Raw genomic sequence first — 128,072 nt, 5'->3', positions numbered from 1 at the left:
GGAACCATCCTGGGCGCTGGGGATACACTCAGTAACCAAATCATTCATCGATTCTCAGAGGGTACAAATTATGGGGAGGGGGAGAGAAACATAAAGAAAATAACCACACAATTGGGTGTGTAATTGCAAAGTGAAATGCTACTATGAATAAATGAGAAGGTTCTAGGACATAGACTGGAAGGTCAGTCTCAGAAGAAGTGACCTTGACTTTAATTATAACGGTGAATGTAATTCAAGCAAAGGGAAGCACATGTGCAAAGGTCCTGTGGCTGAAACTCAAAGAAGACCAATATAGTGGGAGCTCAGGGAACAAGGAGGAGAATGGAGTGAAATGAGTCAAAAATGGTAGCCAAGGACCAGATCCTTGCAGGCTGTGTTTAGGGTTCAAGTCTTTACCCTAAGATTTGCCAGTGAAGGGTTTCAATTATGATGTGTTAAATAAATGGATGGATTCTAAATTGTGCCTCATGCTGTGAGCACCCACTATATTTTCTTTGTAAATCTTCCTGTATAGATGACCAACACCAAGTGGCAGGTAGCTGTCAAGTCATTGCTAGAAGGGATCTGGAAGAGGGCAAAACAACAGAGTTAACTACCCATCCCCCCACCATGCCCCTTTCTCCTTCAACGTTTTAATAGAAAGTTGGATAAAAATAACAACCACTGGGTAGTTCAGGGGAGTTGTTTGTGACTTTTTGTATGCAAAACTTGTGGTTGTTTTTTTTGTTCCTAATTGAGAAATCACTTTTTTTGTGTGTGCCGCATTTTCTTTATTTCAAGCCACAGGTCTACTTGGAGGGTCATGCAGCAAGTGGCTTATAAATAAAATCAGAGTCTATGAATAGTGTCAGCACATTAAGAGACAGAATCACTGAATTCTCTTGTTAGGTAAAGAGCTCGCATCTTTGGAATCCATGACTTGGAATTATTTATGGCACACCTGATAGGTACCTTGCTCCGATTAACATTACCACACTACTCACTATAAAAAAGCCCAAGGGTAAACTACTGAAGATGCTAGGGTCACCATTTTACGAAGACTGAGTGCTAATCCAACCCATGGACTTCAGCTTTCTTCCATGTAGAATAACGAATTTCACTTTCCTTGGCGTTGATCTGAGGTTCAAACCGCTCCATGGTGACAACTGACAAATCCTCAGGCTCGAGACTCCAAACGCCAACCCCTTCTGCAGCCCCGGCTGCCATGGCAGCTCCCAGGGCAGTTGTTTCAGGCATCGAGGGCTTCACTACTGGGATATACAGAATGTCTGCTTGTAGCTGCATAAGAATTTTGTTGTTGGTCATTCCTCTGTCTACCAGCAAATGGCTGAGTGGAATTCCACAGCCCCGGTTCATGGCATCCAAAATCTCTTGGGTTTGGAAACAAAGAGCTTCTAATGAAGCAAAAGCAATATGGCATTTATTGGTGAATTGGGTGAGCCCGCAGATGATCCCTCTTGCACTGGGCTCCCAATAAGGTGCATATAGCCCTGAAAAGGCTGGGACAAAATAGCAGCCACAAGAGGAACCTACTTCTTTAGCAAGTTTTTCAATTTCCTCTGAGGTCTTTATAATTCCAAGATTGTCTCTGAGCCAGCGGACAACAGCACCGGCTATAGCTACCGAACCTTCTAATGCGTAATGTACTGGTTTGTCTCTGCCGAGTGTGTAAGCCACTGTGGTCAGAAGGCCATGTTCAGAAAATATACACTTATGGCCTGTATTACATAGTAAGAAACAGCCTGTTCCGTACGTGTTTTTGGCTTGTCCATCCTGGAAGCATAGTTGTCCCACCAATGCAGCAGATTGGTCCCCCAAACACCCAGATATTGGCACACCTTCCAAGGCCCCAGCTTTCATTAGGCCATATATCTCAGAAGAACTCCGGACATTTGGAAGAATTTTCATTGGAACTTCAAAAAATTCACAGAGCTCTTTATCCCATTCCAAAGAATGAATGTTGAAAAGCATCGTCCTGCTTGCATTTGTTACATCTGTACAATGGACGCTTCCACTGGCTCCTCCTGTCAAGCTCCAAATAGGCCATGAATCAATGGCCCCAAAAAGAGCTCTATCTTCTTCAACTGCCTTTTGAACTTTTCTCACATTGGCAAGGAGCCAACGAAGTTTCACTGCACTGAAGTAAGTGCTAAGTGGAAGGCCTGTCTTGGTCTTGACAAAGTTATTATTTACTGGAATGCTTTTACGAAGATTCTCAACGGTAGATTCGGTTCTTAGATCAAGCCACACCACAGCATTGTAGAGAGGTTCTCCAGTTAACTTGTCCCAGACCACAGTGGTCTCCCTCTGGTTACTGATACCAATAGTTTTTATGTTGGAAATATTGAGCTGTCCAAGCTTCTCACACGTTTTCTCTATACACTCATAGACGGACTGCAGGATTTCCTTAGGGTCTTGTTCCACCCATCCTTCTTTTGGAAACTCTTGTTTTATTTCCACTTGATGATGACTAAGTAGTTCGGCTGTTTTTGGATTGAAAACCAAAAAGCGCGTCGAGCTTGTTCCCTGGTCCACTGCTCCCACCAACTGCCCCCAAACTGCTTTCTTCGTGGCTGCCATGAAACTCGCTTAGGTCGGCGGGCGGGCGATAGCGTCCCGTTTCCCGGGTGACGGCGGCGGGCGGGGGAGGGGCGGAAGGCGAGCCGGGAGGGCCAGCCGGCGGGCGGCCGTAGAACGCAGTATTGGCAAGGAGCTTCTCGCCCCGCCCCTCCCTCTTCTCTTCTAGATTCTTCTAGATTTCTTCCCTGCACCTTACCCCACTGGTAGTGGGGATGCGTTGAGTACACACCGTGTCAGACATTGTGCAGAGCCCTTCACCAGCCTGAGCTGGTGCGAAATAACTGTTAGCTCCTTTGGCAGTTAATGAAGGCCAGGCTCAAAGTCACACAGCTGGCAGAGTGAAGATTCAAATACGGTTTTGTTGTCTAAAACCTGGAAAGGAGTCATCCCTTCATCTGTTGACCCACACGTGGAAAAAATATGTAGGGAATGCCTGCTTTGTACCGGACATTGCCCTGTGTGCTGATAACACAAAGGTGAATTAAGACAGGGTCTCTGAGCCTTTGAGAATTCACACGCATTCATTCATTGATTATTTATGAAAGGCTGGTATGTGCTAAGCACTAGGTGAGGAGTGGAGATGGGCTGAATAAGTTGGGATGAATAAGAAAGGTCTCTGTCCTCATGGGGTTCGCGGTCCAGTGAGAGAAACAGAAAATAAACCAAATGTGTGCTAGTGCCCTGAAAGAAACATGCAAGTTCCAGTGATAGAGAATGAGCACCTAATTAGAAGAGATTGGAGGTAACAAGAGTGGAAGTAGGGAGACCCTAAGGAGGCTGTTGTAGGGTGAGAGTAGAGGATGGTGGCTTGGTCTACTGTGTTAGCAAAGGAGACTAGAGATGGATTTGACATAAGCCTGGGAGATGTGAATGGCAGGATGGATTGATTAATTGGGTTCACAGTCTATTAGGAGATAAGAAGAGCAGCACACCCGGAACTCCTGCTCCGAGTCACCTGGAGCTAACTCGTCTGATTCATACTCTTGTCATCGTCCTCGCGCCCTCAGCAGGTAGAAAAGAACTGTCATACCCCATCACAGCTCCTTTAAGCAAAGCAGGGACCCATGAGGGTCCATCACCATTTTAATGAGCAACTAAATCAATCATTCACTCATTTGTTTAACAGTCAACACATGTTTATTTGTGTACCAGGTTATTGGAGTTAAATGATTATTGGAGTTAAATGGTGAGAAACTTTTAATTCAACAAGCTATTCAAAACGTTTTAATTCAACAAGCTATTCAAAACAACTTTTCTGTAGAAGTTTTGTTGATCTCTAGAAATAAAACTAATAGGAAAACATGAACCTTACACGTTTTCTTTCCAAACTACACATTTTGTGGAATAGGGAGCTTACAGCAGAGAAGATGAGGGATTTGTCCAAGGTACCCCAGCCAGTTACTGGCAAGGAGTAGACCTAGATCTCTTTACAACTGTACTAAAACAGATGAGCAGGCCTTCCCTGGTGGCGCAGTGGTTGAGAGTTCGCCTGCCGATGCAGGGGACACAGGTTCATGCCCCGGTCCAGGGAGATCCCACATGCCGCGGAGCGGCTGGGCCCGTGAGCCATGGCTGCTGAGCCTGTGCGTCCGGAGCCTGTGCTCCGCAACGGGAGAGGCCACAGCAGTGAGAGGCCCGCGTACCGCAAAAAAAATAATAATAAAAATAAAAAAACAAACAAACAACAGATGAGCAGAAGCAATGTCATGTAGGATCAGGGTTTCAAACTTTGACTTTAGCAGGGGGATTTTTTTTTTAATCTTCAAATAACTCCAATTCATAAAATAAATCAAAGTGAATCTGCTCTTGTTGGAAATGAAGGGGGATCCTGACTCCCACCTTCTCAGTATCTTCCTCCTTCCCAAGGTGTATCTTTAGCAAAATGAAACTGATATCAAACAGTTACAGAACCTCTGAGGGATTGGCAAAACCCAGGTTGAAAACCACATTTTTTTTTTTTTTTTGGTGGTGGTGGGTAGGCTAATATTTGGAGAAATACAAAGTTTAAACAGGGTTGCAGTTAAAAAACTATATGTGATATATACACTTTACTCAGTGCTTACCATCTACCAGGTACTGGGCTACATGCTTTCTGTGCTGTGTTTGATTTAAGCCTCACAGCAACTCTCCAGGGTAGGTACTATTATTCCTTTTACCAGTAAAGATAGTGAGGCTAGAGGTCAAACTAATTGTTCACCTAGTAGGTAGTAAAACTAAGTTTCTGTTTTTTGAAAATAGGCTTGTCTGTTTCTAGAGCCTGAGCAAGTAACTGCTATATTAAGCTCTTCCTCAAATGATACCACGAGGGAGGAAGGGGATGTTGAAACAGAGGAACCGGTCACTGAACCTCTGGTAGAAGAATGCAGAACACCAACTTTGTCATGGTTTGGGTTGGGGTTAGTTATTCATTCAGTCTACAAATATTGATATTTACCAGTCATATACTATGTGCTTGGCTTTGGGTACATATGAGTGAATAAAACATGCATAACTTTTCAATAATTCAACAAAAATTTATAAAGCACCTCTGCCGTGGTTAAGTCCTGAAGTGGCCATGGTGAAAGGAAATCAACACTGTCCGGCTTGAAGATCTGAGATTCCGGCAATCGAGTGTGGTTCCTCTTTCCACTTCTCAACTCTAATTAAGGAATGAGAAGGTGATCGTTTAGATTGCCTTATAGATTACAAAAGCCTATCCTTGGAAATGAATAACTAAAAATCACTTCCTTTTTTTATTTTGTTTCCTGTGCATTTTACCATAGCTAACTTCTACTAACAAGAAGATGACATTTGTCTATTTTACTGTAGTTTAAGTTAAAATGTGCCTATCATTCAGTTTAAAAGGAAACAGCATTCTCTCTAGATTGAGAGTCCTTAAAGGGGACAGTTTAGGACAAAGGTCACTGTTCTGGTTTTCATAAGATGCCTTAGTCATAAAGATAAATATTTCTCTCTCATTCACACACACACCACATAAACTGTGAACCCAACCATGACAGTTACCATAATTCATTGAGAGTGACTGGCTCGGGTTAAAGTCAAATAGAGGACCATCACTATGTTAATTTCGATGGAATGTCCTTCACGAAATTCTATTCTCAAGGCTCTTCTGAACAAAGTTCAAGAAATTTGCCCAGGCCCCTCTGTTTTCTGATTTTCTTCTCAATGAACTATGTTATCAATCTGACAGGGCTGGAGTATGTTTGTTCTGGGCAAAGTTTCAGGAGTCTTTCCCAAGAGAGTGAGACTTTGTAGCCACCATGATAATGGTCTGAAGTTTACCTTTCCTCTGTGTTTTCTTGTTGCTATAGGCACATACAAGTTCTCAGGCTCTATATACTGTGCTTTCTTTTCACATTCTCCTTTGAAAGCTCCATTGATATAGGTTCAATTTTTATCTTTCCATTAGTTAATGTTAATATTTGTTACTTGCTCTACAAAACAGGTGCTTCCATAGCTGCTCTTTTAAACTTTTATAATACTATGAACAATCACTCTGAGAAATTATTACGGTAATCACTAATATTTATGAAATGTCCTTTCTTTTCCCATGAACTTCTCCCCCCTTTTGTTTGCACCCGGCCTGAGAACCTAACTGGGGCCCCAGCAACCCAAACAAGGGAAAAACTAGGGGAAAGTGACTGGGAATGCCTACTGCAACCAACTTGGGTCCAGGACAGGCTCTTGAATGAAGCAGTCAGCAACTCAAACAGCAGTGTCCTTGGAGGCGTGGCAAAGCAGGCTCCATCATTTACTTCCAGTTTCCAAGAAGGTCCAATCTAATGGACGGGCTTTCACTCATGTGTGTATCTTTCTGGTTGTTTATGGCTACTTGGTATAGGACCTGTTGATTCTTCGGATCTATTATTATTACTTTTTTCCCCAACACATGCCATTTCCCCAGCCTGGCTGCTATCATTTCTCCTCTGGATTATTGCAACCTCCTAAGTGATTTCTGTGCCTTGAGTTTTGCCCCTTGAACTACCACACCTAATCCCTTCTCCACAATGCACCCAAAGTGACCTTTCCAAAATACCAAGTCAATCATGTCATTTCTCTGCTTAAACTATTTTTTAAGATAAAGTCCAAACTCTAATGTAGTCCTAAAAATTTCAGGGTAATCTACAAAGGGATTAGAATGCCCCAGGAGACTTACAGGAAACGCATAAAAGATTTCAGCCAGAACAGAACTCGTTTTGGATACATAGCAATTACAACAAACGCAGTTATTGTAAATTGTATCATATATCACCTCAGTTTACAGCAGCAACTCCACTTTTACTAAGCTCAATACCAGAGAGAATTAATAGTCTCAGATCACTTGGATTGTTACCTGGAATATAAATGTCTAATATTCAAAAGTATTTAACATGTTTCAAATTGTTTCAACATACTTTATCCCCAAACCATCTGGAGAGGTCCTACCCTCACTTTATGGATAAGGAACTGGACAATGTTTGTTTTTGGAGAAGAAATTACAGACATAAAAGCTTACCACTTTATTATTTTTTCCCTAATCAGAATTTTTGCCTATGGTTATTTTTTATTTTTTATTTTTTTGCAGTATGCGGGCCTCTCACTGTTGTGGCCTCTCCTGTTGCGGAGCACAGGCTCCAGACGCAACGGCTCAGCGGCCATGGCTCACGGGCCCAGCCACTCGGCGACATGTGGGATCTTCCCGGACTGGGGCACGAAACCGTGTCCCCTGCATTGGCAGGTGGACTCTCAACCACTGCGCCACCAGGGAAGCCCTCTAGGTGTTTTTTTTTTTAAATTTCCTCTTTGATTTCTTCAGTGATCTCTTGGTTAAGTATTGTATTGTTTAGCCTCCATGTGTTTGAATTTTTTACACATTTTCCTGTAATTGATGTCTAGTCTCACAGCGTTGTGGTTGGAAAAGATACTTGATATGATTTCAATTTTCTTAAATTTACTAAGGGTTGATTTGTGACCCAAGATATGATCTATCCTGGAGGATGTTCCATGAGCACTTGAGAAGAAAGTATATTCTGTTGTTTTGGGATGGAATGTCCTATAAATATAAATTAAGCCCATCTTGCTTAATGTATCATTTAAAACTTGTGTTTCCTTATTTATTTTCATTTTGGATGATCTGTCCATTGGTGAAAGTGGGGTGTTAAAGTCCCGTACTATGATTGTGTTACTGTCAATTTCCCCTTTTATGGCTGTTAGTATATGCCTTATGTATTTAGGTGCTCCCATGTTGGGTGCATAAGTATTTACCATTGTTATATCTTCTTCTTGGATTGATCCCTTGATCATTATGTAGTGTCCTCTTTGTCTCTTATAGTCTTTATTTTAAAGTCTATTTTATCTGATATGAGAATTGCTACTCCACCTTTCTTTTGATTTCCATTTGCATGCAATGTCTTTTTCCATCCTCTCACTTTCAGTCTGTATGTGTCCCTAGGTCTGAAGTGGGTCTCTTGTAGACAGCACGGTCTTGTTTTTGTATCCATTCAGTCAGTCTATGTCTTTTGGTGGGAGCATTTAATCCATTTACATTTAAGGTAATTATTGATATGTATGTTCCTCTTACCATTTTCTTAATTGTTTTGGGTTTGTTATTGTAGGTCTTTTCCTTCTCTTGTGTTCCCTGCCTAGAGAAGTTCCTTTAGCATTTGTTGTAAAGCTGGTTTGGTGGTGCTGAATTCTCTTAGCTTTTGCTTGTCTGTAAAGGTTTTAATTTCTCCATCGAATCTGAATGAGATCCTTGCTGGGTAGAGTAATCTTGGTTGTAGGTTTTTCCCTTTCATCACTTTAAATATGTCCTGACACTCCCTTCTGGCTTGCAGAATTTCTGCTGAATGATCAGCTGTTAACCTTATGGGGATTCCCTTGTATGTTATTTGTTGCTTTTCCCTTGCTGCTTTTAATATTTTTTCTTTGTGTTTAATTTTTGATAGTTTGGTTAATATGTGTCTTGGCGTGTTTCTCCTTGGATTTATCCTGTATGGGACTCTCTGTGCTTCCTGGACTTGATTGACTCTTTCCTTTCCCATATTAGGGAAGTTTTCAACTATAATCTCTTCAAATATTTTCTCAGTCCTTTTTTTTCTCTTCTTCTTCTGGGACCCCTATAATTCGAATGTTGGTGTGTTTAATGTTGTCCCAGAGGTCTCTGTGACTGTCCTCAGTTCTTTTCATTCTTTTTTCTTTATTCTGCTCTGTGGTAGTTATTTCCACTATTTTATCTTCCAGGTCACTTATCCATTCTTCTGCCTCAGTTATTCTGCTATTGATTCCTTCTAGAGAATTTTTAATTTCATTTATTGTGTTGTTCATCATTGTTTGTTTGCTCTTTAGTTCTTCTAGGTCCTTGTTAAACAGTTCATGTATTTTCTGCATTCAATTTCCAAGATTTCGGATCATCTTTACTATCATTACTCTGAATTCTTTTTCAGGTAGACTGCCTATTTCCTCTTCATTTGTTTAGTCCGGTGGGTTTTTACCTTGCTCGTTCATCTGATGTGTGTTTCTGTGTCTTCTCATTTTGCTTATCTTACTGTGTTTGGGGTCTCCTTTTTGCAGGCTGCAGGTTCGTAGTTCCCGTTGTTTCTGGTGTCTGCCCTCCGTGCCTAAGGTTGGTTCCGTGGGTTGTGTAGGCTTCCTGGTGGAGGGAACTAGTGCCTGTGTTCTGGTGGATGAGGCTGGATCTTGTGTTTCTGGTGGGTAGGACCGCGTCCGGTGGTGTGTTTTGGGGTGTCTATAACCTTATTATGATTTTAAGCAGGCTCTCTGCTAATGGGTGGGGTTGTGTTCCTGTCTTGCTGGTTGTTTGGCATGGGGGGTCCAGCCCTGTAGCTTGCTGGTCATTGAGTGGAGCTGGGTCTTAGTGTTGAGATCGCAATCTCTGCGAGAGCTTTTGCTGTTTGATATTACGTGGAGCTGGGAGGTCTCTGGTGGACCAATGTCCTGAACTGGGTTCTCCCACCTCAGAGGCACAGGCCTGACACCCGACTGGAGCACCAAGACCCTGTCAGCCACACGGCTCAGAAGAAAAGGGAGAAAAAAAAATAATAAAATAAAATAGTATGAAATAAAGTTATTAAAATAAAAAATAAGTAATAAAAATTTTAAAAATTGAAAAGTAATTTAAAAAGAAGAAAGAAGAGAGCAAACAAACCAAGAAACAAACAAATCCGCCTATGATAACAAGTGCTAAAAACTATACAAAAAAACCCCACCAAAAAACAAACAAACAAAAAACCAACAAAACAAAAAACGGACAGACAGGACCCTAGGACAAATGGTAAAAGCAAAGCTATACAGACAAAATCACACAAAGAAGCATACACATACACACTCACAAAAAGAGAAAAAGAAAAAAAATAATATACCTTTGCTCCCAAAGTCCACCTCCTCAATTCTGGGATGCTTTGTTGTCTATTCAGGTATTCCAGAGATGCTGGTTACATGAAGTTGATTGTGGAGATTTAATCCGCTGCTCCTGAGGCCACTGGGAGAAATTTCCCTTTCTCTTCTTTGTTCACACAGCTCCGGGGGCTCAGCTTTGGATTTGGCCCCGCCTCCGCGTGTAGGTTGCCTGAGGGCGTCTATTCTTTGCTCAGACAGGACAGGGTAAAGGAGCAGCTGCTTCGGGGCTCTGGCTCACTCAGGCTGGGGGGAGGGAGGGGCATGGATGCAGGGCGAGCCTGTGGCGGCAGAGGCCTGCGGGACGTTGCACCAGCCCGAGGCGCGCCATGCGTTCTCCCGGGGAAGTTGTTCCTGGATCACGGGACCCTGGCAGTGGCGGGCTGCACAGGCTCCCCGAAAGAGGGGTGTGGAGAGTGACCTGTGCTTGCACACAGGCTTCTTGGTGGCGGCAGCAGCAGCCTTAGTGTCTCATGCCCGTCTCTGGGGTCCACGTTGACAGCCGCGACTCGAGCCTGTCTCTGGAGCTCGTTTAGGCGGTGCTCTGAATCCCCTCTCCTTGCACACCGCGAAACAATCGTTTCTTGCCTCTTCGGCAGCTCTAGACCTTTCCCGGACTCCCTCCAGGCTAGCCGTGACGCACTAACCCCCTGCAGGCTGTGTTCACGACACCAACCCCAGTCCTCTTCCTGTGCTCACCGAAGCCCGAGCCTCAGCTCCAGCCCCGCCCGCCCCGGCGGGGGAGCAGACAAGCCTCTCGGGCTGGTGAGTGCCCGTTGACACCGATCCTCTGTGCGGGAATCTTCTGTAGGAGTTGTTCCACATGTAGATGTATTTCTGATGTATCTGTGGGGAGGAAGGTGATCTACACGTCTTACTCCTTCGCCATTTTGAAGGTCTACCCACTTGTTTTAGTTTTTAGATCCCACATATAAGTGATATACAGTCTTTGTCTGACAGCATAATACCTTCCAAGTTCATCTGTGTTGTTGAAAATGGCAAAATTTCATTGTTTTAATGGATGAGTAGTATTCCATTGTGTGTGTGTGTGTGTGTGTGTGTGTGTGTGTGTGTGTATCTCACATCTTCTTTATCCATTCATCTGTTGATGGACCAGGCTGCCACTCTCTGCTGCTCTAGTGTGAGATGTCATCAAACACAACATTGTATTTTCAGGATCTATGTAGGAAGAATTTCAGATCTGACAACATCTCTTTCTCAACTGTTGCCTAACCCACAAGCATTACAGGAAAGTGGCCCAATCATTTCAGAAACTTTCTCTGTGTTACGTTACATGTTTTACAGACAAAAGCAAACATGATCCCACAGATCTACACAACCTATGTGGTGATGAAAGAGTGAGGTTGTCTACCAATGTTTGATGAGGCAAGGAGAAGAACCAAACACGATTGGTTCTTCCTCACAATAGAAATAATCCTGCTAATTACAATTCTGTAAAATACAAAAGGTACAATGACAAAAATTATCTCACCACCCAAATATAACCACTTAACACTTTGGTGTATACCATCCTAGCCGTTTTACTTTTTTTCACACTCACATACATACATGCATTTAAAAAATCATTTTAAGTATATTGTTTAGTAACTCATTTTCATGTAATATGTTGTAGACGTTTTCATGTTAAAAATTTTAGTATCATTTTTAATGTTTGCATGGTAGTCTATTGTATGGAGGTATCAGAATTTATCTAATCACGTCCCACATTGTTGTACATTTAGGCTGTTTCCAAATTTTCTGTATTACAAACAGAAGAATACTTCCTTGATTACTTCCTTAAATAATCCCAAGAGTGGAATTTCAGGATCAAAGAGTATACATATCTAAAAGTTTGATTCTTATTGTCAAGCTACTGTTTATATTCCTGACAGGTGTGCCTAAGAGTGGCAGCTTTCTAAATCTTTGCCAGCATGAGGGCGGATCATTTATTTCTTTAATCTTTGCCAGTCTCCTTGGAGAAAATATCCCTGCTTTCACTGTTGTTTTAATTTGCATTTCTCCTCCCCTCCTCACTTTTTGTTTTTTGTTTCTATTGGTTGAATTGTTTGTTACTATTCTTTGCCCATTTTTTTCTACTGAAGTATCTATTTTAAAAAAGAAAAGATGATACAATAGATATAATATATAATAATATATTATTAATTATATAAATATATGATATTCCTATCATTAAAAGAAAACTTCAAATATTTATCTAGGGTCTGCTCTGTGCCAATCACTGTTTAAGGCTCTTGGTGTATATTAGTACACAAAAGTCTCTGCTCTATGAAATTTATGTTTTATCAGGGAGAGACATTTATATCTAATAACCATAATGAATAGTATAGTCAGGGATAGGTCTTTCTGGGAAGACTTGTTGGAGCTGAGCAAGCTGGCCCTGCAGGAGTCTGGGGGCAAAAACACTGTAACAGAGGAAACTGCTGCATCTAAGGTGGACCACTGCCTGACATGTTCAAAAACTTGCATGGAGGCTGCGGATCTTGGATAGAAAAATTCCTAAATTAACCCATAAATTACATTTGATTCCTAGTAAAACATCAAAAGAATGTTTTTCAGAACATGACAGAATTCAAAGCTCATGTAGAAAAAGTAACATGAGAGAATAGTCAGGAAATTTTTGAAAAAAAGCATTGAACACTTTCAAATATTAAAATGTATTATAAAGCTATAATAATTAAAATAGTTTAGTACTATCAATGGAATAGATAGTTCAGCAATATACCCAAATATATATGGGAATTTAATATGTGCTAAAGAAGGTATTTCAAATCTCTGGGGAAAAAGAAGTTTATTTTATAAATTTTGTTGGGCTCACTAGAGAGCTGTTTGAAAACAAAATAAAGCTGGTTAATTCACTGTCTCTCAAAACCAAAACAAATTTCAGAATGATCTGAGATTTAAATGGAGAGGGAAAAAAAAAGAATCCATTCAAGTCCTGTAAGAAGTATATGTGATTAAAAAAAAAAAAACTTGGCGTGGTGAAAGACCTATTAAAACATAACATAAAACCCAGAATCTATGAAGGAAAAGAATCATAAATTAGACTCTAATTTAAATAAAACTCTTAAAAATGCCCCTTCTGAAAAAAAAAAACTTAAAACAAAATCTAATGTGAAGTATTCCGATTGTGTTTCTACTCAGCTATAGGCCACCAAGCGTTTGTCTCCTTCACCCCGCAAAAAGAGGGCCACATTCATCTCTTGTTTCTCAACTTCATCTTAACTTCCTTAAAGGTATACTAGATAAAGCAGAACACTGCCAATATTTTTGAAACCCTTTGGGTATCTCAACTCCCTAGGCTTCGTCCCTTCCATCCCACTCAGAACTGACTAGTCTCAGATTTTGTGTTTCTCATTCCTTTTCCTTTAGTTTCACCATCTATTTATGTATGCCTAAATAATATACTCTTTAGGTTATCCTGTTTTTCATTTTTATGTAAATCACACCATACTGTATATATGCTTTTGTGGTTTATTTATTTTTTTGTCCAAGTTTATACATGTAGCTGTAGTTCATGCATTCTCATAGCTGTATGGTGCTTCACTGTATGAATTTATAATTGTTTTCCTGTTTTAATATTGATAGACATTGGGAGGTTTCCACTTTTTTTGTTATAATGAACAATGTAACAGAACATTCTTATTTGGTCTTCCAGTGCACAGGGGTAAGAGTTTCTCTGGGAATATTCCTGGGTTCCTAATTGCTGGGTAGTACGGTACACACACGCTCTGCCTTTCTAGGTAGGTAAGGCTATAATTTTCCAAATTGGTTGTATCAATTTATACTCCCACATTCTTGCCAACATCTGGTTTTGTCAGACTTGCACATTTTTACCAATCTGGTGCGTATAAAAATGTATTTCATTATAATTTTAATTGGCATCTTCCTAATTTCTAATGTATGGAGAGCTTTTTTCATGTTTATTGGCCAGCCCGTCTTTCAGTTCTAGGAAATTCTGCCATCTCATTCCTGCTCTCAGGCTGGCTCTAAAATTAGACAAGAGAAGCACATATCTACATTTTGTGATATACTGTTTCAACATTTTCCAAATATCTTCCTTATCTGTCAGCCAATGCCATTTGTGATGAGTACCTGTGGCCTAGTTTTCCCTTTTCCATTAGATTATCCTAACAGTTTAGCTAGTCATAGAGAAGGCACAGGGTACCTGTGCGTGTGCAAGGATAAAAAGCAGGATGGGTGAGTTGTGGCATTTGGGAGATGGGAACAGAATGCCTCTGGGTAGTCTGAGAATAGCAAGAAACTGACTAGGAAGATAACAATAATGACAATGCCCAATTTCCAGGACTTAAGACACAAGAACTATGATTGTCATTTATGAGTATTATTTCTAATCCTTACAATAATTCTCTAAGATGTACATTATTATCATCTCTACTTTACAGGTAAGGAAACTGAGGTTAAAGGCCACAGAACATCTTGGGGTGCCCAAAGGAGAGAAGGTCAGCATGCAATAATTCAGGAAGTCCTTTATTCATTGATTCATTTTTCACTGAGTACCAGTTTGAGAGCAGAGAATTTTATTTGGCATTGGAGGTATTTGCCATTGATGTGGCCTCTGCCAATCTATTATATTGCTCACTGGGGATGGATTGCCTGCAGCCATAGAGGGAAGTTAATGTAGTAAAAAACTGCTTGAATGGCAGTCAGAGAGACCTAAATCCCTCCCAGTTTATGTCCCCTCACCTGAATGGCCTTGGGGCCCTTACTGTACAGTATAGAGAGGATAAGGGCAATGCTCCCTCGTGGAACTGTGTCAGCTCTGCCTTCTGAGTTGGGTGACTCAGAGTGGGCCTCAGTTTTACCATTTGTAAAATGAGAATAATGGTAGCACCTACCCTGGTGTATTAGTTCCCCATGGCTGCTGTAACATTTCTACAAACTTGGTGGCTTAAAACAAAGAAATTTATTCTCTCACAGCTCCGGGGGTCAGAAGTCCAAAATCAGTTTCACTGAGCTCAAGTCAATGTGTCCAGAGACATGACAGGGCTGCTCCAGAAGGCTAGGAGAGAATCCTTCCTTGCCTCTGCAGTTTCTGGTGGTTGCTGGCATTCCCTGGTTTGTGGCTGCATCACTCCAATCTCTGCTCCAGTGGTTACACTGCCTCCCCTCTTCTGTTTTTCTCAAATCTCCCTCTAACTTCCTCTTATAAAGATACATGTGATTGCATTTAGGGCCCTCCATTTTTTAATTGGTGGTTTTATTTTTTTTGAATTTTATTTATTTTATTTTTTTGAATTTTATTTATTTTATACAGCAGGTTCTTATTAGTTATCCATTTTATACATATTAGTGGCCCATTTTGATAATCCAGAAGAGTCGTTTCATCTGGAAATCTTTAACTTAATCTGAAAAGACTGTTTCCATTTAAGGTAACATTTACAGGTTCTGGGGATTAGGGCTTGATATATTTGTGGGTTGTTATTGTGCCTATTACACTGAGGGTTGTTAGAAGGAGATCTGCTAAGGCTGGCAGAGGATTGAGCCCAGCATCTGCCAGTACAGAAAGACGAGTAAATGTCAGTCTCTTTGCTCTTTTAAAAAAGTCGTTTCTAAGCAAGCCTCCCTAATAGGGCTGCTGTAAGGTTCAAAAAAGCACAGTTTTAACACGTAGCAGGGTGTAGGAGATCAAGGAATGAGATAAAAGCAGATCTACTAACAGTTTCTCTCGCTCCCACTACTTGGTTTTGCACATCCTTCTATCGGGGCCGCCTCAGACCCCGCCTACTCACGCTCTCACCCCCTCCCAGGAGGATTGATTCTCCACCACGAGGTCCCGCCCCCTTACGCACTCGCCCCCTCACTGCGCCCCCGTAGCTTGGCGTCCTCCGTCCGTAGTGTGTTGGAGGCGTGAGGGCTTTCGCGGGCTGTTCATTTTATTGCCCATCAAATCCTAGCCCATTTTATCCAATTCTGTCTCCTTTTTCAGCCTATAGTTTATTCACCCAACGAAGCTAGATTTACTGAGGTTAGTGGTGGCAATTTACCTGCTTTCAGTTGAGAAAAGAGAGGCGGAGCTTTTGGAAGAAGACTGGCGATATTCAAGACAGCCCGACGAAAGGGGCCGGGTCCTACACACCGCGGTCGCCAAGCCCCGGCCAGCTCGCCGCGCCCAGGCCAGCACGCCGCGCAGGCGCAGTGGACCGGACTCGCCATGCCGACTGTCAGCCTGAAGCGTGATTTGCTCTTCCGAGCTCTGGGCCGGACCTACAGTGAGTGCCTGTCCCACAGCCTGGGCTCTGCGCCTCTCCTCAGAGGCTGGGACCCCCTGCAAAAGGGCATCGTGGCAACGTTCATGCTGCCGCGCGGTTTTGGCCTTGGGCGTTCGAGTTCTAGATAGAGACGGCATAAAGTCCCCGGCGGCCCTGCTGGGCCGATGTAGCCTCTGGGAACCGGTGTCTCCGCGGGTGCCATTGCATCACCCGCACGTGATGGGCTCACTGTGTCATTCATTCAGCGATATCGAGCGCCTGCTGCGTGTCTGATGCCAGGGGATAGAGTAGGAATGAAGCTCCGGGTTGCCTCCCGAGTGTAGTTCATTAAGTGCAATCAGAAGAGCGCTGTGGGAACTCCATTTGTGAGCAACAGGGTGTGTGTGTGGGGGGGTGAGGGCGGCCTTCTTTCCTAGTTTTACTTTTATTCATGTTTACTGAGCGCCTGTTATGTGCCAGGCACTGTTCTAAGTACTTCGGGAATACAGCGGTGCACAGGGCACATAAGGTCCACGTTCACATTCTGATGAAGCAGGCAGATAATAAAACCAGCATGTTAATAAGATGATTTCGGATAATGTTAAGTGCTAGCAGGGAAACAAAAAAGATATTGTGCTAAGAACAGCATTAGATAGGGTGGTAACGTGGGCTGAGCCCAGAGTGACAAGGAGTCTTTACTTGGTGGGTTTAGTCTTCAGGCTACGCTTCATCTCTTCAGTTTTAAAAACACTATCATTAAAAAAAAGGGAGAAGCATTAAGTACGATTATCAGTTGCCCTATACATGTAGCAGTTGAAGTGATATCTGCCATGTCCCATATCATCAGCTTGTGTGATAGCAGTGATAATTGGTTTGTGAGAGCTGTTTTTGGTTTTAGGGCTCAATATAACAAAGGCCTAGTCGGTTTAACAGATACTGCTTCCTACAGTAAGATATTGCTGTGAAAATAAAATTAGCTTTTTAAAACGTTTCTTAAGGTGCATTTTTAGGTACTATGTGCAGTTGACCCTTGAACAATCCAGGTTTGAACTGGGTGGGTCCATTTATAGAAGGAATTATTTTCAACAGTAAATACTAACGTACTACATAATCCATGGTTGTTGAATCCGCCCATGTGGAACCCAGGAGGGCCAACTGTAAGTTACAGAGATTTTGGACTTGGTGGAGGGCTGGGAACCCCTCATCCCTGCCTTGTTCAAGGGTCAGTTGTATTCTTAAAGTGTTATTCTCTCTAGGGTTCTGCCCTAAGTCCCTGAAAATAGAGGTAATGCTCTTGTCCTCTAAACAGGGCTCTAATTCCCTATACTTTTTATTTCATACTATTTTATATTTTTTATCCATCCTTCTAAACCATATTCTCACTAATTGTGTATGATATACCTGAATTACACAAGATGGTGTGTAGCAAAAATTTGTTCAGTACATCTATGATCAGTTCCCACCTGTGTATCCATATCTGGGAAAGTAAGAAATAAGTCAGGTTTTAAAAAATGATGATTTATAACCTGTTTACTGTCATCTGATGTTTTAATATATTCTCTAGATGCCTCCTCCCCTTTTCCATATTGAGAGAGATCAGGTAAGCTTGATTATCCATAAATATCTGTGGACTGCTGACTCATTAAAATTTCAGTCAGGAAGATTGATGTTGAGGTGTACTTCAGATGGGTCAGAAATAATACTTATCATTAGTTTATATTTCACATGTTCTTTCTTGAAATCTTTTAAATGTAAATTAGGTTGAGGTCAAAGTTGGAAACATGTTTGGCAAAGCATCTCCTTTGCAAGCAGTGTGGATCACCTTGTTTCTTGCCCCCTCCCCCCTTTTCTGTCTTCCTCTTTTTTTTTCTTGTTTTCAGGTAGTGTCTCATTCACTCTTTTCTATCCCCATTCCCTCTTTTTTTTTTCAGTCCCTGTAGGGCTTTCTTTTTGTCTGTCCTAAATTCCATTGTTTCATCAGTAATTGCCTTTCACCACTTATTTGCTTATCAAGGATAAGCAAAGGATATTTTTCAGGCTGCTTTTATTCTGTTCATTTTGCTCCTCTGGGGCAGTTTTGTCTCCTTAGTCTACCTTTTTTAATTGCCGTTCTGCTCAGGTGTTTTCCTCTTGCCACTCGTTTTTTTGTTAACTGGTTTGTTTTCACTGTACTTCAATTCTGGCCCTGTTCTGCCTTGGTGTAATTGCTGGCAATGCGGCCAGAGCCATCTGTGTATATCATGAACCTTGAAGATGTAGTTACTCAGGTGTGTCATTTTGTTAGAGGGAATCATTAATCATGATTTCATTGTTGATTCGTCAGTCTAAGTGCATGAAATACAGCTGAAAGGAATAAAACAAATTGTATGATAATTAGGACTCAGTTGAGGATTCAGTGTATTTTAATGATTCTGCACAGTTTGGTAAGTAACCATTTAGTTATCTATTACTGCATAATTAATTACCCCCAAATTTAGCAGCTTAAAACAACAGTCATTTGTTATATGTTTCTGAGGCTCAAGGATTGGGAAGTGGCTTAGCTGGGTGGTTCTGACTCACCTGGTTGTAGTAAAAGTGTCAGGACTCTAGTCATCTCAAGGCCTAACTGGGGCTGGAGAGTCCAATTCCAAGTTCACTCAAGTGCTTGTTGGCAGACTTAAGTTCCTTGCTGATTTTTGGTCAGAGATTTCAGTGCCTCCCACCTGGACCTCTCCATAGGACTGTTTGCAACATGGTGGCTTGTTTGTCCCAGAGTGGGAGGTCCAAGAGAGCAGGTAGTTGAGAGAGTGCTCAAGATAGAAGCCACAGTTTTTTACTAACATCTTGTAAGGGATACACCACCCCTTGTCATATTCTCTAGGTCACATGGACCAATTCTGGCACCGTGTGGGTGGAGACTACAAAGGGTGTGAATACCAGGAGGCAGGTGTTCTTGGAGGCCATCTTGGGGGCTGACTACTGCAGTCTGCCCTCTGGCCCCCAGTGATTCATGTTCCTCCCACATGCCACATACACGCCCTCCCAAGGCCCCCGGAAGTGTCATCCCATTACAGAAGCAGCTCAGAATCCAGAGTCTCATCAGCTAAATCCGGTCCAGTTGTGGATGAGGCTCTTCGGGTGCAGTTCCTTAAGTACAGCTGCTTGAGTAGAATTACTCTTGGCCTGAGAGACTAAAGAGACAGTTTATCTGCCCCACCTGCACCTAACGTACAGTGGTAGGACAGGCATAGGACATTCTTCTTCAAATGGGGAAAATGGGAGACACAAAGGAGTTATTAGCCCATGGCAGTTCTGAAACTGAGCTGGCAAATGTTGCATGTTCTTGATCAGATCTCAAGGCCTGGTATCAGTGTCCATGGTTCTGCCCTACTTTCTAGGCTCTTGGTTCCACACTTGGGGTGATCCTCGTTATTTTATTTTTTGGTGAAAGAAAGCACGTGCTTTACAGCTGATTAGTTTTCTTGGTCTACTTCCCACTAATAGAATTTTGGGGGCTCAAAGACTTCATTTTGTCCCGTCTCTGTCCCTTTCAGCTCCAGCTTGCCATGTTTCTGCTTTTTTTGTTGTTGTTGTTAAACTTTGTGGGTCTTTGGTCAGTTTTGCTGGTTTCCACTTCAATAGTCAAAAGACACACCACCCACAGATGTCTGAAATAAGCTGTTTTGTACCTTGGGCTTTTGCTGATACAGTGCTCTTATTTAAGCTCAGTTGTGTGACTGAATAAATTTGTGAGACACACCTTTATTTTCTTTATGTGTAGTGCCTTTTGTCTGAATGAATAGTGCCTTTGATTTTTACTGCGTCTTAAGATTTTACAATCATGTCCTTGATTCATCTTTCGACCACGTTTCCCTGGAAATACTCTGGATTTGCTCTTTGATCAGAAGTCATTTTTTTAAACATCTTTATTGGAGTATAATTGCTTTACAATGGTGTGTTAGTTTCTGCTGTATAATAAAGTGAATCAGCTATACATATACATACATCCCCATATCCCCTCCCTCTTGTGTCTCCCTCCCAGCCTCCCTATCCCACCCCTCTAGGTGATCACAAAGAGCTGAGCTGATCTCCCTGTGCTATGCGGCTGCTTCCCACTAGCTGTCTATTTTACATTTGGTAGTGTATATATGTCCATGCCACTCATTCAGTTCATCCCAGCTTACCCTTCCCCCTCCCCGTGTCCTCAAGTCCGTTCTCTGCCTCTGTGTCTTTATTCCTGTCTTGCCCCTAGGTTCTTCAGAACCATTTCTTAGCTTTTTTTTTTTTTTTTTTTTTAACATCTGGGGAGGCTGAGGATTTTTAAAACCATTAGGTCCTGGCTCCTTTTTGTTTAATAGTCTTTCCTTTAGTTCATCTCTTCTCTCACAGTCTAAACCAGGCGACACCTTCAGCACTGGTTGGAAAGGTTAGTTAAGTCACCCGGTCGAGCAGGTACCTTTTCTCCAGTCCCCGTATGTGTAGGCAACAGTGTCGCTAAACTTTGACTCTACATAAAAAAGGAGACCCCTTCTGTCAGTTTCCAATAACACTTCCTCACTTTCCTTCATATCCTCACCTGCATCCTTATCAGAGATTGAGGCTTCTGTTAACAGCTTTGTCAAGGCACTTTAGGTTTCCATTGACACTCTCAGGGCCCACCTCCTGATTCAAAGCCTTCCCCATGTTTTCCCGTGTTTTGTTATGGCAGCGCTCTCTGTCCAGGGACTGAAGTCTGTGTTAGTTATCTGTTGCTACATAACAAATTACTCCAGTACTTAGGAGTGTAAAACAACAAGCCTTTATCATTTCACACAGTTTCTGAGAGAGGAGTTGAGGGAGGAGTGGCATAGCTGGGTGATCTGGCTCTGGGTCTTCCGCCAGGTTGCGGTCAACCTGTCATGTCAGCTGGGCCTGCAGTCATCTCAAGGCTTGGTTGGGCTGGAGTTTGCTTCCCAGCGCACTCATGTGGTTGTTGGAGACGTGAACGGTGTGAGTACCAGGAGGCAGGGGTCATGGGGGCCTCTGTTATTTCCTGCCCTAATGATACCCATTCACCCACACCAGGGACCTGGGAGCCATTGCACACGCCTCCTGCTCACTCACTGTTCCCACCTCCCAGTCAGTCCTTGAGCCTTACAGATTCTGCCCCTGACGTTTCGCACATTCTTCCTTCTCCCTCAGTCTCACTGCTGGCTGCTTTAACCAAGTCCTCACTGTCTCGCTTGTCTGTGGCAGTAGATTCTCTGCTCCAGTTTGTCCACCACCATTCTTTAAAATGCAGGTCTAATCATGCTATTATCCAGCTGGAAATCCTTTATTGTAACTCCCCGTTGCCTCAGGCAGGACAGAGGGCAAATCCCTTGGCATCTTGAGCTGACTTCTTTCTTCTTTTTTCATCATATCTCTTCCTGACATGGACCTCACGCTTCATTCATATGGAACGTCCCAAATTTGCCATGCAGTTGTCTCATTCCCCACAGTCCCTGCCTAAGGAATTCATCCTTTCTGTGAAGCCTTCACTGACTCTCAGTGGAGTTGATTGCTTCCTTTGTGCCAACTCGGTACCTTGCACTTACCATAACTGTATTTACACATCTGGTTTACTAGAGTAGGGCGTAGTTAAGGCAAGAATTGTATTTTATTTATCTCTGTAGCCCTGGCACCTAGTACAGTGCCGACACATAGTAGGTGCTCAATAAACGTTTGTTAAATTGAAGTTCAATGTCAGGAACAGGAATCTTAAGATCAGCTTCTTACTAGAATATACTAGTAATGATGGTTTGTGTTCAGTTTTTGGTAACAAGGAAACCCTGACAATGCTGTATCAGGTGGCAAAGCACAGTAGGGTATAACTTAAAAGTAAGGAAGAGAACTATTAATTATTGCAGACCTACTATGTTTCAGGGCACTATGCCAGGCCCATTATCTGCATGAACTCACTTAAGTCTTTCCAACAGTTGCATGCTACAAATAAGTGGCTGTAAAATGCTACTTTATGGATGAGGCATAGGAATCAGAAAGTTTACATGAAGTGCCAAGCTCTCAACTGTTAAGTGGAACAGTCAGAATTCGAACTTGGATTGATCTGGCTCCAAAGCCAACTGTCAGGCCACCTCAGAGAATTTTAAATGATAGGATTTATATGACATTATTCCTTTATGTTGGATCTGTGGTTTGGAGCCTACTTTACATTGGACCCCTGCTTAGCAAGTTTTTTTCTTCCAAGTAAGTGTAAACTCCCTAGTGCAGGTAACCTAATTCTGTAGCTGATAGTACATGAATCAGCCCTTTTTAAAATAGTTTTGGTTTTCTTAAAAAGTGTTTTTTGGTCAAGCTTTTTTTGTTTTTAAATGGAGATATCTGATGCCTGATATTTAGTATGCTTGGTATAAGATGATTAAAAAGTGCAGTTTATATGCTATTTTCATTTGTACTGAACAGATTAAAATTAGCAATCTCTTTTTTTTTTTCTAGCTGACGAAGAATTTGATGAACTGTGTTTTGAATTTGGTCTGGAACTTGATGAAATTGTATGTATTGGATATTTATTTCTCTAATATTCTGTGTATAAGTTCATTATATTTTATCTTTGTTACCTTACGGTTAGATCAAGATGGAACATTTGTGGGCCGTGGTGCTTTCTGTGTTAAGGGGCTAAGCTCTGGTTCTAAGAGTGTTACTTTGTGTAAAATCTCCAAAGAGGTTCATGCCTTATTCTGATGCAGTACCCTCAAGTCATCAGGCTAGTGCTGTGGAGGTGGATAGACCCTCTCAGGTAACCCCAGAATGAAAGCAGTCTCCCGGGCAGTGAGGTGCCATTTGCAGATAACCAGATGGAAGGGGTCCTTGAGCAGTGGGAACTTTGCTTCAGCCGGAATTGCTGTCTCCTTGGCCTCTGGCTCCCCCTCCTTCACTTGCTCTGCGTCCCACCCCACCTTCCCCTGTGCCTATTTAACCAGCGTTAATTCATTCTTCATTTATTGCTCTGTACATTCATCTTGTAAAATGATCTGCTACTTTTTGAAGAATTGCTTGTAAAAATGATTTTGAAACATTTTCCTGGTCTTTTGATTATATAATGATTAAAATGTTGAAAAAATAGCTTTATTTACCAAATATATTATTAATAATGATAATGTACTAGAGACACTGTACTTGTAACTAAAAAGATAATTTAATATGTCTCTGGTAATTAGTATTATTTTTTACCCCAAGCCTTCTTGATCTGTTCTGTGTTTTATAACACAATAAGGTTAAAAAAACCCTCAGACTGACAAAAACCTATATTGTTCTGCCTTGTTTTTCCTGTTGCTTCTTAACTAATGTTGCAGAAAGTTTTTTTATATTAATGAGCATCCATATGCTTAAGAAGTCAGCTGAGATCTCTGTAGTTTGTATTAAATTGTTATTTTTATTAGAACTCAAAATTATGCTTGAGGCTCTGTGATATCTCAGAGCATTGGACTGGATATCAGAAAAATGGAGTAATAGTTCGAACTCCCACATTTACTAGCTGTGGAACCATGGACAATTACATTGCCTCTCTGGGCCTCCTTTTCATCTGTGAAATAAGAGGTTTGCATTGTATGATCCCTATAGATCCCTCTGGCTCTGAAATTTCTGTGGTCATCGATTGGCATAACATTTTTGTTAGCATTGACAAACCCGGTCTTCACATATGATCTTTTTTTTTTTTTTTTTTTTGCTGTACGCGGGCCTCTCACTGCTGTGGCCTCTCCCGTTGCGGAGCACAGGCTCTGGACGCACAGGCTCAGCGGCCATGGCTCACGGGCCCAGGCGCTCCGCGGCATGTGGGATCTTCCCGGACTGGGGCACGAACCCGTGTCCCCTGCATCGGCAGGCGGACTCTCAACCACTGCGCCGCCAGGGAAGCCCCACATATGATCTTTGTATGAACTGAGATCCTGAAAGTGGAAGAAGGCTTAGGCAGCTGTGTCTTTTTTGCAAAGGAATTAGGCCATTTTTTTGTTTGGATGCCTTCTTTTCTCAAGTTAACCACATTTTCTTCCCTTCTTTATATGGGTCCCCCCCCCCCGAAATCCAGCACCCGCATGAGGTGACTTATCTTTCTTCACTAAAATGTTAGCAATTTTATTGACCCCTTTAATTGAACTCTGCTTAAATTCTGATTTCTCCTCCTACCTCTTCCCCCATCCCCCCATTTCTTTTCTCCTCTCCTGCTCCCTCCTCTTCGTCCTCTTCTTTTTTTATTATTAATTTTACCCTAATTTAAAAACTTTGCCTCCTGAGTTTGAGATGGCCAGTGGAGGTGTTGTTCCTTGGAGCCCATAGTCAGTGAGCACTGTGATCCCTGTGCAGTCCAGCATCACATGGACTCTGTGATTCCTCAGGTGTGGCTCGGGCACGTAGTGCTGATTGACAGGAAGTGAATTCTTCTGCATGCTGTGCAAGTGTAGACTATAATTCTTTGGGCAATAATTTGCATTCATATTTTGGCAGTGGGAGAGGGAGAGCATCATGTAAAACAAAAATCATCACATATTTTGATAGGAATTTGTCAGTTATTTTAGCAGGTTATTGGTGGGAAAAATAGGAGTTCCAGTTAAGTGGGGATTCCAGATAATTAGTGGGTAACATTAACTGTTGGAATATGGCTTTTAAGCATTTTGATTGAAAATTTCTTCAGTATACGTACAGTTCCCTGCTGTAGTAAACATGGAGAACAGAATTTAACTTCTTGGCAATGGTTGTTTTTAAGAAAATCTCTGTAGTGTGGTTATTGAGATAGTCTAAGCTTTTTGCTACTGCATTAAAAATCATTCTAGTGGTATTTTTCTCTCTTTTTCCTCTTGTTTGCTTTCATTCTTGCTGCTCTGTACCTTTTACTGTCATTAGATTGCTTCCCATCATACCTATAAGCCCTTCTAATTTACACCACAGCTTCTGATGATCTCTTCAAATGTTTCTTTTTTTTTTATTAGTCATTTATTTATTTGGCTGCGCTGATGGTCTTAGTTGTGGCATGTGGAATCTTTAGTTGTGACATGAGGGATCTAGTTCCCTGCACAGGGATCAAACCCGGGCCCCCTGCATTGGGAGCATGGAGTCTTAGCCACTGGGCCACCAGGGAGGTCCCCTCTTCAAATGTTTTTGCTTGTTTTTATAGTATTACTCTCATTCTCCTGTTGCTTGTAGGCTTGGGTGCCCATAGGATTTAGCTTTTTAGAGTCATTATCTTATAAAAAGTTGCATATCTTTTAATTTTTTTTTCTTTATTTGGTTTGGCCACGAGCTGTGGCTTGTGGGATCTTAGTTTCCCCACCAGGGATCGAACCCAGGCCCTCGGCAGTGAAAACGCAGAGTCCTAACCACTGGACCTCCAGGGAATTCCCACCATAGCTTTTATTTGGTGAATTCTCTTTACTTTGTCTCATTGACACTTTTGTTGTTGTTGCCCTATGTTCTTTTTGGTGTTTTCATTTTCTTTTAGATCAGGGATGGGCAAACTTTTTCTGCCAGATAGCAAGCTTTTGAAGGCTGTATAGTCTCTGTCACAATTCAGCTGTTGCAGTTTGTAAATAACAATAGGTAAAATGTAAATGAATAGGCTTGGCTATGTTTCAGTAACACTTTATTTACAAAAATAGGTGGCAGGCATGATTTGGCCCACTCCTTGCTTTAGATGGATTTCTGCTGCTCTGGAAAGAACATGAATAATGCAGTTACTACTTTATAGGGCTACTTTTTCAAAAGAATTTGGATTTATTTAGTTTTATTTTAATTTTTGCATTTGTTTTAGACATCTGAGAAGGAAATTATAAGTAAGGAACAAGGTAATGAAAAGGCACAGGGGGCCTCTGATGTTGTTCTCTACAAAATTGATGTCCCTGCCAATAGATATGATCTCCTGTGTCTGGAAGGATTGGTTCGAGGACTTCAGGTCTTCAAAGAAAGGTAAGGGAATATGTTCATTAAATACCTGGCTAAGTTGGGTTTCTTTTTTCTTTGCCTGTCATTATCAGCAGCCCTGTTTAAGTTTCTAGAAAAAAACTTGTTGGACAGGTACACAGCTTTAGGTCTGCGAGGGATGATTGGAGCCTTTAGATTGTAGCCGTTTGAAAATTTGCCTGAATATTGAGTCATAGCCTTTCATTTTGGGAGCGTATTTTAAAGCTGGAGTGGTTAATGATTTTATGGCATCATAAAAAGCTTTTTAATGGGTTCATGTGAGTTCTTTAGTAATCCAACTGGAGTAAATAGTTTGTTGGGTTTGTTAAAGGCTGGGAGAAAAGTAGAGGTGGCACAACTATATGCTCTTTTCTTAAGAATTCTGAGGAAGCCTGGGAATGGAGCCTCCTAACTGGAAAACTGAAGATCTTATGATGGCTGTGGGCAAGTTAATTGACTTTCCTAGTTTCAATCTCCTAATATATAATGAAGAATATTTTTATTTTATTCCAACTCTTCATGTAATACATATAGAAAATGGTGAACGTATGAAATGAAAAAGAGGTGAAACAGTGAAGCTATCAAAAATAATTAGTTTTGGTTTTGATTACTCATTCATTATCTAGTCAGTCGCGAAACAGTAAGAGCCTCAGGCTGATGGGCTAGACTCTGGAACTGTGAGGCCTTCGGATGAGTGATGGGTGTTGGTGAAAGGATGATAATTAGGCATTTGGTTAATGTGGTTAAAATTTGGGGGTTGACCCAGTTGTTCTCTGCATGACAATCAGATGTTTATATTTTAGGGTCAGGGATAAGCCCTTACAGTGTGTTTTCCAAACCTGTCTGATTTGTATTTCTGTTTTTAATAGGCACCTCGTATGATTTTTATGATGAGACTGAATTAGGAAAGTGACTTAAAACCTTTGCTACTCAAAGTGTGGTCCATGGGCCAGCATCATCTGTAACACCTGGGAACTTGTTAGAACTGCAGAATTTCACCCTCTACCCAAGACCTATTGAATCAGAATATGTGGTTTAACAAATCCCCCAGCTGACTGTAGGCATGTTGAGGTTTGAAAAGCACTGACTTAGAATAGTAGTTCCCACCCTCTTCTGATGATAACAGTTACCTGGACTGTGCCTTCAGAATGTACTGTCTACCAGGCCTTTCCCTTGAATATCCTGATTCATTAGGTCCAGATGGGACCAGGCCATCTGTATTTGTCATAAGCCCTATTTTTCTTAGAAGCTCAAACTCTCATGGTTGGAATAAAACTTCAAGGTGATTTAATCCAGCCCCTCAGCTGATGTTTAAATGCCCCCTATACAGTTGCTTACTTAAAGGTTTTCTAGCCTCTGCCGAGACTCCAATGATAGGACACACATTACCACGAGGCATCCTAGCCCATTTTTATTTTATTTTTTTTTTTACCAGCTTTATGTTATTTATTTATTTTTGGCTGCGCTGGGTCTTCGTTGCTGCGCGTGGGCTTTCTCTAGTTGTGGTGAGCGGGGGCTGCTCTTCGTTGTGGTGCGTGGGCTTCTCATCGTGGTGGTTTCTCTTGTTACAGAGCATGGGCTCTAGGCACGTGGGCTCAGTAGTTGTGGCTCACGGGCTCTAGAGCGCAGGCTCAGTAGTTGTGGCGCACGGGCTTAGGTGCTCCGCGGCACTTGGGATCCTCCTGGACCAGGGCATGAACCCATGTCCCCTGCACTGGCAGGCAGATTCTGAACCACTGCGCCACCAGGGAAGCCCCTAGCCCATTTTTAGACATCTAGAAATGTTAGAAAGTTCATTAGGTTTGGGTTTTTTTTTTTAATACTCAGCCTAAATTTGATTTGCTGTAACTTTAACCCATTGTCTAGTTGTGTTCATTTTGTATACTTTCTATACACAGCATAAATTAGTTTACCGAATGTTTTGGTTAATAATGAGCAAATTTGTTTTAATATTTTAGGGTAAAGGCTCCAATGTATAAACGGGTAATGCCTAATGGAGAAATCCAGAAATTGATCATCACAGAAGAGGTAATAAGGATCCATTCTTATTTTTCTTTTAAAAACATCTCTTTTGTGTATATCTCTATAAGGTGGGACAAAGGTGACCCTTCTGCCAAATGTAGTTTTCTTTGATCACTTGCTAAAATGGATGTATATTTAGCCTCTGGCTCTTAAAAATTGTCATTTCGTTTTTTTACCAAGAAGTGAAAGGGAACACAGCATTTGTTTTCCCTGAATAATTTTGGAAAATAACATCCAAATGTTTGGTTAAAATACATTTGCGATATAATTGTTTTAATTGTGGTGTATTAATAAAATTTAGAAAAAATCTTTTGGGGAAAGGCTATTTTGGTAGAAAGATTAACTACGAGCAAACTACTTAAGGGTTAATTTTTTTCTCAGTAATTCGGTAAATTTTCAGAGCTCTTGCTGAAATGTAAATTGCATGAGGACAGTGACTTTGTCTCTTGTCACCACTGTATCTTACTGTTGATGGAATGAATGAATATACACTTGCTTGAATGAAAATTTGCGACAGCTAACTTTCTATTACAAGATGATATTACAAAGAAAAGCCTTAATATTTACCATCTCTAATGATGTAACGAATTTCAGACAGCTAAAATACGCCCGTACGCTGTTGCAGCAGTTCTCCGAAACATAAAGTTTACCAAAGACCAATATGACAGCTTCATTGAACTTCAGGAGAAGTTACATCAGAACATTGGCAGGTTTGTGGTTGCATCTTTTCTTCCTTGCCTCCCGCTCTCCTTCCTGTCCCTCCTCCTTCCCTCCCCTTCCCTTTCCTCTTCCTCTTTCCCCCCCCTCTTTTCTTTCTTCCTCCACTGTAGACTTTTTTCACAGCATTTCTAAATTAATCATATGTGGGAGTAACAAGAGTTTAAAGTTAACTAAATTTAAATTTAAATAAGTTTAAATTTCACCAAACAGCTCTTTGTTACTGCTTATAGACAGTGTATCCATGGAGAAATAAGAGATATATTTTGAGTACTATATAGAGAAGAAATACCTAGTCCTAGACGTTTTCTTGGTTTTTGTTTCTTGGTTCAAGTCATTAACAGTGGATTATACTACTAAATATTAAACCATGGTAATTTGAAGTATGACTTGTTTTAAAAATAGACAAAAATTTTTGGCTTGATCTCATTTTTTTTTTTTTTTTTTGATCTCATTTTTTGAGTGAATATAATTATAAATTGACAGGTGAAACTTGAGACCTTTACATAACTGAATTTTCTTATTCTGTCTTTGGCATTGCTACACATCATTTCCCACACAGCCCCCTTTAGTGTGGTGATCTTCAAACCTAATAATTGCTGAACCCCTAAAGGTCGAGGAAGGTAACAATGGGAGTCCTTGAACTAATTTCAGTATTTCAAAAATCCTAATAGAAAATATATATTTACTGATGATAAGAAATGTCAGCCTTTAGCTAACATACCAAGTTTTTTTTGTGTTGGTACTAAAATATATAAACGTAAGTTATCTCATGCTAGTCAAATATATGATTAACAGTTACTTATATCTTGAGTAAAAATGGAAAATTTTTTTTTTATATTTTAATAATTGCAGTAGTTGCAACTTGGTAAACTATGGAAACTAAAAGAGGCTTTTGTGTAAGGGGTGGTCTAGAGACAGGGTTGGGGGGACTTTGGGCGTTTTCTTCTGGTGTGAAAAATATTTAAAAAATTAAAATACTTGTGGTTAAGCTCACGAGGTTTCTTTTTCTTGAAACATTTTTGCATACATCATAGAAGAAACTTTTTCTCAGAAATAACATTTATTCCAAGTTCCTTTATAAAAATAATCTATCTGTCATCTTGCAGATATGTTATTCTTGAGCAAAACAATAAGAATTTAAATAGAGTTTCAGAATATAGGACAAGATGGAGGATCTCTGACAAGCACTGATATAGCTAGGAAGTGCTTGAGCCCAGTTATCTATTCTGGTCATTTGAAGAATCTAATTTTTATCTATATTGGAAGGCATTTCCTTAATTCGACTGTAAGCTCTGTTTTATGCAGTATTCCTGGAAATCATGAGCTTTTTCTAAGGGGAGAATAAATCACATCCTAATACTCTGGTGTGCCAGAGTCAGTAAATCCTAATTTGCGTTTTTCCAGAGGTATATTTATTTCATTTAAATTATAAAATTTACTGGCATAAAAGTTGTTTATGATCTTCCCTTATTATCCTTTAATATCTGTAGTATCTGTATCAGTATCACCTCTTTCATTCCTGTGTCTTCTCTCGTTTTTCCCCTTGATCAGTGTAGCTGGAGATCAGTGTACACATCAGTTACTTCAGTGTGTATCATTGTGTATCGGTTTTCAGAGAACCAGCTTTTGGTTTCATTGACTTCTCTCTGCTTTTTTCCCCTATTTTTCTGTTTTCATTGATCATGCAGTGTTCTCTCTAGGGCTAGTTAGTCCTTACTGCTGAGGCAAGACTTTGTTCCTATTTATCCATTGCCATATGAAGAGTGAGGTTTTCAGTCTGTGTGAGCACTGTTGCCTTGGTTGGTTCTTTCCCTGGCCTTGGCTGGTTTCCTCACATGCACACACTGATTAATGCTCAGCTGAATTCTTGAGGGGGCCCCTCTGCAGATATCAGAGTTCTCTGTCTGAGTAGCTCTGTCCTCCCCAGTACTATGCAGTGAACTCTGGCCGTCTTGATCTCCCTAGACTCTCAGCTGTGTCTCTTCAACTTAGGGAGTCCACTGGGCTCTAGCCAGACCCCGTTTCCTGCCCTGTGGCTTGAAACCCTTCCATGCAGTCAGCTGGGCAGTCGTAGGGCTCGCCTTATCTGTTTCCTGTCTGTCATCTGCCCTTCATAGCCTGATCTCCAGTGCCAGCCATGGAAACTGTTGTCTTATATGTTTTGCCTTTTTTGTGATTGTATCAGGCAAGAGAGTAAATCTAGTCTTTGTTACTCCATCTTGGCTGGAAGGGTCCATTGAACTTTTTACTTCAGTTACTTTATTGTTCATCTCTATAGAATCTGTTTGGTTCCTTTTTAAAAAGTTTCTTTTTTTTTTTGGCTGTTATTTCCCTGTCTGTTCATTATGTGTATATTTCCCACATAATTCTTGAACGCTTTTTGTCGTGGCTTTTTTGTAGTAGTAGTAGTAGTAGTAGTAGTAACGTTTTAAAAATCTGGTGATTTGAAAATCTGGGTCATCTTAGCATTGGTTTTTATGGGTTGGTTCGTGTGGAGTATGTCATGTTTCCCTGTTTTCATATGTACTGCTTTTTGATTGCATACAGAATATTTTGTTATGTAAGAGGCTCTTATTTTGCTCTTTTTCTCTGAGAAGTGGTTTCTGTTGCAGGCAAAGAGTCTTGAATACTTAGCCTGACTCAGTCTCGAAAGATTTGGCTAGATGAGACCTCTGCAATTGGCAGCAGCAGAATTTTCTGCCCAGTTCTTTGAGCTGCTGCTTTTTCACAGCAAGACTTTAATAAAATTTCTGCCAGTAGAATAGGTAAAATCTTGATTTTTGACTATTTTTTGTTTTCATATCTTTTTATATTTGGGATATTAATCCTTTTTCTGTACCTACGTTGCAGACCTTTGCTCTCAGTGTGTCTTTTGACTTTTGGGGTCTTTTGGTTGTATAAAGTTTACAGTTTGGATATAGTCAAGTTTGTCAGTCTTCCTATATGACTTTTATGTTTTGTGTCTTAAGAAGGGATGTTCTGCTCCACAGTTTTAAGCATTGTTCTCCTATATTTTCTTTGAATAATTTTTATGGTTGTGTGTGTGTGTGTGTGTGTGTGTGTGTGTGTGTATGTATGTGTATGTATGTATGTGTATGTTTGCCTTTTGTTTTTCAAAATGCATAGCTCTTTGATTAATCTGGAATTTGTTTTTTTGTGATTGGTTTGAAGTTGAAATTTAGTGACATTTTGAGGTGCTGTTTCAGGATTAAGAAACCAATATTAGTGTCCAAAAAAACATGGACTTTCTTACCTATGAATTTGTCAATTATTAATTTATCTAAACTTACTGAACCATGTATATTTCTACCTATGCTAGTATATAAACATGTAACTCATTGAGTAAAGTAACACTTCCTTTAGGCTTGTCAACAACTCTGTTCAATTTACCCGTATTTATTAAAGTTCTAGTCACCTGTCTTGGAGTTTGATGAAAAAAACTTTTTTTTTAAATTTGTTTTATTCAGTATAGTTGGTTTACAATGTTGTGTTAATTCGAGGTTGACCAAAATTTGTTTCTTACAAATTTTAAAAACTATGTCATGGTTCATGTAATATGGACTTTAACACATTCCTTGATTACTAATGATTTTATCCATTTGATATTTAATTGTGGTTATGCATACATATTCGAATATATGTACACATAGTCTAAAACACGTTTTAAGAATTTTTAGAACATCATTAATTCTGACCAGTTTTCTCTTTTTGAGTTGTCTTTTGGAAAGCTTAGAGCCAAATTTGTGACCCTCTGTGATAAGACAGTAAGCTTTGAAATTCTAATTTAGTATCAACATTGTTTCTGGCTTTGTTTTATATCCCTACTTCTGTTTCTTTCTCTCCTACTTTGTATCTTGCTTTAAGTTCCTAAAATTACCTGAAATCCTTTACAGATAAACTGTAGAACAAATGAAATTAATAGCTCTTGAAATTTCCTTACATATTAAATTTTAAATATAATTCACAGTTCTTAAAACTAAATAATTTTCATTAATAAAGCAATGTAGCTATGTGACAGGAAATTTAGGAAAATATGGAAAAGCCAAAAAACACAGGAGTTTTTTGGTAGTTTATTCTAATTTAATAAAAGATTTATGTTTACTTGAGGACACTAGAGGAAATAGATTAAAAGAAGGTAAAGGGTATGTTGACTTTGAAAACGTCCTAATATAGTACTAGGGAAAACATAGTGGAAGGGATTTACTTCAGCTGCTGAAATAATGTGTTTTAAGTAGCTTTATATTTATATTTCTCATAATTTTTAATGGTTGTAAAGGTGCTGTATAGTGGTAACAGGCTATTTTAAAGAAGTGTCTAAAAATAAAAAAACCTATACTCTATGTTATCTTTAGAATTTCTGCTTTGAGATATTCAAATCGTTTTCTGTTTTTCTTTCTCTCTGTCTCTCCACATTTAGGAAAAGAGCCTTGGTTGCTATTGGTACCCATGACTTGGACACTTTATCAGGCCCATTTACTTATACTGCGAAGAAACCTTCCGATATCAAATTCAAGCCTCTAAATAAGACCAAGGAGTATACAGCCTGTGAACTGATGAACATATACAAGGTAAATGTTCTTTTATGTTAATGTAATAGCTCTGGATAGATCATGAAATTCCTCCCAAATCAAGTCTTAATTAGGGCAATAAAATGAGTGCTTGAAAAAATAGCAGCGTCTGGGCTCCAACCCAGAGATACTGATTCCTTTGATCTAGAGTGAGGTCTGAGCATAGTTTTGTTTATTATTACTTTTATGTATGTATGTATGTATATATGTATGGCTGTGTTGGGTCTTCGTTGCTGTGCACAGGCTTTTCTAGTTGCGGTGAGCGGGGGCTACTCTTCGTTGCAGTGCGTGGGCTTCTCATTGTTATGGCTTCTCTTGTTGTGGACCACGGGCTCTAGGCACGTGGGCTTCAGTAGTTGTGGCATGTAGGCTCAGTAGTTGTGGTGCACAGGCTTAGTTGATCCACGGCATGTGGGATCTTCCCAGGCCAGGGATCGAACCCATGTCCCCTGCATTGACAGGCAGGCTCAACCACTGTGCCACCAGGGAAGCCCTGTTATTACTTTTTTATCCTCTCAGATGTTTTTAACGTACAGCCAGGATTGAGAACCACTGAAGCAGGTCATACCGCATTGTAATATTCATATTTAGGTATAACTAAAACTCATTCAAATATAAGGAACAATGAGATTTAGCTAGTTTTTTTGTAGCATGCACTATTAAAAAGCGTCTGCCTCCCGTGATTAGCACTTTAGAGTCCAGCAGTGAAAATGAATTCAGTAGTCACTTTAAATTGCATTTAACAAATAGTAAAAGAGGTGGGTATCATTTGGAAAAAGCAGCTATTATCATCGACCTGATTTGCAAGTGATTTCTTCCTATTTATCTAAATAGTTTTGTATGGTTTGTGTTTTGCTTAAGGTGATTCAGGCTTACTCTGCAAGTCTGTTTTCAGTCTTGAAAAACGATTGCGGTCTTATCTTTCCCCAGTAGGAAATGAGGCTGTATAAAGGATTCTGAGATATTAATTTACATTAGAAAATATTATACATTTAAAACTTTGGGGGCTGTTTTATTGTTTTTCTGAGTTTTCCCCCCTCTTTTTATGCTAGGTAGGTATGTAAACTAATTACAGTGACAGAAATAAAAAGCTAATTTTGTTTGACTTATTTTTTTTTTTTCAGACTGACAACCACCTTAAACATTATTTACATATAATTGAAAATAAACCTCTGTATCCGGTTATCTATGATAGCAATGGTGTCGTCCTTTCAATGCCTCCAGTCATCAATGGTGAGTTATTTCTTAAGCACCATAGGTTTTTTGCTGTTTCCCTCTTATTCTTTATCATTTCTGTGGAATTCTCAGTAGACTTGACTGAATCAATCAGATGACTCAATCTGAGAATCTCAGGTCTTTTGTGGATTCTATTGTAATAGTTCTTTTCATTCATTTTTCAATATTTTACTGGTGATTTTTGTGTAATTTTTAAATGTATACATATTTATAAGTTTATTATAAATATTTTCTGGTGCTAGTCTCTGGATTCTGTTATATTCCTCCAAAGGGTGTTGATATTGTGGTTTTAGCAGGTAATTCATTTAGTTAAACTTAGAGTCAAATTTTGTCTGGCCTGCTGTTTTATAGTTAAATTAAAATTTTAAAACTGAATTTTACCCTCTTAACTCCTTTCTGAAGCTTTTGTTGAAGAAGCAACTTGAACATATTTACAAAATTTAGTGATGTCAGAGCCATAGATGTTTGCCCTTCTGGAGGTGAGAAGGGGGTTCAGTTGACTCATGATGGGAAGGAGAATCATTTCCTCCTCACGATCTTGGACTCTAGTACTTATAGTGGGCTTCGGAGTGAGCCAGATCCAAACCCAAATCTTAGCCTTGCCGCTTAATAGCTGCAGTCATGTTCAGTGAGCTTAATCTCTGAATCTTAGTTGTCCTGCCTGCAGCCCTGTCATAGATCGTGGTGAAAATGAGACGAGACAACTTCTGTTAAGCACCTTACATATGGAATGCACTCAGTAAAGCCTTGTTTTTATTTTATCTTTATTCTCCAGCTTATAATGGGAGCTTAGAATAAAAGTTGTATATCTCCTTACCTTACCTCTGAGGTGTCAGCTTATATTATGTTCTAAATTAAAATGTAGTTTCTGTTTTGTAGAGCTTTTTCGTGCACTTTTATTTCTGAAACGGATTGTTTTGTCATTATTGTTTTGTGTTTGTTGTAGGAAATCATTCCAAAATAACAGTAAATACTAGAAATATATTTATTGAATGCACAGGGACTGACTTTACTAAGGTAAATACAACTTTTTTTCTATTTTTGTACTGTCAGGGTAGATTTTTACTTCTGGGCCAAGAGCATGTGGCTAAACTTTAAAATATGTTTATTTTGTAGGCAGGGACATACTTTAGCCATTTAGAAAATTAGGAAGATGTAGCTATTCTGTACTTTGGTTAAGGTGCTTTCATTCAGTTGACAAATGTTTCGTGAGCACCTACTATCTTTCCAATGCCATGAATTTAATAATGAGTTACATGTTCTTGACTTCAAGGAACTTGTCATCTTGTGAGAATTAGCCAAATACATTACTGTAAAACAGAGAATGGGCTATACATTGTAATGCCATCTGTATAAAGTGTTCATCTTAGTTGGCTTAGTTTGAATGCTAACTTCATACCTTTGTGTACTTGATAAAAAAAATTAAAACCAACTGGCTATCAAGTTTTATTTAGCAAATTGATAAAGGGTTTGTACACACAAAGGTGTCTAGAATATGTAGAATACTAATCGTTCAGTCACTTTTCGTCCGTATATATTAGATTGGATTGTTACGAAAGCTTTTTTTTATGTCATATTTTTTCTTTACAAATGTTAAGTAAGCCATAGAGTGAGGTGGCAGTTAAGCACATTAAGAAAGGTAAACTTGAATGGCAGAAGGCTGGAGTATAGAAGCAGGGCAGATAAATGGCATTCACATACGTCTTACAGGATTGGAGATCCTTGTAAGATAGTTCATTTATAACTCTTATATACCATATGTGCCTGCAGAAATATTGTCAGGGTAATAATATAGCTTTTCCTGTTAAAAACTTTTTTAAAATTTGCATATTAGGAGACCTTGGATGTCTTTTCTGAAGCTTGTAAATGAATAAAGTATATATAAAAGCAAAGCATATATCCCAATAAGGTTACTGTATTTTTTCTTTTAATTAAAAAAAAAAAATTAACAAATCTATATGGCCTTCACTGTGTACCAGGCATCGCTCTATGTGTTTTATACACACACACATTCATACTCTTAATCCTTATATTAACCAAATGAGGTAGGAACTTTTATTATCTCTACTTAACAAACAAACAAAGGTACAAAGACAGTAATTAAGTAACATGCGCAAAATCAGACTGCTAGTAAGTGCTTGGGCCAGGAGTCTGGCATCTGGCTGCAGAAACTTATGAGCCTGAAAAGGTTTACTGCCATAGTTAGCCATCTGTCTTTCTTGAAATTTGCTCAGCCCAAGGGAGGGGGTGGGGAAATGGATGATTTGTCTCAGTCATGGATTGTAACTGTCAGAGAACCGCATAAATGCAGAACACCTGAAGATAAGGTCAGGGCCTCTCAAGCTCAAGAGTTTTTACTCCACTTCTTTCTTTAAAATTTATATATACAGATACAGTTTTAGATGTTTGGAGACTAAATTATATTAAATATTAATTCATTTCCAGCTGATGGAAGAAAGTATATTTATGGGTTACCATAATATTTTTTTCCTTTGCAGGCAAAAATAGTTCTTGATATCATTGTCACCACGTTCAGTGAATATTGTGAGAATCAATTTACGTAAGTTCGTTCGACATCTTTATCGATGATGGCCTGTTGTTCTGAAGTGAGAGCACTAAGGCCTTGTGCTTAATATAAAGATGAAATATGTGGTTCCTGTAACTAGAATATATAATCTCTTTGGGGAGCTAAGACATGAACAAATAATATATAAAGTAAAAAGTGATAAGTACCTTAAAAAGTTTCAGTGATGTTCTGGCCGTTTGTAAGGGCAAGTTACTGCTCGCTGGGGCAATCTGGGTAGACCTCATGGAGGCAATGAAATTTAAGCTGTATTTAAGGATTTGAGACTGAACATGGAGAAACAGCAGAAGGAACAGCTAAACAAAGATAGAGAATCATATATAAGAGTGAAGCATGTATCCTGTGTATACTTATAAGACTACTGTATTTGTTCCAAAGCTAATTTTTTATTTAAAAAATTGCTTATCAAAACTATATGGCCCTTACTGTGTACTAGCATCATAGTTTATTCTAGAGTATTATAATTCAAAATAAATGTATAACTGTAGAAAGCATGACTGACATTGTATGGGCAGTGTTGGTTATTTTTTTAAATTGATTTGCATTTTAGTGGTTGTGTCAGTCAGCTTTCATTGTGTAACAGCGTGACCCTGGTAAAGCCTGGAATGTGTGTGTCAGTATTGGCAAGGTGTTCATCAAGGATGCATGCTTTGCAGGACTGGGAGATAAACTTATCAAGTGGGTGCTGCCTGAAGAGACATGGGAGCCACAGGAAATGGAATAGTAATGTGTATGGGAGGATTAATCCAGACAGCAGTGTTGGAATGTGAATAGATTGAGTGTGTTGAGGCTGCAGTTGTAGACCAAGTGAAAGTTTTGTTAACTACACACATTTTTAGAATTGATGGCCCTTTTTTCCCCTTAAGTTTTATTTTATTTATATTTAATTTTATTTCTGGCTTTATTTTTGTTTTCAGGGTTGAAGCAGCTGAGGTAGTTTTTCCTAATGGAAAATTACATACCTTTCCAGTGAGTATAGAAGAAGTGACTTGATGATGATGACTTTGACAACAGCAGTAACATTAATAATAATAGCTATAGAGTGCTTTTGGTCTTTCTATCTGTGCATCCACCCACCTACATGCCAGGCACTATACTGTATGTATTACATGGATTTAATCCTCACATTAACCCTATGAGGGTGGTTGCTATCATTAGGCCCTTGACCTTGAGATGTTAAATAGCTTGCCTATTACTATTCAGTGGTGGAGCTAGGATTTAAGCCCAGACAGTCCCAACCTACTACATTAATACCACAGCATTATATGGCCATAATTCCTGTGGTTTATTTCCTTATTAACTAGGTACCTAGGTAATTTATAGTTTCGCCCCTTTTAAGGTTAGTCAGCCCTCCAAACCACTGGACCGCCAGGGAAGTCCCAATAGCAGGTTTTTTTTTAAAATTGATTTTAGTTGCTGTTGTCAGTTAGCTTTTGTTATGTAACAAACCACCCCAAGGTTTACTAACTTCAAACAATGATCGTTTGTTTATATCATGATTCTGGGGGTCAGCTGGGTAGTTCTGGTCAGGACTGGCTGGGCTGATCTCTGCTAGGCTCCAGCTGGTTGGTGGGCTAGCAGCTGGATGACCTGGGATGGCCTCACTGACATGTCTGCGTCTTGGCAATGAGGTGAACAGGTCAAGTGCCTCTCATCCAGCAGGCTAGCTTGGGCTTCTTTACATGGTGGTGGCCGCACTCAGGTGATAATGATGCTTCTGCTCTGAGAATTGCATTTTGAATAGCAAGCCCATTGTCCTTACCTGAGTCCACACAGGTTTTTAAATTTATGGCCTTTTTGCTAGTGGCGGTTACAATTTTGAGAGTAATTTGGTGATAAGACGTACTCATAGGTATGTTTCCAACATTGCTGAAAAGCCTGGATTTTATGTGTGTTTGTTCCTATCTCACATGGTAGAGTTACGTACTGTTTGAAGGAGAGTGAGTACTAATTCATGAGATGCTCCCAGCCTTACTGTCTCCTGGAGCAGATTGATAGCTAGGAGTGGGTCATAGTTGCTTTTCCCCACCTGAACAAAACGGTAGGAAAGGGATGAGTTGATAACAGTCTCAGATTCAGTATGATGGATAGTACAATGCGGCACCGGCTTCCTCCTTCCTTGGTCATAAACACCTACTTGCATGAGGTGAAATTGAAAATCTTCAGCAGGACTTGTAAGCATTTTAGAAATGATGGAATGCACTAGTGTTTTGCTGAAGAGAATGGTGACTGACCAAGTAAAAGAGAAAAATGTTTGGCATTTTATAAGATTTCCAAGCAGTTCCAGTTGTCTAGCAAGTAGAATGTTCATATATGAATATAATGTAGCAAATCATGTCCTGAAGCGCCCTGAGTTTATTTTTGATATCTGGCTCTAATGACAACTTCTTGGGAGGGTAATGAAACCACAGCAATAATGAATTGAATTAGAAAGAGGCTAATGCTGTGTCTGGCAGGACTGATTTCAGCTTCTCAAACTCTTTTTCTCTCTAAGGAACTGGCTTATCGAAAGGAGATGGTGAGAGCTGATCTAATTAACAAAAAAGTTGGGATCAGGTATGCTCTGAAAACTTCATTTATTTCTTTACTGCTGAAGAGAATTCAAGAATGAAGTACACATATGACTACTTAATTTTCCCTGAGAAAATGCTTGGAGAGAATTTTGATATCCCTTCAGAGTAATAAGTGACAATAGAACATTAGTTAGGATGTCTGGTGTCTATTGGAATTCACAAAGACAGGTTTCAGGTAGTAGCATATTTTAAAACAAAATATAAACATGTTTTAAATAATCCAGTGAAGTCTATGGTTTGTATGTTCCTATTTCAGAGAAACTCCAGAAAATCTTGCCAAGCTTCTGACCAGGATGTGTTTAAAGTCAGAAGTCATAGGCGATGGGAATCAGATTGAAATTGAAATCCCTCCGACCAGAGCTGACATTATCCACGCCTGTGATATCATAGAAGATGCAGCTATTGCTTATGGATATAACAACATTCAGATGACTCTCCCGAAAACATACACCATAGCTAATCAAGTAAGGTTGCACCTTAAATAAACATTCCTTATTGTTAGAAACTGATTATTGAATGCCAGGAAGGCTTCGAGAAAAACAGAACATAGGAATTAAGCAGTACTGGCCATGCTCTGCTCTGAGAGGCATTTGCTGTGGAGAGGATGCAAAACAGATGCCCGATTGATTAGAGTACGTTGAAAACCTGTGATGACTAGTTCTTTGAAGAAAGACAGGTTTCGAGTTTGGAGCCCTTTTTGCATCTCTAAGTAGGAGATTCGTTTTCTGATCCTGGGCCTGAAGGCAGAAGTGGTGTGTGGGAGAGGTAGAAGCGGGGGGTTTGTATGTCTGGGTAGGAGTGTTGGGGTAGTGAGGTGATGGGGAGAGGTCTGTGTGGTGGGGAAATGGTGGGCCGAGCAACATATTAGGATGGAAGGGTGGTTTCCTTTAAGTGACAAGTTTTCTATAAATCTCTCTTTTTTATTCTAATTTTTAAAAAGTGGGAAATTTTATTGAGGTGAAATAATTTCTTCCCCCCAGTTTCCCCTAAATAAACTGACAGAACTCCTGAGACACGACATGGCAGCTGCTGGATTCACTGAGGCACTTACCTTTGCTCTGGTATGTTGTACATGCTTTTCGTGCCCTGCTGATTGTTTTCTTTTAATCTCCGAATTACTTGTTCTGTGATTCCTTGTATGAATTTATAAAAAGTTATAAAGAACACTTTGTTACCTGAGATTGTGTAATTTCTGGTAAAGAAATGAAGATTTCTTTTTTTTAGTCACAGAAAAGCACAAAGGACTAAATTTTAGAGTTTCATGTAATTGTTGAGGGTTCACAATGAAGTTCATAACCAAATTTATTAAGTTAGAATTTTTAGTCTTAATTTGGTTGTGGCTGTACCCACTAGATGCCGCCCTGGTTAAGGGCTTGTGGACTGCTCCACGTTAAGCCTGTTTCTTTGTCTTTGAACATGTTCACAGACATTTGCTTTGAGTTGAAAAGCTGACATGAAAGGCCTAAGTCAGGAAATGAGTTTTATTACAAAATCAGACAGAAATCTCCCTCCCCCAGCAGATCGAGCATTTGAAGATATCGAAATGTGTCTGCAATTTGTAGTTTCTTTCTCTCTCTTGCTGAGCTGTGCTCTGGTGCCCACAGTGTACTTCTTGACTATTCAAGTCCGTTTCAGCTTAACGATGTAAGGCAAAACCCAAAACAGCTAGGAAAGCTCCGCCCAACGCAATTCCAGCTCTAAACGTCTCACTCTTTTAAGGTGTTCACAGAAGGCAGTGGTGGGAATCACGACCAGTGCACAGAGGGCTGGTGAGGAGATGTAGCCTCTCTCTACGTCACTTTATTGAGCCTTTGTAATTCATAGAATGTTCTTATTGGAAGGGACCTTCCAGATCTAGTTCAACACCTTCCTTTTGCTTCTTTTTCTTTAATATTTTTTTAATTAATTTTATTTTATTTATTTTTGGTTGCATTGGGTCTTCTTTGCTGCGAATGGGCTCTCTCTAGTTGTGGCGAGCGGGGGCTACTCTTCGTTGCGGTGCGTGGACTTCTCATTGTGGTGGCTTCTCTTGTTGTGGAGCACGGGCTCTAGGCGTGCGGGCTTCAGTAGTTGTGGCACATGGGCTCAGTAGTGTGGCTCTCAGGCTCTAGAGCGCAGGCTTGGTAGTTTCGGTGCACGGGCTTAGTTGCTCCGCAGCATGTGGGATCTTCCTGGACCAGGGCTCGAACCCGTGTCCCATGCATTGGTAGGCGGATTCTTAACCACTGCACCACCAGGGAAGTCCCAACACCTTCCTTTTTCTGGTTTAGAAATCTTTTATTCAACAGCATTTATGGAACATCTGTTATATGCCAGGCACTGTACCAGTGAGGAAGCCCCGGAGGCTGAGAGAGGATAAGTACCCAGCAAAGTTTACACAGACAGCAGGAGAACCATGACCAGAATCTGGCCTTTTGACTTCTTGAGGAGTGCTTTTCTGTTATGTCAGACTGAATGCTAGGTTTGAGGACCATGTCATTCATACATAGACCACATATGCATATGCAGTCAGGAGCAGCAGTGATTTCATGTGAACTGATGTACAAAAAATAGCACAAGGAAATGTATTCTGTTTTTCTAGAAATGTATTCTATTTTTTATAATTAAGTGGCAAAGGAGTTGATTTTGTAACTGTGTAGCCCCACGCATCTAAGGGGGAGCACGTTCTCTGCCTCCTGACAAGTAGCTACTCTGCAGAGAGAGTTTGTCTTCCACAAAGGGCTTTACGTACATGATTCCATCTCTCAGTGCAGCCCTGTGAAGTAGGTGTTTCTGTCTTACACAGCAGTTAATTGAGGTAACTTGTCCCACTTCGCGCAGCCAGTTGGCTGTAGACCAGGGATTCCAGCACAGGTCTGTCTGTACCCCAGGCCTGTGACTGAACTGTCCCACCACGAGTGCCAGAAACCGTCTGTTCAATTGCCCAAGGTCACTTCAACACTTTATCACGGTGGGGCGGGGCAGGGCGGTGGGTCAGAATTAGGTGCTAGAGAGTTTCAGATTTGTAGTAACAGTTTTCCTATAGGAATTTCAACATGAAAGGTATTTATAAAGTTAACATACTTTCTAAGCAAACCTAAACATCACTGAGCCTTATATCTAGTTTTGCACAAGAGTAACGGCCCTTCTCTTCCTAAAACCCAGCCCTTGACTTCGCAGGTGTAAGTAATTCACATCATCATCATGATTTTTGCTGTATCTGCATACCAGTTGTAATATTTTCATTTAAATTAGCTCACTACTTCAGCCTTACTTAAGAATAATATTTGTAAATATTATGGGCTTCGTTTACTTATTCTATTTTTTATAACAAGTAAATGTGTTTATTTAAAATAAACACATAAATGTTAACACTTATAAACATTTCATCCTGTATACCAGCTACTGCCACTTCAGGATACCTGATTGAAATTGCTTCTTACCTCTGTCCCTTAAGGTCCATCATCATGATAAAGTGCAAGGTCATTCAGATACCTAGCTGTGTAGCTCTGTGTCTGTGGGCCCTTTTTCTTTGATACAGACAGTACTAGTTCTGTTTGAGAATAGATCGCATCATGTAAATTGCATTTCCTAATTGGTCACATTATGTCTAAATCTTGTTATTAAAACTCCTCCATGTTATGGAGGAAAAAATGGTTATTCCCAGCATGCCTGCTGCCATTCTCCACTGCTGCAGCTATGGCGATGCAGGGAGCTCTTTGCTGCTGTGCCTGGATGTGTCTTCAGAATCCTTCCTGAAAGAGCAAGGCAGAAGTTGTTAGAACTGGCATTGGCATCTAAACCCATTCTTTTTTTCTAAGTGAAATACAGACCACTAGTCCTGAGGACAGTTTTCTATTTTCCAACCTAATGTTGGAAAATAGAAAAGAGTAACTGATGGTACATCAGTTTTCATGTTACGTTTTAAACTCTTACAAACGTTAACATTAATATATGTGATAATTGTTTATTCTTAATAATGACATTAATTATCGTCATTAATATTTTTTGATCACTTAGTTTGCGACAGGTATTGTATTTGCTTTATCTCAGAGTCATTAAGATAAAGACTTGCTGTATCTCATAGACATTGAGTTTTATTTTCAGAATTCTGCCTACCATCCTGGTTTTTGAGGGTGACAGGCATCTTTCTCTTTTTGGTGGGTGAGTGCTTAGGAGTTTGCTCATTACCCAGAGATTTATCAAGCACATCTGCATGGAAGTTAAGTGACATAGTTGAGGCCATGTGAATTCTGCTCTTAGTCCCACCATCCTGTCACAAGTCAGTACAGATTTTGCAGAGGTTACAATAGTAGTCAAAACAGAAAGTCATATGAGCACCAAGGAGGGAGAGAGAATTTCTGACTGGAGTCATTAGGGTTATTTTTATGGAAGTGGTGCAAGAGATGTCTTTTAAGTAGAATCTTTCAGGGGGCGGGGTGGCAGCAAGTCGGGCAGGCAGGGCATTTCAGGTGAAGGTAGGGAAAAGTGTACAGTTCAGGGAATGAGTAGGGGATTGCAGGAGACTCGACTGGTGAGGTCAGTGGGAGGCTAGCTTAGGGGGGCCCAAGTACAGGTTATACCAGCAGCTCCGTGTGAAAAATGTACTTTAGCTCTGCATCATGGTTAGAACTCATTGTAAGAGAATTATTAACGTTAAATTGCATCTGCTGTGGACCTGAATTTAATTGATATATGTTTATTCTCAGCTTATTCTTAGCTTACTTTATATAATCTACATTGCCATGAGGCCATCAAAAGTTGTTACAGCATTAAATACTTTTTTATATTGGATTTAGTCATTGCTTTTCCATATTGATCTATTTTTATGTATTTCTTAGTGCTCCCAAGAAGATATTGCTGATAAACTGGGTTTGGATATCTCTGCAACAAAGGCAGTCCTCATAAGTAATCCTAAAACAGCTGAATTTCAGGTAAGAGTTTTAAGTAGTTAAGAATCTGGGTAAAAACTGAGAGGCAGTACATGAGTTATGAAAAGTCTCTTCAGTTATTTTATCTCAAATGGCAAAATCATAGAGCTTCTTTAGAATTTCTTCTTGGATAGGTTTATATTTGGTTCTTACATACATTGCTGACAAAAATTCTTTAAATATCTTATAGTCTTTTCTTGATTAACCTTATAGGTGGTTCTTACTTGCTTTGTGCTACCTATACCTAGCCCAGCCTTTCTTGTCTGAACTTTCCATTTCACAATTGATTTTTTTTTTAATACTATTTTCAGGTTTCATCTCTTTTCTATCCGTTTGTAATAAGTGAAACTACACCTGTTCCCAGTACCTCCATTAAGTCTTTTACTTTGAAATAAGTCGTTATGCCAGTTCTGGACTATGCTGACTGTGCCTTTCATCGTAATTGTCTAGTTTATTGGCAGTTTCATGTGGAGGTTAGGAATATTTAAATGAGAATGATACTCCCTTAATAGTAAACATTAAGTGATTTACATGATAGATTCGGACCTTAACTATAAAAAGAGAGCATTTCAAAGTTATAATATCTGCTTATTAATGACTTTGAATCGTCTTATCTCTTTCATATAATAAGCTCATTCTATTTTCCATGTATTTGCATTTCAGTGTTTTTTTAAACAGGCTTTAGAGAAGATCATGTCTTCTAGAATCAAGGGGAATCTTAGAATTGGAAGGAAATGCTTTTCAGAAAGTTAATTATAAAATAATACATGAACTTTGATTTGAGATAGTTTCTTTGGATCTTGGTTTTCACTTTTGTAAAAGTAGTGTCTGGATTAGTTATAAAAATTCTAAAAGTTCTAAAAATGTTCAGATTTAGATTTTTTAAAGTTAGATTTAATGTATAGAGCTACATACTAATGTGGCAGATTAGAGCTAGACTAAAGAACTAATTGCTAATAATATGCATCAAATACATAAATTCTTTCTCCATATTCAGTGTCAGAACTTTGAAGAATCTTTACGCTAGTTTAGAAGGATTGTGATAATTTTTATATTTTGATTTCTGATGCCGACTAGCTTTTCTAAGACGTCTGAGGTGTTCTCTTTAATAAGAGATGTTCAAATTCACTTGGATAGAGAAAATTTTCAGTAAGTCTTAATGGATTTTTTTTTCTTTTTATTGCGATACGCGGGCCTCTCACTGTTGTGGCCTCTCCCGTTGCGGAGCACAGGCTCCAGATGCACAGGCTCAGCGGCCATGGCTCACGGGCCTAGCCGCTCTGCGGCATGTGGGATCCTCCTGGACCGGAGCACGAACCCATGTCCCCTGCATCGGCAGGCGGACTCTCAACCACTGCGCCACCAGGGAAGCCCTTAATGGATTTTTATTTGAGTTTTTTCCAAGTGTTTCTTTTTCTCCCAGTTTTATTTCTCAAGCTTGATAGATTTCTTACAGTGTGGTAATGTTATGTTCTTTAGGGTTTACATCGTATCTATTTTATATAAGTGGAAGGAAAACAAATCAGAAACACATTAAATGTCACTCTAAATAGCTGTGGCTCAGCACACGTAAGACTCAATATTTCTGCATTAAATACTACCTAAGAGGTGAGAGTCTGTCTTTTAGATTTGACAGATTCCCTATTTTACTCCTCCTTTATGAACAGATACGTCCTACCATTACCAATGTGGCTAACAGGTTTATATTTATTTATGGTTAAAATAAGTGTAAGTTGTTCATGGTCTTGTATCTCAATTTGTTGTCTAAGCTTATTCTTTCTTTTGCATAATTCTTAACTTTGGGCTATTTTATGGTAGTAGTTATACTAGAGAATGGATGAAATAAGAGAAATGTTATTTACTGAAGTATGTAAAATATTACTATAATTATTGTAAACATAATTACAGAAAATTACCATATCCCCCTAAATTAGTAATAGTATTCCTTAATATCCTCAAATATCCAATTAGTGTTCAAATTTCCTCAGGTGTCTTTTTTCAAATAGTTTATTTGATTTGGGGTTCAAATGAGGTTCATATATTAAAGTTGATTGATGTGCTTCTTAAGTCTCTTAATCCACAGGTTGCTCCTCCAACCATTCATCTCTTTCCCTCTCTCCCCCTCCCCCTTTCACTTTGTGGAAGAAACTGGGTCACTTATCCTGTAGAGTTCTCACATTTAGGATTTTGCTGACTATATTCCTGTGGTCCCCTATATTTTCAGTAAATTGGAGCTAGATCTAGGAGCTTGATCTTATTCAGGTTTAATTTTTTGTGTTGCTGTGAGTTTTTAAGTAAATAAATCTTATCTATAAAATAAAGTGAAAAAAAAACCCTAAAAAAGTCATCTACAAAAGTGGCTTATTTCCATTCTAATAAGTTAAGCTTTCTTTAAACATTGTAGTTTTGTTTTGTGAATGGTTTGGACACTTTCTCTCTGGTTGGGAAAGTGACCCATATTTCAGAAAGCACTGAGTTGAAGGCTAATAGCAGCTTTCTGGTAGAGTGAATATAGTAGGAAAGGTGTTCTCTCTCTTTTTTTAAAATATTTATTTATTTATTTGGCTGCTCTGGGTCTTAGTTGCTGCATGTGGGCTCCTTAGTTGCAGCATATGGGCTCCTTAGTTGTGGCTCCCGGGCTCCTTAGTTGTGGCATGCGAACTCTTAGTTGTGGCATGCATGTGGGAGCTAGTTCCCTGACCAGGGATTGAACCCGGGCCCCCTGCATTGGGAGCATGGAGTCTTATCCACTGCGCCACCAGGGAGGTCCCTGTGTTCTCTTCTTTCCTCAACACAATCTAGCAAGTCCTTTTAAGGACTTACTGTTACATGTGCAGGATCTAAGAGGGGCTGTTGTTTTAGCCAGGGTGGGCAGGGCAGGCCCATGTAGGACCATGTAGACCTTTGAGCAGAGACCTGAAGGAAGTAAGATAGCTACATACAAATCTAGAGGAAGAATGTATGAGGCAGAGGAAAGAGCACGTGTGGAGGCCTGGGATGGGATCCTGATGGCTGCGTGTGGCTGGAGCACACGCAGTATGCCAGGGGGAGTAGCGGGCGTCGGGGTTGGAGAGGGGGCTAGGGCCAGATTCACATAAAGCCCCATGTAGGGCATGGGTTTTATTCAAAATCTGATGGAAGTCCATTGGACGTTTTTGAGCAGGAGAGTTCCATGATCTGATTTAGGTATTAAAGGGTCACTCTGTGGGCAGAATAATAGATCATAAGGTGGCAAAGTAGAAGCAGAGAAATCATCCTAGGAAGCTCATGCAGAGTCTGGGCAAAAGATAATGGTGTTGGAGTCTGACTGCAGATGTAATACCGTCGCTCATAAAACCCTTCTGGTAACATGATGTGTTGAAAGCTAACATATCTCATACAGCTTAGAATGAGAAATTTATTTCACAGACAAAAGCAGGGGAAGTTTTGCCCTTTTTTTTTTTTAAGAATTGGAATGTGTATTTGTATTTCTTATGAATATTAAGAATGAAATAACTATACGTTTTCTTATTTGTTTTGGCTACTAAGCTGAAAACTGCCCATAGCAGCTATGTGGTTTTTTAGTGCCTACGTATTTGTGTTCTGTTTTTCTCATTGTCCTGGTATTTTAATTGCATTTACATTTTTTCCCTGGTCCTAGTTTTTTAAAATTTGGTTGATTCATGTTAAAACTGTTTAAATATTTGTATTTCTTGTAATTTACTTCAATTACTTTGTGAAATGAAACAGGATATGAAGTACTGGAATTAAAAATTAAAAATGACTTGGATGTTTAGGCATTGCATTTTCCAAAAGTGTCTTCCTGTGAGACCATGATTAACCAAGTATGTCTGGTTCCTATTTGGTCAGTGCAATTTCATGTCTTCTCCTGTAGGTGGCACGCACTACCCTGCTTCCTGGCCTCCTAAAGACCATAGCTGCGAATCGGAAGATGCCCCTTCCTCTGAAACTGTTTGAAATCTCTGACATTGTAATAAAAGATTCTAGCAGAGGTAAGAATGAGTCACCTTTGATTTGTATACTTAAAGCATTTTTTATTATGAAAACTTCAACGGTATATAAAACTAGAGGAAATAATGTAATTACTCCTGTGATTCCAGCACCCACCTTCAAGAGTTATCAACTCACACATGGCCAGACTTCTTTCATCTGTACTCCAACCCACTTCCTCGTATTTGTTTAGTATAAGTCTTAGACATCACATCATTTTATCAACAAACACTTTAGTTTGTATTTATGAAAGGTAAGGGCGACCACTATTTTTTTTAATAATCCAATGCCATTATTATATCTTATCATCAAATATCCAGCTAGTGTTTGAATTTTCCCAATTATTTCATAAGTTTAATTTTCATGACTGATTTATGTGAATCAGTCCAAGCAAGGGCCAGATATTTGATTGCAATATCTCTTACTTTTAATGGAAAGCAAATTTTAACAGAGAATTTAATAATATTTATGAAGAACCCTATTAAAACCTCAACTTGAAAAGCACTATGGAGTATTTCTTTTTTTCTTATGTCATGTGATTTATATGCATATCATTTTGACGTACTTGATACCTTACTATTCTAGTTTAACAATGATTGTTCATACTACTGTTGTACCAGTGATTGTAAATGTGTTTTACCATTTTTTGCTTCTTTTGAGGATGGTCTGGACTAGTTAGTACAGCAAGTTGCTTTGTCTAATATTTGGAATGTAGCTGTTATTTAATACATTACGTATTTAGTAAGTCCTTAAACCTGATTGCCAAGAAAGCCTGTCTCGTTCAAACTTTTCCATGTCTTCAACTTATGTAAGTCCGAATGACTGTTCGAGCTGCATCTGTGGTATCTCTTGGTGAGCAGTGCCCTCAAATGACTAAATTACTGGCAGTATTTCTTTGATTCCCTGGATTTAACAGTTGAAGTCCTAGCAGTATTTATTCAGTCTTACTCCAGACTCTGCAGAATTCAGAATGTGTTCTTTTGAATCAGTTGACAAAAGAGGGGGCCTTTTCCTCAGTTTCTCCTGAAGAGGACAACATGGCGTCATTCTAACTACTAGAAAGTAGCCAAGAACTATTGACTGTAAATCGGCCTGTCTTAGGAAATAGATTCTATAAAGGTACCCTGTGGACTGTCCATTGCAAACCTTTCAGCCTAGGCTGGATTCCATGTGCTCCCAGTATGCAGCCTGTCTTCAGTTAACAGTGTCGTGTCACCTTGCATTTGTATGCTGCTTTTTGCTTCCCCCCCAAAATTTTTTAAGGTACTTTTTCTTTTTTGATTGTTAAAACATCTCTTGGAGGCAAATGGGACAAAATATTGTCCCCATTTAATATACTGCAAAATTAAGACAGAAAAGTGGTAATTTGCTCAAGGCTGCATAAAATAAGGGACTTAGAGCTAGGGCCAGAATTTTGGTCTCAGTGCTTATATCCTTAGAGAATAAAAGTTCTATGTAGAATTTTCCTTGGGTGATAAATCTGCTGTAATAGAAATCAGAAAACATTTTCAGTGCCAGCTGCAAATAGTTTTGAGGGTTCTTATACCTCAAATCATCCATTGGTATAGATAACTGAGAATTCGTTGTAATTCCAATGTCAGGTTTTTCTATTAACTTTGACTTGTTACCTTTCAGCCTAGTTCTTTGAGTTTTATGTTGTTTTGATCCTTGGTGATCCTTTCATATTTCTAAATATAGGATTAGGTTAATTACTCGAGATTTCCTCAAAAGTTCTGTAATACTGTTTCAGCAATAGGACTCTTCCCTAATTGCAAAGGCTCCCTGCAGGGCCGGGCATGCTCACAAGCAGGCAGCTCAGAGCCTGGACGGTGAGGGTGAGGCACGAGCTGCGGTCCCCACAGTTGCCCCAGGGAAGGTTTCGCTGTAGGCATGGAACACCACTTTACTGTATTGCAGTCCTGGGGAGAGGTGCCTTTGCTGGTTTTCTTTTCCTCTGTGTTTCTTGGGAAGGCCCATGATTGAGGTTGAAAGAGAGCTATTCTTTTTTTTTTTTTTTTTCCGGTACACGGGCCTCTCACTGTTGTGGCCTCTCCCATTGCGGGGCACAGGCTCCAGACACGCAGGCTCAGCGGCCATGGCTCGCGGGCCCAGCCGCTCCGTGGTATGTGGGATCTTCCCTGACCGGGGCACGAACCCGTGTCCCCTGCATCGGCAGGCGGACTCTCAACCACTGTGCCACCAGGGAAGCCCAAGAGAGCTATTCTTAAATACAAGTGCTATAGGCCATCATTTAACAAATCACCCTAGTGATAGTTCCAGAAACCCCATCCATATACTTTTTAATTCAAAGATTTGTCTTTCTGCTACACTTTGTTTCATCAGGAAGAGTAGTTCTTATCTCTGTAGCAAACCTCTTTTATACCTGATTTTAGTTGTGATTATTCTGCTCTGTTTTCCCCATCAATCCATTTTTAACTGATAATACTTTTGCCTGTTGTCTTACACCATCATAGTTTATTGTTTTTCTTTAAAATTTTCTGTCATATCAACGGGACTTGAGTAAGAGCAGGTAGATGCACTTAGTAAGTCTACCATCTTGAAAACATAGGTTTGCTTTAGTTTACGTGGAATGTGTTTCCTGTTTAGGTAGGCCTGGATTTTATTTCATAACAGAAGAAGCTTTTCTGATGGATTATTCTAAATATGGACCTGTGGTCTCCCTGCCTGTCATCTGGTGTACAGAGAGGACTCTGCAGGAGAGGCAGCCCAGCACCGCGGTTCCATGAGCGACTCTGCGGCCAGAGCGCCTGCGTTTGAGTCATGGTTCTGCCATTTACCAGCTGCTTAACTTTGGACAATTTATTTAATTTCTTGGTGCCTCAGTTTCCTCATCTGTACAGTGGGAATAATGATAGCACTTATTTCAGTAGACTTGTAAAAATTAAATGTATTTTGAAAAGTTCCAGCCACGTAATAAGCACCGTTTGGTGTTTGCTCTGACTATCAGCATATTAGCAATCCCTAAGGCCCAATACCTAGCTTCTTGGTCTCTGGAAATTTTCTTTGAGAATTAATTGAAAAACCTTTGCTGGCCATTAAAGGGTTAATATCACCTTGCTAAGGCACTTGGGGCTCATTTCTATCCTAACTTTGAACTTAATTGGTTTTTCTTCTGTTGTGCACTATTTTTTTTTTTTTTTTTTTTTAGGAAAAGAAAACCAAAACATACTAATGTGGGAATTTACTTAAGAAAGTAGGAGTGTTGGGTTTTTTTTTTTTAATTTATTTTTTATTTTGGCTGTGTTGGGTCTTCGTTGCTGTGCGTGGGCTTTCTCTGGTTGTGGCAAGTGGGGGCTATTCTTCGTTGTGCGCGGGCTTCTCATTGTGGTAGCTTCTCGTTGCGGAGCGTGGGCTCTAGGCGCACGGGCTTCAGTAGTCGTGGCACGCAGGCTCAGTAGTTGTGGTGCACGGGCTTAGTTGCTCTGCGGCATGTGGGATCTTCCCGGACCAGGGCTCGAACCCGTGTCCCCTGCATTGGCAGGCGGATTCTTAACCACTGCGCCACCAGGGAAGTCCAGGAATGTTTTTTGAGCAATTCATCACCCACTTCTTTTCAGTGAATTGAGCGTATATGTTTTTACCGTCTCTCAAACCAGGAACCATTTTTCTGTTGGATTTACAGTAGCCATTTCCTCCTAGATAATGAAACAATTTTGAAGAAAAAAAAAATCTAGACCATCAAAAGTGAAATGACAGAGCAGTTTTTTAGGGACTATGAAAATGTCCCAAATTTTCACTAGTGAGGGCAGTACTCGAACTGCTGGTTTTAAAAGGGGTGGAAATGTATGGCAAGACAGTCTCATTTGTTGTACTGGGAGGAAGTATCTTTTAGTTCCTTTTCTTTGCCAGGGGCTGCTTGGAACATGAGAGCAAATGTTGCCAAGGGAGTGTACAGCACAGAGAAGGGAGTGACAGCTGCCACTAACTTGTTTCGTAACATGAAGGAAAACCCAACACTCTCAGCCTCATGGTTTTGTGTAGGCAAGTGTATCTTCCAAAATGGAAATGGAAGAGGAATCTGTATTGGATTTCAATATGCCTTCCACAAATTCTGTCTGACTTGCGTTCCTGTAAGAGTAGACAAAAGTCTCCTAGCCCGTGTTTTTGTGCTTGACCTTATCGGACAGTTTCTTAAGCTAATGTGGACTTTCTATCTGGCCATCCATGTCATGAGGCTGTCAGGCTGCCCGGTGAGGGACTGAGGCACCCTCCTCAAGTATGAGGATTTCCACTCTGAGCCAGACACAGTCCTGTTCTTAGAGGCTGAGCCAGTCACTGCATTTATTGAATTGTAAGATCTGAAGTTGCTGCAACATTTTAAAACATTAGTCATGACTCGAGGGACAAAGCTGGTTTATCCCTTTTGTTGGGCAGAGTGGCAGTGTCTTTGGAACGAGAAGTTGAATGCAGACTCTGCTGTGGGGTAAATTTTCAGCTTCGTTATAGCGGGGAAGTCCAGTAGAGGCTGTACAGAAGCTATCAAATCGGGCTGCTGTGTGAGTAACTGGTTGGTTTCAGTTGTTATGTTTGTCTTTTCAGTGTGCAGGAGAAACTATCAACAAAATAGTAAAAATTACTTCAGAGGAGCAGTTGTGAATTTCTAATCTTCATGCCCAGAAATGCAACTATATTTTGCAAAGTCCAGCCTTCTGGCTTCTTATTAAACGCAGATTGAATTCTGCCATCACAGTTTATTCCACAATGGTCACTGAAGCTGCCAGGATGCCTAAAAGCTCACAAAAATGGCAGGAGAAAGTGCATCATGGGGTTGAATCTGAGTTTAAAAGGAATGATAGCCTAAGAAGGAAGACTTACTTTGGCTTCATAAGGCAAGTATATAGGGTGTTTTAAATTTAGCATGATACAGTCATCCAGTTGTCAGTTTGACATTTATCGGTGGAGAACCCCGATAATCATACTGCCCCTTAGTTTTAACTACTGCATTTTAATAATTTTAAAACTGCTGGTTTTTAATAATTATTGTATTGCTCAGGTTGTTCCTGCGTCTCCAGAGCGTTGCTGCAGCCCTGGAACAAGCCACCTTTCCTCTGTCCCCCAAATTGCTGCTTAAATAGTTGCTAAAATTTCTCATTCTCCCTGAAACTTTTCTAAATCTGAAAGGTCTACTTCTTACCTTGCCTAGTTTGGATATGGAAATCTAGAATTTTTTTAAAACTTTTATATTTAAAGTTAATTTTTTTTAACTTTAGTATATTTAAGATTCTTGTTCTTTTCTCCTCCTGGCACCGTGGCCACATAGAACAGCTAATTCACTGTTCTTTTATGATTTGGTTTGTTCCTCTGTTTGCTGTCGGTTTGTACCTTTCATGTATCTCTCTTATTTTGTAACCTGCTAAACTCTAGGGGCCCAGTCTTCGTAGTTTTTTGTATAATTTTTTGCTTGATAAAAAGCTCAATGAAAGCATTTTCATTATGAGCTTGTAAAATACTTCAGCTCTGAGAAATGGTCCATTAATTCTGCAGCCATTAAATAATGGAAGATTATCTCACATCCACATGTGGAATGTGGCTTTCTGAAGAGAGCTTATGTCATCAGTCTAGATTAGTTTAATTTTACTACTTCATATTTTTGGCATGTAGAATTTCCAATTAATAATCCAAAAAATATGGGTGTAAGGAACATTGACATTAACAGTATTTGAAGTAGCATCATTCACATATGTGATGGCATCGTAACTGTGTGAATACCATCATTTTGAATATAGAAAGTTATTTTAGTACGTTTCGTTCACATAGTTAAGATCTGCTAACGTGAGTATAATGTGCTCTGTCATGCATTGAATATCGTACTTTTTTAATAGATAAAAATCCATTCCAGGTTTATGTTAACGAAATAAAAGCCAACCCACAAGGATGTAACCTTTTCCTTCATGCATTGAGAAGGTCATAGATTTTTCCTCGCATTTGTTTCTTGGCTTTCAGCATTATTTAAAAGAAGAAAAGTCTTTACCTCAGTGCCATAATATAGAAGTGTTTTAAGGAAAATTGTTCTTAGGTTTTATTATGTTTGTTTTTAAAATTGAAAATGTATTTGTAATATCTTTAAGAACTTTCACAAATATGTATTAAGAGTAATTCTGTTGTTTTCACATTAAAAAAAAAAATACACATATCCAACTTCTCCCAAATCCTACTCTTAGAATTAGTTGCCAGACATTCTATGCATATGCAACCGTATGTTTTACATTTCTCTATATAGCCACAGATACAGGTAAATTCTTTTTAGTGTTTACACAAATAGGATTATGCTTTTTCTGTCTTCTGTACTTTTTTCCTATGAACACATTCTGTCCACCTCATTCTTTTTAATGGCTGCATAGTATCTCATTATATGGATATACTGTAATTTATTGACTCAACTATTATGACGACTGTTTAGATTGTTACCAGGTTTTTGCTAAAATATGTCTATTGTAATGAATATCCTTGTACCCTTATACAAATATGTGTTTTTAGAAATTGAATTGGTCAGTCCATAGGTACGCATATTAAATGTTTGGCTACCTTGTCAAATTCTCTTCTAAAAAGGATTTTTTACAAATTTGCAGTCCTACCAAGAGTGTGTAAAGGTTCCTGTTCTCCCATATTAGATCTAATTTTTTAAAGTCTGTGTCTTGACAGGATTCTTATAGCTTTTGTGAATCATTAGGCCTACTCTGAATTTCTTCTGAAGATAAGTAAAATTTGTAATATAAGCTATACTAGTCTCATGGGTACCAATATTAAAGAAATTTGTTAGATGGAATAGACTAAAAATCAAGGTGATTTTTTCATTTTCTGAACTTGGCCAGGCTATTATTCTCAAGCTCAGTATCAGCCACCAATTGCCCTGGGAGCTCTGTTGGTTTCCCAGTAGGCTTTCTCCTAGCATCTTTTTTTTCTTTTTTTAAATTTATTTACTTTATTTTTGGCTGCGTTGGGTCTTTTTTGCTGCATGCAGTCTTTTCTCTAGTTGCGGCGAGCAGGGGCTACTCTTCTTTGCAGTGTGTGGGCTTCTCATTGCAGTGGCTTCTCTTGTTGTGGAGCACAGGCTCTAGGCACGTGGGCTTCAGTAGTTGCAGCACGCAGGCTCAGTAGTTGTGGCTCACGGGCTCTAGAGCGCTGGCTCAGTAGTTGTGGTGCACGGGCCTAGTTGCTCCGCGGCATGTGGGATCTTCCTGGACCAGGGCTCGAACCCATGTCTCCTGCACTGGCAGGTGGATTCTTAACCACTGTGCCACCAGGGAAGTCCTCTCCTAGCATCTTCATTTGGGCTTCTCGGTGAATGTGAGAATAGAGATGGAAAGCTTCTCTTGAAGACTCTTATCCTTTTGCATTCTGTGCCACTTACGATAACATTGCCTAACACCCCTAATTTGCTTTTAATCATTGGTACTTTGGTGAGAGAGAATCTACACTAAGCAGAAGGCTGTTTGAAAAATTTGAGTTGTATGTGGTAGTCATTTACTAAGGGACATCACATATCACTTTTTTTCCTTTTTTCTTCTTTTATAAAATCACTTGGCGTGTTCTTTCAGCTTCCAGAATCGTAGCCAGCCACCCCTTCTCTGGGTGGTTTACATCAGCCTCTCCGGGCAGTACTTTGAAGTCTGTGAAAGACACTGGTAATTTAGGCTGACATACTTGGCAGGCCTGTTTAAAAAGCAGAATTGTTTGATGGCATGACACAAGAGGTCTGTTAACTGAGTTATAAAGAACTGAGGCATTTCCAACAAACCCTAGTTTTGACATGAAATTTAAATAGTTCTTATTTTGCGGCATGCAGTCAGTGAACTTCCTGTGATGTAATATGGTCTCTCAGTGCAAAATACTAGGAAGTGGGAATTTTATTATGCCTAGCAGTTTCTCCAAGGAGAAATTCTGCGTGGAACTGAGTATGTGTTTATTTTCTCTTTTAATTCAATCCAGCTAATTCAGAGGGAATGTCTTAGCAAGATGTGAGGAAGCAAGTCTAGAGGGAATGGTAGCACTTGGAAGAGATGTGAAAAACCAGCCAATCAGTGGTGGGAGCTGGGAGGGGGCACCTAAATAACATATTTAATCTAATTCTTATGGTGGGTTTAGTAAAAAGCCCTAAAAGTCAGTGGCCTTTCCTTAAAATACTGCAAAATTGAGTTTAAAAATATATAGCTCATTATTGTATATGCGTGTGCTGTAAACATCCTGAAACCTTTCTTGAATGGAGTATAATTTTTTTTAAGCCCTGTATTTTTTATTGTGACTTCATTATTCTGATCATCAAAATCACTTAATTTTTTTTTAATTCTAAGTCTTTAAACCAGATGTTGCTCCTCTTATCAGAACGGCAAGTTTTACATAATTTGGAGATCAGGACAGAAGTATTCCAAGGCAAAGGTTACCAAAACAGAGCTTCCAGTTTGTGTTGCTAAGCTCTCTGAATGATGGCATTACTGTTGGACTCTTCTCTCACAGCAAAAATGGGACTACAAAGTGGTTTCAATACGTGTCTGTGTGTTAAAGTGGAAGCATGTGACACCAACAAATGGGTACCACATGGCAGAGATACCCAGGAGCAAGTCTGTAATATGAAAGGGATAAATTAGTTTTGTTTCATTTCATTTTTTTCCCTTCAAGGGAAGGGGGTTGGGGAGAGGGGTTGAGCAGGGGGGGAGAGGAGGGGGAGAGGAGAGAGAGAGAGAGAGAGAGAGAGGGAGGGAGGGAGGGAGGGAGGGAGAGAGAGAGAGAGAGAGAGAGAGAGAGAGAGAGAGAGAGAGAGAGTGTGTGTGTGTGTGTGTGTGTGTGTGTGAGTGTGTGTGTGTGTGTGTGTGTGTGTGTGTGTGTGTGTGTTTTCCTACCGAGCAATCAGGCCCCTCATTTTAGTTAATGCATGTGGTTGATTTAGTGACGTTTGATGCCTGCCTGGTTTTAATATTAATCTTTATTCTGACACCTCCGATTATAGCTTTTAGGTACCACATTACTTTACTCTTGCACATGGAAATGATGGAGAATGACAGTGGCACAGTACTCACTTTCCGACACCAGCTGGCTCTTGGGCTGACTTAGAATGTGGCCACTGTCTTGTCCTGGCCTTGTTTAATGATTTTTTTTGTGTATGCTTAGCTTCCTTTCCAGGCTTTATTCATTTATTCAGAAAATAATTGTTGAGGGTTTAGTCTGGGCAGGCTGTATGCTGGCTTTGACCTCTACCCTCTAGGGATACCTAGAGTGGAGTGCTTTGAACATAGTGGGTGCTAAGAAATGTTACATGGCAAGAACAGTTATTTCTCTATGTATGTTCACTCCAAAGTTTAATTCAGAATGTACTTCCCATGAGTTACAATACTGTTGATGGCTAGAAACTTTAGTTAACTGACTTCTTAAAATAATTTATTTCAGTTGCTTGACTACAATTCTTAAATATGAAAACTTCTGAAAATGAAAACATCTGTGTATCATATCAAAAACATTTCAAGAATGCACATCTTTGACTATGCTAATATATTCATACATAAGCTTGCCCTTATATTGTTTATTTTCATCTAAATCCTTTAGAGATTTAGAGATCTCATCTAAATCCTATAGAGATTTAGAGATTTCTGCTGTATACTAGAGAGGGCATGGATTTTAGAGTTAGACAGTCCTGGTCAAATCCTGGTTTTGTAACTTATTAGCTGTGTAATTAATTACAGTTATCTCCAGGCAGTTAGCTTGACTTTGGGCAAAACCTTTCTGAACTTTTGTTTCCCCATCTTATTTTCCCTATCCACTTTATAGGTACAATAAAACCTAGCTTACATGAGTGTCTTGAGAATTAAGATGACAGATAGGTTGCTAGAAAGATACTAAGTTCTGGATACTAAGTTTCCCTTTCCTTTTACCCCATTTATTGGCTAACTTTTATATTACTAGCAGTAAAATACAGTGTTTTAAAATACTCATTTGTTTATTTGGATATCTGGAAGGCAAAAGACATTCTATATTTTGTGCAAATTATAGTATGGGAATAAGTCTGTGGAAGAACTTTTGCTCAGTACATGCTAATATGAAGCAGCTTTTTATTTTCAGTTTGTTCTCCCAGATAGACATTAGTTTGTTCTTTCTCTTTTCCTGATTTGAATGGCAAAACGAAGCCAACAATTCATTTATTGTTTGTGTAGAGCAGTGGTCTCCTCCAGAATTTATTAAGGGGCCACAAGTGTATCTACCTGTTAAAAAGTTAAATGACCTCCACTGAATTTGAATCTGTCTTTATATGCTATGCATTTCTTTCTTTTAAAAATGAGTTTTACTAAAAATAGAACTACCGTATGACCCAGCAATCCCACTACTGGGCATATACCCTGAGAAAACCATAATTCAAAAAAGAGTCATGTACCACAATGTTCATTGCAGCACTATTTACAATAACCAGGACATGGAAGCAACCTAAATGTCCATCGATAGATGAATGGATAAAGAAGATGTGGTACATATATACAATGGAATATTATTCAGCCATAAAAAGAAACGAAATTAAGTTATTTGTAGTGAGGTGGATGGATTTAGAGTCTGTCATACAGAGTGAAGTAAGTCAGAAAGAGAAAAACAAATACCGTATGCTAACACATATATATGGAATCTCAAAAAAAAAATGGTTCTGACTAACCTAGGGGCAGGACAGGAATAAAGATGCAGATGTAGAGAATGGACTTGAGGACCCAGGGAGGGGGAAGGGTAAGCTGGGACGAAGTGAGAGAGTGGCATGGACATATATACACTACCAAATGTAAAATAGACAGCTAGTGGGAAGTAGCCGCATAGCACAGGGAGATCAGTTCGGTGCTTTGTGACCACCTAGAGGGGTGGGATAGGGAGGGTGGGAGGGAGATGCAAGAGGGAGGAGATATGGGGATATATGTATGCATATGGCTGATTCACTTTGTTATACAGCAGAAACTAACAACATTGTAAAGCAATTATACTCCAATAAAGCTGTTTAAAAATAAGTGAGTTTTAAATTTTTGTAACCATCACTGCGGATACAGAACAGTTCTGTCACCCCCAAAACCCACATGTCCTACGTTGTCACATTTTATCCCCCACATCTAACCCCGGGCGACCACTATCTTGTTCTCTGTTGGTATACTTTTGCTTTTTCCAGAATGTCATATAAATGGACTTACATTGTCCACTTATATTGCCTTTTAAGACTGGCTTCTTTCATTCAGCTTCATGTCCTTGAGGTTCATCTAAGTTATCAAGTCTCCCTTATTGCTGAGTAGTATTCCATTGTATGGGTGAACCAGTTTATCTAGTCACCCATTAGAGTTCACTTGGATTATTGCAATTATTTTTTTAAAATATTACATTGTATAAGTTTGTCCTGATTTTCAAAGTAGAAAAAATATACTAATCAAGGAAAAATGGGAAAAAAAATATTCCTGCCCAAACAGAACCTCTATTAACATTCAGGTATATTTCTTTACATTCTTTTTCCTGTGTATGGAGTTTTTTGGCTTGTGGTTATATTTACATAGCTGTGATTCTTCATAAATTGCTTTTTTTTCATGTTTTAATTGTGGTATGTATATATGACAAACAATTTAAAAAGATGATAAAACAAACACTAGTGTAACCATCCAAGTTAAGACCCTTCCCCATCAAAACTACCTTCCCTTTACCTAGAGCAATCACTATCCTAACTTTTGTGATAGTCATTCCCTTCTTTGCTTCATAGTTGTCCAACCTGTGTATATTCTTTAGATAATATAATTTAGTTTTGACTCTTTTTGAACTTTGTGGCCTCCTTTTTTTTTTTTGCGGTATGAGGGCCTCTCCCTGTTGTGGCCTCTCCCGTTGCGGAGCGCAGGCTCCGGATGCGCAGGCTCAGCGGCCATGGCTCACGGGCCCAGCCGCTCTGCGGCATGTGGGATCTTCCCGGACCGGGGCACGAACCCGCATCCCCTGCATCGGCAGGCGGACTCTCAACCACTGCGCCACCAGGGAAGCCCTGTGGCCTCCTTTTTTTGTTTTGTTTACTATTGTAAGTATTCTAGCTCTATTATGATAAATCTTTATAAAGATGCCTTTTAGCTGCGTAGTATTCTGCTGAGTGAGTGTGCTGTACTTCATGTAGCCATTTCCCAATTTGGGTTGTTTCTAATTTTCACTATTGGAAATAATGCTTTATGTAGAAGTAATATCTTTCTACATGAATCCATTTTTGTATTTAGAATTATTTCTTTTGGATAGTATTGTAAATAAAAGAGTATGAAATTTTAAGGCTCTGAAAAATGTTGCTAAATTCTTTACCAATTCGTACCACGATGAAGCCTTATTGTTCCTGGGCCAGCATTGAGGGTTTTCCTCATCTCCCCCAAGTAAATCACTTCAGGGAATTTAATGGTTGAAAAACCATCTTATCTCGTCTTTCTGAGGTTGATTGGTTCTACGTTTTCTAATTGGTTTCCTTTTTTGTTGATTTTGCTTGAGTTTATGTTTTGGGGTAAATCAGCTTCTTAAGTGATGGTCAGTGTAGCCTTGTGACCAATTATTTTTTTTCAGATGTAGGTGCAAGAAACTACAGGCATCTCTGTGCTGTTTATTACAACAAGAATCCTGGGTTTGAGATAATCCATGGGCTTCTGGACAGAATCATGCAGCTACTTGATGTGCCTCCTGGTGAAAAGAAGGGAGGATATGTGATCAAAGCATCAGAAGGTGAGACAGATCAACTGAGTCTAGAGTCAATGATCCCATAATGAAGAGGCGAAGCCCTATTTGTGATAAATTTTTTTGGTTTTGATTTAGGGGGGAGGTGAGAGATAGAGCTTCATATCAATGAATTGTCAGTATTTTCTAGAAATATCCTTTTTCCCTCCAGCATTTTGAGAAGATGCTTTTCAGAGCTCTTGTAGTGCCACACAGTATACTTTTGTTCCAGCTGAGTGCTGGTAACCCCTAGTTACTGGCACCATCAAGTCATGGCCAACCCACAATCCAAACTGGAAGCTGAGAGAACCAAAACTCATGACTTGTGCTCAGAGCCTCCTGCCTGAAGCCTTTAAGGCAAAAGAAAAAAGAGAGACATTGGAAGTTAGGCTAACTAAATTGTATATATGCTCCTAAAATGCTAAATATAGGAGTAATGCTAAACTCCTAAAATGCTAAATTGTATTTATACTCCTAAAATGTTTCTTGTTGTCTGAGGAATTCTGAAATTTTTGCTTTTCATATCCCTATAGCTTGAATCAGTATTAGACAAGAGATCCAGAGACAACTTGAAAGAAACATTTTACCACTTTATTTCCACTGTTTACCTGACAATTTTATAACTTTTTTTGGCATCTTAAATTTCTATTGGAACGTTCACTTTTTTAAAAGTGTTATTTAGTAGTACTTATGGTGGTGTGAGGTTTGGGGGGACATATTTTTGTTTTCCCCTAGTTTTATTTTTCGTAGTCCTCAGGGATGGTTTTTTATTGTTGTTTGTTTCAATTTTTTTTTTAATTTGGAAACTTCTTTGAAAATGCAATAACCCTAAATATATGGCCTTTTTAGGTTGAAGATTTGTGGAGTTATCTTTTTTTTTAATAAAATTGAAAGATTAAATATTGCAGGAGTTACCATTTTCTACCACATCTCTCATTAGTAATCATTCAGTAAAGATATGTGTGATGCTTATAGAATTTTAGAGTGTTGGAACTGGGTCTTAGAGGTCATCAAGTCCAGTTCCTTGATTTGACAAGTGAAAGAGCCAAGGATAGGCAAGCTAAGTGGGTTGGCCTGGGTCACACATGGGGACCCCAGGGCGCCTGCCTCCCAGTGTTCTTTCCACAAGACCAAGTTGCCTATCTTTATAGTGGCTTTACATTTTACTCATTCACCAGTTGACTCTTCTGGAATTTCTGCTTTAAGATCTGGTCATCCAAGTTAATGGCAACCTGAAAGCTGATGTGACACATTTTTTTTTAACCTTCTTTACAGAGTCTTTTCTCAGAAATTTTACTTCATATAGAGATTAGCTGAATAAAAATCTGTTTCCTGAAACAGATTGTGCCATATATATGAGATATAATTTTTTTTCTTATTTGAAATGTTGCAGAGAGCTGAAATGGTAAATTGGAACATAATTTGTTGTGGATATGATACTTTTATATGTAACTTTTATATTAATGGTGTTTCTATAAGCCATAAACCAGTGTCTTAATATTATGACTCTCCTGCCTCAGTAAGTTCCTTAGACATGTTTCTCAGAAGCCTCTAAGTTCGCCTGTCATGAGACAGGCTTCAAGAAGACAGAATAAGTAGGACACAGATCCTGCTGTCAAGGAACCTACAGGGGGAATGACCACTGCATACCAGCTTTCACAGTAAGCTGCTAAGGCAAGTGCCTTGAAGTTTCCAAAGAGGGAGATGGTGCGGTTTCTTAAGAGCATATGGGAAAGCATTAGTGAGTTTCTGGAAAGTGACATAGGCCTTCGAAGGAATAGGTGGGAGACAGGGGAAGCAAGGCAAACCACCAGAGCAAAGGCAAAAAATGATGGGAAACATAGCCTAGTGCAGTTTGGTTTGACTACAGGGTGAGGAAGAAGCTTGGGACTACATTTAGAGTCCTGAGTGCTAAAATAAGGAGTTGTAGCTAATTAGCTGGAAAATATTGAAGCTGCTGCTGCTTTTTTTTTTTTTTTCCTTAAGTGAGTGATGTAATTAGATCTGTACTTTGAAGGAATTAATCTGGCAGCAGTATGTAGGTTGGGCGGCATGGAGAGTAGAGGGGAAGAGAATGGTTGAAAGGTGTTATAGTGAGAATAAGGACTTGACTTTGAATGTCGGCCAAGGCTATACCAAGGAGAAGACTGATTTAAGAAACCTTATGAAGGTAGAAGCTACAGCATGCAGCATTTGGAAAAGTTCCACCTGGAACCTTTTGTGCCACTCGGAACCTTTTAGGATACAGCTCATATGTGTTGATCTTTTTTTCAAGTTCTATTTTCATCATTCTAAACCTATGATATTATAATTTTAATCCTTTTATATTTTAGCACCAAAACAATATAATACTTAGTACTTAATTTCCCTATTATGTAGATGTCTATCATTTTGGCTTGGAGTGTGTGTGTGTGTGGGGGGGTGTGTTTTGAAATTAGAAAATACATTCATAAACTGTAACCACTTACGATGTGGTTGTAGGTCTTTATGTTCAGTTTTTTAGGCCAAATTGTTACTGGTGTTTGATTTTGTATGAGGACAGAGGCCATTTTGTGTTTCCTTTTGAATTTACTTTGGCTCTCATAGTAGAATATTGTAATGTTATATTATATTTTAATTATCTATTTTGATTATGTAATGACAAATATGATTACCTTTTTTAAAATGGTTAAAGAAACCAAGACCTAAAGAAGTGGCTTGTCAAAATAAGTCAGCAGTAAGGTTGGTATAAGTTCTTCATCTAAAATTTAATTCATATATAATATGTATATATATATATATCTCCTAAGTAAATCCCTACACAGGAATTTGGTTGCTGGGGCGTGTTTAGCTACATCATTTTCTCAGGTTTATTGTTATTTTGCATAAAGCTTTTTCTGCTTCAAGAAAAGGTCTTCAGAGTATCAAAAAAGCCAAGAAGAAACAGATTAAGAGCTACCGTTTCCTGCCATTCTTGATTACTGAGTTGTCTTCTATTACTCTGGCATATGGTTTACCTTTTAATAATTAAAAGTCCGTGGTGGCTTTGCCATTATAATTGAGCTAAGTCTGTTCACCAGAGTCTTGCTAATGTCAGTTCATTGGCAGATATACCTAATCTCTCTCTGTCCTTTCTAATGAACACCACTGACTTCCTTTTGTGCTGCTTTGTTTGGTGGTAGAGAGTGGAGCAGAACTTGATTCCCTTTTGAGAAACTTGGCCCTGTCCACTGTGAGAGAAATCTGGTAACTCATTTCATTGATCATCACATTGATCTCAGGGAGTTCTGTTGACATTGGCGTGTAACCTGGCTTCTCATGCAGACAGCAGCCCTCTGCAGCCTGTGGATCTCTGAGAAGCACTCCCAAGTCCTGTGACTGCAGCCACAATTAGAAGCCATGGTCACTTAGTCTCACAGAGTTTTTATTTGCTGAGCGCCCTTGCAATTGAGAACACAAGGTGAGCTAGAATGACACACTGCTTATAGAATAAGGGCAGTCGTTGAGTAGAAAAAAGAAAGAAGAACCTTTAACTTTTTAACAGACTGTAGAGCATTTTGAGCACTTGGAACAACTCATCATGTTTTAGTGGCATTTGATCGGATCATTACAGCATATGTATATGCTTTTTTTCAGACTTCTTCTTTGTTTTTGTGGTTTGTTGCAAACTAAATTATGTATGTTAAAATGCATTTATCCTTTTCAAAACCACTTCTGGGCAAGGAAAATTCGCAACATTTTTGTGTTTAGAACGGTTATGTGGTTCCTGGGCAAATCAGTGGCGAAAATAATTTCTTAGGGAAGGTAGTAGGCTTTGTGTGGGATTGGCTGCATTGACTTGAGTGTGTATTTTTTCCCCTTGAATTTGTTACTATTTCAGTTTTGTTTATTCACAAATCTATGGAAAATGTCAGTTTAACCTGAGACAAGATTCCTGATGGAAAAACAGAAGTTTTAGTACTTTTAGTTTTGACAATTCCAATTTTCATGCTGCTCAGAATTCATTTTGTGAAATGAAAAATAACCTTGTAGGTAATAGGCACATTTAATCCTGCACCATATGTACCCACAGAGGTTATTTAGATACCTTCTGTTACAGCATCACCTAATGATCATTGACTTGACCTGTAGGTCATGACCTTTTTCCTCTTTTAGGACACCTGTGAAAGATTTCAGATGCTAAAAAGTACGGGTGAAATTGTGATGTCTCCCCAGCCTTCACACTGGTTTTTAGTGTAACATGAGCTTGGAAATATATGAGAATATGTATTGAACAGCTTGCTGGAGTAAAGGGTTCCGTTTATGGTCTGATTTACACAAAAGTCTAGGCTGGAGAAAAGGGGGGATCTGTATAGTGTCTCCACATTTTTAGTTACCATCAGCAAAGACATTACTCTGTTAAGGCACCACATTGAAAAGAAAAAAGGTTTGGAAGTTTTTAAGCTTCTGACCTTATTACTCTGTGTAAAAAATGTCCTTAATCCTCTGATTCTCTGGTTCTTTTCGGTGTTTGAGGCAAGCTTTCAAATACTACAGTTTTTGTTACCTTCTTTGAAGGCTTTATTAAGAGCAGTATTAAACACATCTGCAGTGATCACCACAGCGGGATGACATGGGGCCACAGTGCCCATTAAAGCCTCAGCAGTTATCATGATTCGCGTAGCCCTGTATTGTTCTTTAGTGTGTTTTATTTCCTTGCCTCACTCTCATATGTGTGAGGCAAAGTTCTCTCCACTCATGCTCACCACCTCGTGCTTTTGGTGTGCCTTGGTACCCACTTGACATTTCAGTACTCGGGGTCGGAGTGCGTGCTCCACGGCAGGTCCCACTTGAATGACTTGGTCAGCTCACTTTCCCATCTGATAGGTCTTGTAACACAGTGTTTCTGAACTTCTTTTTTTTTTTTTTTTTTTTTTTTTTGCGGTACGCGGGCCTCTCACCGTTGTGGTCTCTCCCATTGCGGAGCACAGGCTCCAGACGCACAGGCTCAGCGGCCATGGCTCACGGGCCCAGCCGCTCCGCGGCATGTGGGATCTTCCCGGACCGGGGCACGAACCCGTGTCCCCTGCATTGGCAGGTGGACTCTCAACCACTGCGCCACCAGGGAAGCCCAGCATGCATCTCTTAATCCCATACTCCCAATTTATCCTCACCCCCTTCCCCTTTGGTAACCATAAGTTTGTTTTCTATGTCTGTGAGTCTGTTTCTGTTTTGTAAATAGGTTTATTTGTACTATTTTTTATTTATTTATTTATTTATTTATTTTATTTTTTATTTTTTTTATTTTTTGCGGTATGCGGGCCTCTCACTGTTGTGGGCTCTCCCATTGCGGAGCACAGGCTCCGGACGCGCAGGCTCAGCGGCCATGGCTCACGGGCCCAGCTGCTCCACGGCATGTGGGATCTTCCTGGACCGGGGCACGAACCCATGTCCCCTGCATCGGCAGGTGGACTCTTAACCACTGGGCCACCAGGGAAGCCCTGTACTATTTTTTAGATTCCACATGTAAGTGATATATAATATTTGTCTTTTTGTGTCTGACTTACTTAGTGTGATATTCTTTTGTCCATCCATGTTGCTGCAAATGGCATTATTTCATTCTTTTTATGGCTGAGTAGTATTCCACTGAATTTATATGTCACATCTTCTTTATCCATTCATCTGTTGATGGACATGTAGGTTGCTTCCATGTCTTGGCTATTGTAAATAGTGCTGCTGTGAACATTGGGGCGCATGTATCTTTTCGAATTAGAGCTTTCATCTTTTCTGGATATATGCCTAGGAGTGGGATTGCTGGATTATGTGGTAATTCTATTTTTAGTTTTTTAAGAAACCTCCATACTGTTTTCCATAGTGGCTGCACCAATTTATATTCCCACAATATGACAGTGTAGGAGGGTTCCCTTTTCTCTACACTCTCTCCAACATTTATTATTTGTAGACTTTTTGATGATGGCCATTCTGACCGGTGTGAGGTGATACCTCATTGTAGTTTTGATTTGCATTTCTCTGCTAATTAGCAATGTTGAGCATCTTTTCATGTGCCTGTTGGCCATCTGTATGTCTTCTTTGGAGAAGTGTCTATTTAGGTCTTCTGCCCATTTTTTGTTTGGGTTGTTCATTTTTTTGTTGTTGTTGTTGTTAATTGAGTTGCATGAGCTTTTTGTATATATTGGAAATTAATCCCTTGTCAGTCGCATTGTTTGCAAATATTTTCTCCCAGTCTGTAGGTTGTCTTTTCATTTTGTCTATGGTTTCCTTTGCTATGCAAAGGCTTCTAAGTTCGATTAGGTCCCATTTGTTTATTTTTGCTTTTGTTTCCATTACTCTAGGAGATGGATCCAAAAAATACTGCTGGAATTTATGTCAGAGTGTTCTGCCTATGTTTTCCTCTAGGAGTTTTATAGTATCCAGTTTTACATTTCGGTCTTTAATCCATTTTGAGTTTATTTTTGTATATGTTGTTAGAGAATGTTCTAATTTAATTGTTTTAACGTAGCTGTCCAGTTTTCTCAGTGTCACTTACTGAAGAGACTGTCTTTTCTCCACTGTGTGTTTTTGCCTCCTTTATTAAATATTAATTGACTGTAGGTGTGTGAGTTTATTTCTGGGGTCTCTGTGCTGTTCCATTGATCCATATGTCTGTTTTTGTGGCAGCACCACACTGTTTTGTTTACTGTAGCTTTGTGTTATTGTCTGAATGCACTACTCAGTTCTGATCTTACATATGTAGGTTTGGTTTGCCTCAGGGAGGAGCAGCTTTACACGCTGGCAGCACCCTGGTTTTGGCACACTGGTGCGCTGCAGTGACCGCTCTCCTCTGAATTCCTAGAGAATGATGTGTTCTGGTACACTAAATATTAACCCCCTAAACAGTCAATTCAGCTTTAATCCAGAAGGATTAAAAGGATGGATGGGTGGAGAGAAAAAGAGGTACACATATTGAATACATCCCTAGGTAGGGTTGATAAATAAGTGCTCCTATCTGAAAAATGTGCTTTTCCCCTTGAGGTATTCACATTTAGTATTTCCTTTTCTTTCAAGGTGTAGGACGAGGGCAATAATTTTTACCGCCCCCCCCTTTTTTTGAGAATTGATGGAAGAAACTCCTATAATGTAAACGCCATTTTATTAACATTTTAAAATCTTGAAACAGTTACGAGCTTATTAAAACAGGTGCAGGACAAAAAACTTTCCTGAACTGTTTGAGAATAAATTGCCAGCCTGTACCCCTTAATACATTAGTGTGTATTTCTTACAAACAAGGACATTGTCCTACATAACCAAAATATAATCGTCAAAACCAGGAGAATATTATTCACGTTAATGTTAACCCCATCTAATCCTTTTACCCTGGGCAAGTTTTATCAGTTATCCTTTATATCAAAGAATCACTTATTGCCTTTAGCTGTCATGTCTCATTAGCCTCCTTCTGGAGAGTTATAGAATAGTCTCTCCTTGACTTTCATGACCCTGACACTTTTGGAGATTATAGGCCAGTGATTTTGTAGTGTGTTCCTCAATTTGGGGTTGTCTAGATTCAACTTAGGCAACTTTGCAGGAATGTTGCAGAAGTAACGCTCTCTTCTCAGTGCATCCTGTCAGTGGCACCCGATTTCCACTTATAGCTGATAATGTTCACTTAATCACCTGATCAAACTAGTGTCTGCTAGGCTTCTTTACTGTCAAGTTACTCGTTTCTCCATTATCATCAATAAACATTTTGTGGGCAGGAACTTTGAAATCATGCAAATGTTCCATTCCTAATCAGTCCTCCTATTTATCTTAGTATGGATTCATTATTTTCTGTTTTATTCAGTGTATCTTAATCCATTATTCTGATGCTCACGTTGTCCTCACTTTGGCCAGTGGGAGTCCCTTCAAGCTGGCTTCTGTATCCTTTTAACATGTTCCTATTATTCTTTATTATTGTTAGCACTCTCTTGCTTTGGGCACAAGAAGATATTCAAGGCGTATCTTGATCTTTCCATCGTCCCATTTCTCCATCCTGGTTCCTTTTAGTGGGGAATGGTGTCTACAAGTCAAGATGTAGGGTTCTAGTTGCACACAGACACATACATATACTAACTTACTCCTATATCTATACATATTTTAAAGACCATAAGCCCCCAGCAATACCTCCATTCCAGTCCAACACCTTAGGGTTCATACCAGTTTTCTCCCCTTCTGTATTTGTACCTCACTTCTCCAACAGTGAGGAACCTGGTTCCCGTGATTCATAATTTATCCACTTACTTGCTCATTGCTCCTGTTGGTAACTAAACTCCATCTTGTCCCCTGCGTGTCTGCCCTGCCCATCACTCACTCTCAGTCTCTGACTGCCCCCTCGGGGCTGTTCCCCTCTCACCTGTGCATGCCCTCCCTGCCCCCTTTAGCTCTGACACCCAGTGCCCACACTTGAGTGAGAGGATTTCTTCCTTCCTCAGCCCCTTTAGGGCTGGATTGTTCTGGAAGGGAAGGAGAAGACTTTTTAAGTCTTGAGAAGCTTTTATTGGTAGGGAGGTTCTTACTAAAATGAAAGGGAGAAAATAGTTGTATATGGTGATGCTTTTTTGGATGTGGGTGATAATATAGGAAATATATTTCTGGGCTCATCTTATATAGTTTCTGCCTCAGACCTGGAATCAGCTATATTGCCAAGTGGCCCTGGTTCCTTTTAGTGAGAAATCAAATTTAGATCACAGTCTAGGTGCTAAGGTTGCTCATTGCTACTGAGTGAGTCATTGTTTCTAGGACTTTTTGGTACGCAGAGGAAAACCTTTTTAAAAAAATTTTTTTTTTTTTTTAAAGAAAAGCCTTGAGTTCATATGGGTAGTTCCAATTTATATTCAGGATTAGAGGATTTTTACTTAATATGTTTGTCTTTATAGTTAGCTCTTTTTCTTTACATTGAAAATCTTGGTTCCTAATGAATTTACATTATTACCTATTTATCCATCTTTGTTTCAAAATATCAGTATTATTGCTAATAACATGATTGTTAGAAACAGTTTAGGCTTTATCTTCAGTTCTTTTTGTACTTAGAAAATATTCTACAAAATAAAGTACATTTTGACCAACATATTCCCAGTATTTCTTTTTATCAGGCAAGACTGTAGAAGCCTTAAATAACTAATGCTTGCACTGATGTTTTAAAATATTATATTAATTCACAGTCTGCTTTGTTTAAAAATTAGAAATGCATATTTTACTGTGGACTTTGGGGCAGTGGGGAGGCAGAACCTAAATCGAACATCCATTAGGTATCTGTCTTCTCTGGAGTTTCTTTCATCTGCCAGCACATTTCTTCCCTCCCCGTTATGCTGCCTTTAGAGAGACAGTCTTCAGTATATTACAACATTGCAGGAATCCCACAGATTGACATTCATTTAAAGCATTCCTGCTACTTTTATATAAATGATAGGCAGACCATCTGACTTCATTGAGGTCCCAGTTGTGGTTTTGATCTTGATGGATTATTTTACTTTACATTAGTGTTCAGTAGCTGTGGCCTAATCTCCGCCTGCTTGAGAAATAAATGCCAGTAGTCACTTGGGTGACGTGGGCAACCCATCCCCCTCCTGGAAATACCTCTGAGCACCTGCTGGTCCTGGTGGGTCGTGGGTCAGGAACGTTGTCTTCCTGCCGAGGGTTCTTCTAGGCCAAATAGGCCACATACAAGGCCGGCAGCTCGCCTTCAGACCCCAGCCCTCCACACTTGCAGCCTTTGCGTCTTAGTTGTTCCTTCTTCCGCTCCTCCCCCTTCAGGACCCTGTACTCTCATTGTTCCCATTTTACCCTTTAAAAAAAAAATTTCTTTTCAGGAAAGCATCTGACTTGAAGTTCAGTTGATACATATCAGTGTGAACTTAAGAGATGCTTTAATTTTTGGCATTCTTTCTCATTGTGAAAGGAGAAAAATTTGGTCCCTTTATGAAAATGTCAGGTTATTAGCTTTAAAAAGGGTGGGGCAAATTTAGTGGAATAGAAAATCCTCTCCATCTTCTGAAACCACACCCAGTTGACACACACACACACACAGACACACACACACACACACACACACACACTTCCTTATGTGAAAAGAGCATGTTTGGAAGAGGTGAAAGAAGAAACGTGGGAAACAGCAACATGGCCCAGTATATTAGCAAATAGGTAGACATTAATTACCTGCCTTTCTTTAAACAATAAACCGTGTGACTGTAGTTACAATAATTTTATTTCTTTTGAATGATGTTGAAGCCAGCCCATAAAGAGTAAACAGTTGAGCAGAAATATCAGATAAAATGCCTTGCTCTAAATGTCTCCAGAACTTCCTGTTGTCTGTTCTGTGAGACCTGTTTTGATGTGTCCAATATTCATCAGTAGCTGTTAAATATTTTATCAATGTTGTTTTCGCAGCCACTACACTTTGACACTCTTCTTCCAGAAGGGAAGGGTTTCTGCTTATTCTCTTAATCCCTAAAGGCCCCTAGCTTGTTTGTGAATTGCATTCTCTGAACAAAGATCTCCTTTTGGAATTATTTTCCTGGGCTGCATTGATGCTTTTTTTTTCCCCCCCACCAGTGGAACTGAAAAAAAAGGTAGTAAGTAGTTGGTACTATGCAAGGGCAAATTTTTAAAAAATCAGTGTTGTACAAAATAAGATCAGTATAATCTTACATTAAGTTTGTGGTTGGTTGGTACTACCATTGCTAGAAGTCCACTGTTTAACATTTTGATATGTAATTGAACTATACAATAATTGGCATTGTTTTACTTGTGTGGTACTGTCTTTGGCAAAAGGAAGAAACCAAAAAAGAGCAACAAGTAACATACATGTTACAGGAGCCCTATTTATAACAGTGGATAATTGGAAACAACTCCAACATAAAATACTTAAAGAACAATTTGGCAAACTACTACATATAAATATAATGGCATATAATAAACGTGAATTATAAACTAAGTTGAAAAAGCAGATGTTAAGATGGTAGAGACCCTAATTAAAATGATAGGGAAGAATACATTTTGTTGAGCCCTAGGAGGCATGATCAACTGTGATGTAGTAACTGTAACTCTTGTGTGTTGGGTCAGGTCCTTCTGTTGTGTTAGCCCATGTGATTTAGGACTTAATCCCTTTATGCCAGTTTCTTCATCCTTAAAATGGGGATGATAATGTCTGTCTTGTCTGTACCACAGGGTTGTTGGGAGAGGCAGATATAAGAAGTTGGGACAGCATTTTGGAACGGGTGATCACTCTCCAGAGTACCCTCTGGGTAGATACTAGGTCTGCCCTTCAGAAAATCAGCATTGGATAAAAGAGTCACAGACTGGGGTTCAAGAAGGAACTGGGTTCTCAGCTCTGCTGTTACCTGGCTGTATGGTTTTCTTAACCTCTTTGGTATCCATTTTCTCATATTAGAAATAAAGGCATGGACAAAATCACTGCCAGGGTCATTTCTAGTTTGAAGATTCTGCAGGAGTTTAAATGGTTCAGAAGCAGTCTCTGCCTGAGGGTCTAATGTAGCAGCTCTTTTTCTTCGCCCTTTTAGGTGGTGTCACTGTGGTGCTTATTTATCTGTTTAAATTACTCCAGTGTTGTTTCAGGAATCTGGAACTTATTCTTTAAGGATGCCTGTGTTATATGGGATTTTTTTAAATGTGGTTCTGTCTTCCCTGGAAAGCTCTAGGTTTTGTCTATATCATGTTGTGTTAATAATATTGTAGAGCATACTTGGTTATGTCCGAAGGCTAGAGGTTGTCAGTCTTTTTTTAAAGGTTTTGTTTATTTAATTTTAAACCAGAGGAGGTTTGCAAACATGAAATGGACAGCTTGGCCAAAAGTTTGAAAACACCATTCCCTAGGCCTTCTGTGCCTCGGGGCCACACACAGAGGTGGTCACTCTCTGGCCTATGCTATTGCTTGCCTCGGGCAAGTCCCCTAATCTCCTTGTGCTTCACTTTTTCCATCTGTAACTTGCCTGTCCTTGGGGCTTGGCCAGGGCTGCACTGGGACCAAGTCACTCCCTTTACTGGGGATGGAAGGAGATGAGTAGAAAGCAACATACTTTGTTTTCACAATCTCATTATTCTCTTCTTTGTCTTCTACACTCCCTACTTGTCTGCTGAAGTTTAATTCTGAAACTACAGCACATCTATGATAATGACATGTTTGAGGTTATGTTTATTCCATGCTGGCCAAAGGTCTCAGTTGAGTAAGTTAACTAATTGTGAAATTACAGATGCAATCTCAAACACTCAACATTTCCATTCTTTCCTTTACTTAGCCCTAGAATAGTCTCTTTATTATTGTTGTTTTATTATTTTACTATAACTGTGGAGAAAGTATTGATAAGTTGCTTATAATTGGTTGGAGAAATTGTCCTTTTAAGGTTTTTATCAGATGAAAGACTGGGAAAGACCCATTTTATTGACCCAGTAAGGCAGGATGATGATCCATACCTTTTATTTTTGAGTTGTTATTCTATATCTGTCCTGTGAACATTTAAGAAATGTGAAAATTTGGGAGGAAATGATTCAAGTGCCAGACAAATGTAGGATGGTGGCATTATTTTGGAATAGGAATTTTAAAAACAAGCCAATAGACAGGGCACTTGTTAACCTAGAGTTAAAAATCCTTTGGTTTTACACAAATTAATTTGAGACATTTAAAATTGCAACTAGATGTATCGTGTTTAAGTTCTCCTAATTTTTTTTTTAAATATAAACTTTCAGGGCATGTATTGCTTTTTTTTAATAAATTTATTTATTTGTTTGTTTTTATTTTTGGCCGTGTTGGGCCTTTGTTGCTGCGTGGGCTTTCTCTAACGGCGTCGAGTGGGGGCTACTCTTCGTTGTGGTGCGCGGGCTTCTCATTGCGGTGGCTTCTCTTGTTGCGGAGCACCGGCTCTAGGCGTGCGGGCTCAGTAGTTGTGGCTCTTGGGCTCTAGAGCACAGGCTCAGTAGTTGTGGCGCACGGGCTTAGTTGCTCCGCGGCATGTGGGATCTCCCCGGACCAGGGCTCGAACCCGTGTCCCCTGCATTGGCAGGCAGATTCTTAGCCACTGTGCCACCAGGGAAGCCCCTCTCCTAACATTCTTGACCCTCTTCAGGTTATGAAATATGAGTATGCGTGTATGAGAGACAGATAGTTAAGATCAGACTTCAAACTAGATCCTAAGGGCTTCCTCCCGTGAGTGCAGGCTCCGAGTCCGTGCAGTGGGTGTAGGGGGGCCCGTCCAGTTGCCTCCACGTGAAGGGTTAACAAAGTCTGCAGGTGTGTTGGGATTAGCACTGTAAAGTTGTGTAAGGGGTTTTTCTTTCTTTTGATCTTCAGAAAGGGATGAAAGAGAGCCATTAAACTCAAGGGATTAGGTCCCCTCTCTTTAAAGACTTTAGGTACCATAAATATTTCACTTCAGATATAAGGTGAAGACTTGTATATATCCGGGGGAAAATGGGTGTTTTGTATTACCAGTTGGAAATTATTCAGTCTCCATTTACAAATTAAATGGTCTTTGCAGAGAACTTCTCTTCCAACCCGGAGTGCACTAAGATCTGGAAACAATGTGTGTGTTTATATCGTGGTAGTTGTGCCAGTTTTTCCTCCCTCATATTCCTAAACCTTTTCTTTTTATAAGTTCTTGTCTTATCTACATTGTGCCTTTTCCACCCTGGGTGCTCCCTCATTCCACTGAGGCACTCCAAAACTCCTGGTTCTAAAACTTAGAGGACAACCACCCTTAAGAATGATACCCCGCTCACATGTTGTAAGTGTCTGGTCGGAGTTTTTTGGGTTTTTTTAAAGCCCTATATATATTTTTTCCTTTAAATTAACATTATTTAGAAAAGGAAAGTGAGGTTGATGCGCTGGTGGCACAGTTAGTTATGGTTACTACAATTTCAGAAAGTGGTAGGAGACCAGAAGAAAGTCCTGCGTGGGAAATTATCATTGCAGCCCCATTCTACTCTTGGCCGGTCACCTACTCTGTCAGTTTCACTCCAGAATGGAACAGTGGGTTTTATTTATTTTTTTTCCCTTTGTGTGATTTCCTAGGATGGGTTACTGGAGGGAGGAATGGATAATTTTATATGTATCTAATTGTATTAGAATTAGGGCCTTGGGGGAGGAAAGGATAGGGTTTGGGTAGAGGCCAGCCCTAGAGTCAGCCTATTAAGTGATTATTCCTTCCTCCCACCCCATAATACATCATCAGTCATTTAGAACAGATTTAAAACACATTCTGTTGGCCCAGTGGCTTACTATATTTACATAATTCTGCATTTTGTGTTTCGTCCCTGAATGTGGGGACTTATGTGTGGTTATTTTTATTAAAGCTCATGATGATAGCTTCTATTATTGGCCATGATGTATGAGATACACTGACATTCCTTTTCCAGTGTTCCCCACCCTCCTTTTAATTTTGTTCTTTTTATTATGGAAAATTTGATAAAGTACCAGACTGAAGGCAGTTACAGTATGTGGATTTGAACCCCAAAGTATGTATTAGTAATGTGAAGAAAGGGAAAAGTGAAATTGTATGAGTGGGTAATTTTTAGAGATGGATTAAATAAAATACCAAATGAATTAGTTGAAAACAGTCAATGGCAGGGGTTTTAAAGATTAAGGAATTAAGCCTTATGCTTGATAACACCATGGAGCTTTCAGATTAAGGGTCTGCTCAGTTACCGCCTTAAGCTTCTACTTCCGATGCTTCACAAAATTATAGGAATGACTCTATGTGTAAAGCTTATCCAAACTTTGGGCCTATAATATTACTCCAAAAGAAAGACGGGGGCAAAAAGAAACTGTGAAAGGTGTTTGGCAACGAGCAAGAGAGGGAGCTCACAAACTCTTTGAAGGTCAATTAGCCAGAAAATGTGCTAAAGACTGGGTGCTGTGCTGGATTACGGGACCAAGAATTGCCCCCAAGGTCCTCAAAGTGGTCCTGCCGTTTGAGCACAGAGAGACAATTATAGACCTTGAGGAGATGCTACAAAAGCTTTAATTAAGGGACTTACTTACACCCCACTAAGTTCTGGAAATTAAATTCTTGTTTGTGCTTAACTGATGTTTCTTTTGTCTGGGTTTCCACATGTACTTCAACAGAGGACACTATTTTTCCCAAGTCTGTTTTCCGTTCGAAGCCATTTTGCTGTGACGGATACCAGCAAAGCTGAGGGTTTAAACGGTATAAGGAGCTAGGTAGAAAAGTGGGCTGAGAGGCTTTTTGCTGGAGAGTGTTTTGGGCACAGGTTGAAAATTGTAGTCTTTATGTACCTTGGTACAACAGTAAACCAGAACTCTGTTTGGGCCTAAATGCATGATTAAAAGAAAAAGAAGGTACTTTGTAGAATTTGAATTTTAGAAATCCCATTCACAACGCACCATGATTTCCCTTGAATTGGCAGCTTTATGACTCTGGACACAGCAGGATGCTCTTCTCCAGAAATACTTCTGCTTGCTAATGAGAGAAAAGTCGCCTCTGCCTACCATCCAGGTCTGATTTTTTTGTAAGCCTAGACCCATATTTAGGTTCCATTCAGATGTGACTTCTTTTACTTCTGGAAAGACTCTGATGTAAGTTGCCTTGGTCCTAACTAGAGCATTGTGATCGCATTGATGTGCTGAGCTCCCCTCCTGCTGATGGGGGAGATGCTCTCATCTTTGAACTCGGGCCTAATTGCTGCCTTAGTGGGGTGTGTTCCCTTTTTTTTTGTTAGTGAAGCAATTCTCTTTCTCTTATCTGCCCTTCTTTGAAGCCATTCACTTCTGTCTGCAAAGTTTGGCTTGAACCATAAAGATTTTTAAAAAGCACTGAGAAATGCTTATGTTCTAGTAACTTAAAATTGTCTTTCCATATTTCTAGTTCACATACAACATCCGTCAAGTGGTACGGTTGCTCTCTGTACCCGTTACAAACTTGAAGGCACTTCTGTGTGCCTCTCAATTTATGTCTGAAGAAGAGACCTTTAGCCTTGCTCTGACTCAACAGAGGCATCCATCAAAAAATCTTAACACCTTGTAGAAATGAAAAATGGCAAGAAAGTTAAAATCGTCATCACAGGTTAAAATGTGCAGTTTTCGGCAAAGTGGAGTTTCTACGGAAGTCGCATTATTGGGCTTCATTTTCACATGTGGATGGGAAGGGGAGCGTTAGCATCGGATGGGAGGACGGAGGACCCCTTTGGTGCCTGCTTCACTGGGAAGCAGCTCCTCTGTGGGGAGGGCCTCTGACCCGGGGCAGTTGAGGATGCTGTAGTGACTGGGACGGGTCTGTGCTGGGCTGAGAGCTTTTGATATTTGTGTCATTTAGAATGTTCCCACACCTGGATATGTTTTAAATAATGCATAATACAAATTTCAGTTCTTTTTGCTTTTCTTTGGAAAGGGAGAAAATTCTATTTAATGGTATGAATATTTTTGTTTGTGACCAAGTATTTAGCTGGTTAGTGAGCTTCAGCAAAGTTTGGTGCCAACTTCTGGAGAGAGGTCCAGCTGGTATTATCGTGCTTGCTAACTGAAGAAGAACGTGACTGAATTTTGCTAAAAAAAGCTCTGATTAAAAAAGTTGCTTTATGACGTAAAAATTCTAAGTTTTTATCTCTTGGGCTTTATTTTGCTAACACCGTCAGGGCTAGCACATGTGGCTTAGATTCTAACATAGTTTGGTTTTATGCTTCAGTTAAAATGAATCCAATCAAATTGGAATTTGAAGACAGATAAAAAGGAAGGATTTGGGTACAGTGAGGATTCTTAAACAGAGCAAGGTTGTCAGGGAGGTTCTTGCAAACTTCCGCTCTGAATGGCCTTTAAAAATAATCTGGGTCTTTTTCAGAGAGTGTAGTTTATTCAGATATAATTCTGTACAAGGGGTGCCAGGGGTGATGGAATAAATGACTTTGGGGCAGCCCTTTCAGCTCTGATTCTTGGTTATACCACTTACCACCAACACTTTTACAGACTTGTCATGTGAATATTTATTTGGTGGGAGAGGGGGGTGGTCTTTTTGGGGCGGGGGCACACTGTACGGTATGCAGGATCTTAGTTCCCTGACCAGGCATTGAACCCATGCCCCCTGCATTGGGAGCACGGAGTCTTAACCACTGGACCGCCAGGGAGTACAACTTACGTGTTTTTTTTTGGTCTGGTTTTATCTTTTAAGTTAGGTTTTTTATTTTGACAGACTTAAAACATGCCATCTTTGTCAGATTTAGCAATATTTGTCTCTCTCTTAGGCTATACATTATCGATGCAGTATGGTTTCTGTATTATTTTATTTGATCCCTCTCTCCAAGTGTGGATTAATGCACATAGCCAAACAATTATGAACTTCAAATGCAGTTCACTGAAATTTTTGCTTTAATAGTGAAGCAGAATTATTTAGTTTGGGGGCATGTGAGAAACAGGCCACATTATAATTCAACCAGGTTGCTTTGGGGTTATTTAAGAATGACAGTTAAAAATATTTTTCAGGAAAACATCCTCTGTAGAGTCATCCTGTGTCTCTGTGGTGTGGCTGGTGCTGACTTAATGGTAGCGTGTGCGCACGCGCGCGCACACACACACACACACACACACACCACCAGTTCTGTGTTTCTTCCTTATGCTGACCTTGGAGCCATTAGTAGAGACTCAGAAGCTTACTCTTTCATAAATAATGCACTCACTCTGAAATGGCGGGCTGGAGGCTTGTGGCTCAGCATTTTATAGTTCACGCCAGTAGATGTTTTGGTTGAATCAGTCAGGAGCTGTGGACCTAATCCCTTTACAAGTTGGTGATGAGAGAAATGAGTCAGCATTGGTTTTAACCTCAGTAGAGTATGGAGCGTTGATGCATCCCTGTGGCACTGGTAACTTAGTGACTATGCAGTGGGCCTGTACGTTTGTCTGCTTGCTTGTTTTTAGCTGTTTAAACCTCAAGAACTGTTACTGGGTTAGTAAGCCATATCCATGCCTTGGCACCCAGATGGCGAGGGAACCTTCTGCCTGTCTTGAGTAAATCAGAGGTCAACCCAGCCTTGTTCTGGGGCTAGCCTTTGCTGTGGGTTTACAGTAGATGTGCCAAAACTGCTTAGGAAGTTCTCTTTCCCACAGGAATGTGGATCACGTTCTGGTACAAGGCCTACGCCTGCCGATGACGGTGCAGCTCGTGTTTCTCTATGGAATGAGGTAGAAAAGAGTGATGTTTTGAATAGTACATGAATTCGGTGTATGCTTTTAATCCAGCAAGTATTACTATGGAAAAACCTGTTTCAAAACAGGTTCTTCCCAGGCAAGGTCGTTGGTTTTACATTTCATTTTTCCCTTTGTCCTCTTTAGAGCAGTTCCGCGTCGGCACACTTCCCAAGTCTTCTCCCACCTCTGGTCCTTCAGCCTCCTTTTCTTCATCCTGCCTGGACTGCTGTGACAAAAAACACAGGGCCCTGATTTTCATATTTGCCCCTAAACTTTTCTTTCCTTATAAGAGTGTCTTCGTGTAATAGCAAATGCTTCTTTTTAACATCTTTATTGGAGTATAATTGCTTTACAATGGTGTGTTAGTTTCTTGCTTTATAACAAAGTGAATCAGCTATATGTACACATATAGCCCCATATCTCTTCCCTCTTGCATCTTCCTCCCTCCCTCCCACCCTCCTTATCTCACCCCTCTAGGTGGTCACGAAGCAGAGAGCTGATCTCCCTGTGCTATGCGGCTGCTTCCCACTAGCTGTCTCAAATGCTTCTTTTTAAGACCAGAAAGTGTGAAGGAGCAGTCTTATTTCATGGCCAGTAGTTTAAAGAAGAATAGTTATTTTTAAAGTAGACTAGTGAGCTTTCAATGTTAAATGTCTATTGACTTTTTTTTCCAGGAGAAACGTTGATTTTTCTCTCCCTGTTTTTCAGGCCCTGCATTCTTCCCCGGGCGATGTGCTGAGATCTTTGCCCGGGGTCAGAGCATCGGGAAGCTGGGGGTCCTTCATCCTGATGTTATCACCAGATTCGAGCTGACCATGCCCTGCTCCTGCGTGGAAATCAACATTGAGCCGTTTTTGTGAAGATGGGTCTCGTGTGGTTCTCGCCCCAAGGGTCCCTCTCTCCTCCTAGGTGCCCTTTAGTTGTCCCCACAGTAAGTAAGTCCACTTGTGCTTGTGCATTAATGTTGAATAAAGTAGAAAGCAGTTTCTGGCTCCGTGGGTGGTACTGCCATCCCTGCATCAGGCCAGCTTGTACTGCACAAATGCGGCATCTGCTTGTCCATGAGAGTCCAGTGGCGGGCCAGGAGCTGTTCTGAGAAACAGAGAAGCTCTCCACACATCAGAGCCTCTCACCGTCACCATCACGTCTTCAGGACAGAATCCTGTTCTTTTCCCTGATGAAACGAGATAGCTGATTAGAGCACACGTACGAGATTAACTAAGAACTTTTTGTTCTTATCTTCTACGTTTGATGCATGTTCATCACTGGGAAACAGTAACAGCATTTTTAGAAAACTTTTAAGAATTAGTGATGGTCTAATAGTTGCAGCCTTTGAAGTCATCTTAAACTGAAAGAAAAATGCACACGTATTCAAAATATTTGAGGGTGCATCGGTATTGGCTACTCTGTCTGTGATACTCAGAGATGGGGTTTGTGGACACACAGCACAGATTCATTCTGCTAGAAGAGTTAAAAGGGATACACTGGTACCAGTGCACTATGAACGTTAGGAAACAATGAAAACTTATTTTTGCCCTAGGCCATACATTTTATTGTTGTCAGTGTTATAAGATCATGGTTTTAAATAATTAATAGAGCTACTAGTCTCTGTCTTATTTTATAGGGAGGTATTAGGTCTCTCCTTCTCTGAAGCTAAGCTTCTGCCAGTCGGCCTTGTCTTAACCTCCTAATTTACTTTAATACTTTGATCTAGAATCCTCCAGTAGGTACCATGTATTGAAAAAAGCTGGGTGTAATGTTTGAGAAAAGTTCTCGGTTACTGTTGAGATGATATGAAACACAGTAAATTGTAAAACAACTTCAAAGTAAGTCCCCGTAGAAATAGCTAGTAAGGATAGACAAGAATTATGTTTATGGAGCTTTTGCTGCACCTAATACTAAGACTATATTACTACCTTGAATCAGGGCAGCAATGTCCAGCTTAGCAAGATTTGTGAACGTACAGACTGCCATCTCTTCCTTCCCAATCCCACTGTAAGCTGATCCTTACATTTCAGTAATGAAGTGAGATACGCCCATTAAAAATAATGCTTGTCAAAAGGTTTGTGTCCAGCATTCATAAAGATTTCTTATAACTTAAGACAACCCAGTTTTTAAAAAACGGACAAAAGATGTGAACAGGCATTTCCCAAAAGAAGATAAATGAAATAAGCACATGAAAAGATGCTCAACATCATTAGTCATCAGGGAAATGCAAATAAAAAATATGAATTAAAATGGCTAAAATTAAAAAGACTGACTATATACCAAGTGTTGGTGAGACTGGAACTTTCATGTGTGGCTGGTGGGAATGTAAAGTGATATGGCCACTTTGGAAAATAGTTTTGCAATATGTTAAATCATGAAACATACATCTGCCATCTAGACATTCTACTCCTAGGTTTACTCTACTCATATGGCCATACAAAGATTTTTATGCAAATGTTCACGGCAGTGTTATTCAAACAGATGAATGGATAAACAAGTTATAGTATATCTATACTATGGAATGCTTCTCAGCCAAAAAAAAAAAAAAAACTACTGATACTCAGAACAACATGAGTGAATCTCAAAACACTACACTAAGTAAAAGAAGCCAGACACAAGACTGGTGTCACACAAGTGATTCCATTTATATGAAATTCTAGAAAAGTCAAAGGCAGATTGATTGGCTAGCTAGAGCCTGTGGAAGGGAAATTGACTGCAGAGAGTTAAGAGGAAACTCTTTGGGGTGATGGAAATATCTATACCTTAATTAAGGAGGTAGTTAAGATGTAGGTTACACCTCAGTAACGCTGGGAGAGAAAAATTAATGCAACATGTTGTATTTTAATACGAACACCAGCAGATGCACACATAGGGTAAAAGAGCATGAATTTTAGAATCGGCATGTCTGCGCATGATGGCTTACTGGTCCACTACCATTAGTGAGACATCCTCCGCTAGTTTCAAGTTCGCTATGATTGAAATCAGGGTTTGTGAGTCATGTGATAGCCATTGTTGAAGTGGGTGGAGCCATTAGTTCTGTTAGCAGCCAGCCACCTGGATAATTTTTGGATGGTCAGAAACAACTTGTAATGAAAAACCCAGTGATACCTAACTGTATATCCCAGCATGAAAGGGGAAAGATCAACTCCATCCATCATGTGGAGGTTTCTGCCCTCTGAAGCAGGAAACAGCAGGAAGAATAACAATATCGGGTACATGAGAAGAAGAAGAAACGAACCTTCGGCTTATGAGTGGAGGCTCCACAGCCAGATCGTCTTACACTCGTCCCCGTGAGGCATTTGAACTGGAGCCAGAGCAGTCTGTGGGCACTGCCTGCCAGAAAGCTTTTACTGGAGAAGACACACCTATGTAGTAAAAACTGGGAGCCCTCATATTAAAAGAGAAATTAGATATAATTGATTCCTGTTCTAGCTTACAGATAACTTCTACAGCCTGACATTCCTGCATTACTCTTCAGTTTATAAAGTATTTTCACATGTGATTTTGTCTCAACATTTTAATTTCTTGGTTTAACAATTGTAGGAGGGAGTTAGAATAGGGATTCTCCCTGACTTATAGGATGAGAACAATTGACAGAGAGATTCATAATGTGCCCAGAAGTCACATGGCTAAAAAGTGGGTTTGTGACACCTAGTAAGAGTGACATAGAGCCCATGGATCACTCAAATGTTTTGCGTCATTTACCTACTTACCCAAATGTTGAGGTTTTCTTTTTTTTTTTTACCAGTTTTGTTTTTATATATAAAATACTAAAAAACACAAAAAATTAAAACTTCACTACTTTAAAAAATTGTACAAAGTAAGACCATCCCAACCTAACTTACCCTTCCTCCCACAATCCTCTAAAGTAACTAACCATTGTTAACAGTTCATGTGGTTTCTGACATTTTCCTTAGTTTAGACAGTCAGACCCATACACATGCTCACAGTTTTTGGGTCATGCTTTACTTACTGGTTTGCAGTAACTTTGGGTTTCTATTTTCTATAGTGTATATCATGACATTTCACTTAATATGTCCCATTTTTCCAGGCCTGTACCTTTAGACCTACCTACCTTTTAAATGATACAAAATCCTATTGCATGGATGTCCATAATTTGTTCAGCTGTTCCTCTGTTGATGAACCTTCTGTTGTTGCCAACTCTGCAATTACAAAGAGTGCTCCAGTGGACTTCCATATGCCTCCCCCTAAAATAGGACTGGCTTAGGGACCATGAAAAACCATCCCTAAAGATGCAAGACTATAACTATCCACATTTGGTATTGTCTTAGATATTTGAATACCACATTGGAATATCTTAGATATTTCTTAGATGTGACTTTTGTTCTTGAGCAGTATATAATCTCAGTACGTTAGATTTCTCAATGCAGGGCATATGAAATTCTGCTATTACCTTTTACATAGGAATAGCCTAACTAGGAACCAGCTCGCCTAGCCACTGCTTCTGCCCTCAGTAGTGATGGGCTCATCACACACAACCTTTTGTCTCAGTGTTAGCCTCTGTGCTTGGTGTTTCCTGTAAATGTCACTGACCCCAGTGCTTGGTATTGACTTGGCTCTTTTGTCTGTTTCATCCAAAAGCAAACAGGTGGCCTTAAAGCAATACAACTGCCTTCAGCAAAATATTTCCTCTAAATAAGAAAAGCATTTGGCATCTGATCTTCTGAGTTGTGATTTATTATAAGAAGCTTGAATAATTTTATGTATATACTTTTTTTAAAAAGTAGAGGATGGGGCTTCCCTGGTGGTGCAGTGGTTAAGAATCAGCCTGCTAATGCAGCAGACACAGGTTCGAGCCCTGGTCCGGCAAGATCCCACATGCAACAGAGCAACTAAGCCCGTGCACCACAACTACTGAAGCCCACGCACCTAGAGTCCATGCTCCACAACAAGGGAAGCCACCATGACGAGAAGCCCACACACCACAACGAAGAGCAGCCCCCACTCGCTGCAACTAGAGGGAGCCCGCGTACAGCAACAAAGACCCAACGCAGCGAAAAATAAATAGATAAAATAAAACAAGCAAAAAAACAAAACTTTAAAAAAAAAGTAGAGGATGGCATACGTAATCAGATTCAAGGCAGAGCTCACCTCTGGGACAATCTGTGAGCAGCTCCCTAAGGCCCCTGACCAGAGTCCACGTGGGGCGATCGGCCTCCTTGGACAAAGGCAGAGGAGCCACGTGGCAAGTACCTGACAACAATCCGGGTGATTTTCATTTCCACTACCGCCTGCTTTGTTTTCGGGTTTCCTGCCCACCTTCAACTTTCTAGTAAACAGAAAGGATGACTGTAAACATGTAGACTGTGGGTTGAACAAACACCTCCAGCAGAGGGTTTAATTGGATTATGAATGGCTAAAGCCCTGTTTCTCCCCCCTTACGTGACCCGTGCAGTGCAGTAAAAATATACTTGAGGCCTGCACTCAAGTTCTTTACTCCTCATCCATAGGTTTGGGCTTGATTGTCTCTGTTGAAGGAAATCAGGAACATGACATGTTCTGCATTAGAACACATTTTGAAAAAGCCCTCCCCCACCCCTTCCAGGTGTTAGGAGGCACTGGCATGAGAGAACTGCTCCGGCATTTGAATTATAGGACTTGTCAGACATGCAAAGCAAATCTGCTGTTTCTTTAAGACAGAAAAGTGAGGATGTTGAGGAAATGTGCCTGCTTGGTTGCAAACCTGGTAGAAAAAAAATTTTCTTACATTCCGCCCACCCCTAAAATGAGTACCTCCTTAGAGCCAGCAAGAAACCAGTTGTAATGGAGGCAAACCCGTGTAGACATCCACACTGGTGCTGGATACATGTGGGGTGAAAGGCTACTCAGAGATGGATGGGACTCACTGGAGATCTCTTAGCTGTGATTGCCGGGCACAACATTTAAACATGGAGCACTGGCGGTGAGCCTGCGGCAGATGAAGCAAAATAAGCCAGACAGAAAGGTGCCCCAAGAGCAAACCATGCTGTAGGGAGGAGAGAGAGTGTGTAGGTGAGACAACCTGTGGGAAACACGGCACCACACCTGTCACGGGGAGGCCCTGGACAGGGTTTGTTCTGGAGCATAATAAAAACAAGCACGGATCAGCTGGACCTGACCTCCTCTCGTCTTCAAGTTAGTTCAGCGTCTTGCATCCTAGTTGATCCATACATGTAGTCTTTACTTCCTTCTTCCCAAGGAACATTTTCCTCCTCTGCTTACCCATCTACAAATCCAAATGAAAGACGTAAAGCAGTGGTTTTCAATACACTAGACATCAGGCAACGAAGGCCAGTGATTCCCCGAGAGATAGAAAAGAAACAAGGTGAGGCCTGTGATTCTCCAGCTTACAGCCTGGAGAGAGTCCAGGCTGTGGTGCAGCGCTGGGGTCCCAGGTGGAGGTCGGAGGTCTCCAGAAGTTGAGGAGACGGAGCTGGGAGTCCACAGAGGCCGAAGCGGCTAGAGTTGGCAGGGAAGTGGGAAGAGCTGAGGAGAGAGAGGCAGAGGCCCCCGCCCTTGAGTCTTCCGTTGAACACTGCCAGTGCGTGCATGTGAGGGAACTGCTCAGTTAGAGGAGACTGCCTGTAACATCCACAGACGTGAGGGAACCGCCCTGGGAGCCCACACGAGGTGGGCCGGAGCTAGCAAACCTCGGAAACCATGGGGAGAGTACCCAGAAGGGCTTTGCCTCAGAAGTGGGGAGACCAACTCGAGACTAAGTGTTACTCTGGTTCAACCAGTAAAGCTTAAAAATAAGGTCCAGAAGAATCCAAACTATTTCCAAGGAATGAACTACATCCTAGAACAAAGAATATGTATAGTGATAAAAAAAAAAATCCAGCACCCAACACTGTAAACTTCACAGTATCTGGCATCCAATAAAAAAAATTATCAGACAAGCAAAGAAAGTGGCAAATACAACCAATAGGAGGGGAAAAATGAATAAAAAACAGACTGAAAAATTACATAGCTGATAAAATTAATAGACAAGGATATTATAACTCTACCCCATATCTTTAAGAAGCTAGAGCGAAGATTGAACAAGTACAGACGTGGAAGATGGATATTTTGAATTTCTATCAATGAAAAAACTATGATGTTGGACATAAAGTAGAAAGGGATACCCTGATGAAAATACTATTACCTATTTAATAGCAGCAGAATTGATTGACTCACATCATGAAGAATTTACGTTAAGCTGTGGTTTTATTCCCCCACAGCAAAAATAGTTTTCCAGCCAAATATTTTTATCAGTACCTAATTAAGATGGCTAAAATGGTCTGTGTTTAGTGTGCCCTGTGCACAGTTTCCCCTGTCACAGGCTCATCCACCTGGTTCCCATGAGACACTGCAGACTGGAAGCCCAGGAGATCCTGGCTGCTATTTAGGCTCACGGATGCAGGTAGATGGCATGATGGCAGTACCAACTGTCACCCTGCCCCACCCGCAGTGCTCTAAGGCTGGCTTTGTGTGCATTGAAGAGGCATTGACATTCTTTGAACCTCTCCATTGAGAAAGAATCTGGCTTGTGCTCCAACCAAGGGGACCCTGATGTCATAGCAAGAGAGCACCAGCTACAGGTGCCAGCAGGTGTGTTGAGTGTGTGCAGCAAAGAAGCATCCCAGCCGGAACTCCAGCTACATCCCTGCTTGTCTTGGTGGCTTTTGCTTGCTATACAGACAGGCGTGGAAGAGGAAAAAGGATTTTGGCTTCTTATAGGTTACCCTTGTCTCATGAGGCTACAGTTTTAAGAATTTAACATTCTATTCATGGTCCATATTCAGCTCTCCTTCTTCTTAATATGCATCCTGTAAATAGTCGAGTCTGCACTACAGGTGTGCCCCATTTGAAGAAAACAATGCGTGCGTGGTGTATCCCAAATAATCCATTAAGGAACCTTATGTTTACAGAAATGAAGAATTGCCATATGATTTTTAAACAGCAAATCCCTCGATGCGCTTAAAATTCACATTTAAACAATCAAAACACAGGCAGCTTTTAGGAAAACATCTATCCCATAAAACGAGATACGTCTATGCTCACATTCCACTTGGTTCTGGTTAATCTCTCTCTTACTAGAGAAACAGGGATTGGTTCTTTTTTTTTTTATTATTATTATTTTTTTTTGCTGTACGCGGGCCTCTCACTGCTGTGGCCTCTCCCGTTGCGGAGCACAGGCTCCGGACACACAGGCTCCACGGCCATGGCTCGCGGGCCCAGCCGCTGCGCGGCATGTGGGATCTTCCGGGATAGGGGCACGAACCCGTGTCCCCTGCATCGGCAGGCGGACTCTCAACCACTGCGCCACCAGGGAAGCCCCAGGGATTGGTTCTTGATCATCAAAGAGCAACATGGAATATTTACAGGTCCTGGAAAGAGCCAGGATCATGAAGAGGGAAGAGGCACGGGTACCAAGGGCACAGACTGAGTCCCTCGCTGCCGTCCCGTCTGCTGAGAGACGGCAGAAGGGGAAGGCACCCACGGGTAAATATTCGAATGAGGAACAGTGAAAGGAGACGAATCACCTGTAGATGTATGTCAACTCCCCTGGATGGTCCCATGTGGAGGCAAGGAAATGGACTGAAGAGCTTCTTCGGCTTCCTTCTCGTCTCGTGATTCGGTTCTGCAACATCAAAGCCCCTTGCTCACCGTCTATCCCACCCCTGCCACCACTGTTGTTCCCACACACACTCACCAGCACGGGTGTGGTCTGTCTTCTCTTTGTTAGAGCTGGAGGCTTTTGGAGAAGTGTCTCTGGCAAGCCGTGCCCTCACCATGGAGTACCATCTCATACCTGCTGTGCATCACATCCCTGTGCAAACCCCATCTGTTCTTTAAGCCTGGCTCACACACTACTTTTCCCACGAGCCTCCCTTGAGTCACAGACCTCAAAGCTGGAATTCCTCTCTCCCTCTTCTCAATTCACACTACAACGTTATCTCTTCCCTACAGCCTTAACACTTTGGGTCTTGAATTGTAATTTTCTGAGCCTGAGTTTCCTCTCTCTGGAGAGAACTCCACAGGGCAGATGAGGTCTCATCCGGCCTCAAGTATGCAGCATATTAGGTATCATGAAATACACAGCATTCAAGGCACAAATAGGTCCTAGCCTCAGCCTTGCAAATAAGAGCGTCATCAGCTTTTGGCACCATTTCAAATAGCAAGGGACGCTTAAAGGCAGAGCATATCGTTGCAATGATGTGAATATGAAATGCGGTCATGTCCGTTTTGTTCAGCAGACAACATACTCATCTGTAAAGCATACTCATCTGTTTTACTTACCTTTACCAGCCTCACCTTTAACATTTACCTGTCAATACATAGTGACATTTATCTCTAAGTATGGTAAGAGGATGCTCTTTAGTATCAAGGAGTTGAAGGAGGGTAATTAAGCATGCAATCTTACCCCTTACTTCCTGTTCATCACCTGTGGCTGCTATGATGCTCACCAACATTTGCACGTGACTGAATCATGACAGCGATAGAGAATTGTACAGCCTCCTGTTTATTTTTGTCGCCTCTTTTCAACTCAGGTCGCATGAACCCTGAGGATCTGGGGGAAAAAGATCTAGGAAAAAAAATTCCAAGGTAGCAGAACACTGGCTTTTAAAGCATTTAATAAATCTTAATCAAAGAAAAATGATTTTATTTTAAAAAGAATAAATTTACATATGGTACATAAGCAAGACAGCTGAAAGTTTCCAAAATAGAAACCCGGAGCCTATGGCCCCGAAACACCACATGCTTTGGTTACACTCAGGAAGCATGAGTCGCCTATTTGGGCAAGAAAATCCTGTGCTACACTGTGATCTGCAGGCACGTGGAGGGACGATTTCAGCTGTTTAGGGTTTTTAGTTCATGGTCTGATCTGCGTTTTTCTTTTGCATATTCTGTTATGGTGCAAGTCCGAGCAAAGCTGGCCTGAGATGATGGCTGTTTAAAATGACAGTCACAGGATGATGTCCTGGTCCAGAGAGGTGGTGGGCTGGGGGCAGGATGAGGACCGCCAGGAACAGGGCGTGTGTTCTTCGTGGAGGGGCCAACGACCCCGAGGGCTCTGCTGTCACCGTTTCCAAGTTCAGGACTGGCCAGACCGCAGGTCCTAAGCTTAGATTGGATACATCACGGTGAGCTGGATTCTGAAACTCTTCATCTCCAGGACTCCGGCTCAAGAGAGAGGCTCTGGACCAAGCCTGACGCGAGCCAGCAGGGGGCAGTCTTTCCCCAGAGAGAAAATCCAAAGGTCAGAGACAGAAGGCATAGTCTTTGAAGGGGCAAGTGGGGTGTGTGTGTGTGAGAGAGAGAGGGAGAGGGTGTGAGGGTCTAACAGTGAAGCGCTGTGTGAAGTGAATGAAAAGGACTGGCCAAGCTGCGGTTTGAATCAGGTAAGGACTTTTCCAACCAGTTTCTAAGCCACGGAAACTGGCTGAAAAACTAAGCTTGGCCTCACCAATATGCACATTTTATTCTTCGGATGCTATAGCAAGAGACTTTGAAAAGCGACCAACCATGACAAATCCATGGGTCTTTCCTTAACGAGCTGTGGCTAACATATTCATCCTCAATCCAAATTGTGTAAATACAGCCTTAACTATATAATACAGCTGATCGCAATCCTATTGTTGGGACTTAAAACGAAAGGACAGCAGTAAAATGTACACACACACAAATGAATCACCCACACCCATTGCTGTGACAATAATTATGGCCCTTCTCAAAAGATACAAGTGGAAAAGGCGGATCCGTTTGCTGGTTGGCTTCAGAGACATCAACTAAAACCATTTCGCGTAAATAGTAGCTAGCACTGTGACCTCGGGTTTGGCAGCCTGTGGGGTCGGAGGTACAGGGAAGTGCCCCATGCACTGCACTGTGGGGCGGCCTAGGGCAGGGGTGCCCGTGAGCTGGGGCATCTCCCCATCACGGTGCCACAAATACTGGTCAGAGTAGGATCTAAAAACAGGCAAACGGCAGGTCATTTTGACCCCTGCCTTCTAACTATGAAAAATGTCAGAAGAGGGGCTTCCCTAGTGGCGCAGTGGTTGAGAACCTGCCTGCCAATGCAGGGGACACGGGTTCGAGCCCTGGTCTGGGAGGATCCCACATGCCGCGGAGCAACTAGGCCCGTGAGCCACAACTACTGAGCCTGCGCGTCTGGAGCTTGTGCTCCGCAACAAGAGAGGCCGCGATAGTGAGAGGCCCGCGCTTGCCACAACTAAAGAAAGCCCTCGCACAGAAACGAAGACCCAACACAGCCAAAAATAAATTTAAAAAAAAAAAAAAAGAATTTGAAGGAAAAACAGGATGTCTTACAATTATTCTTTTCAACAAACTGGAGCATTAAGTCAAATACTAAAGATCATCACAACCAAAAGGCCAGGGTGCGTACTCAAGATCAGGAGAAACGGGTGTTCAGTTTTCACACTGGATGCAGAGGTAAGGGCTTAACTCTCCAGGCAGGCTAATTTTCCCCCAAAGTGTGTGCATGGTGAGGATGCATGAGGGTTATAAATCGTGGGCTTCAGCAGCTCAGGCACGACCCGCAGAAGACACTGTGTTAATTACATGTTGATACTCACTTTTAAGAACATTGTTGATACCTGTTCCTCCTCATTCTTAAGAACTGAAGAGGAGCCCCTGCAGGGGGTTGTCTGCATAATGACCACCTTCCTAAGTCTAAGGACTCTCCCGAGATTTAAAGGGTGTTGTATTTGGTTGGCTTGTTTTCCTAAGAGAGGCTGATGTTCTTGCATTAATTACCCTTAAAATTGCTAAGAGGTAAGAAAGAGGTGGGAAGATGGAAAGGGAGCCGCTGATTCTATTCAGATGAGAAAACAGATTTAGGAAAAGTAACTAAGTGGAGGAACAGTGTCAGGGAGGGAGGCCTATTCCCTCTGTGTCAGGCCCCAGGAAGGATTGTGTTCATCTGTTCTTCTACTGATCCACTTTCACAGACAGACGACAGTGTCTTCCCAGTTTGTAAGGAAGCAAAAAAGCTGAAGAAGGGCAGAGGGCTTGTCCCAAGTCACTCTGATGCAGGAGAGAGCAGGACAGTCAGAGGGACCCAGATGAGGTGAGAAGGGAGCAGCCAGTTGGGTTCATGGGTCAGAAGAAGATAGAAATGGTGCCTGGAATCCTGCAAAGTGTACAAACGAGGGGGAGAGGATCCCTATTCAGTATGCACCCGACAGAGACCAGGATGCATAAGGAAAGCAGGCTCGTGCCTGTGGCCTCGCCAGCTTTGCCCCTGCCTTTCATGCTTCCCAGCGAGGTTCACAGAGCTCTTTCCCCACAGGCAGGCACTGTCTGATGTGATCATCATGACAAGAAAGTCGTCCTGTCCAGGGAATGCAGTTTCACGTGGCGCCACCCTTTCTCTTGGACCAACACTCCAGTTTCGGAAATGAGACTCAGCGCTGGGCAAGGTCACAGCTGAAAAGGAACGCCCGACGTCCAGCCTCCTGGATCATGCCCATCTCTGTAGGCTCTCCAGAACCCGGGGGCGCTTGTGGCCGTTCCTAAGCCAGGCCACAACTCCTGCCAGCCCAGGACTGGTCCAAAGTCCAAGTAATGGACAGGGTGGGGCGCCTTAAAGAACTCAGCTGTGGGTTTGCCTGGCTTCATCTGCAACATGACGCTTACAGGCTAGTGGTCACCGTGAGACCATTTTTCCTTCCATAAAGCAGCAACATTTATCTCAGGTATCAGCAAAACAGACATGTGACTTAGGGAATTTTTTTTTTTTTAAAGAAAAATGTGTTGTCAAAACTTCCCCACTCAACAACTTTTTGACGTCTTGCTCTCATGTCCAGTGAGCTAATTTCCGACCACTTGAGGCTCACAGTAATCCCAGAAACCTGTGTAGCATTGGCACGAAGGTGGTAGCACAGATGCCAACTGACGTGTAGGTGACAAACTTGTAAGGCACTTCAATCTCCAGCCTCCGCCTGGCCTCCTTGTTTCTGGTGACCACCTTGAACCAGGAGTACAACACTTGCAGCGAGAGATTTTGTACAAGTTGACGAACCAGGAGAATCAGCACAATTCCCACAGTAAACTTGGTCAGACCCAAAACTAACAGGTTGCTGGTGAGCGGTGGGATGTTCCGAAGAACAGGGGGAGATCCCGTGGGCTTGGACACGAGCTGGAAAAAATGGTTGATCCAAAATCCTATGGTCACCCCGGCCCCGGCAGCCATGATGGTGGTGGTGTCCGCTCTGGTTGGGCTGTAGTAATCAGACACGGGGTAATTGTAACACAGGAAGAATGGCACCACCAGGACACACACAGGGAAGAGGGGGCTGGCCGAGTCCAGGCGATCGATAAGAGTCCAGGCGGGGTAGGTGAGGACGATGAGGATGGCGGTGATCAGGATGCCACCCAGCACATCCTGAGGGAGAGAAAAGGGTGATGTAAGTCAAATGAGTGCTCCCCTGTATACAGGTATAATTTTGATGCAAATATAATTGATTTGACATTTAAAATACAATTTTTATATTGTTTTATTTTATAATACATATTTTTAAAAGGTACAGTTGTAGACATTTGAAAATAGGAAAAATACAAACCACAGTCACACTATTCATGCTATGTCTTTTCTTCCAGTTTTTCTGTCTTTTGGAATAAATTATTTTCTTAATGCATAGCCATAATCACACTGTTCCTTCAATCTATTATTATTATTTTTTTTTGAATTCTGTACTTTAAAAAAAACTTGTTTTGGCTGCGCCACACAGCTTGCAGGATCTTAGTTCCCCGACGAGGGACCAAACTCAGGCGATGGGAGTGAAAGCGCTGTCCTAACCACTGGACTGCCAGGGAATTCTCTTTAATGTATTATTATTATTTTGTGTGTGTGTGTGTGGTATGCGGGCCTCTCACTGTTGTGGCTTCTCCCGTTGCGGAGCACAGGCTCCGGACGCGCAGGCTCAGCGGCCATGGCTCACGGGCCCAGCCGCTCCGCAGCATGTGGGATCTTCCCGGACCGGGGCACGAACCCGTGTCCCCTGCATCGGCAGGCGGACTCTCAACCACTGCGCCACCAGGGAAGCCCTCTATTATTTTTGATTTCATCGTATATCACAAGGGTTGTCATGATCTTCACAGAGGTGGCATCATCCTTTCTTGGCAGGCAGGGGTCGGGGCTGCAGCTGGCTGGAGCAGGAAGCTGGCTGCTTCGGGAGCCACTTCCTAGCAAGCACACCATCATTACTTATGGAGCGCGTTTATTTGGGGTGGTTTGAGAAGATGCTGTAGATGTGGTGGTGCCGAAGCTCCGCCATGCCCGTCTGGGTACTACCACTCTGTCTTCAGAGACAGAATTTCAAATAGTGTACAGATTTCACTGGGTGCGTGCACCATGCTTGATTTAATCAATCCTTCTTTACATTTTAGAGTCTGGTTTTCTTTCTTGCTTCCTCTGACCCTCCTGCCTTCCCTATTTTTTCCTCTTTCTCTCCCTCCCTGCTTGCTTCTTTCCTTAAACTCCTGTTTAAAATATTTTTAACTCCTTAATATCATCCACTTTCTTCTTCCTTTAGCGTTCTCGCAGCAAAATTCATTAGGTGAATTTTTTTTTTCTCACACACACACACTGTATTTTACTTTTACAAGAGATAAATGAACTGACACCAAGCATTGTAAATGGATGGCCACAACAAAAGCAACAATGATTGCAATTACCAAACACGAAACACACTCATACTATGTCATAATATTGACATTCGGTCCAGTAATCCTCCACTGTAACAGCTCCTTTACTTTGCAGTGAAAATTGATTTGTATATTTTTTGCCTCTGAGTCCCTGTGGGATTTTTTTTATTATTATTCAAACAGAAAGTCACAAAAACTATAATCATCCTCATCAGTTCACTCAGTCCCATGTAATTATTTTTTTTAATCTTGATCTTTTATGAATTCATCAGTTTTCCATTAGAGTTCTGAAGATGCTTATTCATTCAGTTCAGCAGTATAGTCAGTTACCAGAAACCTGTACTTGTCAGAGTCTTTTGCATGAATTCCTTTAAGATGAAACCCTTTTATAGGAACATTTTCGCAAAAGCATTAGAGTACACCCAGAACTGTCTGTGAGTGACAAAAGACTTAAAAATGACCACGGTTAAAGATTTGATGAAAGTTCATAATAATGCAATTGACAAGGAAATTTAGTTATTTCTGAGATATACATTTTAAAGTAATAACTAGAATTATGACTTATAACATTGTACCAGAACATAAGATTTTTAGAAATTTCATGTAATGTCTGAAACATTTATATTAACATATTTCCATACAAATAAGGTGAATTCTTACTGTAACCAAGAGATGAATACATCTAAGTCAGAGAATGAGGAGCTTGCTGTGGTTTTGTTACAAAGTTTCACATGGATTATTTTGAAAGTTTACCATTGGAAAATTCAAACACTTTCCTCAATGTATTGGAAAATCTGGGAAACACCAAAAAGTAAAACACATGCATTGTGGAAAAACTGGAAAGCACTGAAAAGTATAAGAAAAAAAAAATAGATCCTTATTTCCACCACCTACAGTTAACGCTGTCTATATTTCAGCATGTTGCCTTCCACTCTTTTTTTTTTCATATAAACATAAAATAGAATTCTAAAGGCTTAGGTTTTTTTTTTTCTAATAGCTTCATTCATTATTTCTCTTGTTTAGTTTCTAATAAAATGACATCTGATTTGAGTGAACAATGGGTGAGAATCAGACCTTAGAAATAGACATTGAGGCTACAGCTAATTTCACAGAGGGCATCCATTCTTCCTTCCAGTGCCGATGTGCGAGTGCCTGCTATATGCCAGACACAGTGCTAGAGGATCCAGTCTGAGCCAAACGATCACAACCACACGTAGGCAGAGCTTACAGCTTAGTGGAGAGACAGAGGATTACTGTTGTTTAAGAGGGAAAGGGATAAGCCTGTGGATCTTGATGGTCCCTTGGGGCTGGAGAGTAAACACAGGTAGGAGACACTTACCACAGGGCCCTAGAGTCCAGTCCGCTTCCTAAAGCCTGCATCCAGGGAGCAACGTGAAGCCACTGATGTTGCCCTCACTGGGTACCAACATGAAAAGAGTTTCTGACTGCAGTGAGGAGAACACATAGGAGAGGGGCAAGAGTGGGGGAAAGCCTTGTGTTGCTGCATGTCCTTCACGTGGCACCTGGGCTTTACCTGTTCTTACTTCTGCCATCATCCTTCTCTTCAAATATCCCTCAGGCTTCACAGTCTCCATGATCTTTCTCCCCATGACCTTCTCCTGTGCTATGATTATGCACGAATGTTACTTTATTTTTGGAAAATAAAAGGAACAATCCTTCATTTAAGTTTCCTGGTTACCAAAACTTGAGCCAAACTCTTGAATTGAATTTTCTACACCTGTCATCTCCACTTCTGTCAACCTAGACTTAGATGATACACCATTCTCAAAGGCCACTTACTAGACATTTGCTGGTTGTTTCTTCAGCAGCTGTCTTTGAACCAATAGCCTCATACCTCCCCTTGGGGATCCATGAAGTTCTGGAAAATTATGGAGTTGGAGCACATGACCTAGGTAGGCCAATCAGTGCACTGTATCTCCTGGTCACTGTGATTGGTGCAGGGGTGGTCATGTGACCTACACCAGTCCAATCAGACAAAATTGTGCAGGTTTTGCTTGGAACACTTGGAAAGAGATGTTCTTTCTCCTTCTGAACACTGGGCCCTGTGGACTGACACCCTTCACTTAGCAGACCTTTAATATTCAGCATTTATTAATATTACCCTGCACCATCCTGGCTCTTCTCTGACCTCTAAGAAGTCTCTTTCTTGGTTTCCTCCTTTAGATCCTAATAGATCCTAAACAGGCATTTTCAAAGATTCTGTCTTCAGGCTCTGTGTGTTTTTCTCTGTTGAATAGTTTGTGTAGTTTCTATGTTGTGTTAGTTTCTACTGTACAACACTGGAGACACAGATTTGAGTGTCACGCTGGTAGAGAATGGAGAGATGAGGCCATGGACCTACACAAACTTTTCAACAGAGAAAAACATGCAGAGCCTGAAGACACAGTCTGTGGAAATGCCCATGTTTAGATGCTCCAATAAAAATTAATTTTAAAAAACTGGTCAAATAAGCTATTGTATAGTCATTGAGTGGAATACTATGCAACAATAAAAAAGTAAAAAAGCGAAGTACAAAAGAAAAAAAAACAACTATGTCTCCAGGCGTTTCTCTCAAACTTTAGTCCTGCCTCTTTAAACTGAAAGCTAGACATTTTCATTCAGATGTCCTGTCAGCCCCCGCAAACCAACCTGTCTAAGATAAAAGTCACCAAAATGAAAAATGAGTAAAGGAAATGAGCACTTTATAGGAAAAGAAATATGAATGCTTCTTAAACATATAAAATATACCTAAATTTACTCATAATAAGAAGTGGAAATTAAGCTATGCTGAAGAGAAATTAAAATTTACATTCACACAAAAATCAGTACACAAATGTTTACAGCAGTTCTATTAATAATCACCCAGAACTGGAAAAAAAAACACCCAATGTCATTCAAGGGGTAAACAAACTGTGCTACTTTCATACAATGGAATACTTCTCAGCAATAAAAAACAACAAACTACTGATGCAGGCAACAGCTTTGATGAAATATCCAGGAAATTATGCTGAATGGAAAAAGCCAGTCTCCAAGGGTTACATGCTGTGTGGTTCTATTTATATGACATTCTCTTAAAGACAGAACTACAGGGATGGGGAACAGATCAGTGGTTGCCAGAGTCTAGGGGCAGGGAGAGGGTGTGACTACAAAGGGAGAACATGGGGGACTTTTTTGGGGTGATGGAGCCATTCTGTGTTGCGGTGGTGGTTACTCAGATCTATCCCAGCGTTAAAATCCAGAGAACTATACACCCAAAGCAAAATCAATTTCACTGTTTGTTCATTTAAAAAAATGAAATAAAAAATGACATTTTAAACAAAAATAAAAAAGCTGGTGGCCTCTTTTGTTTTCTCTAAATAACAGTGTTGTGCGTGCTGTGTGTGAACCAGTGCTCTGGAAACCCAGAGGTTCCAGCGTGACCCCGCCCTCCCTCCCCTGCCCCACAAACCACCGAGAATGTACCCCTCACCTATCAGCATTAACAAACTCCAAAAGTTTGACAGTATTCTGTTGATGAAACAGTAGTTGGGGCAAAGGGACTCTTGTCTCTCGATCATATGAATGCAAAACGGCACAATCCTTATGGGGAGGAACCTGGCAATATTTTTAAAAATTACACATTCATATAACCTCTGACCAACAATCTCACTCTAGGTCTTGACCATAGAGATACACCTGCCTGTGTCTGTATTCACAAGCTGTCCATTGTAGTATTGTTTGTAATAGCAGGACCCTGGAAAAATGCCAAGCTCTACCTAGAGGGGCCAGTTAAATCTAAGCGTGGTATATTCATACAATGGAATACTCTGCAGCTGTAAAAAGGATGAGGAAGCTCTGATGTGGAAGTTTAAAACGCATGGTACTGAACAATACGTATAGTATGCTTCCATTTTCCATTGTTACAACGGTGGTAGAATACATGGATACATTTTTACATGATACACAAACAGGTTCACTTGAATGGCAGGGGATGCAGCTGGAAAGGAGGCTTTTCACAGGATACCCTTGTGTACCTTTTGAATTTTTGTTTTTTGGCCACGCCACGCGGCTTGGAGGATCTTAGTTCCCTGAGGGGATCAAACCCGGGCCCCCTACAGTGGAAGCATGGAGTCCTAACCACTGGACCACCAGGCGATTCCCCTTTTTGAATTTTATATCACATAAAGGTACTGCCTACTCTAAAAAATTAAGTGAAAATAATTCGGTCTCTCCTCTTCCAAACAGGATCTGCCTTTCAATTCCCCATATGAAGTGGGGATCTGAGGTGAGTCTAGTGGTGTCCTCCCCAGGAGATTGGGCATATATGGTAATAGGGGCATGCGACTGTCCTGCCGAAGCATCACCTGCTGAGGGCTGAAGGCGTCTTTCTGTGAGTTTTAAAGGAACACACAGTTTGAGGGGAGGAGCAGGGCCAGGCACAATGAACTCGATACCCCACACAAGCCTCTACTTTCTCAGTGGGGAGACGAGGTTCTGCCAGTCTGAGTGTCTCCTGGCAGCCCCACTGAACTCGAGTCTGAGCCCTGAGGAAGTCAGAGAGGATGGAAGAGTCATTTTGCCTCCATCTGCAAAACACAAGAGCTAAAGAATGCTGCCTGGGGCTTCCCTGGTGGTGCAGTGGTTGAGAGTCCGCCTGCCGATGCAGGGGACACGGGTTCATGCCCCGGTCCGGGAAGATCCCACATGCCGCGGAGCGGCTGGGCCCGTGAGCCATGGCCGCTGAGCCTGCGCGTCCGGAGCCTGTGCTCCGCAGCGGGAGAGGCCACAGGGGTGAGAGGCCCGCGTACCGCAAAAAAAAAAAAAAAAAAAAAAAAAAAAAAAAAAAGAATGCTGCCTGGAGACCCTTCTGGCAGAGGGCTCTCCAAAGGGAGGAACCCATTCTGCCTCATACCTCCAGGCCACAGTGCCCCACGTGGGCACTTTATGACACCATGACAAAGGTAGAGCATCTGTATCATCCACTGTGGCCCTTGAATTAGAGTCATGGGCACAGATCTGCTTTGCCTGGTGAAGCAGCCAAAGAGTCACTGGTGACACGCAGATCAGCAGGGAAGGATGCTGATGGGGCAGGGACTGCGGAACTCAGAGCAACAACAGCATATCCTAGACCTGCTGGTGGGACAACATCAGAAAGCTGCTGGGCCTGGAGGGCAGCGGGCAAGACCAAGATGCTCAAGGTCACAGCCTGGGCAGAGAGCAAGGGACCCAGCAATGTTATCTTCACATCATGGCGTCCGACAGGCCAACCGTGGTGCTAGGGGCTCGGACTGGTTCCTGAGCAGATGTGAGACTCCTTTTGCAAAGTCAAGACAGTTTTCATGTGGGCATTTCTGTTAGGGTTGAACTGTGTTTAACGCCCCCATTTCTGTAGGGGTTAAACACAATTTGGCAGAGGACTATTGGTTCAGAGTGAACCTGTAGGGCTCAGAGAAATTCATTACGTATACATATTTCTGTTGATGGACAACCCCCCACCCCCAGGCTCCCTGGTTGCAGAAGCTCACAGTCCGAATGACTTCCTCTCACTACCTCTGACCAGCAGTCACAGACCCACCCCCCTCCTTCATTCACAAGCTCCTGCCGTCACCTCTGAATGCCCACTCCCCAACCCAGACCTTCAGTTCCCTGCCTGCCAGCCAGTCTCCTATCCACAGCATTCACTGACCGCCTTCCTGGTTGCTGTTTCAATAACCAATGTTTGCCAATTTTAGTGTGCATTGGAATCACTTAGGACAATTTTTAAGACGTAGAGTTCAGAGGACTGCCCCCTGATTCTGATCTGCCGTGTGGCCCAAGAGCCTGCATTTTAACACCTCAACATAATGCTGATGTAGTGAGTCTAAACAGAAACGACTCTGAGAAATACCAACCTCTCGACGGACTGAGTCCTACTTCATATGGGTTTAATTAACCTACCATTCCAGGGTTTTCTCTCACTCCTTTCCCATTTGAACATTCCACGCCAGTCAGATAGGTCTACTTGCTTTTCCCAAACATGCCTTGCACAATTTTATCATAGTTTTACGTTCCTTTTATGTACGGCACATTTTAACCATCTCTATCTATCAAGATCTTATCAGCTCACCTAAGGCTCAGCTCAAAAGCTACTTCCTTTCCAGAATATCTTCCTGTACCTCCACAGTTGGAAATAACCTGTGCCTGAACTGAATGTAAAGGCACTTGTTTAACAGCACTCAAAAAGCCCCTCTCTTTTTTTTCTTTTAATTTTATTTATTTTTTTTATACAGCAGGTTCTTATTAGTTATCCATTTTATACACATTAGTGTATATATGTCAATCCCAGTCTCCCAATTTATCATACACACACCCCCTCCCGCTGCTTGCTCCCCTTGTTGTCCATACGTTTGTTCTCTACATCTGTGTCTCTATATCTGCCCCACAAACCGGTTCATCTGTACCATTTTTCTAGGTTCCACATATATGCGTTAATATACGATATTTGTTTTTCTCTTTCTGACTTAACTTCACTCTGTATGACAGTCTCTAGGTCCATCTAAAAAGCCCCTCTCTTAAATTGCCTTTGCTGTAGTTATGTGTCCACATGCTTTTCTCCTGAGTTGATTATGACAGTCTGATCAGCAAGGAGGAAGTTCTCTTGCAACTTGACATTATTCCTCAAAGCTCCTAGCACAGGGCCTAACAGGTAGCAGATATTCAGTTACACAGATTAGGAGAATTTAATGCCTTTCTCTTTCCGGAATATCCATAATATTTAAAACCCATTGTTACCATGCATAAAAGAAAATGTGCCTTCCTTCCTTCCCTCTGTCTTCCTTTGTAACTGCAGTTACCAAATTCCTGGACATCTGGTTGGAATATTAATCATAAACTAATTCTGTTCCTCTTCAGTGCATCAAGAGATGAGACAATTTTGGTCCACAGCCCTAGCATTTGAGGCGAAAGTAATTTTGGCCAACATGGCTGCTGCTGTACAGATTTTTCCTTCTAGCCACACAGTTGGATTTTTAGCCATAAAAGGTGGCATTGTAATAAAGACAATTTAGGGTTTTTTTGGGTTTTTTTGCTGTACGCGGGCCTCTCACTGTTGTGGCCTCACCCGTTGCGGAGCACAGGCTCAGCAGCCATGGCTCACGGGCCCAGCCGCTCTGCGGCGTGTGGGATCTTCCCGGACCGGGGCACGAACCCGTGTCCCCTGCATCTGCAGGCGGACTCTCAACCACTGCGCCACCAGGGAAGCCCAATTTAGGTTTGTTTTTTTTTTTGTGGTACACGGGCCTCTCACTGTTGTGGCCTCTCCCGTTGCGGAGCACAGGCTCCGCAGCCATGGCTCACGGGCCCAGCTGCTCCACGGCATGTGGGATCTCCCCGGACCGGGGCACGAACCCGTGTCTCCTGCATCGGCAGGCGGATTCTCAACCACTGCGCCACCAGGGAAGCCCTAGGTATTTTTGTAATAAAAATACTTGAACCATTTCTAATGAACCTTCTCATTTGGGGCTCTATGTTTCTAATAATAAACTTATTCTAAACAGCTCCTAAAAAATAAGGATGAGGGTTGCCCTGGTGGCGCGGTGGTTAAGAATCCGCCTGCCAATGCAGGGGACATGGGTTTGGGTCCTGGTTCTGGAAGACCCCACATGCCGCGGAGCAACTAAGCCCGTGCGCCACAACTACTGAGCCTGTGCTCTAGAGCCCACGAGCCACGACTACTGAAGCCCGCGCGCCTAGAGCCTGTGCTCCGCAACAAGAGAAGCCACCGCAATGAGAAGCCTGTGCACCGCAACGAAGAGTAGCCCCCGCTCACGTGCAGCAATTTAGACCCAACGCAGCCAAAAATAAAATAAATAATAAAAATAAAAAATAAGGACCAGAGTGCTTGAAAATTCAAGGACAACTTCTTTACACTAATTTTTTCAAGCTACTAAATTCACAGAAATGAAAAACTCACAAAATCTTCATCTCAGGATTGGATCTGCTGTTTTGATTTTAGCAAGTTCTAAATGAGGAGGTGATTTCTTTGGAACTGCACAGACATGTGTTTGGCACAGTGCATGGGTCCAGAGGGAAAAGAGTTCACAGTTCTCTGGAATGGCCAAGGTGAGCTCAGGGGCAGAAGACAGTGTACAGAGCACAGTACAGACGTGTGGAGCCACTAGCCAGCCCTGGGATAATTCTGTCCAGAAAAGGTGGATTTGTGTGGGGCGGGGGGTGGAGAGAGAAGAGTGTGTGTGGTTTATAAGGAGGTAGGAACGCTATGGAAGATGGGTAAAAGATAATGATGCAAAAAGCATGATAAAAAAAAGAAGTGAGGGCAAAAATGGTGGAATAAGTGTGCTTTACTTTGCAAAAAACACATTTAAAACTCCTTTCCAAGAAGAACATAATTAGACTACAACACACACAAAATATTCAGCACTTAGACCCAGTTATTCCACTCCTAGGAATTTATTCTAAGACAATAATCAGAGAGGGACTTCCTGGTGGCGCAGTGGTTAAGAATCCGCCTGCCAATTCAGGGGACACGGGTTCGAGCCCTGGTCCGGGAAGATCCCACATGCCGCAGAACAACTAAGCCCATGCACCACAACTACTGAGCTTGCACTCTAGAGCCCGCAAGCCACAACTACTGAGCCAATGTGCCACAACTACTGAAGCCTGAGTGCTCTAGGGCCCGTGCTCTGCAATAAGAGAAGCCACTGCAATGAGAAGCCCAGGCACCGCAATGAAGAGCAGCCCCAGCTCACCACAACTAGAGAAAGCCCGCGTGCGGCAACGAAGACCCAACACAGCACCCCCCCAAGACAAAGAAAGAAAGAAAGAAAATAATCAGAAGCTACTCACAAAGGTTTTTGGATAGGGATGATTCTTGTTGAGCTATTTCAACCTATACTGATGAAGTCCAAAAAGTAACTAACACATGCTCCACCACAGAACAATCAGAAAACACAAATAAGCAAAAAGAGCATAAAGAATGGAGCATACATCGTAATAAGGAAAAATCTGGAAAGACATAAATCAGGCATGGTATAACGTTGTTTTCACCAAAAATGAGTTAAAAATACATATTGCTTTCTTATTTAATAACATAGCAGGAACATTTTCCATTTGAAAAGAAACATTTCTGCAACCTTTTTTGTGGTTTCAAAGTATCCATAAGTGAGATAATATCAAGCAGAATACAAACTCTACATAAAGGATGATCCTAATTCTATATAAATATACACTTGCATGCATGGATAAAATATCGGAAGGAAAGAGACTAAAATATTAATAGTAGTTTTTCTGTTTGGATATCACAGATGATGATTATCTTCCCCATGCTTTACAAATATTTTCTAAATTTTCTAGTCAACACCTTTTTTATAATAAAATATAATCAAGGCAATAAATCAGGATGTTAAAATCAGAATGTTTCAAAATAGACGAGCATGGAAATAATAAATTGATGCTTGTAAGTTTTCACATCATGCAAAAAAAAAAAAAAAAAAAAATGAAACGCCCCCAAGAATCTACATGATAATCAAGATACCATTCTTCCGTGATGTAAGTAACATTTAAAATAAAAGCATTAAAAATAAATAAATAAATAAATAAAAATAAAAATAAAATAAAATAAAAGCATATAAGGTGCGTTGCCAGTGCTACCCTACAAATCACATTGAAACATAATAAACCTTTAATTCAAGTTACCATCAAGGTTTAAATGAAGCCTTTTAAATTATTTGGGGAAAAAAATCATTACATGAACCTAACCTTTTCTAAAGTTAAAATGCAGAAAGATCTAAATGCCTTTCATTTTTGTACCTATTCTCATTTTCAGTTATAAAAGTTAGTATACAGATAAAATCTTGAGCTTTATTATACCTCTTTACCGAAAATAATAATAAAGACAGGCAATCTAAAGTGTTTAGGAAAGAATCCTAATGGAGTTATCCCAAACGTCAGAACAAATTTTAGTGAATGTTATATTAACACATAAAATAGTGTTTTTATTCTGAGCCAAACAGAAACACTCCTCCTTTTGGGAAACATCTCTAGATATTTCAACAGCAGCCCTAACCCTGAGAACTCCCAGCTGTTGTGAACTCTGACCCTATATCACATTCCCATATGCGGTTTACAGGGGAAAATTTACATTCTATCTCCAAACATCTTCACTGAAGAATGCTATTTAACAGACCAAAACAACACAGGGTTAGCTCACCAGAAAGAAGGGGGGAACAAACCCATTCATTCAATTGTTCGGAAAGAATGCATTCAGATCTTGGAACTATTTATGTCGAGAACTCGATGATTCTGGCATCTTCCACTCTGCCAGGTCCCCTGCTGAGAATGTGAAGGGCCCTCTCTGCCCTTGGCTGCCTTCAGAGAGCAAGCTGAAGCCAGGAACAGAGTAAAAGCCAAGACCGACTTCTTTGTAGATGCAGTGAATGCTCTGAATGCAAGCAGACTCTGACATTAAAACAAACTTTAAAAAAACCCCAAAACCCTCAAACCCTCCCTACAATTATTTTAGAAAATAACTTTTAGTTATAGATCAATGTTTCCTAGTTAATACACTCAGAATACTGATTCTTTTCCATGCTAGCTCACAATTCATTCAATTTCTCAGAATAATGCAGATGAGTTCAATAGAAGCCAAATGGTAAGAGGGAGGCAACATTGTTCATGAATATGAATATAAATGATTACAGAGAGAAACCTACATCTTATGTAATTAACATATGTATAGGGGAGAAAGAGTGAATGCCCAAGTTCAAAAATATTAATTTCCTATTGAAACACACCAACGTCCACAGGGATCAATCAGAAGCAGGAAGCAGATTTACCTTGCCACATGGTGTAAGTGTAAGCAGCAGAATCTCCCGATATTCACAGCTCTTTGAGTGGGCACTCTGTCATGCCTGTTCTCTGAGCCACCTCAGATATCCAAGCACAAATCAGGGGCTAAGGATCACTAGGCATGGAAATCTACAGTTATTCTGAAAACCCGCTGGAGATCAGGAGTAAAGATAGGAGGTAGAAAAAGGTATGCCAGCTTTCACCTTCTGCTGTGTTAGAATAAATGCCCACTTGGAAAATGAGCCTATTTAAACCTTCATTAGAAATCATGTTGACATCTTTAACAGCAAATGGTATTCTATAAGCGTAAGAAAAATTATATAGAACTTGGACATAAGGTAGAAAACCTCTTCTGGAGGCAAAGCGCTGGAAGACAATAGAAGGAATAATACTTTGTTCACCTCACTGCTTGCTATTTTTTTAACACCTTTATTGGAATATAGTTGCTTTACAACGGTGTGTTAGTTTCTGCTTTATAACAAAGTGAATCAGCTATACATATACATATATCCCTATATCTCCTCCCTCTTGCGTCTCCCTCCCACCCTCCCTATCCCACCCCTCTAGGTGGTCAAAAAGCACTGAGCTGATCTCCCTGTGCTATGCAGCTGCTTCCCACTAGCTATCTACTTTACATTTGGTAGTGTACATATATGTCCATGGCACTCTCCCACTTCGTCCCAGCTTACCCTTCCCCCTCCCCATGTCCTCAAGTCCATTCTCTACATCTGCGTCTTTATTCCTGTCCTGTCCCTAGGTTCTTCAGAAACATTCTTTTTTTCTTTTAGAGTCCATATATATGTGTTAGCATATGGTATTTGTTTTTCTCTTTCTGACTTACTTCGCTCTGTATGACAGACTCTAGGTCCATCCACCTCACTACAAATAACTCAATTTCGATTCTTTTCATGGCTGAATAATATCCCATTGTATATATGTGCCACATCTTCTTTATCCATTCATCTGTTGATGGACACTTAGGGTGCTTCCATGTCCTGGCTATTGTAGATAGTGCTGCAATGAACATTGTGGTACATGACTCTTTCTGAATTAAGGTTTTCTCAGGGTATATGCCCAGTAGTGGGATTGCTGGGTCATATGGTAGTTCTATTTTTAGTTTTTTAAGGAACCTCCATACTGTTCTCCATAGTGGCTGTATCAGTTTACATTCCCACCAACAGTGCAAGACGGTTCCCTATTCTCCACACCCTCTCCAGCAATGACTGGAGATTTTTTGAAGATGGCCATTCTGACTGGTGTAAGATGATACCTCACTGTAGTTTTGATTTGCATTTCTCTAATGATTACTGATGTTGAGCATCCTTTCATGTGTTTGTTGGCAATCTGTATATCTTCTTTGGAGAAATGTCTATTTAGGTCTTCTGCCCATTTTTGGATTGGGTTGTTTGTTTTTTTGATATTGAGCTACATGAGCTGCTTGTAGATTAATCCTTTGTCAGTTGCTTCACTTGCAAATATTTTCTCCCATTCTGAGGGCTGTCTTTTCATCTTATTTATGGTTTCCTTTGCTGTGAAAAAGCTTTTAAGTTTCATTAGGTTCCATTTGTTTATTTCTGTTTTTATTTCCATTTCTCTAGGAGGTGGGTCAAAAAGGATATTGTTGTGATTTATGTCATAGAGTATTCTGCCTGTGTTTTCCTGTAAGAGTTTTATAGTTTCTGGCCTTACATTTAGGTCTTTAATCCATTTTGAGTTTATTTTTGTTTATGGTGTTAGGGAGTGTTCTAATTTCATTCTTTTACATGTAGCTGTCCAGTTTCCCCAGCACCACTTATTGAAGAGGCTGTCTTTTCTCCATTGTATATTCTTGCCTCCTTTATCAAAGATAAGGTGACCATATGTGCGTGGGTTTACCTCTGGACTTTCTATCCTGTTCCATTGATCTATATTTCTGTTTTCATGCCTGTCACTGTTTGCAGATGACATGATACTATACATAGAGAATCCTAAAGATGCTACCAGAAAACTACTAGAGCTGATCAATGAATTTGGTAAAGTAGCAGGATACAAAATTAACGCACAGAAGTCTCTTGCATTCCTATACACTAATGATGAAAAATCTGAAAGAGAAATTAAGGAAATACTCCCATTTACCACTGCAACAAAAAGAATAAAATACCTAAGGACAAACCTACCTAAGGAGACAAAAGATCTACATGCAGAAAACTATAAGACACTGATGAAAGAAATTAAAGATGAAACAAACAGATGGAGAGATATATCATGTTCTTGGATTGGAAGAATCAACATTGTGAAAATGACTATACTACCCAAAGCTATCTACAGATTTAATGCAATCCCTATCAAACTACCAATGGCATCTTTCACAGAACTAGAACAAAAAATTTCACAAGTTGTATGGAAACACAAAAGACCCTGAATAGCCAAAGCAATCTTGAGAAAGAAAAATGGAGCTGGAGGAATCAGGATCCCTGACTTCAGACTATACTACAAATCAAGACAGTATGGTACTGTCACTGTTTGCTATTGATTGAAGGTCTCAGACCTTGTGAAGTGACAAGCTAGCTGACAGATTTTTTTTTTGTTAGAAATGCAAATAATTCCTGTTCAGTGGAAATGATGACCCCCAAAGGTAACAGCTTGTTGCCCTGTAGCTCAGTAACTAGTTTTATATAACCTAGCAATCTAAGTAATATTTCTTTATTAAGTTGTCTGTAAATATTTAGTTCTTTATATCTGACTAGTTCCTTCATTAATAAATCAGTTGAATAAAATCTTTGACATTTATGTTTGGACAAGAGTTATGATTTTACCATTTAAAAATCATACTCTAGGGACTTCCCTGGTGGTGCAGTGGTTACGAATCTGCCTGCTAATGCAGGGGACACGGGTTCGAGCCCTGGTCAGGGAAGATCCCACATGCCAAGGAACAACTAAGCCCATGCGCCACAACTACTGAGCCTGTGCTCTAGAGCCTGTGAGCCACAACTACTGAGCTCACATGCCACAACTACTGAAGCCTGCTCATCTAGAGCCCATGCTCTGCAACAAGAGAAGCCACCGCAATGAGGATCCTGTGCACCGCAACAAAGAGTAGCCCCCGCTTGCCGCAACTAGAGAAAAGCCTGTGTGCAGCAACAAAGGCCCATCACAGCCATAAATAAATAAATTTATTAAAAAATAAAGTAAAAAAATAAAAATTATACTCTAGCGAGTAGATATTTCAATGTTTATTCATATGACTAATTATTTTGAATGACTGAATATGCATATCACATGTAACAATTGCATTTTTTATGTTGCTTTCCTTTGTCTACTGTCTTTATTTCTATTTTTTATTTTTTTAAATTTTATTTATTTATTTTTGGCTGTGTTGGGTCTTTGTTGCTGCACGTGGGCTTTCTCTAGTTGCGGCGAGCAGGGGCTACTCTTTGTTGCGGTGCGCAGGTCTCTCACTGTGGTGGCTTCTCTTGTTGCAGAGCACGGGCTCTAAGTGCTTGGGCTTCAGTAGTTGTGGCGCACAGGCTTAGTTGGTCTGCAGCATGTGGGATCTTCCCAGGCCAGGGCTCAAACCTGTGTCCCCTGCATTGGCAGGCAGATTCTTAACCACTGCGCCACCAGTGAAGTCCCTGTATAGTCTCTTTAAATGGCACTGGTTTGCTCAAAAAGTAAATAAGGCAGGTGTTATGCTTCTTAATGTGATGATATAATAAGATATTATTGCATGCTTTTTACAATATCAATATTAACTAGAAAGGATTTAGGTATACTATATATTTCTAAACTCTAGTCCATATACAGTATGATTTGGGAAATAATCACTTGCTTGTCTTGGTTTCACAAAATCTAACAAGTCCAAACAGGAGATCTTCATGAAACAAAGTTTCCCTACCCATAATTCACATTAATATGAGCAGCTCTAACTATAATGAATCACAGGGCCTGGCAGGTCAACAGGATTATGACATTAGATCAAACAAGCTTCACAGGCAGGTTATAACATTGTCTTTGACAACTGTTAAGCAGCTTGCAAGAATGACAAGTATAGGGAAGGGCAATCTGCTAGAAGACACAAAAGACACTGTCAAACATTTAAGTGATTTTTCTCAAAGTGGGCAGAGGGGCCTCTGAGCAACAAGAGAACAGAAGAAAGTCATATTCAAATGTAATATAATTGTTGAACAGGCCCATGCAGGTTGAAATTTAATTGGCATTGTCCCCATATTGGCTGGGATGTTGTGTATAGACTATTTCAGTGTTTTTCAAACTGCATCTTGCATAAGAGCCAACTGGGAACTTTTTAAAATGCAGAATCTAATTCAGTAGGTCCAAGTGGGGCCTGAGAGTCTGCATCTCTTTTTTTAAATTAATTAATTTAATTAATTAATTTTTAAATTAATTATTTATTCTGGCTGAGCCAGGTCTTAGTTGCAGCATTGCTGCATGCAGACTCTTAGTTGCGGCGTGAGGACTTCTTAGTTGCGGCATGTGGAGCCTTAGTTGTGGCATGCTTATGGGATCTAGTTTCCCGGCCAGGGATCAAACCCTGGCCCCCTGCATCGGGAGCGCAGAGTCTTACCCGCTGGACCACCAGGGAAGTTCCGAGTCCGCATTTCTAACAAGCTCCCAGGTGATACTGCGGTTGCTGGTCAGGGGACCACACTGTGAATGGCAAAGACTATCTCACCTCGCTAAATCGCAGAGGCCGACACAGGCTCCCCAAGCTGAACATGACCGGTCAGAGCTTCCTGCGTGCTTTTTTGAAATACACATTAAAAAAATAAAACCACCTGAGGGAGATGGGGGTAAGGGAGGGAAGGAAGGGGAGTTTGGTATTAGCGGAGGCAAACTATTATATATAGGAGAGATAAACAACAAGGTCCTTGTAGAGCACAGAGAACTATGTTCAATATCCTGTGAGAAACCATAATGGAAAAGAATAGGAAAAAGAATATATATATATATATATATATATATATGTATAACTGAGTCACTTCGCTCTACAGAGGAAATTAATACAACATTGTAAATCAACTATACTTAAATAAAATTTTAAAAAAGACAGGCAAAAAATAAAAAAAAGATTAAAAAAATAAAACCTTCTGAATTATATGAGCACTGTAATATACTCATATAATGCTTGATTCAGTACTGTAAAAAAGTGATAGTATAGTTTTTGAAAATCTTAGAGTGATATTCCAATGAAGAAACATTTGAGTGTAAAGAGGTCCTAGAGAAAGATCTGAAAATTCTTTGTAGACTTGGTGACATGACTGCTCACATTTAGAGGAAAAATAATTCTGCCCAGTCCTTTGTCACTGACCCCAGGGAATGTTGGCTTGAATCCTTGAGTCCTGGCTCCCTGTGCAGAAACAAAACTCCCTGAGGGGATCTTTTGCAGCCCTTATATCACACGAGGAACTGGAGATTACTGGAGACCTAAAAAATATCAGTCTTGCTCTGCAGACTGTTCTAGGTGTGTCTGATATGGCCGCACAATGTTTATGATGAGGCTGGACCATCTCGATCACAGAGATTGTCACTTCCTTGTTATTGTGTGTCAAGTGAGAAAACAGTAACACCACATAACTATTAAAATGGAGAAATGGGATTCAAGATACAGTGAAGCACAAGACTGTGGTACGTGCATAACCCTTTGTTTTCACACATGTGGTGAGAGCTCAGGGGTGCGGTGTGGAAACCAAACTGTGCCATAACCTTATGCATGTGGAATAATTTTATGGAGGTTTCAGTGTTGGAAAAAAATCAAATAAATTATAGCACTTACAGGAAGCCCGGTGTGCATTTAAAAATATGATTTATTAAGTGTTTATTTCCTTTCCCCAGTGAGCATGGTTTAAGGAACATTCCCACAGACATACACAAAGACAGACCTCAGTCGTATTTTACGATTAACATTAAGTTCTAGACTTTTAGCTGATTTTCAGAGCATAAGATGCAAGGCAGCTAATTCACTACTCTACATCTGTCTGCTGTGCCCCAATTAGTGTTCATTTCGATCACCAACAGGGCACAGTTTGGTAATGAGACCAATTCTCAGGCAGTTTTATATGGATGGTTTATGTGATGGATAAACCATCCATTTGCCCTGTATGGCAAGTCAGATGCTGCTATTCCTCTCCACAGTCAACTTAGCCCACCTCAACTCTCTAAACCCTTCAAGGTGTATTTCTTATTTTGAAACAGCATCACAGAGAAGATGGATGGATATTAATTCTGTGGAGAACTTGGTTCCCTTTCTTAATCAGATTTGGTAGGTAAGGTTACAGTGACTAAAAGGAATTTTGGAAATCAATCGTTTGTGAATTTTTAAATTGATTCCCAAACAATAAAAGGACCAAAGACAAAAGCACTTGGAAATGCAGGTATTTGTTTTATTGCCAAAATCCACATTAAGTGTTGTTCTGTTTTAAAAAAAAGAAAAGAAAAATAGACACAGTGCAAGAGAAGATATAAGAAATGCAAGAGGGCTTCCCTAGTGGCGCAGTGGTTGAGAGTCCGCCTGCCAATGCAGGGGATGCGGGTTCGTGCCCCGGTCTGGGAAGATCCCACATGCCGCGGAGCGGCTGGGCCCGTGAGCCATGGCCGCTGAGCCTGCGCGTCCGGAGCCTGTGCTCTGCAGCGGGAGAGGCCACAAAAGGGAGAGGCCCATGTACCACAAAAAAAAAAAAAAAGAAATGCAAGTACCCAGTCAATGAAGAATTATCATTCATCACAGCAAAGTCTAGAAACTTCCTTCTCTTCTAGGAGATCCTTATGTAAATAATAATGGAGCTCAAATATTTCTTTATTAGTTCATTCAATAGTTATCACATGCTATTATTTTTGATTGGTTATTACACATCAAAAAATATACTAGGTAGAAAAATAGAAGAGATTAAAAAAAATACTAGGAGGGCTTCCCTGGTGGCGCAGTGGTTGAGAGTCCGCCTGCCGATGCAGAGGACACGGGTTCGTGCCCCGGTCCGGGAAGATCCCACATGTCGCAGAGCGGCTGGGCCCGTGAGCCATGGCCGCTGAGCCTCCGTGTCCGGAGCCTGTGCTCCACAACGGGAGAGGCCACAACAATGAGAGGCCCGCGTACCGAAAAAAAAAAAAAATACTAGGATAGAGGAAGAATAAGATATAGTGTCCATCCATTAAATAAAAAGAACTTATTGTTTTTGTCAAAAGCAATTCGGGCTCACTATTAAAACTGCACTTCTGAGCCTTCTGTCCATAACCAAGTCCTCTTCCCACACACATAATTTTACAACTAATGGCACCATACTGGAACCTGTTTTTCATAGACTATATGTCATACACATCTTTTTGTGACTACAGAACTACATTATTTTAATGGCTATATCACATTCCACTCTATGGAAATACCAAACTTAACTCCACCTGATTGGTGGACGTTTATTCTCATTGTTTGCTACTAAATGCATTAATGAACACCCTTGGAGGGGCAGTATAGAATGTTAATTAAAAGCATGGATTCTGGGGGAAAGGTAAACTGGGACAAAGTGAGAGAGTGGCATGGACATATATACACTACCAAACGTAACATAGATAGCTAGTGGGAAGCAGCCGCATAGCACAGGGAGATCAGCTTGGTGCTTTGTGACCACGTAGAGGGGTGGGATAGTAAGGGTGGGAGGGAGGGAGATGCAAGAGGGAAGAGATATGGGGATATATGTATATGTATACCTGATTCACTGTTATAAAGCAGAAACTAACACACCATTGTAAAGCAATTATACTCCAATAAAGATGTTAAAAAAAAAAAAGCATGGATTCTCAGGTCAGAATGCTTAGTTTTAAATCTCAGTTCAGTCTCTTACCAACTGTATAACCTTGGTCAGTTTACTTAACCTCATCTGTAAGACTGGAATAACAATAGTACCTCCCTCATAGGGTCACTGTTAATTACCCTGATGAGGTAGTTAATACATGTAAAGCACTTGGAATGGTGCATAGCAGATCGTAAGTGCTTTATAAATGTTTGCTATTATTTTTACTTTTATACCTGTGCAATTATATGCATTAGGGAAATGGGCTAAGAGCCTAGAAGGCTCTGAATGTACACTTTAGATCTTAATACAGTCTACAAAGTGCCCTCCAAAAAGCTTATACCAATGGTTTATCCATAACTTTGAAAACAGACATCCTTGCTTGGCAGGTATGAGATCTGGAAACTCACTGCCAGTCTGACCAAATTGGCTACACTGATTTAAGTGTATACCATGGGCAAACGGAAATGGCAAGATTCCAGTTCAGGGACATTGGAGGAAATGACATGGAGCATTCTAAGCCCAGCAAAATGAAAGTGAAACAAAGACATTTCCAGGAAAACGAAAACTGAGAAATTCATTACCAGCAGAACCACGCTAAAAGAAACACTGAGTAGAGTAATTTAGGCAGAAGGAATGAGACACCAGATGGAAGAACAAAACTGTAGGAAGGAATGAGGAACAACAGAAGGGATAAATATGTGGATGAACTTAAATATATATTAAGTATACAACAATAAAAATAAGTCCTTGAGGGCTTTAAATATTTGTAGAATTAAATTTTATTTAATAACCCACTCTTCCCAGGAAGTGATAAAGTTACTAATTTGCATTTGACGCTCATAAATCAAGGATACATGTTGTAATTCTTGGGGACCGCTAAAAGAACTGAAAAGACTTTATAACAAGTTAATAGAGGAGGGAAAAAGGGAGGGTTAAAATACTTGATTAATACAAAAGCAGGCAAAAAAGAGATAGAGAAGAACAGGTGGGGAAAAGTTAACAAAGCAATATAGCAGATTTAAATCCAAATATATCAGATTATATTAAGTGATAATAGACTATATATACCAGTTAAAAAGCAAAGCTGTCAAACTAAATTAAAAAACAAAACCCAACTACATATTGCTCATGAGAATCACAGTGCAAATATTAGGATACAGAAAAGGCAAAAAGTAAAAGGATGGAACATACTTTGCAAATTTTCACCAAAACAAAGCTGGTGTTGCGATATTAACATTAGACAAAGTAGGCTTTGAGACAAGAAACATTGCTAGTGACAAAAAGGACATTCCATACTGGTAAAAGGGCTAACCTATCAAAGAGACAACCATTTAGGGCTTCCCTGGTGGCGCAGTGGTTGAGAGTCCGCCTGCCGATGAAGGGGACACGGGTTCGTGCCCCGGTTCGGGAAGATCCCACATGCTGTGGAGCGGCTGGGCCCGTGAGCCATGGCCGCTGAGCCTGGCGTCCGGAGCCTGTGCTCCACAAGGGGAGAGGCCACAACAGTGAGAGGCCCACATACAGCCAAAAAAAAAAAAAAAAAAAAAAAAAAAACAACCATTTAGAAATTGTATGTATCAAATAATATAGCTTCAAAATATTTCAAAATATGTGAAGGAAAAATTGACAGACTAAAAGAAGAAATAGACAAATTCACAACCACAGTGAGTGATTTTTATATACCTCTCTCAGCAATGCAAAGAACAAGCGGGAAAAAAAAAATCAATGAGGATACAGGACTTCAAAAAGTACAATTTAAAAAATGACCTGACATATAAAACACCATATGCAGAAATTACACAAAATACAACCATATGTGGGGAAATAAAGTAAATCTCAACAAATTTCAAGAAATGGAAATCATATAGTGTACCGTTTCTGATTAAAGGGAAATTAGGCTAGAAATAAAATTTAAAACAATAATTAGAAAATTCCCAAATATTTAAAATTTAAGTAATATACTTCTAAGTGAACCTTAGGGGAAATTAGGGAATATTTTCAAATAAATGACAATGAAAAATAATTTGTTAGTACTTGTACGATGCAACTAAACATATTTTTAGAGGTAAATGTAGAGTCTTAAATGATATATTGGAAAAGAAGGAGGACTAAAAATCAATGATTAAGAATCTACTTCAAATATACTAGAAAGATAACAGCAAAGTAATGCTGAAAGAAGGATGAAAATAATAAAGAACAAAAATTAATACATGTACAATGGAGAAAATTAACAAAACCAAAAGTTGATTCTTTAAAAAGACTAAAATTGATAAGCCCCTATAAAACGGATCAACAAAGAATATAGAATCAAGAATGAAAAAACAGAAATCATTACAGATCCTACAAAGATAATAAAGAGACTTATAAATACCATTATGGCAATTAATTTGACAACTGAGATAAAATGGACAAATTCCTAGAAAAACATAATGTATAGAGAAAACAGAAAATTTGAATAGTTTTATATATATATGAAATATATCAATATAATTAAAAGCCTTTTCTCAAAAATAACTCTTCCAGATCTAATTGGGCTACTGATGAATTCTTCCAAAGATTAAAAAGAAAAAAAAAAAGTATACAAATTCTTCTAAAAATAGAAAAAGAGGAAAATAGTTCCCAAATCAGTTTATGAGGTCAGCCTAAACTTAATACTAAAATCCACAAGAAAAAGATATCACACACCAATCTCACTCATGAATATAGTTATAAAAATCACGTTAGGAGAAAGTGAATTCAGTGATATAAAAAAAGGTAATATAGGGCCTCCCTGGTGGCACAGTGGTTGAGAGTCCGCCTGCCGATGCAGGGGATGTGGGTTCGTGCCCCGGTCTGGGAGGATCCCATATGCCGTGGAGCGGCTGGGCCCGTGAGCCATGGCCGCTGGGCCTGTGCGTCCGGAGCCTGTGCTCCGCAACGGGAGAAGCAACGACAGTGAGAGGCCCGCGTACCGCAAACAAACAAACAAACAAAAAAAAAACAAAACAACAACAAAAAAGGTAATATATAATGACCAAGTTGAGTTTATTCCAGAAATGCAAAGTTAGTGTAATAATCAAAAATCAATCAGAATAAATCATAACATTAATAAAATAAAGAAGAAAAATCATAAGATCATCTCAAGAGATGCAAAAAATCATTTAATAAAATTCAATACCATTTAGGATAAAAAAACCCCAAAACTCATAACAAATTAGGAATAAAAGTAAACTTTCTAATGCTGATAAATGGTACCAACAAAAAAAATCTACAGTTAACGTCATCCTTAAGGATGAAATGTAAAACACTTTCTCCCTGAGTTTAGAAACAAGGATGACCACATCATCATTTCTATTCAGTATCATAATGGAGATCTAAGCCCATGGGATGAGGCAAACAAGGGAAATAAATATTGGGGAAGGAGTAAATTTGGCATTGTTCACCAACTGCATAATTGTGTTAAGTAGAAAATCCAGGGCTTCCCTGGTGGCGCAGTGGTTGAGAGTCTGCCTACCAATGCAGGGGACGCGGGTTCGTGCCCCGGTCTGGGAAGATCCCACGTGCCGCGAAGTGGCTGGGCCCATGAGCCATGGCTGCTGAGCCTGCGCGTCCGGAGCCTGTGCTCCGCAACGGGAGAGGCCCCAACAGTGAGAGGCCCGCGTACCACAACAACAACAACAAAAAAGAAAATCCAAAAGAATATACAAGCAATTAATGGAATTAATAACTGAATTTACTAAAATCACTGGATATGTCAATGTATAAAAATCAATTGTATTGGGCTTTCCTGGTGGCGCAGTGGTTGAGAGTCCGCCTGCCGATTCAGGGGACACAGGTTCATGCCCCGGTCTGGGAAGATCCCACATGCCACGGAGCGGCTGGGCCCGTGAGCCATGGCCGCTGAGCCTGCGCGTCCGGAGCCTGTGCTCCGCAACGCGAGAGCCCACAACAGTGGGAGAGCCCACAACAATGAGAGACCCGCGTACCGCAAAAAAAAAAAAAAAAAAAAAAAAAAAATCAATTGTATTTATATATATGGGCTAATTAGAAATAGATTAATTAGAAAATGAAACAAATGCAATTTTCAGCAACAAGCCTACCAACACCTAGGAATAAATCTAATATATTATATGCAATACCTCTACACAGTAAACTAAAACATTACTGAGATAACTAAAGATCTAAGTAGAGGAATGTACTATGCCAATGAATTGAAAACCTCAATACTGCAAAAGATGCCAATTTTCCCAAGTTGATCTATAGAGTCAATATAATCCCAATAAAAAGTCTAGCATTGGGGCTTCCCTGGTGGCACAGTGGTTAAGAATCCACCTGCCAATGCAGGGGACACGGGTTCGAGCCCTGGTCCGTGGAGAAGATCTCACATGCTGCAGAGCAACTAAGCCTGTGTGCTACAATTACTGAGCCTGCGTTCTAGAGCCCTCGAGCCACAACTACTGAAGCCCATGCTCTGCAACAAGAGAAGCCACCGTAATGAGAAACCCGCAATGAAGAGTAGTCCCTGCTTGCCTCAACTAGAGAAAACCCGCGCACAGCAATGAAGACCCAATGCAGCCAAAAATAAATAAAAATAAAATAAATAAATTTAAAAAAAAAAGTCTAGCATTGGAGAAAATGACAAGCTGATTCCAAAATTCGTAGGGAAATCCAAAGGGCCAAGAATAGCAAAAATAGTTTTGAAGAGCAAAGTTGGAGGACTTTTACTAGCTGACATCAAGACTTATCACAAGAGGGAATGTAAAATGATACAGCCACTATGGAGAACAGTATGGAGGTTCCTTAAAAAACTAAAAATAGAACTACCATATGACCCAGGAATCCCATTACTGGGCATATACCCTGAGAAAACCTTAATTCAAAACAAGACATGTACCACAATGTTCACTGCAGCACTATTTACAGTAGTCAGGACATAGAAGCAACCTAAGTGTCCATCGACAGATGAATGGATTAAGAAGATGTGGCATATATATACAATGGAATATTACTCAGCCATAAAAAGAAACGAAACTGAGCTATTTGTAATGAGGTGGATAGACCTAGAGTCTGTCATACAGAGTGAAGTAAGTCAGAAAGAGAAAGAGAAATACCGTATGCTAACACATATATACGGAATTAAAAATATATATATATCATGAAGAACCTAGGGGTAAAACGGGAATAAAGACACAGACCTACTTGAGAATGGACTTGAGGATATGGGGAGGGGGAAGGGTAAGCTGTGACAAAGTGAAAGAGAGGCATGGACATATATACACTACCAAACGTAAGGTAGGTAGATAGTGGGAAGCAGCCGCAGAGCACAGGGAGATCAGCTCGGTGCTTTGTGACAGCCTGGAGGGGTGGGATGGGGAGGGTGGGAGGGAGGGAGATGCATGAGGGAAGGGATGTGGGAACAGATGTATATGTATGACTGATTCACTTTGTTATAAAGCAGAAACTAATAAAAAAAAACAAAAAAACAAGACATGTACCACAATGTTCACTGCAGCACTATTTACAGTAGTCAGGACATAGAAGCAACCTAAGTGTCCATCGACAGATGAATGGATTAAGAAGATGTGGCATATATATACAATGGAATATTACTCTGACATAAAAAGAAATGAAATTGAACTATTTGTAGTGAGGTGGATGGACCTACAGTCTGTCATACAGAGTGAAATAAGTCAGAAAGAGAAAAACAAATACCACATGCTAACACATATATATGGAATCTAAAAAAAAGGTTCTGATGAACCTAGGGGCAGGACGAGAATAAAGACACAGACATAGAGAATGGACTTGAAGACACGGGGAGAGGGAAGGGTAAGCTGGGACAAAGTGAGAGAGTGGCATGGACATATATACACTACCAAATGTAAAATAGATAGCTAGTGGGAAGCAGCTGCATAACACAGGGAGATCAGCTAGGTGCTTTGTGACCGCCTGGAGGGGTGGGATAGGGAGGGTGGGAGGGAGACGCAAGAGGGAAGGGATATGGGGATATATGTATATGTATAGCTGATCCACTTTGCTATACAGCAGAAATAGCACATTGTAAATCAATTATACTCCAATAAAGATGTTTAAAAAAAAAGACTTATTACAAACCTACAATAAATAAGAGTGTTATTGGCATGAAGATAGACCAGTAAACTAATGGAAAAGAATAGAGAGTGTATGTACATATTAATATATATAAAGAGTGTATAGTCACTTGATTTATGACAAAGTTGTTATTTCAGTTGGTGGAAAAAAGACTATCTAAATTTTCAATAAATAATGCTGAGTATATTAGGTATTCCTATAGAATAAAAGTGGATCACAAAATCAACTCCAAGTAGATTGTAGATCTAAATAAGTCAAGCAAAATAATAAAACTTTTCAAACTAAGAGAATATCTTCACAACCTTCTGGTAGGCAAAAATACCTTAAACAGGACACAATAAGTTATAAACACAGGTAAAGATTGATAACTGGAGTATGTTAAAATTAAGAACTTCTGTTCACTTAAAGATACCACCAATAGAATAAAAAGGCAAGGCAGAAAATGGGGAAAGAAATTCTCAATACATACATCTGACCAGTGACTCACCAATAAATCAGTAAAGAGAAGACAAAGACAATCCAATAAAAAATGGTCAAAGATAAACAGGCACCTCACCAAAGAGGTGATCAGTAAACATGAAAAGGGGCTGAATGCCATTATTCATCAGAGAAATCAAAATAAAAGCACACAGAGATACTACTACACACCCACTAGAATGGCTAAAATGAAAATGACTAACGTTAGCAAGGGCTGGCAAGGATGTGGAGACCTGGAAATCTCATATACTACTGGTAGGAGCATAAACTGGTACAATTCTTCAGAAAACACAACTGGACATCTGAAGACTGAACATAACCTTATGATCCAGCAATTTCACTTCTACATTCATATTCAACAGTAAAACACACATATGTGCTCTAAAAGGCACATTAAAGAAAGTTTTGCATCATTCATAATAGCCTCAAACTGGAAACAACACAAATATCCATCAGTAATAAAAGAGACAAGTAAAATGTGGTATAGTTCTATGATTTAATACTATACAAGAATACAAATTAGGGCTTCCCTGGTGGCGCAGTGGTTGAGAGTCCACCTGCTGATGCAGGGGACACGGGTTCGTGCCCCAGTCCGGGAAGATCCCACATGCCGCGGAGTGGCTGGGCCTGTGAGCCATGGCCGCTGAGCCTGCGCGTCCGGAGCCTGTGCTCCGCAACGGGAGAGGCCACAACAGTGAGAAGCCCTCATATCGCCAAAAAAAAAAAAAAAAAAAAAAAAAAAGAATAAAAATTAATGAACTAAAGCGACATACAATATGGGTGAATATGACAAACAAAATAGTAAGAGAAGCCCAGGGCTGAAGAAAATATACGGTATAATTCCATTTATGCGAAGCTCAACTAATGTATGGTGTCAGAGACCTGGGGAGGGGGTACTCTGGGGGAGATGCAGAGTAAAGGGCACGAGGACTTCTGAGGTACTGGTAATGCTATATTTACAGTAACCTGGTTGGTGATTCCTTGGGCGTGCTTACTGATCTCTCCTTATCCTCTAGGTACGACTTACACACCTATACCCAAGAACAAGGGAGCAGGTTTTCTATTTATAAAATTCTCAGGTCCATTAGGAACTGAAGAATTTCCTCTCCATCCCTGGCTACATCAGCAACACATTTATAAAATGAAATGTGTGAAACACTGAAGCAGCATGTCTTCAGATACTCTTCTCCTAAGAACTGGTCCCTCAAAGAGCCTCAAAGCTTCACGCTGCAGACCACTGTTCCAGGGTCCCTTTTTACATGTCAAGATACCTGCCACATTCAACTCTGGGAGTTCTAGAAGCTCCAAAATGGAGCATCCGTGCCTGAGCAGTATTTACTTTTGCATGCCACTTTCTATTAAATTTTTCACAAGTTTATTCTTATAGGCAAAACAAAATAATGCTGAAAAAGAACATTAGACATGTGATCTTGCCTGGTCTGCTATAGTGAATGCAATATTCAGACTAATGGCTGAATCTTGTCAAATCTGACTCAATAAAGTACAAAGAAATAAAAAAGACTGATTTATGAACAGGTAACAGATGATATCCATTACAATCCACTCCACATTTACTGTGAACTTACTGTCAGACACTCTGTTGGGAACTCTGGGGCAAACAAAGGTGAAGAAAATAAGATTCTTAGCCTCAAGGCACTCACAATCTACTGGGAAGACAGACATGAATATAACCAATCATACGCTTATATTATAGCCTGCTCTTACTGATATGAAAGTGATATTTCTACATTAAAATGTTAGGTGACCTAAGGGACTTTGAATGAAAATCTCTCAAGTGTCCTTTTATCTACTGGAATAGAAATATTTGTATTTAATGTTAAAAGAAACAAATGTCAGGAAATTCACATTCTTGCTTTTTCTGTTGGTAAAATGTCATAGTTTTCCCTAGGATGCTCACTTCTAGGAAATTATCCTAAGCAGAGTTTCCCACAGTATGCTTAGAAGAAACCAGATGACAATGGGAAAAGGGATCCCAAAGCACAATGGAAATTTTTAACTAGCACCCTGTGTCCATTCCTGCCTCCCCCTGAACTTGAGATGTGGGAAAGATAAAAAACGACATTCCCTTGGCTCCTCTGGAAATCAGGTTCCACCATTTAGATGCATTCGTGCAGAATTTGGAAAGTGGAAAAGCGGTGGAGGCTACCTTCCTCCTGCTGCTCCTGGGATCCTGCAACATCACAGGAAGGTGAGTTGCAGCAATAGGTTGGGGAATCCAGCTCCTGGTTTTCTAGAGGCAAAGTCGGGTCACAGAGGCTCCAGTCTAGCATCTGCTCATTTGGTTGGTGAGTGCCCAGAGGGGAAGACCGTGAGCACGGTGGTGACAAGTCGCCAGCAGCACTTCGACTTCTGGGTGACAGGGAGAGCAGTGGGCTCTCCCTGCTCATCAAGCCCTTCCAACATTCTGTAGGCACCACATTTCCTGTATTAAATTCCACTTTGCTTAACATACCTAGAGTTGATTCTATTTCCTACTCTAATGTAGAATCTTGGGCTTTTGTTGTTTTTAAATAAAATCCTGTTGTTTAATTAGCATTTATCAAGCATCCATCAGTAGTTGCTAGGGAGGAGTCCAGAAACATACAAAGCAGGAAAAAGAAAACAATTTGAAATTCAGAAATCTCCAAGGGAATAATAAAGAGTTGGCCAGAGACCTACAGTGCATTTTAAAGTAAGCACTCAGAATTTCCTGGACTGGATTAAATGGGATAGAACCTTGGGTGAGCAACATTATACTGGTTTCTTTGATTTCAAATGTTTAAGAACCTTTATATACTACTGTGTATTAGGTTGAGGAGGGGCAGAACCCTTGTCACAGACTGCTTGAGGAATCCTTTTATTTTCACCAGGGAATCTCATGGGACAGCTGTTTTCAGGAGCGTTGTGCAAAATGCACCAGAGAGAAATACCCTGCTTTTCTCACTCAGTGATATATTGGAGCAGATTATTGTGTTACAGTTTTTTTTTTTCCTTAAAATTGGAGTCTTGGGCTTCCCTGGTGGCGCAGTGGTTGAGAGTCCGCCTGCCGATGCAGGGGATACGGGTTGGTGCCCCGGTCCAGGAAGATCCCACATGCCGCGGAGCGGCTGGGCCCGTGAGCCATGGCCGCTGAGCCTGCATGTCCGGAGCCTGTGCTCCGCAACAGGAGAGGTCACAACAGTGAGAGGCCCGCGTACCACAAAAAAAAAAAAAAATTGGGGTCTTTTTAGCCTTTATTTTTCTACAAGTTGTATTTCTCTCCCTCTCCCCAGACCCCTCTGCCTTTTCTTATATTTAAGAGTATAATTTAATTTTTAAATTTACATACACTAAAATTCGTTGTTTTCATTTACAGTTCTATGAGTTTCGACAAATATATAGACTTAGGTAACAACCACGACCATCAGGATATGGAACAATGGCATCATCACCCCCAAAACTCTTTCGCTGGTCCTTTCCAGGCAAGCCTTGCCACCACCGTAACTCCAGGCAACCACTGATATTTTCTCCATCACCACAATTTTGCCTTTTCCTGACATAATATAAATTAATCATATAATATGTAGCCTTTTGATTCTGGCTTCTTTCACTTAGCATAATTCAAAAGAGAACATCATATATATATGAATATATATAAAATATATATATAATAAAGAAGGAAAGCCTGCCTTTTTCAGCAACACTGATGGACCTTACAGGCATTTATGCTAAGTGAAATAAGTCAGACAGAGAAAGACAAATACTATATGATCTCACTTATAAGTGAAATCTAAAAAAGCCAAACTCATAGAAATAGTAGAATGGTGGTTGCCTGAGGCTGGGAGGTGGGGATAATGGGGAGATGTTGATCAAAGGGTACAAACTTCTAGCTATAAGGTGAATAAGTTCTGGGGAATCTAATGAACAGCATCGTGTCTATAATTAACAAACTGTATTATACTGTATTATACAATTGAAAGTTGTAAGAGAGTAGATCTTAAATGTTATCACCACCAAAAAAAAAAAAAAGGTAATTATGTGAGGGGCTAGGGGTGTTAATTAACTTTTTTGTGGTTACCATTCTGCAATATATATGTATACCTAATTATCATATTATACACCTTAAACTTACATATGTTCTATATCAATAATATCTCAATAAACTTATAAGAAAAAACAAGACAGGATCATCCAACATATTACATGAAACAGTAGTTTGTTCCTCATTATTGTGGAGTATAATCCATCGTGTGGATGTACCAAGGTCTGTTAATCAGTTTACCGGTTGAAAGGCATCTGCACTGTTTCCAATTTTTAGACGTTATAAACAAAACTGCTATTATCAATAAATATTTAATTACATAATGTTCAACAGCTGAATATTGTTCCATATCCTGATATACAATTAATTCAATCTGGCAGTTCCTTATTGTTGCACATTTAGTTGTTTTCCATGTTTTACTGTTTGAAATAACACTCTAACCTTATTCAAATGTATGTATTTGTTCAATTGTTCTTCAGGAGAAATTCTCAAAGAATTCCTGGGTCAAACGGTAGGCATCATACATTTTACTGCTTTTGATACATATTACATGAAAAAGTCCCTTAGGAGAATATCCCATTATTCAATCCCTTATCAACATCGATTGCCGTCTTTTAATTTTTTACCCATCTCACAGGCAAAAATTTTAAAATGACATCTCATTTTTATTTGTACTTGTTTTATGACTTTTTTTATATCCCTGTAAATACAGGTGGAATTGGCTCCTTATATTTATTGGACATTTTTATTTTTTCTTTCGGGAACTGCCTGTTCCTGTCTGTTTGTATGCTGGGCTTTTGCTTTATTATATTAATCCTTTGCCTGTTGCTTAATATATATTTTTTTATATACAGAAGCTTTTAAAAAATGGATGTAATCAGCTCTTCTAATCTTTTCTTTTGTGAATTATCACATTTAATATCATGCCTAGAAAGGTCTTTCTCTATTTTATGTTTACATAAATATTCACTTATATTAATTTTTCCAAGTGTTTGTTTGGAGAAACAGCATGAAGAATATAGGAGGCTTCCTGGCTGAGGCAGACAAAAAGTCACTTCACCCCAGCACGTTGGGTTTGCTTCTGCCTTCATGGCTTTGAACTACTGATATTAAATATGCAGGATTCTTCTTTTCTAAGGGGTTCATCTGCCTTCTGAAGAAGGTGAATAGTTTATGAAACTGGATTGAATTTTCTTCCTATGATTGGATTTGGTTCAGAAATACAGTTTTATTCTCTGGTTTCAGTGGTTAGTTGAATCATGGCAAAGCATTTCATATCCCTTTCTCTTTGTTCCACTAGTAGGACAAAGTAGTAATGACTTAGAGAGCTGAAATGAAAATAAAGTGCCAGTGCATGCCAATATTTTCAGGAATGTCACAGCAACAGTGAGCATTTATGGCAGAAATTTGTGTATAAATTTCCCCAAGGGGCCAAAGAATTTTTTTTAAAAAATCATGTAAATAAATGGGAAGGTATGATTCATTTTACAAACATTGATTTCACAAACAAATTTTGAAGACAGTGCTTTTTCCATTAAGAGAGGCATACAATTACAAGATGGAAAGAAGCCAGATCCCCAACTGACCCACCAGTCTGGACCACTCTGGTTTCTGGTGTGAGAAATACATTTAATTTTCTTTAAAAAAAAAAAAAAAAAAAAAAGAGGCACACGATTATAAGCTTACAGAAAAACTTCACCCTTCAATGAGACTGTAACACACTATATGATCCAAAAAGCAATAACCTAGGAAAAGAAAGAAAAATGGAGACTGGCTTCTACACAAGGTTTAATCTGATCCCTTACTCTTATTTTAGTAGTAAATGGGACTCATGTAGAACACAAATACAACCCATGGTAGTGCTGCATCTCAAATCTGTACTCTGTATCTGAATGTGCTTGTTTTTCATGAGTAGTTGGGAAAAGTGAATGCATTCTCAATACAATCTAGACCTTAAGCATTTACCTGAGCTCCCTCTTCAGCAATCTGGGCTGTACAGGTACTTTGGTGTCATTCTCACTGAGGTAAACTACCTGCTTCCCCATCACCACCTCACCTGCCCAACTCAGCCTCAAGGGACCATCTCTGTAGCTGCAGGCCTAGTCCATTTGGCTAGGCTGCCCAGACATTGGCTCCCCTCCCCCATCAGACTAACTGTTGGTTGTCACACTCTGGCAGGCCTGACAACACATCCTACTGGAGCAGCTTCTGAGGCTCCAGGCCACAGAATGTTAGAGGCCAACAATTGCAGGAGGAAGGACATAAGTAGCTTCTGGTCTGAGGCAAACTGGCCCAGGACCAGACTGTGCCTGCTTCAGCCCTTTAGGGCTTGGCCCACTGCCCCTAGGGACCTGTGAACTCTGCGTGATTCTGGTGCTTTGACCAACTTCTATCTTTGTGTATCTTCTGTGGGCTGTACTCAAGGCTCAGTCCAGCTCCCCGTCCTAGATTTAGGGCATTTCCAGTAGTCGATGCACCTCACACTTACACAACAGGTGGAAAAAGTTACCCCAACTGTGGCTTTTTAGACGGCACTGAGAAAGGAGATAAAAAATTAATTTGCCTATGTTTGTTGTTAGGAATACAAACCATGAGCAGTTCTTGCTGGAAACTGTGCAAAGTCCTAATTTTGGTTCAATTAATATAGAAGCATAAAGTGCCTTCAGTCTCCCTTTGTATCGTCCTAACAAATGGCTGTCTGAACTCCTCGTGCGGTGGTTTGATTAATGGCAATTTATTTTGTCTTAAACACACACACACAACAACAACAACTTTAAAAACAAGAGGGCAAGAGTGTTCTACCATGAGTACTTATTACTTTTGAATCCAGAAATAATCCTCTATTTTAATGAAAGGGTAAAAATATTTCTCTCCAAGGTAAAGAGAAAAGAATGTGTATAATATTGTGGTGACTGATGCCTAGAAGCACAACCAAATTCCCTTTTTATCTCAGTAACTAACTCACCCAACAGGGTATAACAAAGTAGATCTTTGTAGGGTGTAATTTATATTACAATTCGCTTTCTCTCTATGTTAAGTAAGGCAGTTTGAAGTAAGTTTTTTTTTTTTTAAGTAGTTTCAAAGAACTTGAAAAAACACACCCAAAATGCTCTAGTCCAAAGCCAGAACATAGTTTTGTATGGTCTGCAGATAATTGAATATTTGAGAAACCTTTTCAACATTCTCCAACTCCAACCAAAACTAAAGCAATATTTAGGGGGAAAAAATGAGTAAGCAAATAAAACCTAATATCTATATAATTATTCACAGATCAAGCAATTTAGGGACAATAAAATAGAACAGCATCTCAGCTAACTCAAGTTTAAAATAATGGAACTATTCACTAACCTAACAACAACAACAACAATTCTGGCTAATTTTACTGATCATATATTAGGGATGATTGCGTTATCAGTTAAAAGACTTAAAATCAATTCCGTATAAGTTGAGTTATTTCAGGTTTCACAAACACAGTACGATCAGCCTTCTTGATTTTCTCTAGTCCTCCTTTCCCCACAAACATAACGCCCCATTTTTGAGTCTTTCAAACAGTAGGAAAATGCAATGATGTCAATGTACAAAGTATGTCACTGGTGCTTTGCCTGCCGTCTTCTGGCAACAGATGCATTTTATTTTGGAGAAGAGGCCCTCTCACACGCCAGTACTAACCCTAACCGTCACTGCCAATCAGCCCCTGTTCACATAGGCTGGCTTCTGGCCCAGCTCGTCCAATCACAATCCCCTGCAACCCCTTGGACAGTGTTTGGTACAGCAAGAGACCCATAATCCAGGCCAGGCCAATGAAAGTCTCCACTAGAATATTCTCAGGAGTGACGCAGAAAGAATTTAAGCCTTGGGTCTAGCATCAGAGAGAAGGCAGCCCAAGAGGATGGATCCACCATGTAGAGATATAGAAATGACCTAGGGGGCTTCCCTGGTGGCACAGTGGTTAAGAATCTGCCTGCCAATGCAAGGGACAAGGGTTCAAGCCCTGGCCTGGGAAGATCCCACTTGCCACAAGGCAACTAAGCCCATGTGCCACAACTACTGAGCCTGAGCTCTAGAGCCCGCAAGCCACAACTACTGAGGCCACGTGCCACAACTACTGAAGCCTGCATGCCTACAGCCCGTGCTCCGCAACAAGAGAAGCCATGACAATGAGAAGCCCACGCACCGCAACTAAGACCCAACACAGCCATAAAGAAAAGAAAAGAAAAGAAAGAACCTAGGGAAAGAGTGGCAGAGACTTGCAATAGAGATCTAGACCCAGAGTCCCACACTCCCAGTGGCCACCTGCACCTCTGCCCTTCCTACAGTGTGGTTATAAAAACCAGTGTATGGGCTTCCCTGGTGGCGCAGTGGTTGAGAGTCCGCCTGCCAATGCAGGGGACACGGGTTCGTGCCCTGGTCCGGGAGGATCCCACGTGCCGCAGAGCGGCTGGGCCCGTGAGCCATGGCCGCTGAGCCTGCGCGTCCGGAGCCTGTGCTCCACAACGGGAGAGGCCGCAACAGTGAGAGGCCCGCGTACCGCCAAAAAAAGAAAAAAAAAAAAAAAAAACAGTGTATTTCCTTTCCAGCTTCAACAAGTTTGTGCTGGTTTCTGTTATTTGCATTCAAGGCATCCTGACTCATGCACAAGGTAACCACTTGAGTTTGGGCATTCTCAATCATGGTGAAGTTACTTACTGGG

At 40.4% G+C, this 128,072-nt stretch overlaps 3 protein-coding genes across 3 annotated transcripts in view; 1 reads left to right on the top strand and 2 right to left on the bottom strand.

Moving 5' to 3' along the window:
• Window positions 1–1,047: 1,047 nt before the first annotated feature.
• LOC308622093 (glycerol kinase-like) lies at window positions 1,048–2,580 on the bottom strand (the record flags this gene model as incomplete). Its single annotated transcript, XM_081243194.1, has 1 exon — window positions 1,048–2,580. One exon carries the CDS (start codon window positions 2,578–2,580, stop codon window positions 1,048–1,050), a length of 1,533 nt encoding a protein of 510 aa, XP_081099320.1.
• A 13,537-nt stretch (window positions 2,581–16,117) lies between these two features.
• FARSB (phenylalanyl-tRNA synthetase subunit beta) lies at window positions 16,118–81,613 on the top strand. Its single transcript, XM_081242461.1, has 17 exons — window positions 16,118–16,226; window positions 22,659–22,714; window positions 25,966–26,120; window positions 28,073–28,142; window positions 28,731–28,846; window positions 33,274–33,424; window positions 34,549–34,657; window positions 35,607–35,677; window positions 37,159–37,220; window positions 38,162–38,213; window positions 39,739–39,800; window positions 40,074–40,281; window positions 40,798–40,878; window positions 44,638–44,730; window positions 48,602–48,719; window positions 61,267–61,422; window positions 80,261–81,613. The coding sequence occupies exons 1-17, from the start codon at window positions 16,169–16,171 to the stop codon at window positions 80,410–80,412; spliced, it is 1,770 nt and encodes a 589-aa protein (XP_081098587.1). The 5' UTR covers window positions 16,118–16,168; the 3' UTR covers window positions 80,413–81,613.
• A 10,762-nt stretch (window positions 81,614–92,375) lies between these two features.
• Window positions 92,376–128,072, bottom strand: part of SGPP2 (sphingosine-1-phosphate phosphatase 2) — a gene marked incomplete at both ends in the record, with an annotated part of 131,169 nt that continues 95,472 nt past the window's right edge. The window contains one exon of the mRNA XM_081242182.1: window positions 92,376–92,927. Coding sequence (XP_081098308.1) covers window positions 92,376–92,927 — 552 coding nt within the window. The remainder of the gene's footprint in view (window positions 92,928–128,072) is intronic.

The sequence above is a fragment of the Mesoplodon bidens genome (assembly GCF_964165515.1).
Source record: "Mesoplodon bidens genome assembly, chromosome: 8".
Classification (NCBI taxonomy): Eukaryota; Metazoa; Chordata; class Mammalia; order Artiodactyla; family Ziphiidae; genus Mesoplodon; species Mesoplodon bidens.
Note: the sequence above shows the minus strand (reverse complement) of the source record. Positions and strands in the feature narration are given on the sequence as shown.

Coding starts and splice junctions, on each gene's coding strand:
- FARSB (XM_081242461.1), top strand. CDS start 16,169: ATGCCGACTGTCAGCCTGAAGCGTGATTTGCTCTTCCGAGCTCTGGGC. Junction 35,678..37,158: donor CAGGGACTGACTTTACTAAG/GTAAATACAACT, acceptor TTTCCTTTGCAG/GCAAAAATAGTTCTTGATAT. Junction 40,282..40,797: donor CATACACCATAGCTAATCAA/GTAAGGTTGCAC, acceptor TCTTCCCCCCAG/TTTCCCCTAAATAAACTGAC.